General features: G+C 40.9%; 3 protein-coding genes across 11 annotated transcripts; 2 read left to right on the forward strand and 1 right to left on the reverse strand.

Moving 5' to 3' along the window:
- Positions 1–1,244: 1,244 nt before the first annotated feature.
- Positions 1,245–30,685, reverse strand: RNASET2 (ribonuclease T2). 4 transcript variants are annotated; one of them, XM_037391846.1, is made up of 10 exons: positions 30,556–30,685; positions 26,130–26,234; positions 23,905–23,971; positions 16,908–16,963; positions 15,903–15,960; positions 15,038–15,108; positions 9,322–9,435; positions 7,001–7,046; positions 6,718–6,792; positions 1,245–4,275 (listed from the first exon to the last, which is right to left on the reverse strand). In XM_037391846.1, the coding sequence occupies exons 2-10, from the start codon at positions 26,216–26,218 to the stop codon at positions 4,084–4,086; spliced, it is 768 nt and encodes a 255-aa protein (XP_037247743.1). In that variant the 5' UTR covers positions 26,219–26,234; positions 30,556–30,685; the 3' UTR covers positions 1,245–4,083. The 4 variants fall into 4 exon arrangements, with proteins under 4 accessions (XP_037247743.1, XP_037247744.1, XP_037247745.1 ...); XM_037391847.1 differs by having other exon boundaries at positions 30,531–30,681; XM_037391848.1 differs by lacking the exon at positions 30,556–30,685 and adding an exon at positions 30,351–30,500.
- A 4,812-nt stretch (positions 30,686–35,497) lies between these two features.
- Positions 35,498–62,890, forward strand: CEP43 (centrosomal protein 43). 3 transcript variants are annotated; one of them, XM_037391810.1, is made up of 13 exons: positions 35,498–35,833; positions 45,413–45,466; positions 47,334–47,388; positions 48,019–48,107; positions 50,141–50,275; positions 51,033–51,116; positions 56,291–56,508; positions 57,554–57,634; positions 57,852–57,964; positions 58,569–58,637; positions 59,399–59,438; positions 60,061–60,154; positions 60,609–62,890. In XM_037391810.1, the coding sequence occupies exons 1-13, from the start codon at positions 35,744–35,746 to the stop codon at positions 60,681–60,683; spliced, it is 1,197 nt and encodes a 398-aa protein (XP_037247707.1). In that variant the 5' UTR covers positions 35,498–35,743; the 3' UTR covers positions 60,684–62,890. The 3 variants fall into 3 exon arrangements, with proteins under 3 accessions (XP_037247707.1, XP_037247709.1, XP_037247708.1); XM_037391812.1 differs by lacking the exon at positions 60,061–60,154; XM_037391811.1 differs by lacking the exon at positions 57,554–57,634.
- Positions 62,891–83,545: 20,655 nt separating this feature from the next.
- CCR6 (C-C motif chemokine receptor 6) lies at positions 83,546–96,708 on the forward strand. Of its 4 annotated transcripts, none has more exons than XM_037392839.1 (4): positions 83,546–83,624; positions 86,913–87,019; positions 93,999–94,075; positions 94,918–96,708. In XM_037392839.1, exons 3-4 carry the CDS (start codon positions 94,067–94,069, stop codon positions 96,001–96,003), a joined length of 1,095 nt encoding a protein of 364 aa, XP_037248736.1. In that variant the 5' UTR covers positions 83,546–83,624; positions 86,913–87,019; positions 93,999–94,066; the 3' UTR covers positions 96,004–96,708. The 4 variants fall into 4 exon arrangements, with proteins under 4 accessions (XP_037248736.1, XP_037248735.1, XP_037248734.1 ...); XM_037392838.1 differs by lacking the exons at positions 83,546–83,624; positions 86,913–87,019 and adding exons at positions 90,288–90,434; positions 91,357–91,583; XM_037392837.1 differs by lacking the exons at positions 83,546–83,624; positions 86,913–87,019 and adding an exon at positions 90,288–90,434.
- The last annotated feature ends 20,935 nt before the right edge of the window (positions 96,709–117,643 follow it).

A 117,643-nucleotide genomic window follows, 5' to 3' on the forward strand; every position in this document is an offset into this window, starting at 1 on the left:
CTTGCCCAATCTGATGTTCTGGGGTAAGGAATAATGAACAACACAAACATAAAATAATCTGCCCATCTCCCACATCAGGTCTCACTTAGCTTGTGTACTAAAGCTCTTATTTGCCAAAACATAAGAAATGAAATCCCTTCTAGGGCAACTTTATGGAGCCGGGAGTACTTACACGCAGAAAGGGAAGGCACACAGTGGGCCTTGTGAAGGAAGCTGTCTGAGCAGCAAAACAGTATGAATTTAGAATAAATACAACATCCCTCATCATCGATTGCTCCATTCCCAGGAAAGTGACTTGCAAAGTCCTGACATTTTCCCTTTGTATCATCCATATCGTCATCAGGCAGCAATAATACTGTTAGTAGCACCCTTAACCTTCTATGGTTTTGGCTTAATGGTGCTCAGAGCCAGACCCAAAAAACGCACAACTGCCTGAAGCACAACCACACCAGAAATGAGGTGACTAAATTCAAGAACCCACCCCTATGAAAATCCCCCTTCCCACTGCAAAAGCCAGCAGCTGCCGCTTTGCTGCTCTAGACACCTAGGCTGTCCACTTCGGTGGGACTTGACTCACAGTGTATTGATGTTGCTGCGTGGGTACTGCGGTCCTGCTGCCGCTTTTTTCCTTCTGATGGGCAGCAGCGCAGCTCCGTGCTCGCCAGCTACTGAGAGTGGAGTGGGGACAGGACACAGGCCTGTGCCACCTCCATTTCAGCCTGCAAAAGTATTTTCACCTATCAACTGGGCAACAGCAACTGGTTGCTGCCCCCACTAAGAACCAGGGAGATGGGGAGAAGGCCCTTCTGCTTCTCCCATCTCCTGTTCCTGCTGGCAGTGGCAGAGCAGCCAGCTGCTGGTAGGGAGAGACAGACATGGCTTTCAGTACAACATACACATGCATGGGTAGCTACCTAGAGAAACTGATTAGAAATTGTTTTTTCCAATCTTGTGTTTCCCTCCACATCGTAAACTTGGCTGAAGCTGGGCTCCTGTGCAGCCAAGAAGGGCTCAGGGCAGGCCAGGAAGACAGTGAGAGAATGAGAGAAGAGAACCTTCCCATGGTATTAGAGGAGAAACTGTCCTTGGAAAGGGGACAGACAGCCCCTGCTCTAACCTATGGGCCATGGGATACTCATGCATTTTGCAGGAGGGCACTCGGACAAACAGTATAAACAAGCTAATTCCCTTTGTGGAGTTGATTAGTGTTACAGAGCACTGAGACTGCACAAACAACACCCCTGCAGGGATTTACCTAATTTATTCAATGATGCAGAAAAGAATATAGCCCACATCTTCCCCAGGCTATACTGAATCTTCAAGGCTGACAGATTTTATTTTGCTTAAGAAAGTGAGTGACACTTTTAAGAACTGAAGTGATTTTTAAGGCTCCCAATATACCTATGTTTAACTCCTGTATTTAAATTGTGTTAATACAACCCTTGAGATTATACATTCTGATGAAAGGCAACCGCCAAGGCTGGTAACTGGCTGTAAGCCATTGCTAGAGAGAACAAAGGACATGATCTTTGGTCTGAACCAGTGCCACCATTCATTCACCTCTCCTGGTTGCCCACATCCAGACATAGCCCTTAAAGCAAGCCTTAAATGTATCACTTAAAACTTTACAGTGTCTTGGCACTCCTCTGCATAAAAATCAGTCAGTAGCTTTTAAAAGGCATTTTTATCTTCCTAGAAGCTAGGGAGGTGGGATTGTCAAAAACCAAGCAATGGCAGTCATACACAGTGTTTTATTACTACTACTAATAAATTAATCATAGCAAATTACAAAATCTAATGTTTAATAACATTGGTACAATTAAAAGAACGTGTGTGGTTTTGTTAATGCAGTACCTCAGGTATGTCCTTTAAACAGAACTTCAGAGTCTGTGAGGTTATTTTTAGCCAACCTTGACTTAACATCAGACCTGTTTTACTCAGTTGCAGGTTGTTGTTTAGCATGCTGCTGCGTTTGCCATCTCCCTCCCTTCCTCTCCCTTTCTCATTTCAGATTATACTAGTTTCTCCTCAAAGTTTTAAAACTTAGCAGGTCCCTCGCATTTCTTGCATTTGAAAATGAAGTTCAAAACCACATGGAAGCTATATGATCTACTTACTGCAGAGGCTGGTCATTTCTAACTCTTGTCTGTATCCACTGACTATTTGGCAAGAATCAGGTTTACTTTGAGCCTCACATTGTGGATGTTGTTAAGTGTCTGTTGTCACTTCCGCGCAAAGTACCTATTTGCAGTTGTTGGCTTTCCTTAAATTAATGCATTACATTTGAACTGCAGAGAACTCATAATGTATATTTTGTCTCCCTAAGCATTATGTGGTTCATAAAAAAAATATATAATTTATACTGCAATTAAAAATAAAAAATTAGGCAATTGATTTGAGCTTCCATTAAGCATGTGTCTGTGCAAGAACCAATGCCACCATTGCTTCCAAGTTTCAGCTTTTCTTCTAACGTGAAGAGGACCAAGGAATTAAAATTGCAGAAAAATAGGCAAACCCAACAATCACTCACTTGGCAGCAGCAGAGCATGTTGCTGAGGATTTCGTGGGATTTTTTTATACTGTACCTGCTCATCCAAGGTGGCAATATTTATAGTGAGATTTTGAGAAGTCTATTGTTTTAATTAAGGACTGTGTTCATAACTGAACTGGTGACTGAAAAGCACTCAGCAAGATGTTTATGAGATGGTCGATGGTAGTTACCAGCCTAGGTTTCCAGTTCCCTCACTGCTAATTAGCTTAACAAGCAAGGATATGGCATTGCACCCCGAGAACCTTGAAAGGAAAAGAAGAACAAAGGACTTCCAAGGATAAAAAAAATCCAAACCATTAAAAAAATAGCACAGTTTTGAGGAAAAGGTGAGTCTTGCTTCTTTTTAAAAAAATCAACTTATGTGAATTGTAAACTAATGTCCATTTTAAGTTGTTTGCACTCTATTTAGTCCGCTCAAAACCTATGTACTTTCTAAGTACTATCTGAAAGAGATGAAGAGAAAGTTTAAAAAAAGTACAGGGTTACTCCCAAATTTTGTCCCCTTTGGAAACGTGCAACTTTGTGGCATGTTATTATTATGGGGTGGAGATGCACTATTGCTAACATTTGTACTTCTCACTGAAAATCCTGTGGTATTTGCTGTTTCACCTATAAAAAGCTGTTTCTTGGAACAAAGTGATTACGTGACAATCATTTTTAAATAAAAGTGCAGGCACTCACACTTCTGTGGTAATGCTAAATGTTCAAATACAATGAAAAATTAATAACAACATACTTCTAGGGCCTAACATTTTCCTACACTAGCAAGTTAAGTTCTAAGATCGGCTGTTCTTCAAGACTGTATCAAGCTACCGTAGCAAAATCAATCAAAGAATAGGTAAGGCTACAAATAGTCTTCCTGAGGACCTTGACGCAGAAATGCTATAACCTGATGAATGTTACTTCATCCACTATGTAGTTATGCATAAGCTGTCATCTTTGGTCCACCATGATCTCCTGAGTGATGAAAGGTTTAATGCCTCAGAGGACCTGGCCCCTGTTCAGCACTTCTGGAGAGGAAACTTACACAAGGCAGTGGGTATTATGTCTGGGAAAGGATCTTCTGACAGGTCTCCAAGTTCTTTTTGTTTACATTACTTTCTTCTCAAGAAATTGTCATCTAATCTCAGCAAGACAAGCATTCTTTCAAAACAAAGAACGACTTAAATTCCCCAACTCACTGGCAGAAACCAAGAAGTGGCAGATTTAACTAAGAAGTCACAGTTCTCTTTTGAACATTGATTCTAAACATGAGCAAACCAAAAAGTCCAGGCAAAGCTGTAAATCAGATTCTGATCCCATCAATATCCAAGCAACGATTCAATACTTTAGCCTGTGTAACTGATAATACAATGTGGACCATTCTCCTTTAATGGCGAAAGTAGTATGTTTTCCAGCAGAAATCTTCCCAGCATGCCTGCAATCTGGACAGGGCTTTGGAATATTGCTAAGTCAAGGCCACTTTCCAAGATACAATGTTTAAGGGTTTGGGTTTTGTTGCTCCTTAAAAACTTTTTCAAACTCTTACGGCTTCATTTGTGATCTTGGACCTGTGAAGGATAATAGGTTGGGAGAGAGTCACTGCAGACAGACAGTTCCTCAGTTCCAAGCTTCAAGTCAGCCTGCACTGGGTCAGATTCACCCTCCAGTGCCGTGCAGTTTCTCAGCTGCAGTTCTTTGGTGAAGCAGAATTCAATCTGACCAATTGTTTGTGCTTTTTCACCCTAGAAACATGAGGGATGAGATCAGCTTAATGGGGAGAAGAAAATAAATAAATTCTTCAGATATACTGCCTTATCTATAGAATACAGTAGTGCTTATTTGTGTATTTGCCACTTAAAAATGTGAAGGAGACGGGTACCAGAGGTATCTGCTCTGGATGGACAGAAACAAAACACATCCCAACATTATTCAGCAACATGGGGAATCTGCCAAACTAGTCTCATTATGAAATGCCGTGACACAGATTATCTTGCCATTTATCAAATCTGCACAGTACACAGAAGCTGTTCACCTTAATGATGAGTTATGGCTGAACTCTGAATATTGAAGGGTATGTGTGACCTGAAAGCCACCTTTCACCAAATCTCTTGTAGCAGGATGGGAATTGAGGCAAAGAAAATTCTCCAAAAAGGAGCAAAGAAACTTGGTTTTGTAATAGCTTTTACTGAAAAGAACACAGAAGCAAGCTGTCAAAAGTAGCAGAAATGTCATTTTCGGACTACAGGACAGATTAGGAAGAAAAATATTGGCCACGAATAAGACAGACGGGCATGGAAGCCTTTCATGTGGGACAGAAGATTATACAAAAATCCCCCAAAATGCTCAGGTGTGACAAAATGTATGGTAGGAAAAAACTGGTTTTGAAACCTTTGAGCCGAACCAAAATACACATACAAGACAAAAGTAACTGTGGTGGAGTATTTTTTTGTTGTTTGTGATTGGGTTTTTTTACTGTTGGGGTTTCTTTGGGTTTTGGTGGGGTATTTTTTGTTTAGGGTGTGGGTTTTTTTAAGAAAGTTAAGAACACAGCAAATGTGTAATGTTTTAAATATCAAAGTATTTCCATAACACACTTCAGGCATTGACAAGGCTGGAGCTCTGAATTGGGTTATCTTCAAACAGCTGTGGTGTACTCTTTCCTCTCTATTACCCATTAGATTCAGCTGTTAAGCACAGGAGATTCAAGCTTTAAATTACTTCCACATAATCTGAGCAGTACCCCAACTGTACTAAAAGCAACGGCAGAACTCCAGTGAACAGAGCTAGAAACTGGAGTCTGTGTTAGCTCTGTATTTCTGCAACATCAAAAGGTGGGTGAGTGTGCAACACACATCCAACTCACATTCCTCTGTTGCTTACAGTAACTTAAAAATACATTTTGAAAATGCTGTAACCTAGAATTCTTTTTCACATGAAGAAACATCTGAGCATAAAAATCTCAGAGCACTACTAAAGTAAATGAGCTAACAACACAGAAGCTATTGAACTTCAACTCTATCTTGGCAATTTTTCATAAAATTGTCTGTGTATGGGCAATAACTCTGCCAAGTGTTTTGTAGTAAACCACTTTTATCAAGCTGAGATAATAAGGAAATACTCATAAGAAGGAAAGCTATCTTTTGGGTTTGTTTTTTTGTTTTCCTGTTGGATAAAAGCAAAGAAACCTAGCTGAAAAAGGGAAGAAACAGCTATGCAGCCTACCCATTTAATTGCTCAAAATACTATTTTGTTCCTCCAAAGGCATTTTGATTTCGATACGGAGACTTGTATTTTATGCTACAGCATCTGTGTGTTTCTCTACTGGATTATGATTCACAGTATAATCATTGGCAAGGAAAAGCAGAAAGAAATGGAAATTCTAGACACTGTTGGCTCGAGAGGAAAGAATATAGTCATCCTGAACCACAGTGAAGCCCAAAATGCCTTTTTCTACCTCTTTAGGTACAGGCTTTTAAGAACAACCTCAGAGAAGAGCCTCCGGGCTGCTTTATTTCTGAAGGAGTCTGTCCATGGAGGCAGTTCATGCAGAACATGAGCGATGCCCTGCGAAGGAAAGACTGCTGCTGACAGGCAGTACCTTTGTCAGGGCTGACAGTCACTGGCTCCATTCAGCTCACTCTTGTTGGTTACAGTAATTTGCTATATGGCAATTAAGCCCTAGCAGGAGGATTGAAAAGTACTCAGTTACTGCAGTACCTCTAGCATGGTGGTTACAGCACATGCAGGAGACGCAGGTTCAAATTTTTAAAGACAAAGAGAACTTTAAAACCCAGTGCTCCTACTTTCTGAGTATGTATACCAACAGCAAAGCTACTAGGTGAAGAATGGACACTTCCTGACTAACAGTTTTTCTGCATTAAGAAAAGGCTGTGGCAACAGTAATATAAGGTGAACTCAGTGATGCCAGTATGTAAGCAACGTTTTTATGAACTCAACTCCAAGAACTGAGCAATATCTAATCTGCAAAGAGATTACACAAGGAACACCGAGACCTAAGTTTCACCATGCTGAAGATTTTTCACTCTATTTTTGCTTTTGGTTTTTGATAAAAAGTAGTCTTTAAAAAAGTTGTTGGGTCTTTTGTTTGGCTGGAGGTTTTTTTGTTTGTTTTTTTGATTTTGCAGGGTTTGGGCTCTGTATATGTGTGTGTTTGGAGTTTTTACCTCTTCAGGAGGAAGACACTGGATCTTTGGTGTTACACCGTAAAACTTCGTAAGAGTTTCCTTTATGGCAGTCATCTGAAAAATTAAAAAGCTTAAAGAAATTAATAAGTCACTAGCACACGTTCCAACAGCTCCCACACTCGTTAAGTTCACAAAAACTTTTAGATAAATCAGAATGTTAAAGAGCGATTTAAAAAAGATCAATTATTCTCTAGAAATTACATGACTCCTGATGAAAAAAGTACCTGCACGTGATTTTATTTTATAAAAGATTGCCTCTTACCTGGTAATACGAACTGCTTGGCTTTATCCCAGCTTTCAGGAGACAACTGAAACAAAGACAAAACATTTTTCCACAGTTCCTGTATGCAAACATAACTTCATAGTCATTAGGTAAACAGATAATTTTCGTGAGAACTTGGCAATCATCACAACAATGGGGAGGAAGGGAAACTTGCCTTCCGTCCACTACCAAGCCTAGGAAAGGCTCCCCTTTTCTGAAAGGCTACTTCCCATCCAACTCAGTAGGGTCAGGAAGAACCCTCTCCCCTGCCTTAATCTGAGGAGCTGGGAGAGTCAAGTCTTCAGACATGGCTAGGGGAAAGGGCTGTATTATTGTTATTTACTGAACCTTCAGAATACTCCATTGAGTGGCAGTACATGCAATTTAATTGCCTCTTTTCCCCTGCCTCGAGCCACACCCCTATGCTCTGGCCACCAAGAAGGGATGGAAACAGACTTGTGAGGCTGCTCTAGGCACCCTCATGTCCTAACGTGGGGTGGGCTTGCTGGGGTGGGAGGTGCACAGCACACTGGGAGAGGAACATGGTCTGTGGATCTGGATCAACATCAATGCCAGGGCAGAAACACTTCCTAATGAATAGATTTTTGAAGAGGAAAGGTTGTTCACATAAGCAAAACAAGGTAACTCACAAAAACCTCAGGCCTATATATGCCTTTAGATTCAGTTCTGAGGGAAGTCCACACTTCCAAGCTGACAAGAGTCAGGACCCAATAGATCCAAGCCTCTACGTCCCAGCTTCTTCCATAAGGAGTGGGAATGTTCAGCATCTCACATGGATGTAATCCATGAGTGCTAATAATGCTCAACCCTTCCAAGGTCAGGTTCTGCACAGGGAAGACTGAACCCAGTTGACTAAAGGTCTAGCTGTTCATCATAGCCATTTTCCACGGGGTATAAGGAGGCCAATAAAATAGGCAATGTTCTGTCATTCTTACAAAAGCCTGCATGATATCTTCTTTTCAATAATTCCCTTTCTGGAAACAGTCTTTTAATCACTACCACTACTTTTTCTCATTCAAGTAAAATGAGGTACAATGAGATTATCAGCAGTGTATATCAGAGAGTATCAGAAAATCAGAGAAAATATTACTCTTTTCAGTAAAGATTAATTATACGCATTTTTACAGCGGAGAATATGCTCTGAGCAATTAATTTCAATGTTTCAGTTGCTACTCTTTTTCAGTGCTACACATGCTGGTATCAAGTCACATAACTGGTCACTGTGCCATCTGTAAATGTTTTAGTCACACCATCACAGCTACTTAGGCAACTGACTTATCAGACATTATTATTTTAATACTACATACGACATGCTCTTAAGCACTGTGTCTAGAAAAATCTGATTAAGTTTTACAAGACACCTACAAGAATAGGAGGCGGGGTGGGAGAAAGACATATTTCCTCTGTGCATGTGCAAAGTGAATGAGTGTCTTAGGAGATTGCTTGGAAAAAAACACCGACAGAAGATGATTTTTAATTTTTTTTTAATTATTTTTAAGATATGTTTCTAGATACAAAATAACTTCTCTCCTTTCTCTGATAGAGACACACAATTAATGGTCAAAGCAGCTGTGTGAAACGTTCTCCTACTCATATCAAGCACTGATCAGGAAAGGGCTCTGACCGTCTACCATTCACCTGCAGCCAGAACGTGTACATACAGTGCTTGGACAAGCCACAACATTCCCACCAACATTTTGTATCTGGAATGGCCAGCGCTTTGGAACCATGAGGAGGAATCAGCCCCTAGGACAAAGCAAGACTGTCACATCGTGGCTGTTTGAAAGGACAGCAGAGGGCTGCCTGCAGTGACTGAACGCTGCCCTTCAGGACACCCTCTCTTGCTGTTACCTCTCAGCCTCTTCCCAGGACGTCCTTCAGGATTTTGCCCACAGCTTGTCCTTTCCTCTGAGCACAGCACTGTCTTTTCTAAAAGCATGTGTTTGGCCCTCTGTATGACTCAGAAGTCTGGGGGAGGTTGTCACTTGATTTGTAAGTTTACAGGTAGAATAGCTTTTGGTAGCGAGATATAACTGATAAGGCTTCTCAAAATTTACTGGCTCACATTGTTTAGAATTATGCTGCAAAGAACACTGCTGGCTTACCAGACTCTGAGGTGATCAGAGACATGCTTCCCAGAGTAGACAATCCTTCCTCTGAACTCCAGTACTAAAAGTAATTTATGTTAATGCTCATTTCCCCTCTGCCATCAGATTTTTAGATTTTTCTTTTTAGGCTAGATTTGAACCTTTTAGAAACTGTTTGAAGTAAGAGGCAGACCACTGAGCTCATTTACATACCTGTTAAGATCAATGTGCTGGTAGAGTTCTAAGGCTTTACTAAAGTATTTTTTCTGAGAATTAAGGATTGGAAGCGTGGCTGCACAAGTGCCATGTTTCTCCCACTCATGCTTCCTATAGGAGAAAAGCAAAATTTAAGTTTTAGAAAACATTATATGCTGCACAAGCTAGCCAATACAATTAAAGCAAGCATCTGAAAGGCTGTATGTGTGAAGTAAGACACTGCACTCAGAAAAATACTGCACATGCAAAAAGGCAAACCAAGAGAACTCCCACCATTTCAATTACAACCATATCCATATATTGGTTTTTTTTAGTAGAATCATTTACCAAGATTTTGGACCTACCAGGAGAGTAAGGGAAAAGCCCACAAAGTCCCTCATTATGGTTTGTAACATCAGACTAAGGAAAAAGCCTTTCAGATAATAAGTGGTGTTAAAACAATACAAATGAGTTGGCCTTAACATTGGCAGTTGCAAAAGAGAGACTTCAAATTAATGTAAGAGCTGCAGAAGACAAAGGAGATGATGGTCTAACGGTTTGGATGGCCTGGGACATTCAGAATTAGTAATCTGTTTTCCTATAAATTATGTATATGAATTTGTGTGAAAGTCATTTATAGTTCAACCCTTCACCTGTTATCCCACCAAAAGGAAAAAAACTCTCCTCCCCCGTCCATCACCTGTCTTTGTAAGATTAGGCATTGCAAGGTGACAAGGTAAGATAGATACCAATGGAGCAAATCATTGCTTCATTCCAAAGCTGACTAAGAATACTTCGTGTCACAAGAGTGTGACAAAACTTTATTAAGCCAAAAGCAGAATTTGGGTGGGTTTTTTAGATTAAGTTAGCCCAAACAGCTGGAGTGTTTGGTTTATTTAGCTGTCTCCTTTGAATCAGCTCGGTTTTGAAATAATTAAATGAAGGAATTTATGAAGCAAACATGTATCATGCTCTTATGATACAAAGATCTCTCCATGTATTGCAAAGAGATGTTTGGAGGTCAGAATGGTAAGAATATGCCTAGAATATAAGTATTTCTGAATTTTGTATAAGTTTTAATGGAATCTTATCTGTTAAATGTACTTTCAAAGCACTAAATTCTCAAAACTGAACAGACTAACCCTTATTTTGAGTGTGTCCTGGTTTCAGCTGGGATGGAGCTAATTTTCTTCTTAGTAGTTGGTGCAGTGTTGTGGTTTTGGATTTGATTTAAGGACAACATTGGTAACACACTCATGTTTTTAGCTGTTGCTAAGTAATGTTTACACTAAGTCAAGGACTCTTCTGTTCCTTGGACTTTGCCAGCAAGAAGGCTGGAGGGGCACAAGAAGTTGGGACAGGACTCAGCCAGGACAGCTGACCCAAACTGGCCAAAGGGATATTCCATACCACAGAATTTCATGCTCAGTATATAAACTGGGGGATGTTGGCCAGGGCCTGCCAATCGCTGCTTGGGGACTGGCTGGGCAAGAGTCAGTGGGGTGGTGAACAACCTTACTGTGCATCACTTGTTTTCTTTTCTCACTTCCCTTTGGATTTTATTCCTCTCCCTTCTCCCTCCTTTTATTATTATTATAACAATAAAAATTATAATAATTATTGTTGGTTTTATTTTATTTCAATTATTAAATTGTTCTTATCTCAACCTTCGAGTTTTACATCCCTTCCCAATTCTGCTCCGCACCCCTCTGGGGTGAGGGAAGAGGGTGAGCAAGCAGCTGCAGGGTACTTAGTTACCAGCTGGGGTTAAACCACGACAGGGTGGAACAATGAAACTGCACAAGCTACTGAGACAAGACTGTTGCATCAGCTTTTACTTTGGCCTGTGGAAATACCTTTCACAGGCCTGCTCTCAAATCTTTCTTCTATTCCCCCATCAAGTCTTCTAATAAAAAGGAACAGTGCAAAAGAAAGCAACTCTTGCAATTTTATGACAAACTCAAATTGGACCAAAAAAAAAAAAAAAAAAGGGGGCAAAGCTCAAAATATATTTATATCAATTCTAAAGTCTATTGAAAGAATAAACAGTATAATCTTTAATAAGACCACCTGTGAATTGGGGAGGGGGGGAAGGAGTATGGGGGTGTTTTTTCTTCTTTCTTTTCAAGTTTTCATGAGCCCTGTATTAAATAGGTATCAATTCAGCAGATGTACACAAAAAGTTATCTAATCACAAATTCCTGCCACTACCACAGCATTCTCTGGCCTTATGATACCTTAAGTATGTCACAGAAAAGTAGAGAAGTACAAGGACAACTATTATTCACTTGAAAGCCTGCCTTTGAATTGCTCATTCCTATTAACTTCATATTTTTCCTCAGGAATGAAAACACTTTTAAAAGTTATGTTTTTACCTAGAGAAATTCGTATACTACTTCTGAACAGAGAATGAATAAAGCAGCTGTGGGGTCAAGAGATTTGGGGCAGGGTAGAAGATGTGTTACTAGAAGATTTTACTGTATGTTCCCAAATTCAGCCTTGTAGAGAGTTCTCATCTTCGCTGTAACACTGAACTTGACTGCATCTCATGTGAACTGTTTACTGCCTGGAGATGTCCACTTTATATGGGCCAAAGAGCAGATTTCTCAACAAGGGAATTAAAATTACTGATGAGAAAAAGAGACCACAGTTTTAAAACAAATGGAAGCTCTTTCAGGGATAAATTTAGCAAGAGATATTGAGCAGTTAGCTTGGACCAGAAGCAGACAACAGCCAAATCCAAAGGGCTACTGGAACCACAGTAAGCTGGAGGCAAGGCTTGGCATGTAGGATGTCAATTTTTCTTCAGAGAATATATGCATGCATGTGTGTAAAAGTAAGGGTAAAGTGTTGTGCTTGTCTTTGGAAGGCTTTCTGTAGTACTTGTATCAGAGTGCCCTGCTGTTTCCAGAAAGAAGGCAGAAAGAGAAGGGTAAAGATCTGATGGTGCTCAAGAAGCATATTACTGCTACCATGGAACCACTGCTGGAGTGGTTTGGTCCAGTTTGCACTGATACATGTCCCAGCCAATGAGGCTGTAGGGATCTCAAGTAAAAATACACAGACCTACCCACAGACAGTGCCTATGCATCATCAGCTGCAACAAGTCAAGAACACATTGTGCCCAAGTTTTTTTAATCAGTCCTGTGAACTTCCCGAATGGAAAACTACTTTAGAGTCACTAGAGACTCTAATTACTGAATTAGTGAAACTAAGATAACACTCTTGACAGCATTACTTTTTTTTTTGCATAAAAATATTTTTGCATAAAAATTTTTTGTGAAAAAAAATGCAGATACAGCTAATTCTGACCATTCAGCACAGGCATATGAAATTTCACCTTCACCTCTTCCATTTACATGCAAACTGAAGCAGTTAGGAAGGAGCTGCAGGTACTAAGGAATAACATAAAATAATCTGTTTAGAAATCAAAAGAATTAATGTCTCAATGTTATTCATTGAGACACATTACCCTTCACCTAGACCACAAAAGGACAAGGTAATTCTACTTGAGTCTCAGTTCACAGCGGGATGGCAGGTGGACACAGAACTGCCTGTATTCATGAAGGCCACCCATCCTTCTGTACCTCTAGACATACCAATGCGCTAGGCAGTAGCACAGAGCACAGGCTAGTTGTCAAGAACTTTGCTTTCATCTTTTCCTCCTTGTAAGAAGACACAAGTACTTTCTCAGCCACACAGGAGTGAGGCTTAAGGCACTAGACTGGGTTCCACCAGCCACCAATTCCTCTATGGCACTGCTAAGAGTAAGTGTTCCACTAGCATACCTCATAGCCAAGTCCTACAAATGAAGTCTTAGCGGGCTGCAGAAATGCAAAGGAACAAAACTAGTACAACTCAGCTCTGTTGAAAGGATTTTGCTCCCTGTTGTGTACAAGGCAAGAGTTCCCCCAGGCACAAAGTCACACAGATGTGACAAAGTCAGGACACATATCAGGTGGGTCTGAGGTTTATAGAAACCACCCAGCTGGAAGACCGGCTCATTATTAGGGTAGGAACAAAGGTCTGTAGAGCACAGCTGCAAGTGCTGCCCACAAAATGTAGATTAGGGAGACCCAGCTGTCCTATAGGCTGAACACCAATTCCTTCTCTATATATGTAGAAACTGATCCTGAAGGGATTCTTGACATAGAATTTTTTATTTGGTCAAAAAAATTACTAACTACTATAAGAGGGACAGTTTCAGTTAATAAATTGAGATATAAAGCACATATAACCCTTTGTCCTTAAGGCATTCTAGCCTGTCCAGTTCAAGCTCTTGGGTGGCGATTTTCACAGCCCATAAGTCAACAAGGTGAACAGAGATGTGCAACTACCTTTACAGAAGCACCCACAGCCATACTAAAATCACCAAAAAATATTCTTTACCTCCCCTTTTAAGCCAGGGATACAGTTAGAGGTAAATCCAAGAAGAAACATACACAATTATAGCAGCCTTGGGAAAACCCTGACATGATACAGTAAGATAGTCAATATCCATTTGGTTTGTGACTGCTCACAATCTTTACCCAATTAAGATACCCTTAGTCTACAACAATAACTGAACAGTCAGTTTTACTTTCAGATTCTTATTTCTGCCGTATCAGGAAGTTTATGCTACAGACAATTTTTGATTTTTTTTTGTTAATTTTGAAGTAAATGCAGTATTTTAACTGAAGGGGGACATACAATGGGATTTTACTGGCTTTCAGTTGGCTTAAAAGCTTACATTTACAAAAATATGCAGTTAGAGCTGCCAATTACAGTGCACTTGTCACCTTACTGAAAGGGAGTGAATTATCCTGTCAGTCAAAATATTAGTGACAGTGTTATAACCTGACATTTGTATTGCTTTTATGATATTTCTTATTTCCAGGTATTGAAAAAAAAGTGTTATTTGCTAGCCTGTAACTGAAGGGGAAAAGGTTTCGACTGTATTTGTTCATACCTGCTGCCTACCAAACCACCCCTGTTAGTAAAATAAGAACTGCCATGCACCTGTTTTTATAAATAGGTAGGTAGCCAGTGCATGAGAGATGCTAGACTTATGACACATTTTTCTTACTCTAATTCCAGGAACAGTTTAAGGTGGCATAAAACTGTGCTACCACAGAAAGAAGCAGTCGTGCTCTCCTTGGCACAGTACAAGAACAAAGGTGTGGAGGGAGAAAAAAGTGAGACCACCACTTTCAACAGGTACAAGTTTAGGTTGCCATAAGACACTTGCGGAACCAGTTTAAGACTCTGAGAAGTGCCTTCTGCAGAGCAAGCACAAGACTAAGAGAGATGCACATTCCCTTCAAAAAATTTGAATGCCCAAAAGGAAAGGTCTCTCAAGGCCCAGCAACACAGCGAAATTAGCTAGAAGAGGTCTGAAAGCTACTCTTGCAGTTAGATGTGACATCCCAGGAGCGCTACTGCTATTCAGATTTAATATGTCAACAGCAGCTGTTTCTCCTCCCTGGGGGTAAAGGAAGGAAACACATTCTCTTTCACTAAGTTTAATTTCTCTGAAACCTCTGCCATAGCCTTCTCAACAGCTGCAACTTGCAGGTGCTCTAACAAGAAAATAGATCTATTTTGCAAATGAGACTGACAAGATAGACTACTTTCAGTGGCTTCCTGGACACCACTTCCCAGGCACAACATCTCACCTGAAGAATTATCAAGTCAGATCAATTCATTTTTTTATAAAACAATATCCAAAATACTTCTTAGGTTTTTTTGTACTCACCAGAACTGGGTGCGATTCAGAGACGAATGAAGCACATCAGGCCAATAGTGTCTCATGTCTGACAGAAGATCCTAAAAGTATCACAATAAACCTACAGTGTTGAAAAGTATTTCTTACAAAATCTACACACGTTGCAACATTCTCTAGAATTGAGGCCTCATCTTTCAACACCCCCAACTAAAACATTTACCCACAGAAAGAGAAAAGGTCTTTTTCCCCAATATTCTGAACATGCTGCTGTTGAAGGTAACAGGTAGGTACAACTGGCTAAATATCTGAAAGTACTAATACCAACACACTGCCTCAAAGTAGGATTTTCCTCCAACTGTCCCTGCAGAAGTTGTTCAATCACACAGCTTTTCACATTTGTTGGTTCAAGCCTCCTTTCCCCGTTCACAACACATTTGCGTGAAATATGGATTTTTTTTTTAATTTAAAAAAAAATTAAAAATGCTTAATTCCCTGGGAGGAAACACCCAGAAAACTGTACTCTGAACTCATACTTTCTGTGTTCTTTGCAGTAGAAAATGGAAGAGAGAACATGGACTGACTGTAACCACATTTTCACAAGTACTTCTTACTACTGCAAATCCACTGCCTGTATTCTATATTTAAGGAGGATGTGGCTGTACTAGTCAAACCTCACACCTACAAAACCAAGCAGGAACAGCTGCTAATGACCACAAGCACTGCAACTTCAAGTAGTACCAGAAGCACCTAATGAATTTGTGGAGTCGTTAAAAGAACACACCTCTCAGCAAACATTAACAGTGATAAATTGTAAGCTACAGATTTTGCATATAGGATGTGTAGAAATAATTGCATAGCTCTGCTTGGTACAATTGTTTTTGTTTTAAATAAATACCTTAATCTCTGTGACATTGAAATGCCATGTCCTATTACACTCTTCAGTTTTGTCAGGCCTAGGGAAGGAAAACAAAAGTGAAAAAATATGTCTCCTAACTCACTAATGGTAACTAATATCATTCTGGTTTATTTCATTAGCCAGAATTTTAAATATGGAAGATTATAGCTAAAGATTTTATTCAATTCAAGTACAATTTTATACAATTCAAGTAACCCATCAGCATCCGCAATGTTTCAGAAATAAAAATTCAAGACATTAATTATGGCCAAACATTTCCACACAGAAGCTCTTTGTTAGGCCCTCCAGTCCCTCTCCCTATGTGTAAAAGTTCTGTGGGGGGGAGTAAATGATATGGAAGGGTCTTGCACATGATGCCCCTAATGACACTGACCTCCTCAACCACTGCACCAAGTGATGATTCTGCAAGTACCACCAAGACACTCACTGGAAATCTAGACATAATGCTGTACACCTTTCCAGGATGGATAGCTTAAAGTCCTGCACTGAATTTTCCCCTGCATTTGTCAGGAAAACCTTTGAAATGCTGCCATAGGCACCAACTCCCATGAGTTGATTCCCCTGAAGCAATTAGTTTTTCCTGTACTTTTGCAATATTTGTGCTGAGTTAAGATACTTAAAGCCACATGCAGTCACGAGACATTAAGAAATTCTGTGTACGCTGGGAGAGAAGGGGAAAAAAAAAAGGGAAACACTACTTCCCTTTCTGTTTAAGGACACTACTGATCTTAGAAAATGTATAAACAAAACACTCATGTGGCAAGACTATTTCAGGAGCTTTGCAAATCATGACATGCAGAAGTGTATTTCAGTTTTATATCAAACGACAGGGTTTTGATTTCCAACAAAGTGAAGGTTTTTGTTTCAGGGAATCATAAAACCAGAGAGATTAAGCCCTAAACCAAACAAACAAAACACTAACATCCTGGTACAAAATTTGATTTTTCCTTTCCAGGCTGAAATAAAAACACTCTATGATCATACCATAGTCCATGGATTGTCCAGTACTCCGGCGGGTCTTGACAATCATTAGCACTCATCTGTGGGAAACAAAAATACAGAATGTTTGTTATACGAGTCCAGGGATGATGTTTTAAAAGAGAGAAAAAAAAGAAAAAAAAAACCAAACAAACAGATCATTCACTGGTGTTCCAAGGCTCTAGTAAGACATGAGAACTTTTGCTTGCCCAAATCAGGAACTGGTAAACTCCAGTTACTTAAAGTATCCACTTGGTTGTGCCACTTTGCAGAGAACAACTAGCATTAAAATTCTGAAGGAGATCAAGTGAATACCAGGGAGTATCCTGAACAGGCAGTGTAAAAAGAAGACAAAGGACAGGTTCTGAGGAAACAAAGTAGCCTGATGCATGCTAAATGAATGGCACTAGATGCACCAGCTGGCAGCTCACTTATTTTTTTCATCATCAGATCTTTTCAGGGAATGCAGAGCCATTAAAATAAAAAATATCAAAATAAACTGGAATATTAGACAAGCACAAAACCATCTTTAAGCACCCAGGAGTAGTTTTAATGTTGCATTAAAGGGAAGAATACAAAGAAGATATGAAATACGTTGCTTATTGCAAGTAAAATGATTAGGAAATATTTTTTTTAATATTTTGACTTGAGCGATAAGGGAACATAGAGAAGAGGAAAGACCATATGCATTCAAAAAAAAAAAAAACAAACCCAAAAAACACCAAACACAAAGCCCCTAGTAAAAAACTTTTGATAACGCAGGAGAAATAGCCTACATAATCATCCTATGCCTGCGAATGGCATTCCTCAGGGGCTGGTATTGGGACAAGCACTTTTTAATGTCTTTGCCAGTAACATGGACAGTGGTATTGAGTGCACCCTCAGGAAGTCTGGCAACACCACCAAGCCATGTAGTACAGCTGGAAGGAGGAGATGCCATCCAGCGAGACCTGGACAGGCTTGAGAGGTGGGCCCATGTGAGCCTCATGAAGTTCAATGCCAAGTGCAAGGCCCTGCACGTGGGTCAGGATAATTCCAAGCACAAATACAGGCTGGGCCAAGAATGAATTGAGAGCAGCTGTGAGGAGAAAGATCTGAGTGTGTTGATAGACAAGAAGCTCAACATGACCCGGCAACGAGCGTTTGCAGCCCAGAAAGCCAGCTAAATCCTGGGCTGCATCAAAAGAAGCATGACCAGCAGGTTGAGGGAGGTGATTCTCTCTGCTCCCACTCTCATGAGACTCCACCTGGAGTAATGCATGCCACTCTGGGGCCCCCAACATAAGGACAACATGGACCTGTTAAAGCAAGACCAGAGGAGGGTCACGAAGATGACCAGAGGGCTGGAGCACCTCTCTAAGAAGACAGGCTGAGAGAGTTGGCATTGTTGAGCTTGGAGAAGAGAAGGCTCCAGGAAGACATTGTAGCGTCTTTCCAGTACCTAAAGGGGACCTACAGGGAAGCTGGAAAGGTACTTTTAACTACAGTATGCAGCAACAGGACAAGAGGTAATGGTTTTAAACTGAAAGAAGATAGATTTAGATTAGATACTAGGAAGAAGTTCTTCACTGTGAGGGGCAGTGAGGCACTGGAACAGGTTGCCCAGCAGAGTTGTGGATGTCCCCTCCTTGGAAGTGTTCAGGGCCAGGTTGGATGGAGCTTTGAGCAACCTGCTCTAGTGGAAGGTGTCCCTGTCCACGGCAGTGGAGCTGGATCTGGATGACCTTTAATATCCCTTCCAACCTAAACTCTATGATTAATTACTGCTTACAGCACAGTACACATTCCTGAACAAAGTCAAAAAAAGTCCATGTTCATACATCACAGAATACCATTACTGTATTTTCCCTGATTATTCTGCTTAGTAATTATGGCTCTTTTTAGTAAACACTTTTTGCCACTAAATAACAACCTCCTCAGACTTTCTTTTCCCATAATAATAGCTTCCTTCTTCAGCTGTGTATCCTGTCTTAATTATACCACAATGCCTTTTATGTGATGCCAGAGCAAAAGCAGTGTAGAGAAAAGCAGAGGCCTGTAATCTCACTAATTGCCTTCCACCTGCCACAGGCTAGCAGCAGCAAAACTGCAAGCTCTGCAAGACTTTCTTGTTCTGTGCTAGTTTCCTTCCTCTCCTCTCTTGCCACCAATAACAGAACCAATTAAACCCAGCAACAGCTTTTTTCCTGAAAGTAGTTTCAACAAACACACATTGCAAACACCTAAACAATACTGCTCCTGTCATGACACAAGCTTGTGGAGCTGAAAGAGTTCAGCTATCTAGCCCAAAATACAGCAAATTAATAGCCAGCAGCTAATGCATCATCCCCTGAAAAACATCCTGACAGCTAACCAGCTTGCTCAACCAAGGGTAGTAACAAGAACAGTGCAATTGTGTTCCTTATCCAATCTTTAACCACAGTTCTCAGACAGCTTAAAGGAAAGCCAGAAGTATTTTAAATCTGGAACCAGTTCTCCCCTATCACAACACTAACCTTATTAGGAATTTCTTCTACACATTTCACCAGGCTCTTGGTGTTATATTGTGTGCTGTCAGAACTGTGAGGTCAACGCAACAGCTACAATGCATCAGCTCACATTTTGCATACTTTGGTCAGCTTCATTCACCCTCTTTCTTTGTTGCTGTTATTTAGTTGTAGTCACAGTATTTTACCAATGTTCATTTCAAATCAGTATCATAAAATGAGCAAATGCTAGTCTCAGAAGCTGGGTACCCCTACTGCTTCTGCAAAAACACTGTTTATCAACCTTCCTGTTTATCATGTACTGATTGCTGAAGAATTAATTCACCCTCAGGCAATTGCTGACGTGAAACTGAGTTACAAATGTGTATTTTCAAGTAGGCATTGGACCCCAGAAAGCCTTCTGTATCTAGATTAATTTGAAAAAGGAACATTGTTTTCTCCTGTTTTAAAGCAATCTGATAATCAAACCAATCAAAATTAACTATACATGATCTATAACCCTAAGAAAAGTGCCAGTGAGCCTTTAGAGCACCCACCATGCTGAGAGGGAATGCTGCAGCAGAGAGATTAGCTGATCTGTAATAGCAAGACATCGGATAAACAGCAGCTGTCAGAAGCGCAGAAGCTCCTTCCACCTCTGAAATGCCAGAAAGTGAAACATCAAACTGTCATGGAAGTGTTACCTCTAGAGCTGCCCAAGTTATAAATCCCTTGGTATGGTGGCTTGTACACAGGAGAAGGTAGTGCTACTGGTTCATATACAGACACTCCAAGTTTAAATAAAAAGTAATCTTCTGGGAAGTGAAATATTTAATCCTGTTCTCCCTTTTAACCACCTTTTTAAGTAGACCATCTGTTTAATTAGGATTAATTTTAAGTGTTATTTTGTAATGAAACATCACAATTGCTATGAAAAATCCTTGCTTTTGAAGCTGCAGAGAAAGTTCACCTCTTCAATTTCTCTCCCTCAAAAAGTGTGTAATTATTCCCCTTCCTCCTTCCCCTCATCCCCTGGGGTAAAACCAATCAATGAATGAACCAAATTTATAAGGTTGCTGAAAATTTGGGAGGAGAGAAACAAAATTAATTTAATTCTTGCTGAATTCCTCTCTAGCACAAACTGATAAGCTACAACCTTTCACGTGTTCATCCTTACAGAAGATAAAGACCCACAAAAACATCTAAACCAGAGCTGATTCACAGAGAAGCTGGAGGCACAGATTAAGAGTTAGCTTATGAGTTATACGAGCATTTAGGGGAAAAAGAAAAAAAAAAACAACCACAAAACAAACAGACTTTCTTTTCTTCCAAAATAGCATGTCAAGAGCTGGACACACTTTGACACACCTGGCTTAGCACACAAACAAAGAAGTAAAGGTATCCCTTTATCTAAGGAACTTTTTGATCTAATGCTCGATCACAACAGTGTACTGCCCCCACCTTAAATCCTTTAATTCTTTCTATATTATGTGACTACTTCTGTTTAAAACAACAACAACAACAACAACAAAGTAGTTTCTATTCTTCCTTTAAGCCTCTGCTATAAAGTTATTGCCAAAGCCTGAAATTAGGAAAACATTTTATCACACATTAAAAAAAAAAATTCATCTGCTGCTTAACACTACATTCAAACTTGAATTCAGGCTGTTCCGTTCACCAGCCTATTCTGTTGTCCTTTCTTTGATTCTTTCATTTCATCAGCACATATGTGCAGTAAAAGGCACATGACAGCAGGTTTTAGTACTCATTTCTTTATCATCCTTCCCATTCTCAACTGAAGAGGAACCAAATAGCCTACAAACTTGCACCAGATTTTCCCCATTTCAAAAGGAAACACCCACATAAGTTTTTCTCTTGCCATCTCCAAGATGCAAAAGCTGTAATAATATTTGTCTCTAAGTTTTTGAATTACAGATCTTCACAACTCCATAAAAAGGGAGGGGGAAAGTGCCTCTTCTTGCTTTTGAGTTGCTCCTATTTCCACCCAACAGGATTCATGTTAATTTGTGACCAGAAAGTTTAAATGTGACATGAATTAACAACATGAAGTTCAGTAAGTTACACCACAGGCACAATTTATTAAAGAAACATTGAATTCATAATCACTTGAGGTCTGTGAATTTATCTTGGATATCTCTGTAGAAGACATAGTCACTTTAGGTCAATTACACGGTACTGGAATTTCTAATCACATGATGCGGAAAAACATCTCTCTTCACCCTTCCACTGCAGCAGTCAGTAGTTAAGTCTTGGGATTATTATTGCTTCCATGATACTCGTTATTTTATTTGAATGAATTAGTTCAGAAGATATGGTTACAAAACACTTTCCAGTTTAATGGTGCTGATCACACTCAGTATTAAAAAGCACCAACTGAACACGTTACAGTTTTAAGCACAGAAAGAGCTGGGAGATGTGTACTCTCAAATTTCTGGCATGCTGAACTGTGCCCACTAAATTTAAAAAAAGACATTTCAGGCCTTCAAAAGCCAAAAAACGTTTTTAACACAGATATGCAAAATAGGTAGGAATTAAGATGTAGGTCATCCACACACCTACCAAAAACACAGTAGTTTATAACCAGTGAAGTAGTTTATAACCAGGTGCCTTTACATAGGAAACAAGTTAATAAGCACAAAGTACTGTCCCAAAGGTTTTTACATAAATGATATGAATTTTGCAGTTTCCTTCACTCAGCTGTTTTTCCTTTCAGCATCATGTCAACAGTTTTAAACTGCAGAATGACATTAAAAATACTTCCTTCCTGAAATAACATAGCTATCAAATATAAATACACTGAACATGCAGAAGAATCTATGTACTTAAAAAAAAAAAAGCCCACAGCTGAATTTGGGAACTCCCCTTACATTAATATTAGCAAAAGAAAGCCTTTAGGGGAGTACAGTTGAGATTTTGTTTCTTCATATGACTCAGTGATGTGAAACTGTGCAAAAAGTCACTTACTATGATTTTAATTTCACTTTTTCTTTGCTCCTTTGCAATGCTTCTGTCCATCTCTTACTAAAGAAGATCACAACAAATACATAAAGTATAAGAAAGCCTACATTTTCTGATGCTTACTATCTTCAATTATTCATTACAATTTCACTGGAAAGTTATAAAGGTTATTTATCAATTTACTAATAGCATTATCCTGGAATTAAGAGTAGTAGCTAGCATGAATATTCAGTGGGAAAACAGGCTGGTAGGATTTTTGTGTTTGGTTGGTTTGTAGGGGGTTTTGATTTGTATTTTTTCATTTTTTTAATTGTTTGCATTTCATTCATGTAAGCAAGGGTTTGCACTGCTACTGACTCTGAATGCCCACTTGCGCCAGGCACTACAAGCTCCTGAACATCAACGTCTCTGCTTGAAGTCAGCAACAGCAGTGTTTACTCAACAGAAAATCAGACACAAATTGCATCAAATCTGCCATTATTCTCCCTCAAAAACAGGCAAACAAAAACCGTAACCGTGGCCACTCCTTGGTCTCAGTCACACATATCTGCTTTGTTATTGATACCTCCCCTCCACATTTAACTAATGTAAAGTACATCTACTTTTCCTCAGAAATTTTGGGAGTATGTGACTTTTGCTGCTACTGTTTCTATACATATTTCCAGAAACAGGAATTAGAGATAAAAAAAAAGTACCTAAAGCACAAAAAATAGGACTCTGATATTGTAATAAATAAACCTAAGTCTCCAAGAATCGGGACATTTTTGACTCCAGAGATATATGCCTGAAACCGAAACTTATTATCCACAGGGTTCTTCATCCTTGTGTCAGTAAATCTAATCACATCTTCCATTTTGTAGTATAGTGTATTTTTAACTTACCTGCATGAGAAGAGGCCTTCAAGTATTTCCAGCATAGCAAAAAGGTTCTATTTATCAGATGGTAGTAGGTATTTAATAGCAAAAGGGACGTAAGTACAACTCTTAGCTGTGCTTTTGACACACACATGTTGGAAAGTTTGGTTTGCTTTTGGTTCCCACCCCTCAAATACAGAAATGCTCAGAGATAACAGCTTTATAGTTGCCATAACAGCTTTATAGTTCTTTTTCCTGACTGAATCCATATTTGATGACTTATTAAAATGTTGGAGCCAAAATTACAAAGCTAAAACTCATCATGCAGTAACCAGTTCAAGTACTAATCTGCTGTCTTCAGTCAGACAAGACAGGCAAGTCTCCTTAAGAATCTGGTTGAAGTCTAGGATTAAGTTTACAACTAACAAGACATCACAAAATACGTAACAAGCAATTAAGGCTTAGCATACAGTATGTCCTGCATTGACTACTAGAGCTGTGACAACACATCCCGTCTTGTTTACTGCTACTCTGGAGTGCAGGGGAAGCAGTAAAAGTTGCACCAAGATCAGCAAAAGCTTTTATAAAGACATAAGGGCATAAGCATGATTAAATACTTGGTGGGCTTCTTTCAGTCTGTTTTTAAACACATCGTCTAAGGCTACCTTTGTCAGGATAAAAGAGAACAAAACACAAAAATCTTACCTTACATACAGTCACTGGCCAATGATGAGCAAGATACAGCTTTTTCCAGCTATGAGGATGGTTGTCACTGGAGAAACACAGAAATATTCATTTTTCCTCATGCATTTTTAGAAGGACAACACCTTCAGCCAGCAGCACAATGCTTACTAGCATAATGCATTGTTATTAGAGCTGGTTGTTGCTTACAGCTTCTATCACAGTATTTGAGAATTCCAAACACAGCAGGACCAAACTAAGAACTCGCATAGAAACAAAATATTTAGAAACCTGCTAATACCCCTTCACTGTTAAACAAATTCTACTCCTGTCATCCTATTTCCATATGCTTCCCATTTCTTAAATATGGAAGAAACACGTTGTTCTGTTTTATATTTAGGAGAGTGCACAATGGCAAGCTTTTACAACAATAATTACCAAAAAACCCTGATATCTTTGTTTAGGATGTTAAGAATCTTCTAGGTGCAGCCCAGTACTGGGCATTAGTATTATTGTTTTCCTGTGCAGAGGGAAAGGGAAAAGAAAAAAGCTTAAAAATTTTGTTCAAAAAGTGTTTGAAGCCAATGTCACGTCTCTACCACTTCTACAGAGGGAACAGTTCCAACAGTTTTCCAAGTCTGGAGCAGATCTATTCTGGATAAACTAGGAGTAGACAAAAAAACTTGCTGCTTCAGACAAAACAGTAGATAAATTCAGCTATTAGGCAACCACACTGAATTATTAAATAGAGCAGCAAGTAGGAAAATCAACAAAAACAGAACAGTAAATTGTTCAAACTGACAGCACTATGTGCAGTACTGTCAAAATAAATTGCTATTCTCTGGAAGCTAATAGACACATGTCCTTCATTACTGCTTGCCAGAGGTTATACAAGAAAAAAAAGAGAAAAACTAATTCCTCTCAACTTGAGGAAGCAAGGATGCTCCCACATTACATTACTTCTCAATTTTTTCCTCTAGTTTTGCCAGTTTGCAATGGACACGTTCTCTTAAGCATTCACATGTATCTGTGGTGTTTAAGTAATTTAGCAGAATAGCTCTGGCATCAGTTATAGCCACAGTGAAAACTATTAACATTTCTAACTGGTCTTCGCTGATGCTGTGGAAACCTGAATAGAAGAATTCCCCAGTATTGTACAGCAGTTAGTTTCCTTGCTTAGAAAAATATCATCTTTCATCTATATTTGAAATAGCAGCTGAACTTCTGCAACAACCAACATGCCAAAACAAATTCTCCCAGAGCACACTTTTTGGCTAAGGACAGGTCATAAAATTTTCGTTATTAAATAGACCAATTTATTAACGAATTGTTAATTAGTTAACCAAATAAAATTTAGAAATTTAAGCTCAGAACTGGAATCCAAGGAAAGCCATTTTCAGTACCTACCCAGCTTCAGGGATATCTCCCCTTTTTTTTGGCCTGAATTATCCTCCTCTATGCAGTTCAGCACTGTGCCTCTCTAGAGCTGCCTCTTGCGCCAGGACGGATGGCCAAGCCATAGCCCAAGTCCTGGGGATTCCAGAAACCTCAGTATAGCATCTAAGCTACCAACCAGCTACAAGGTAGCTGTTACATGAAGTTCAGCACTTAACTGAGCACCCTTAACCATTCTCTTGCCAAAACATTTAAGGAATGCAAAAAGTTTATTTCCTAGTACAATGCAACAGGAATTTGAGCTTATACTACAGAAAGGTGTGATTTGGGGTGTGGGTTCTATTAGTATTCAAGCTCAGATTTTGCCAAGCGCCAACCACCAAAGGGCTGTGCGGCACTAATACAGCCCCAGTTGGGATGCTGTGTGGAAAGGAATTTAAAATTACTGGAACTGAGAAAACAGCAACTAAAAAAAAATACACAGTGTAACAGTTGATACAATTCATGCCATAGGGATTATCCCAGTTTTTCGTTATAGGTCCCAAAAATATTTCTGATTTTTGTCATTACTATTACAAGTCTAAATGACTCATTTAAAGAAAGACTGCAAAGTTTTTAGGTGCAATTAATGTAATTTAAGTTTCCCTCTTTTTCTTCATGCTGACACATTAATAAATGTAAAGGTTTTCTTAGGCATAACACCCACTACTCCAGTTAATGTTGATGCCTCATTTACCAATGATCTAAGGAAATACAGCACATAATGAAATAAAGTTTACACTCATTAGAAGTTAAGTATTCTGCTGTGCATTTAAGAAAGAACTGTCAGGGCTTCTTTTTAAAGCCTAACTTACCTTTGAGTGAATTTATCTGAAGTACACCAACAACATAATGCCATAGAACACCAACCCAGAATCCAGTAGTGCAGCTTTGCAGGCTTCATTTTGTTAATCAAATAGCTGTAAAAAGATGTTAAAAGAAGAAATCTGTTACTTAGCCAATGCACTAAATCACAAGTATTAAAAACACAACTATCTCAGAAACAGCAGGTAAACTCAACTCTAGACTACATTTAAAACCACAGGTAAAATGAGGATCTCTTTCAAGGCTGTGCCCAGTTCCCCAGCCTGTACACCAATTTTCATAAACTCATAGATGAAGGATGAGATCACTGTTTCTTTTTTTTTTTTTTTTGCTTTACTTGCACACAGTCCCAATAGAGCCACTTTCCAATAAAGAGAGATTCATAAATCTTCTGTGGAACCATAAAGACTCTACTTGTGTTCAGCTGAAATGCCCAAAGTGATTCGTTAAAGAACCTTTGAACTTCATACTGAATACTTGTGTTGGGTTGATGAAGGCTGATATTAGAAACTCACTGGAAGTATGATGTCCAAGGACGAGACTCTCTAAACACCAGTCAACCACTAAACTGTTGTTAAAAAAATTGCTGCTAAAACCAGGTTAGTTTCTGTTCTTGTTATAAACCCAAGAGAGCCTCTATGTAACCACGCGCAATCTGCCTACTAGCTCATGAACCTTAGAAATAAGGGGATGACAAAAGGCAAAAAAAACCAAATAAACTTCACTTTCACCAACAGGAGGACTTTCACTGGACAGAGATCAAAAAGAACCAGCTGCCTCCTGTATCTGCCAACTATTTCACAGCATTTCAAATGCTACCTCCCAGAAGCCAGAAACAGATGTACATGCATGTATTTACATGCGGTTATTAACACCTCACCAAACCTACTTTCCAACCTTCTCATTTTGAGAACCCTAAAAAAAGCACTACAAGACACCACATGTAACCTATGTGTCCCTTCAAAGATCGTTCACGACACACGTCATATCCATTTTTCTAGGAAGGTTTTAAAATTAAACCTTTCTTGTTCCAATAAAGCTTGTTTTGACACCAGTAAAGACATTTCTGAGTCAGCTATTAAGGCTAACTTCAGGAAACTCAGTGTAATTCTGAACCGTACCTCATTTAAAAAAAAAAAAAAAAACAAAAAACCACACACAAAAAAATCCATTTTTCCAGCATTGTCCCATGGCTCTGGACCCTGCTTGCAGGCCCCCCAGAAGCCCTACCCCACAGCCCTGCAAACACCATGGCAGAGCTGATGTACAAAGGAGGCAGCCTCCCAACTTGCAAAATCCGCCAAGATTTCAAAACTGGTGGGGGGTTTGGGTAACAACTGTAAGAGCTAACCAGCTAGATTTATCACAAGGTTTTGCTACATTGTAAAGCAACTAGTCTTTAAGGGATTCAACTTTTTCATATGTTAATGTCTCTCTAATTTGCAATGGCTATATTTTCAAGGTAAACAGTTTGACCTAACAGAAGATATTACTAGATAAATATTGATTGGCAACTGTTAATTTTCTGATCTAATTTCTTAAAAAAAGGCCTGAAGGATTTTCACTCACCAGGCAAGATGAGCACAAAAAAAATAATCAAATAATTTAGAGTGTACTACTTGTATACAAAAGCAATTGATAATGCAGAACTAATCTTTAACAAAAGCTAAAGCAAGATGTGCAAAGAAATTGATATATCCACGTAACACACAAAAAAATTAAAAATAAGTAATTAACTATGCAGTTTCCCTACAAGTTCTGCATTTGAAGTGATCTTAAGTCTCATAACTTGAGCAGTAGGAATTGATGAGAGAGGCCTCACAGACCTGTTTATGATTTCATCTACTGTTTTTTCAACTGATAATCAACCAAGCAAGACCTTATTCTTCTGCATGATAAACTATGTACCCAAGATAAACCGCTGAGAGATGTAAGGAGTCTTCACATAAGATTCTGCCCTACCTATAAAAAGCACATTTCTTCAGAGAGCAGAAAGTACCACTTAAAGACAGTAACATCGCACACCACCACCAAAAAGGGCTGCACTGTACAAGGTTGTGGAAAAAACATCTTAAGGAAGTAGATTATGAAAGAAAAATAGGTCAGCAAGCATTATGGTGTTTCTTTTGCAACCTGCTATGACTTAAGTCAGGCACAAAGAAACATTTTACTCCCAGTAACTAAGTTGCAAAAAAGCACAGAGGCAATCATATCCCTCTCTTATTGGACTCCTACATTTGATCAAACAATGAACAGAAACGGGGGGGGGGGGGGGGGGGGCTTAAAAAATAATGCTGCTATCAGAACAGTGGAATCTACTTGTTTATTCTGCATATTGCTCTGCACCCTGGAACCAGAACGTAGAGACAACAGAGACAGCGAGCAGTTCTTAAAGTCCTTGATCTGTAACTTTTACATAACAAAATACATTTTTTCCACTCATAAACAATATATAAACTTTCTTTAAGGTTTTATCTCAGAAGACAATATTGCAGCTATCATGACGGAATTATTTACTCAAACTGATCTTTTGTTCACCTGTGACATTCAGGGTGGGAGACGAAAAGTCCACCAATCCCAACTGAAAAGCACCCAAATGATGCACATTTGAGGACATACATCCCAACTGAAATTGTATAACCAACTAAGATGTATGAAGCACATCCATTTTTAATAAAAATTTATTCTGTTTAATAAAAACTGCACTGGATAATTCCAAAAAATACAAGAAAGATGACATTAAAAATCTTACACCCATTTTATTCTAATAAGAAAAAGAGATTTCATATTATTAAAGTTAGTTATAAAGAAGTCATGATCTCCAAAAGACTTCATAATGAAGAAAACTTAAAATTTCAAAATTAAATATACATACATACATAAAATCATTATTTGAAACTAGGCTGTCTACTCATTTTCACAAATGATAAAATTCCAAATAAGAATAGCTTTGGAATGACTCTTGGTTTACTACACCTGGATACAAAAGCACAACACTTGTGGGCACGTTCATAACTGCGCCAGGACAAGGTCACTACTCAGCTATGCTAGCATTGTTCAATACTGGTGTCAAAATCATCTGCCCAGGCTTATCAAGGACTAGGGAGAACTTGTCAAAAATAGCGATGAAATCTTTAACACATTTACTATCGATTGAATACTAATATACAACCTTATGCTTCTTTTGAACATGAGCAATTAGTTACCTGTAATCTACTTTTTTTTTTTTTTTAACAACTAACTTGACTAATAAAGCCTATATTTTATACCGAATTTCCTGGGTTACATGTTAGTTCAGGCATATAGACACAAAACAGCAAAGAGCCTGCAGAAGAGAGCTTAAGCATTAGCGAGAGGACTCCCACGGCTAACAGCACAGCACATACAGCTAGATGTCGACAACAACTGCCAGAGATACGCATGAGGACACCTAGCCTGGCATCTAAAACCACAAAAATGAACACCCAAGGTTTTAGTACTATCTCAAACAACCAGCACACACAACCTCTGCCACGAGTCAGCCAGCCATGTTACAAAAGTGTATGCCAGAGGCATTAATTTAATTTACAAGGTTCTTAGCTCTAGCAACTTTTACCTCCACGGACCGTGCCCTGCTAACCACTCACCCCAAGCCCAAGTGCTGGCCCAAGTAACTGCAAAAAGCGCTTTGAAGACTTTTCAGAGGCAATACCCACGCCCCCCGACACAGCAACCTTATGAGCAAAACTCTCACGCTTTCTCTCACACAGTCCAAAGCAGAACTCGTGGCGCAGAGGTTTTAGGGTGAGCCCGGCACTGGGCTCAGCCCTGCCACCGCCTTCCTGAGGAAGCAGAGGACTGGTGTCCCCTTTGAGGACCATGTCCCCTTCGCACGCCACCCAACACGCTGCTCCACCACCAGCACGGCGTTGCACGGCCTCCCGACACCACAAAGCGCTTTCCTGAGATAAACAATCATCACATTTTATTACAAAGGAGTTCTCATAAATTGCAAAGAGGGCAAAACTGCAGAGAACCCAAAGCAGGATGCCTACGAGCAGCAAACAGGTGGGTGCTAAATCTGATGACAACTGTACCAAGAACTACAAGCAGTTTTCCCAACTCTGGGAAATATTACAATGTCTTTGGCCGACTTGCTTCAAGGGGAATTTAAGGCGTAAGAAATAGAACCTGAGACAACCTGAGCCCTTACCAAAACCCGCAAACCCCACCTCGCTCGGTGTAAACCTCACGGGAGGCAGCAGGCACAGCAGTTTACAGAGGAACGCCCGGGGCAGCCGAACGCTGCCTGGCCCCTGTGCGGCCGCGGCCTCCGGGCCGGGAAGCGACAGCGAGTCGGAGCGGCGCGGCTTCCCAGCCCGACCGCCGCCGCCGCGGACCCGAGGCCTCACCTCAGCCGCCGCCGGCCCGCGTTACCTTCCGCCCGCTGCTCCGGCCCTGTCCCCGGAGCAACCCCGCGGCCCGGGCCTCTCTCCAGGGCCGAACGCCGCTCCCCGCACGGCGGCGCTCCCGGCTGGGCCGCCCTCGCACAGCCTCCGCCCCGGAGGAGGGCGCGGGCGGGAGAGCGGGCGGGCAGAAGGCAGCCGCGCCGCCGCCCCGCCACCGCCCCGCGGGCCACGGCCACGGCCCTCCGCAAGGCCTGGCGGGGCCAGCCCCGCCTCTCGCTGGCGGCTGCGGCTCGGCGTGGCGGAGGGCGGCGCGGAGCCCCTGCCCAGCGGCGGGGGCGCCCTTCGGTTTCCCCGCGGAGCGGGCCGGGCCCCTATGTGCGCGGCCGAAGCATGAACCACCAGGTGCCTGCGGAGGAGACCATTTATACGCGTGGTTTTGCTCATCCATTAGGATGCTTTGGTTGGGTCTTGTTTAGTGTAATCCAGGTTTTAATTTTGATTTCCTACTGGACATTGGTGCAGCACAGAGGTCTTCAGGGGTGCAATAAGGACGCTCTGTGTTTTGAAGTAGTCTACTCGAGTAGCAAATTGGAGACTGCTGACAAAAAACAGCCCAAGGGGAACAGAGGACTGCTGACACCTGTACTTCTCCAAAATCATGAGGGAATTTTGAAATGGTAACAGTCATGTTTGGAAACACTAGAAAGTTTCTGGAAAAAGGAATCCAAAGGGATGAGTCATAAATATCCGAGGCAGGTCATGGTTCACTGTCTTCTCACCACTATAGTAAACCATGAAACATATTCCAACCCCTCTTTGCTGGTGCATGAATCATAAATACAAAGTGTGATTATTAATAACTATTACATAGTTTTGAACTGGGGGGGATCTGTCACAACCATCACCCATTAACACACTTGAGAAATATGTGGGCAGATCTACTTCCACAAGCAAAACAACATTTGTTTTGAACAGATTAATTACAGTCTGTGTAATAGGTCTTTGTTCAAAGTTACAGTATTATTCACTGGCAACAATTTTTTCATTATGTTTACACATTCACAGGATAAGGAAGATGAGGCGAAATGAATCTCTTTGCCCACCTTTCCATGGAAACATGAAAATGTCATGCTGGATGGAATCCATCTGCTGTTGTCTCTGACAGTGTCTGAGAGGTATCAAAAGTTTCAGAAATTTTGCTGTAAGAGTTAAAAATAGTGAAGCTCTCCAGATCCTTGTATTCAGCATTGCTCCTCCTCCTCCTCCCGCTGAGGGCATCGCCACTCCATCTGGCACTGAAGTCTTCATCACTGCCCATGAAGAGTCAGGAAACCGAGTTATTCTCTCAGCCTCAGATTTTATCTTTGTCTGCAGACTAGGGATGTAAAGGGTGCGCTGTACTGCACATACAATCTGGCTTGCAAGGTACTGTGCTCCAATGTTAGTCCTGTTTTGAGGTGCAATAGGGATTTACACTCCGAGGCTGCCAAGTTAGCACTCAGCATTTTGTGAAAGCTAAGCCCAAAGACAAGTTTCCCATTAAGGTGGTTTTAAAGAGAGATCCAAAGCTACTCTGAAATACTGTAGGCTCCTAAGATATTAGGACAAGGAAGCCATATTTTTATGTCACAGTATCATTACAAAATAGTGCATGTTAATAGTGGCTATTATTAAAGAGAATGTTTTTGAGGAATATGAGAAAGACAGTGGAGAGCTACGCTGGATAACTATATCCTTAAGACATTCCATTTAATATTTATCTGTTTACTGGAAACAAGAAAATTGTTAATGAATCAATAATTTAAAATCAAACATTGTGTCAGATGTAGATGCTGACACCTGTAATGAGAAAGCCAAGTTCTTCTTTCAGTTTTTTCAGCATTTTCAAGATTCAAAAATATTCTGCTTTTAAGAAATTACTTCAGTAATGTGAACAGTTGTTGTTGCAACCTGTTCGATGAATAAAACCAATCATCATGAGACTGCTTTCTCAAATAATCATTTGGGAAACAAAAATATGTTCACCTTTCATCAATAGTTGGCAGATAGTGACTTTAATACAACTCAGAATGTTAGGGATTGTTGACAAGCATATGTAAATATCCAGGTTTATAAGATGTAAAGTGGTGTCAAGACTTAGTTTAGTAATTAATGCCTGGAATTTACTATTTCTTCTATGTTCTGACATGTGGTTATATTAAAGATTGAGGCACTTTGGTCAGTTTGAGCTGTACTTTATGCTGCTGGTAGCATCCACTGATTTCGGTGGAATTATGCACAACATAAGAGGCGGTTCATTAGAAGTAAGGCAGAAAGAATTTACCACGTAAGTCATAATGAAAGGACTAGAAATTAACATGGAAGAATATCTGCATAGAGGCCATGGCAACTGTTGGGACCTTTGAGTGTTCCTGAAGTGTGACAACTTGAAATTGGATTATGGGTTGGTACCTGACTCATATCCATGTCCTGCATTATGGGGATGTGGCTCCACACACACACTCAAATCCTAGGACATGAGCACATACCAACACGCTTAGAATATTCTTCTGAATTGGGATAAAACTAAAAATTACTGAAGTGCTTTCCTGAACTAAAGCCTCCAACACCAATTTAAGAATTAAACTGGATTTTTAATGCTCTGTGTAATTAATTCTGAGAACAGGTTGGTCTCCAAAATGTGAGAAGCATTGTAGTGAAAAATAATAGTCCTCATTTTGGGAATTTCTCGTTAGAATTACTATGATATTTTATTTCAGCACTGACTTTTCTCTCCTGATCACTCCCTGTTAACACTCATGATGCTATGACTAGATGCTAGTGGTGGAAAACTAAGGAAATGTCAGAGCATTTGAAAAGTTTTATTTTTTTCATGAAAACAATATTTTCCTCAAAAAAATTCTGAACAAATGTAGTTGTATCTTAGATTTTTGTATGTTTATGTGCTGAAATGTGTTGCCTGAAAAGAACCTGACTCAAAATGAGGTTGGCATGATTCATCTTTAAAGATTTTACGTAAAACGCTTCAGAAGAATGCATTTTTCCAGCTTCCAGCAGTTTACATTTAGATTGGGATTTAAGACTCAAGATAGAGACTTTCAAATTTTGTCTCCCTAAAACAATGCATTGTTTTGCTTTGATTGTTCCCATTGCACAAATAGAACCAACAAATCAAACTAAGCTTTGTTCTTAATTGTGTGTTAATAAGACATTTACAATACTCTAAGCAGATGCACAAATTTTGGAATGTAGGAATAATCCCATGTCCAAATTTAAAGTCAATAGACTTGGTCCACACATGATTTTGAAAGCTTAAATTTGGTTTAAATTGTGTTGAGAGCCTGTAGCAATGCCACTGCAGCATTTTGGGTTTGCTTGTTTGGTTGTTTGGTTTTTTTTAATAATGCAGTGTTAATTTCATAGAATCTTATTAAAGCTATATTAGGTTTCCCATGAAAAACTTTTTCCTTCTTTTTGTGGTAACATGTTAGTCACATTTACATTGCTATACAAACAGTAAAAATAATTTTGGTTTATCTTCCTCAATGAGTTTCTATTATTTCCATAAAGATAGATTAGGGAATTGCATACATTCAAAATGGCAACCTTCAAATATGAAAGAGTTTGCGACAGTACATTGTGAGCTGAGTCAGAAGTTGGACTATTAGAATGCTTTGCTGCCCTCTACAAGGTGACCGTTTAGCTAAGTAGTATTTTGATATTTTGCAGCGCTCAAAAAGGGCTATCTGTAGACTGGATTCGAAATAGTTTATGTGTATTTGAGAGCAGGAAGCCACTGTTACTGAAATGCTGACAATTAAATTTTATAAATTTTCTTGTAAGTCTACTGATCTTTTTCCTTTGCTTTGCAATCTCCATCAAGTATTTTGTCAAGTGGGTTTTATCTTTGCATGAAGTTTGGAGATTTAGTGGAGAAAAAAACATGATAACTGTAATACCAGACACGTTTCTGCATTTATATTCTGATAGGGTTTTGAAAAATCACATGGAAACTATCACTATCTCGCTTCAGAAGTGCAGTGTTGCAGGTGTACTTTAACACAATTTTGTACTGAAGCAAAAGTCTGCTAGTGTTTCCAAAACTTCAGGACTTCAAGATGCATTGCTATATTCTTTGGGCAGCTACAGAAACCGGCTCGTGCATCCAGCGGTACCTCCCGTGGGTTCAGTAGAAGCAGAGGGGTATGAATGACACCTGCCCTCCTCCCAGGCGTGACTGAGCCCTTAGGGATCGCTGAAGAACCAGTGCCACCTACTGCATCTGTTCGAAAATCATCTTCCAGCAGCGCCCTGCTCAATCCGGGGTGTGTGTGTACTTATTCGTAGCTTCTGAAATTCTTTATCATACATTTGAGTTCTCGTCAAGAAAAAATCATAGGAAGTTCAGTTCAGCGTGGGGAAAAAAAAAAAAGGAAAAAAGGCCTGAAAGCAACACGTAGCGCTGCAAATTGAGCATTACAACTTGCAAAGATTTATACCTTTGTTCATAAGGCACAATAACGCTGAAGCCTCGCAGACCTACATCCCCGCCCTACGCTTTTAACGCAACGAATGCGGTTGTTATGAAACAAGGACTCTAGCAGCCCTTTTAATACTCTTATTTAATGCCCTTATGGGTGGCGGAGCAGGCGGGCTCGGCGGCGCTATCCTCGCCCGGGGCCCGCCGCCGCCCTGAGGCGTGTACCCCCTCAGAGGCCGGGGACTGTCGCCCTCGCTGCTGGAGCGAGCGCGGCTCCGGGGCGGAGGCTGGTCCCTCCTTAACCCCGCGTTAGGGTGAGAGGGCGAGCACAGGGCGGCTGGACCCCCCGGGGCGCGGGAGAGGGTGGGCGGGCTGGTTTAACCGCCGTTGTATCCGAGCGTGGCGGGAGGCGGGCTGAGGGAAGGGGCGAACGGCCGCCCAGCCCAGCCGTTAACGCCACCCACCGCTTTAAACTTCCCGCCCGCCGCTCGCGGCGCCGTGGCCGCGCTGCCTGTTTGCCGCCGCAGTTTCCAGGCGCCGCGGACGGCAGAGACGCCGGGCGGCCGCGACCTCTCTGCGTCCTTTTTCGAAGCGGTACTGAGGGTGGGTACCGGCCCGCCGCGCCTCGCTCCCGGGGCTCCGCCGCTGGGTTGGTGCCTCCGCGGGCAGCGGAGGCGAATCTGCCGGCCGCGTCCTACCGCTAGCGCAGTTTGGGCGGTTGTCAGGGAGAAACAAGATGGCGGCCGCAGCGACGGAGGAGGACACGGAGCTGCGGGACTTGCTGGTGCAGACGCTGGAGAGCAGCGGGGTGCTCAATAAGATTAAGGTGGAGGAAAGGAGAGGCTCTCGCCCGCGCACACGTCGCCCGGCGGGAAGGGGGCAGCGCTGGCCGGCGCCGGCGGCGGTTAACGGCCCAGCAGAGCGCGGGGGAGGGGCCGAGGCTCCACGGGCTTCGTCCCCTCTCGCTGCCGCTTCCAGCCGGTGTTCCTGGCCGGGGCCCTCTCCTGGCGTCACGGCCTGGCGGTGGCACCTGCTTCCCCCGCGGTGCTCCTCGGCTTGGGGCTCGGCGGGGAGCCGCGGCCAGCGCCCGCCTTGCGCGGTGCAGCTGGTACGCGCCCGACGGGGAGGCCGGGGCCTGAGGCCTGACCGCTGCGTGGGTCCGCCCGGCGGCCGCAGGAGCTGCAGGGTCGCCGGGGCGGGGCGAGGGGGTGAGCGGGGGGCCGGTGCCCGGCTCTGCGGTTTCGCCCCCCCTAGGTACCGTGCGGCCGCAGGGGCTCACCTTGGCAGCTGCCAAACCCACGGGAAATACTCAGCCGCCGGGTGCTGTGGGACAGGGTTTATAGTTTCTGCTTCGATACGAAAAGCCCCTATTGAAAATTTCAAACGGGTTTTCTTGAGGCTCGCTGTTTAAACGTTGCTTTTCTTGAGCGTGGGTTGCTTGAGCTGTGTCTTGGAGGCTTCCTAAACCTGGAAACTCTGGGGATGCTGATTGCCTACAGGGAGCCAATAATGCTGTTAAACACTATCTTCTGTGTATTTTCTTATATTGGAGTGTATGCTACTTCCAAGCCTGTAGTGTAGCCTGAGCTTGTGTCAGAAAGGATATGAAAATTGGTTTCAAGGATTCTTTTTAAGTTAGAAGCTTCTAGCAATAATTATTGAGTATAGCAAAAGAGCCATACGGATACAGAAGCATAAGTACTGCTGGATTCAGTTCCAAGCTAAAGGAGAAATGGAGTTTGGATTTTGGCTCAGTTGTGGTGGTGGTTATCCACAGCGTTCTTTTAGACCTTGAAGAGGTAGATGACCATTGCTGATGTTTCAGCAACAGTTCAACAACTAAGTGCTTAATAGAAGTGAGAACATCTTTGTGTGTGTACTTTGAAGTCGACTGGATTTTGGGCTAGTTGTCATCACATTTTTAATGCTACTATTTTGTTGAAATGTGTGTTCTGCATATTCAAATAGATAATCCTCGTTTAAACTCCTTAAGTAGTGAAGATTCTAGCTCATGTAACTGTTTTGAGCAGGAGACCTTTTTTCTATCTAAGCATCAGATAGGCTTTTTGGGCCACCTGTTAACCTCTCACATAGTGTTAACCAATAAACATATAGTGATTATTAAAAAAATCACAAGCCAATTAGGTCATTTTGAGCACATGACCTGTAGTTTCTTAATTAAAGTCTGTGTGCAGTATGCAGGTTTTTGTACCATGGTTGTCAGTTCATTGAGATTTGTGTTAAAAAGTTACATATATACACACACAACAGTTTATTGTAATCTTCACCATAATGCTGTAAGCGTATAGTATCCACTATGGTGTAAGGTATCCTTAAGGCAAACTAGCAAATGACAAATACAAACTGCATCCTACTTCCTGGGTTATGTCTCTCTTTGATATCAGGAATTACTGTTTAATAAATGGTATGATTATGGTCAAGGCTGTTCATTTGAGGAATTCAAATTGGCATGCAAGTTTGATGACTTTCTGTGGATTGATAGTATCAATGACTTACAGAATTTTTCTGCTAGTCCCTGACAAGAAGTCAGTTGTCTTCCAGAAGAATTAAGATTGAACAAGTAGTCTTAAATGGTCAGCTTTTAATTGAAATTAATTATGCCATGCATAAAAAAAAAACCCCACCATCATCCTTCCATTAAAATATAACAAACGTAGTTGTGATCGATAGTGTGTGTTTATCTATTGTGTGTCAGTATTTTTTAGTATGTGGTAGAACTGAATGAACATTTACATGTTATCAAAACAGTTGTTTATTTTATACTTCAGAATGAGTACTGACTGTTCAAGACTGATGAGGCTAGAAAGCTAACTATAATATATTTAAGATTCATTGAAGTAGGTATATTGAAGAGAAAGATATATGGTCAATGTATAGCTGAATTGGAATGAAGCACTATAGGTAGAAACAGTTCTGGAAGGATTTGAATTCAAGGGGAATAATTTCAGTGTTATATATCAGAATATATCAGGCTGTCAGCTAATACCTTTTGTAACATATAATGATGGAGTGATTTTTAGAAGGAAACTTAGGGTGATGCCTTTGTTCTCTAATGGAGTATGATTTTTATAATGGGTTGCAGTTTATTAGTTTACTCTTATTTTGAGATTAATTTATTGGGTACATTTGATATAAATTATTTAGCTGGAAAAAATGTTACTTGTATGATACTTTAAAAATCTTTAATTTAACATTTAATTTAAAAATACATTCATGATTTTTCTATTTACCATAGACATTGAGCACTGGAGTTTTTAATGAAGTCATATTGTGAAAACTGGAAGATGTGTAAATATATTTGCCACTCGTAATTGAGAATCTCCTGTGTTCTCTAAAATGCAGTGTGTTTGTGTATGTATATAAAGTTGTTAATCACTGGAATAAGTCTGAGGGATAAGGCTTCTTCCTAATGAATTCTGTAAACATACAGAATGTAACTGTGGGTATTTGTACTTCAGTGAAAATTATCACCGATAACTGTGTGATGCATGCTGTACAAATGGAGATGTTCTTCTGTCTTGAAGAGAATGTGATCTTTCTTTCTCCTATCGGAACTGTCATCAGAGCAAGAAGAGCTGTTATGCTTCTTACTGTGTTCCTGTATTACTTTAGGGGGTTTTGGTTTGTATCTTTTAATCTCTTTTGTTCTGGAAAAAAGTTTATGGCACCTGAATTTTTCACCTCTGGACCTTGCTGTTGCTACAAATATGAGGGAGATTAGCATCACTAATACCGCATGACTTAGTAATGCTTTTGGACAGCTGATACTGTTGTTGTTAATTTCTTGGTAATTTGGGAGCACACCGCCACACTCCACCCTGTGACTGTAGTCAATTCATCTTGCCTTCACAGAGTGGTGTTATGGTCATCTGTTGCCTCTGTGCCATAAATGGCATACTGATGGTTTGTGTGCTTATAGGTCCATGGTAAGTAGATAGTGCTTATTCATTAATTTGTTTGTTTTGTGTGGTTGAAATGGGGTTATTTGTTTTATATATAATTATAAGCAGTAAACATATTGGCGTCAGCAAAATCACAACTGCGTGAAGCATAAGATTAAACACTCCTGTTGCTGTTGGTGACCATCCAGGAAGAGCTGCCTGCCAATGGTGTTCTCCATCATTCTTCACTCTTACCTAAGACATGGTGTATCTCTTCTGTATCATGATGGGCAGTTTTGTATCCATTGTTTGAGACATGTTTTAGCAATTGACACAGGTCATTGTGCTGTAGTAGTTTCTTCACCCATCTAATATTAATGCCAGTGGGAGTAGGCAATAAATTTTGACTCATATAATGATCACAATTGATAAGATGGAACAGGAGCTGAATAATTAAAGGCATGTCCCACAACTTGATTAAAGTTACCAACAGAAGTATTTGGGTGATTGCTTTTATCTACAGTAATGTTATCTACCCATATAAAATCACAAAGTTTTCATGTGAACATATCCTTTCCCACTATATACAGGTACAGTTTCAGGGATTTTATCAGGATGTGTTTCAAAATGACAGACATTTTGTTCAGTGTCAAGGCAAATGTCTTGGGCTTTGGTGGTGTTAATGGTCCCACAAATAAATACTTGTTCTTCCCATACAATGCATGCATTAACATCAGTAGTTTGCCATTCGCTTCTGTTTTGTTGAGCCCATACTCTGTGTTCTAATGGACAGAGTATAGCTCCATTGTGATTTAATCCTAGTGCAATTGGGATTATGGTGTATACCAAAGCATTGCATATGGTTAAGACAAAAGCTGTGGCCTTATTCTTGGTGGGGTCATAAGTAAAATTGATTAAATACCACCAGGTGTGGAATTATATTTCCAATTTTTTATATTATCCAAAATTACCTTTCAAATGTCAGTGGGTAAAATGCCTTCTTCACCTCTTATGTAATTGCTGCTACTGTAGATGGCATCCACAGGTGAGCTTGGATACAACTAAGAGCCAGCACAACACTTTGGTCTTTACCATGTGGTTGTGGCACCAGAGTTGGTGGTTCCTTTAATTATTTCCCATTCAGACAAGAGCCATTGGTTAGTTCCCAGCATTCTAATTTAAATCACTTCTTGTGGTAGGTTTTTACAAAGAATGCTCACTTTACAGGGCTTCCAGTGGGCTCCTAGTGATTAGTTGATAGAGTACTTTGGGAAGTTTCATATCCCATGGAGCCTCACTTGGTTTGGGACTCCTTTTCAATAAGCCATTAACTGTACCATCCCATTTGATTGAGGGTAATATGGGGTGTGGAATACTCAGTTCCCTCCTTTTGCCCAATCTTGCATGAAGAATGTGTACCATTGTCACTTTGGATAACATCAGGAGTAGGTGGATTTGAGAACCAAAATAATAGCCCTCACGCTGTGTTTTGCCCATTGGCTTCCTGACACTTGGTCACCACCACAAGCAAGCCGATGACTGGACCCCTGTAAGAATGTATTGATATCCCACAGAGGATTTGAATGGTTCTATATAATCAATTTGCAGTGTAGACCGTAAGGTTTTCCTTTCATTGATATGTGGAGGTGGTGCTTTAGCAGGGTGTTCTGCTTTATTTTCAGTCTGTGCTGGGGACATTCTGTAAACATAGTTTCACAAGTTTTTCTGTTCATGGGCTGGCCTTTGTGCAGCAAAGTGCTTCTTTACCTTTGTGGCCTAGGTTTTGATGTAACCGTTCTCCCAAACAATACCACTCAGGATTTAAGGTGATTTTACTGATTTTAGTTATCTTTGATTCCACTTTGTGGCTGGTTGATTATCCTTAGCATGAGCTTTTACCCCCTCCCATCTTGAAAGGTGTTTTCCTGGCTATGTATAGTAATAATTGCCAGTCTGTGTTTCTCCAAATTGGGGACCTGTTTACTTCCCGATTCAAGATTTTTCATGACAGAGCTGCTGTGGCACCAGCCCACACAGCATAGGAGTCTACATAGATGGTTTTTGCTCCATTCCGTGCTGCCAGAACAACTGCTCTTATTTCTCCTACTTGTGCACTGCATTCACTTTCCTCTGTTACTTGTTTGCCAGCCTTATTTACCTTTTTTGCTAATGCATCTGTAAACCAAATGTTTTCTTTTGGTGTACCCTCAGTGAGGGGTGGTACATCCAGAAGGGGTGAAGGTTTAAAAAGTTGTTGTAACACTAAAAGGGCATCTGCAATTTGGAAACCTTAGGTAGGCATACCATTTTCTGATAGTTGCTTTTGTGCAATTCCTCTGGGGGAGAAGACCTCTTTAGCATTGCTTCTAGTAATGTGTCCTCTAGTTTGCCTAAGTTGTCCCCGATGCATTTTCTCAATTTGTATAATTGCTCAGACTGAAGATAAAAGTCCCTTTTCCCATTCAGGAAATCATTGTTCTGTTTCTTTAAGTGCAGTTGATCTGAACCATAGAAGCCTTTTTGCCCTGTGGGGACCAGTTTGGAACAGATTACAGCATATAGTGTGTTCCGTGCAACCCCGTTTGGCTATAATAGGGTTGCAGGGGTGTACCGGTCCCAGTATTTTTAATTCGTTGGTCAGAGTTTTTACCACCTCTGTATGTTCTAATTTCCACTCCCAGGGTTTACCTTTCTGTAAGAGCAAGTACAATGGACAGGCAATGGCAGATACATGCTTCCTCCAATATCCTAAAGTTACCATTAATTGTTGTAACTCCTTCCTTGATTGGGGCATTTGTGGCTCTCCGATTTTTCTTAAGGTTATCTGGAGGAATTGCTGTACTGCCTGCTATCCACCAAGTACCTAAAAAAAAAACCCCAAAACAAAACCCACCAAACCACAAAAAGACCCTACCTTTTTCACTTGGTCCCTGATATTTTCTGTGGTGAATCTCAATTTCTGCTTTACTTAGCACTTGCCATGCTGCTGCTGCTTCCCCCACCTTCTCAGGGGATGGTCCTCCAGTCAGAAGGAGTCTGCAGGTGTGAGGTAGTTAGAGGCTACGGATCATCCTTCAGTCCTGAACAGTCTTTATCTTATCCTTTTATTTTATTTTTTTATCTGGCATCTGGCTATGTAAGCTGCTGTGGATGGCTTTTACTAGTGTACTATATCAAACTAATAATCTTGTCAAGGTAGGTGCTTGCTATCTTACTGTTAAGACCATATTACCAAATTAGACTGGCATTTTTGAGATGCCACCTAAAAACTGTGCTTGGGGAGCTCTTGACAGAGTAAGAACTGTTTTTCCTTTTCCAGGGAACTGCGGACTCTGCGCTGTTTTCCTGTACAGTACCTCAGAGATATGCTAGAGGCTCTGTGTTTAGAACAGAATAAGTTTATCCAGTTTCTGAAGAGGGATGCTATAGCCCAGGTGCAGAAAAGATGCTTTCATGGGCTACAAGCTTCTGATTTATAGTACAACAGCAACTGGCAAGAGACTGTGTTCTCTGTCGAGCTGTACATGCCTGGGAGGAAAAGTGGAAATGTACTTCTGTTTCAAAATACTGACCCATAGATTTCCCCACTGCATACAGACAGTGGTTGTCATATGTTAGCCTTACTCGTTTTAGCTAAGTTCAGTGAAATCAAATAGCTGTCTCATTATTATGAGCTCTCACCTGGTAAAACTACTTTGGGGATAGAAGGGAATGGGCATCTTCCACAGGATGAGAAGGAAGCCTGCTGTTTTGGTGAATGCAAGAGTGGTAGATACACACTGTCACCTTACTTGTCAGCATCTTGCTTTATTGGTATAACCCTGTTTTATTGAAGACTTGGGAAGGATATGGTGGGGAAGCTGCATATCAAGCTTTGGTCTGCTTTACTACTAGACTAGAATAAAATTCTTCAAAACATGTTTGAATTATGTTGAAAACTGCTAGCAGAATGAAGCAGTGTGGAATAGGAGGATGGCAAAAGCAGATTGTAACAATATATGGAACACAAATTGGGATGGTGCCAAAGGGTACTAGGGCAAAGACAAATGTAAACCCTTCACACTTACTTAAAAAAGAAAAAAGGTGGGCAGGGAGAATAATGCTCTTTAAATGGATTAATCTTTGTAGTTGTATAAGCTTGCTTATCTGCTGGTGGGAGCAAATTGCTGTGACCATGCCTGATATTGGTCTCAGTCTCTGGTGTTCAAATTCTCTGTGACTTGTCAGGTCCTGAAAAGTTTATATGACATTGTCCATCCTACCGCGTAGTATGATTTGTCTCCTTGTATTGGGGTGATTATTCCTTTGGCCTTAGCTTTGTCGTTGTTGCTTTTTACTTTCTTCCTCATGAACCTGAGAGTTACTGCTTTAACCTCACACAGATTGAAGTGTATGGTTCCATGTCTAAATTTATTGAGATTATATTTTGAGAATATCTTGCTATCATCGGAGCAGTACCCAGCTCAAAGGGTGAAGGTCAGTGTGTTAGAATGGTGAAAGCTTTCTTGTGGAGATAATACAGGAGTGTTTAACTTCAAACTTGCTGTGACACTTGCAGGACTGAAGGACCAGTTGGAGGGCTGCTTAACTGTGGAAAGGCTGAAGGGTGGTGTTGCAGCACAACCAAACTAGTAGGCCACAACAAGGCTTTTACCATCAGTCAGATTCTACTGTCCATACTGTTTCTCCTTCCTCCAGAGGTCAGACCACACTGCTCCTCCTCTGTCCAACACCCTCTCCCACACTCCTCAGGGCTATATAACTACTTAGTGGGAATGAGCTACAGCTGCACATCATCCATGTCAATCAACCCACTGCCTTCATTCCTCTACAGGGTGGTATTCTAGATGTTGCAGGTAAACCAAAGGCAGATGTAGTAAATACCAGTGGGATTATTTTCTGTTGATGAGGTCCTAGCCATAAGGATATTAATTGGGCACTAAATGAAATAAAGGTGAACCTGCTATTAATGGGGAATGGCAACATTTGGGAGAAATTGACACTATGTCATTAAATGAATGAGAAGAGGAAGAAAAGCAATGCAGTCTGTATTTAAAAGCCACTGGGTTGACCTAGAGGAGTAGGGCAGACAAACAATCACAGTTAGGAGAAAAGGAATAACAGTTGTGATATTGTTGCAAAATCTCAAACAGGTCAGACTCTGGATCAGCTGATGTAATGGCAACTACTTACAGACAACTTTGTTCTACTGTCCCATGATCCAGACCCTTAAAGAGACTTACCCCTACCCATGTGTCTTTCATTTTGAACAGTTTAATGGGTTTTTTTGTTTGGTTTTTTTTCTTGCCCTTTTATGTCAGTATACTTGGTTTCTGTAGCATCAGTGGAACAGAAAGTCAGCCTTGCAACCACAGTTTTCATATTGACATAAGACTAAATAAACAAGTTGCTAGCTGTTGGTCAGAAAGTTAAATGTAAAATGATTTTGTAAGAATAGTATTTAAATTAATGGATTCTGAGAGGATTTGCTGGTTGAATGCTCCGTGTACCCCAGCACCTGAAAAAATGTAACTGCACTGGCAGTATGACCATTGCATACAATTGTGGTAAGCATTTCACACTTCTTTTGATGGGAAACATGTTAAACTTTGTTGCATTACTTTTTGTCCCTTTAAAACGTGTCCAAAGAGGGTTATGCTTAAAAAGGAAAGGTTTATTTTATTTTTGCCATGATTTATTTTTTTTTTCTGTGGGAGGGAACAGTTGCAGGGTAATCCATGTTTAGTTACCTTTCATGATATACATGAGAAAATCCAGATGCTCACCATATTGTTCTTGTTCTTAGTTATAGAAATCAATCTTTCTTTAAAGCTTGCTTGCTGCTTTTCTCTTAAGAAAACTACCATACAGAGTAGTACCGTCTCTTACAGTTTATTACTGCAGTGTTATGTGCTGGCTACTTCAAAATGTCGGATCAAGAGTTGATGAAAATGGCAAACTAATTCATCAAATGCAATGTATGTTGTCCATTTGATATTTTCAATGAAAGAAGTAGTGAAACTGTAGTATTAAAAAAAAAGTAAGCAAGGCTTAAGCTTAAATATGCAAAACAATTGTTGGAAGAATTCTGATCCTTGATATTAAGACATTCAAAATCAGCTAGGTAAAACCTCACCACAGGAGTATTTGAATGACTCAATCATGCTGTCTTTTCCTTGAGAAGTTCTGTTTCTTTGAGTGTGATCTGACAAGAAATCACAGCAATTTGTATGTCTTAACATTAACTTTCCAAAATATATTATCACAAGCTATTAACTCATGTCTGAAAGCTCTTCTTTGTCAGCCTCAAGTCACATTGCCTGTAATCTCAAGTGTATTAATTGCAGTGATGTAGATCACAATCAATGCCAATGTTGCTTGAAGAGAAACAAATAGCTGTTAAGCTAGGTGCTGGCTCTTTGCATTCTATTTGCATAGGGAAAACAGTGCTTATAGAAACGCTGTTTGTAGTTGTTGTTTTTTTTTTTTTTTTTCTTTGGCAGGCAGAGTTGCGGGCAGCTGTTTTTTTGGCATTAGAAGAACAAGAGAAAGTAGAGGTAAGAGAACCTTAAAAAAAATCAGCATCCTGATAGTTCTTCATGTGGAATTAAATACAGTAGTTTTAATACTTTCTATTTGTGAAATTTAACAAGAGAAAATTATTTATTACTGCATAAGAGCATGATGCTTAAAGAATGCAGAACTGGACTATCAGGGTATCGATGTTTAAGAACAGGAATTGTTACATAGCCTTTTGAGACTGTAACTTTAAGTAACTTTCTCTACTGGTTTTATATTGCTTCTGTCCAATTGACTGGAGTAACTAAATATCTTTTCCATTAAATACTTCTGTAAAAAAAAAAATATCTAGTTGACTGATTAAGGTTTTATCAAATCGGAATAACATCTTTTGATATTTAAAATATTGTAGTGGTTTTTTTGACAAGCCTATTGTGAAAGCAATTTAATGCAGTAACTTGCAAAGTATGCTAATGCTTCTGCTATTTCTCAAATGGATGTTGTAGGCTTACTTCAGGATAATTTGCTTATATTTGAGAAGGAATTCTGAATTAAGAGATGGAATATGTACTGATACCTTGACAATATTAGGGGTATGTGACACTAGCACCATAAAGTAACAGTACTGCAGTGGTATGCAGATGCTAGTTTTGTGACCCCTTCTACTGTTGGCATTGCCTCATTTCCCTGTGTCTTTCCTTTTTCTAGAACTAAAGGGGAGAGGGTGCTGTATGTCCAGGCTCTGTTTCAAGAGAGGAATGGAAAACTGCACTATTCCTCTACTGGTTAGACAGTTGTGCTCTTTCTGGAAAACTGCACAACTGTAACAGACATTACAGTCACATTAGTAAGGAAGGCAAGTAGTTATTCTATGGTATGAGATTTCATATTCCAGAAATCTAAATCTATGAAGAAGACATAATGGAAGAGTGATATAGCGGAACAGTGCCATCTCTTATGGGAAGCTTCAGAATATTATAGAATACCCAGAGAACAACTTATCTGAGGAGCACCAGGGCTAAAGAGAGATCTGCCACAGTTGACCTTGGCTCACCCTTTTTTCAGAAGGCTTAAAAGTATCATGATATTTTAATTTTATGCTGTGGAGATGCTGGAAATACATTAATACTTTTCAGTACTCTGAATTCCTAAATATTAAGCAAGATAGATTTCCTTTATTGTGCAGCTCTTTCTTGTGTGTGTTAGCATTTACGGCTGTAATGATAAATCCCTGTAACAGACCCTTTTCTTCAACTTAAGTTCTTACCCAGGATATTTTGGTATGTTAGGAGTGGCATGTAGAATTTGGTTTGAAAAATCCTTGAACAATTTTGACAAACTCAAACGTAGCACATTGATTTATCTCTGTTTAAAAATCAAAGTTGAAGAGGGCAAATCTAACAAGGGAGAAAAAGAACGTTTTGTATCTTTGAAGGTCTTTTGATTAATAGAAGATTAATATTGATCTGTGAACTACTAATTAGCACGATCCACGTTTTATCTAGATGATTTGTAAATTCCCATTTTTTGTAAAGTGGGACTGAATTTCCTTAAAACTGGCGCTATGTTAGAGGAGCAATCTGGGAAGTTAAGTTACCTTTTTAATCATTAAGTAAATAAAAATCAGTGTACTATCAAGAATTTTGGTGAAATCACTCTAGCTTTGTAGCTTTTATAATAGGAACACTGAGACGATTTTGATTTTTCCTAAGTAAATGTGTGGCTCTCCAGCTTTTACTTGTAGGTGGTAGAATTATTATAAAGGTAGATTGTAAAGAGGTGAATTACATGTGTCAGGCATCGTTCTGGAACAGTGTACAACAAAACACCACCTTGCTGTGATTTTCAGTTTCTTGCTAGTATGAGACTGATGTTAATTGCTGTTTGGTTTTTGCTTTTTGACAGAACAAAGCACCTCTGGTAAATGAAAGCTTGAAAAGTTTTTTAGGTACAAAAGACGGTAAGTTCTTTGTTTAGTATACTTCTCAAAATAATAAAACCAGGAAACAAAGGATTAAATCTTTGTATCTTTTACCTGTACAGTCTTAATGACATAAAGGATGCTTTTGTTCATGGTTTTGTTCATATTTATGACAAGGGATGTCATAAATACTATTCATTCAGAATACAATTAAATCTGTATTTTTTGAAGTTTAATATTGCTGAAGTGAGGTGACTAAAGCATTTCAATTAATACTTCATTATGAGTTATGATTACGCAAACTCAGAAGCATTCTGGACTGATAGAAACAGTAACCAGTGAAAACACACTGCAGAGGTACAGTAGTGAATGCATGCATAGGAGAAATGCCAAAATGTTGTCTTTAGAACAGCTGAATAGCCTAAAAAAATAATCTTATACCTGCATTTTGTAAGCAGTCTATATTTATGCTCCTGAAGTATTGCTTTTTCATACGATGGCTGAGTTAGAAATTGGTACACAAATTAGCGATGTAGTGGTAGTTTGCTGAATGTCTAAATGATATTTGTAGGACTGTTGAATCAATGCAGACGTTCATACTGAAGTCATGTTAATGTTAAATATTTGTGTCCGTCTGGTGTATTTTTATTCTTTGCATTCTGTTTTTAGGTCGCTTGGTAGCAGGTCTCGTTGCAGAATTTCTACGGTTTTTCAATCTTGATTTGACATTGGCTGTTTTTCAGCCTGAATCAAGCACAGTAAGATATACTGGTTTTATTTGTATGCTATATTGATCATTTGGAGTGTATGGCAATGAATACAGAAGCTATAGTAGGTTTATTTAAGCCACTTGCTTCTGTTTATTCTAAAAAAAAAATTATATTTAGTTTGTAAAGGGTACTTACTGCCTTAAAGACACATATTCCAGGAGAGTGTGCTAATAAGTGAGTATTCCCTTTATCAAAAATCAATGCTTGATAGTATGTTAATTTTGAATCCACAATTATTATTTTTTTTGTGAAATCAAAAAGCAGTATATACAACAGAATACTCCTGCAACATTTTTTGCCAATAATTTTACTGTGTCATGATATTAAGGTAATACTGTTACATGAAAATTAAAATAATGTCAGTAATATACTCTGAGAGAAATTTCAGTGAAACAAAGGACTTTGTACATGACAAAAAGTGATTGAAAAAAACAGTTCAGTTGGAAGGGACCTAAAATGATCATGTAGCCCAACTGATTGCTTTTAGGCTTTTGATACCAAGTTAGAGTTTTTTCTCATCACATTTGTTCATTTGTCCCCTTTTATGGTATAAAGATTTTAGTAATAAATTTGGGTTTGAAACAGTTCCATTTAATTGAAGGATTTCTCTTTACATCCCAAATACTCGTTTTTACTTTAATGTCAGTTTGAATAGTTAATTTATTTTTGTTAAGTCAGTTAATTGACTTCTGTTTCTCAGAAATTCATGTTTCTTTTTAGGGGTTTAATTGAAGAAAATCCCGTACACTCTTGTCCTTTACCAAATATAACTGCATTTATTGCACTAGGACACATCTGTACATAGATTTATGTTCATGCTATCAGACAGGGGTCCTCAAACTTTTTAACCAGGGGGCCGGCGCGTGGATGAAGTGGCAGGAGGTCATCTGCGGCTGCTTGGTTCCCCCCCCCCCCCCCCCCCCCCCCAACCCCCGGCGGTTCTGTAAATACCAGGGGGTCAGACTGAGGACCGTGGGGGGCCGTGTCCGGACTGTGGGCCATAGTTTGAGGACCCCTGAGATAGAAAGTCAAGCTTTCTGTCATGTTGCCACTCAGTCTGGGGACCAGTGCTTCATGCACATTGTAAAGGCATCTCATACTCTTTGAAATGCCACCTTTCCTTTTTCTAGTAAGGGTCTTTTTCACCTCTTGCAGTACATATATGAAATCTGGACAAAGTTAAGCTAATTGGCCAAGGCTGCTGTGTATAGTGCCGAAAGATTTTACTTCATCTACTAGCCCCTGTCTCTGAGCAGTCTGTTGTATTGTCTCTTTATCTTCCATGTTTCAGTGTGCTTGGCTAGTGGTGGCTTGCTTCTGTATTTGCTTGACCAGTGTTTTGATAGGAAGCGTCACTAAATAATTGTGACTTCAAGATGAGCTGGTGCGCTTTGCAGTATTGTCATTTGGAGGTTATGCGAACCAACCTGAATTTGCTGCAACATCCTGCTTCTGCTGTGAAGTTCTGTTTTAAAAAGTGTATTTTTCTTTTATTTTTTTTGTGTCAAATTTTTTTGGTTGGAGGGCTGATACTGAATTACTTTCTTTCTTGTTTCTGTCCAAATCCATAGTTTTTTAAAGTGAAACAGAGACTGAAAGTAAGTGTTGACCTCTGTTGATGCACTTCTATATGCACAGGAATGGGGACTCTCTCATCTATGTATTTGCTGGAACCCCTGGCTAGGTGTCCTAGGATCCACTTTTAAATCTGATAGGCTAAAGTAACTTGACTATATAAATCCTTACATCCTGAAACATGATAATGATGAATACTTGCATATTTACAACACTATGTGCTAAGTTCAGGTACAGGTCAGGTGTAAATAATGCAATAGGCTATCATTACTTTAGCCCACATGCTAACAGAAGTCTTAAATAATCACTGGTTAGTCAAAATATTGCTGTGTTAAATAAGAACAAAAAACTTCAGGAGTTATATTTCAAAATAAATACTGTTTTCTGACAGCTATTTCTGTGTCGTGATTTTATTTTTTTAATGTGTTGTTTTTGTTCCCCCCCAGCTAAATGGCCTTGACGGTCGAGAAAACCTAGCTCGAGATTTGGGAATTATAGAAGCAGAAGGTACTGTGGGTGGTCCCCTGTTGTTGGAGGTTGTTAAAAAATGTCAGCAGAAAAAGATTTCAGGCAGTGGGGAAGTAAGTAGTGTTAACATGTATTTTCTTTCTTTCTTCATAATTCTTTATTCATTTTCATTTCGGTGCTGAAAACCATGACTGAAATTAAGAACACTTGGCTATTATAGTATTTCACTGCTTCAAGGCTTTATTATATTTTATTATGCCTTCAATGTAACTTATCAGAAAACAATGCTGAAAGATAAAATTATGACTAATCTGTTACTTTTGATGTCACCCTAGTATGCTTTACTAATATTCTGCTACAACATAGTAACACAGAGTGAACCTAGTTAAATAGCACACAACACTGTCACTTATCTTCTAATTGCTAGTGTGGTTTGGTAACACTTTTAGCTGTACCTATTTTCTTTGGCATACTTCTAATTTTAATATGACTTGAAAAGCCTAGGTTTGGTTTTGTTAAAAGCTTTAAAGCTGTTCTGAAAACATACGCATTTAAAACTTAATATAGGGAAGTATTGAACTATCTAAAGGCAATGACAGTAATATTTTAATGGAATAAATTAAATTAATGAAGAAGCATTTGATTAGTCTGCTGTGATTGTGGCTCGAAAGAAGAATTCTCTGCACCCAGGATATATTAATTACCACAATAAAAGCTTAAATTCAGAAGTAGTTGTCATAGACTTCCTAAAATAACATCACAGCGTTGCAGTTTGCATACTGCGTGAAGATGGTAGTCTTGTTTCTTGTTGGATGGTATTATGACAAAATTCAATGTATTTTTAAGAAGTGTTTATGTTGAATTTCTTAGGTGGCTCCAGTTCTAAGTGATAGCCTGTGTGCCACATCAAAATCATCTGATGGAAGATCAAGTACAAACCCCATACCAAATAAGGTAAGATTGTGTTTATATATAATGAAAAAGCTACATAACATACGTGAAATAAGTAAAAGAGAACTGTTATGAAACTGCAGATACAATGGCATTAATTTAAATGATCTGTAAAGTCCTGTACCTTTCTGACTGGGTACATGACAGCACATACACACAGCCTCTGTGAGATGCAGACAGGTTGGAGCTGCGTTGCCCTGTGTATGGGGCAGCTGGCTGATTGCCCTTGGCATTGATAAGGGTGTTAGGATACAAGTGTCTTTGTGTTGGGGCCTCTGGCTTGTCTTTTCTCTGCTGCTTCCTGTTAGCACAAAACTGGTATTAACTAACATCTTCCAGGCTCTAATACTTATTTACATTTGACTGGAACTGATCGACACAAATTACCAGTGTGGAGCAGGAAAAGCAGCATTTCTGAAACCAGCTACTGCACTACACTCTGTAAAAAAAAAAAAAAACAAAACCCCAAAAATCCCCCAAAACCCAACCACAAAACAACCCAAAGGAAAACAACCCTGATTCAAGTACTAAAGTTTGTTCAAATTATTGATGTAATCTGATCACATAAAAAGTTTTAATAGCTTTTTTCAGGATTATTGGGAAATTACTTGGAAGCTTTCCAACTCACTAATCAAAGCTGAGAAATATAACATCACATAGATTTTGTTGTTAGTTCATGCGTTTGGAGAGGGATTGGTAAGGATAAAAGAAAATATGACCATCCCAGGTTGGATCTGCTTCGTTTTATTCCTCTTCCTTAGTTTTTTGCCATGCAAACCCAGAAACTATACAATTTGAAAAGCAAACTTCATTTCAAGATTGAGTTACCATATTAATTGCTGTGCTTGTTGGTAGTATTTTAAAAGATAATATTTCTTTAACTGACATTTGAATGGAAATTCTAATAATTTCAGACCTGCTGTAGAAGATAATTCTTGCTTGGCACTAGCTTTCATAGTAAAACAAACCCACTAAAAAGATCTGAATGCTGATTAAATATCACTGTTATTAATATTGTTGCTTTATACCTGAGTCCTTACTTTTGTCTTGGGGTTGTACTAGATTAGCTAAGAACTACTGAAGATGGGTTAGAAGTCATAAATATTCCCTTCTCCCTTGCATATACTACCTTTCATCTTCAATTTTAAATTACTTTTTTTGAAATAAGTAGGTCAGAAAGAGAAGAGGTTAGTGTTTGTTATATGGCTTTTCCTCAGGAGAAGTCTAGAAGAGGAAAAAAGTAGTTCCAGTAGCTTGTAGTTTGAACCAGGTTTCATATGGATGTTTTTCTGGATGTCCATGCACGCAAAAAAGTAGTTCCAGTAGCTTGTAGTTTGAACCAGGTTTCATATGGATGTTTTTCTGGATGTCCATGCACGCCTCAAGGCTGGTTCATCCGCTGTCTGGTATAAATCTTATTCCTTTATGTCTATTCTTGGCAGAACTTTTGGCAATGCAGTTATGCAGATGTTTGGGGCTTTTTTGAAACTTCTGCCCTTGTTACTGTGGTTAAACTTTGCCAGCCAGTCCAAAATAAATTGGTTAGGGGAGACAGAGTCACAAGCACAAAGGTGTATAGTGTCTTAAGACTCATTTCATTAGGAAACTAAATTCATAAGAATGAGTTTTAAGTTATGCCTGGAAACTGCTTTAGAGGAGGGAATAAATGGCAGTCTTAGTTCTTTTATCACAATTATTTGGGCCTGATCAAAACAGGAACTCCTGTACTCAGCTCAAACAGTGCTAGGTACACTAGTAGAAACTGGATGGAAAATAAATATAAACCATGCCTGAATGGTTTCCAAAGATTAATGCTGTTTCTCTAAAGTGATACTGTCTTGCAGTGCATTGCATTATTCTATGTGTTGAGGTCAGAATTCTTTTTCAGGCTGCTATCAACTACTTACATTACTAATCTATAGATGCACAAGCTTCTATTGACTGACTTCAGCTTAATTATAGTGACTGGGACTGGTCCAGTCAATAGTGGTGTTTTTTTAATGTGTATATACTTAATCCCCAATAGGTATATGGACACAAGAAAGTGATGCTAGGATTTATTCTAAGGTCTAAGTTATAAAGAAATGATGTACTTCACTTGTAAGAAAGATGTAGCAATATGTTTGTTGACATAAAAGAGAAATGTAAAAAAGTTTGATAATAGATGTGACAGTGGTTTAACAAGAATCGATGGCAAAGGACACTTATTTGCTGCATAGAGGACAGTCAGACAAAACTGCCAAGGAAATTTTCCCATTGAGTCATGAGGTTCAGAAAGGACCCTGTTTTGTTCTAAACTCCTTCTCAGAGGAGAGTTTAGGTGCAGCTGCATCCAGACTTTTGTCCCAAATTGGATCAATGTTTTGTATCTAAAGAGTTGTATGTGCGCAATCAATCCTTCTATACCACTTAGCTGAGATTTCAGTTTAGCATGCTATTAATCACTTTACTGAGTATCTGTCACAGCAAGGAATCCCTCAGCCTCGAAGAGTAACCTTGAGCGGTGTCCCTAATGAAGGGGAGATACTGGCGTGCAGCCCACTGCTGTGCACGAGAGCACAATGAGCCCTGGGCAGACTGATATTTATGGAGTAAGATAATCGACTTATAGTCATATTTGCATACCAACTACAGAAGTTAGTTTCTTTCAAACCTGGCTTGAGTTGGGCCTTGACCAGCACTGTTAAGTGAGCATATTGTTCAAATTAGCCCTTGGCTATTGCATTATCAGTCTCCCCCAAATCCACTTTGAGTCAGATGCAGCCATCAGGACCAGATGCATACATTAGGACTGCCACTGATGGTTATCACTTGATCATTGTTACAGGAATAAAGGTCAGAGTGGAGGGGAGGGGTGTGGGGAAGGGGAGCACACAAGAAACTACCAAATAGTATTTAAATCTGAGCAAGAAGTATTAAAGTATGGTAAAAGATGGTTCATTGAGTCATGTTTGCTTTTGTTCAGGAGAGTTTTGTGTGTTGTTGGGAGCTGAATACTTATAGCATGCAGCAGCAGCTGAGGTGGTGATAAAAACACTTTCATTTACATGCTTTTTCTGATGTAATGAGGTTGCAAGTAGAATATAATTTCCAATAAATTGGAATTTATGATCAGGCTTTTTATATTCTTTATACTCATCTGCTATGGCAGGCAAATCATAATTCTATTGCAGTGGGAGATTAACTTGTTCTGGAAATTCTTTACATAATATATTGCTGAATCCTCCATGAAAATATATTTATCTCAGAAATGGGAGAAAATTGGTTTCTGTATGGATGATTCTTACAGAATAGCAACAGCTGTTGGTTGGACTACATACTCCTCTAAGAATAAGTAGTGGCTATCTTAATGGGACTACAGTTTTTAGATGTATTTTCTTCCTGGTTCTCTCTCTCTCTCTTTGGTAAAGGCAGGATGGGAAAATATTCTGCCTGTGCAACATACTTGGAGGAAATTTTAGCCAGTCCCAGCTGGAGCAAGATGGAAGTTGCCTGAACACTTTAGGCTTCCTGATCAAACTTGAGATTCTCTGGTATTTTTTCAGCAAACCTGTGAGCTTAATTTGCTCTGACTGTGACTTGGCAACCAATACATGTAATGTAGAAGGAAGTGTGCTGGGAGAGACCAAGACCACAGCTCTTGGCAGCAGCAAAGAATTGCATTTGTTTAAGTACAAGTGTGAAACCACATTCTGATTTATTAACACCATTAAGTCTGAAACTCAAGGTAGGGATGTTGCTCTTTGAACCCTCAGCCATCATTAACCTATCGCTACAATTGTAAAGTAGTTAGTGCACTTTAGCAAAGCTTTATGATATATGAATCCAAGCAAAGCCCAACTGTTGTGCTTGTAGTTTCGTAGATGAGATAGCAGCAGCTCACTCCCTCAGGGCCCAGAATAGAAAAGTAGCAGTAACTTCCCTTTTACTCCAGTCAGGTTATCACTAAGCTCTTAATTTTCAACAATGATTCTGTTCCTCTAGGATAGGAAATTAAAATTTCATTGTTACTGCCACTTACTTGTTCTTGCCCTAGAACAACTGAGCTGTTGCCAGCAAGTGAATGTGGTTCTGTGACTGAGATAAAATGACCTTGGCAGGCCTTTTTCAACTTTCATGGCCTGCAGTTAAAAAATTACACTTCAGCCTTCTGAATGAAAGGTAATGACTGATAAAGAAATACTTGAGACAGTGCAAGCTACATATTGATTATCTGAATTAAGCAATACTGTTGTTTTTGTTTTAAAACTAAAACTGTTGCTATTAGTGTGCAGGAAGGAAGTTAATGTAATAAACAGATATTAAGTGGCTTAATTTTAATGAGGAGAAGATAGAAATTGCAGTACTGCTTGCTACTTAGAAAGACGCTATTGGTTAAAAATAAGAATCCATTTTTTTCAAGTGAGTTTAATTATCTAGGTAAATTTGAATATTGTTCTTTGGGCCACAAAGTTTTGCAAAGATAACAACTTGAGCTGCATTATTTAAAGTTAGTAGATAGAGTAGTCCTTACATGCTTGAGTATCTAGGATGGAGCCATAAGCATGGAAGACTGAAAATTATGTACTTTCAAAGTATCTTGTTTATGTCATTTTTGGTTTTAGTATTTGAAGGGAGAAAGTGTCATCAACTGCAGTCATCTTACACTTGCTAGTTTAAAACCTAATATTATATTGCTGAGGTTACCTTGTAATATGGAAGTCAGGGTAACTTGCATGGGTTTAAATTGATTTCTCTTGAAGATAATAGTTATAACTAAAAAAGTTTGTTTATAGATGGGATGTAAAATAACACTAAAAGCATCACATAACTTCCAGGCTATAAAACAAACAACCCCCTCTATATTCAAAGCTAAGAGATAAGAATCAATTTGTCTAGTTTTCTTTATTTGATGACCAACATCTTCTAAAATTGGTTGTTTTTATGGCAGAGGTGATCTAGATAGCAAAGCAATGCAGAGGATGAACAAAAAATTTTGATGGCAGCAACAATAAATAGCAGTTCCTTTATAAAACTGGTAAATCTAACTTTTTCCTTTTGTGTGATTCTTGATGATACTAATAAATTCCTGAAAAATACTAATAAGTCTGAGCTAACTTTTTCAAAAGGAATGGTAGGTGTATATGTTGTTTTACATCTTATAATACTCTTACTCCTTTCATTCTTTATCTTTCAAGGATGCTGAAACCACTCAAAGTGATACAAGTGTCTCATCAGGGGAAGCAAGCAAAAAAAGCATTCATTTTCTGCCTAATGAAACAAAACTAGATCCTCAACTAGAAAACAAAGACTTAAATACCAAAGAAAAAAGCGATCCAGGTGTGGATGAAGATGATGTAGAGGGAGATTCTTTTTTTGATGATCCTATACCCAAACCAGAAAGAACTTATGGCTGGTAGGTGACATGGATGATCTCCTTAATGCAGCTTTATTTTTGTCCTCTGTATGCTTGCAGGCCTTTGAGCTAGCAGATGTTTGATTATTTATGCTTGTAAATGCCAGTGTTTAGATCTGTTCTGCAATATTTTGTTTCTGAAAGGTGCATTTCCATGATTCTGTTCTTTGAAATGCAGTGTCTTGTGGGATCTCTTGGATGTACACTGAGTGGAAAAACCTCTATCACTTTTAGGTGCATCAGTAAGGCTATATATTTGGTAGAATGAACATGCATAAAGCATGGATGCTGGTTTTTCTTCTTGCAGCAGAGCTGCAGTAGCAATCAGTACTAAAGGAAGTGCACAATAATAAGGATAATGCTTTAGCGTTCTGGATGGCTTTGTACAAAAAATTGGTGAAAGTGTCAACTGGCTCCATTGTGAGAATGAGGACAGTTTTCTAACAGACGAGGGCTTCCTCTTCACATTGCAGCACCTTTTGTGTGCAGTTCTGTGCTTTCAGTGAAGTATTGTTATTTCTGCATATGCTAATTCTGCAGAAGCTTCCAAAGGGCATTTTTTAATTGTTCCTCTATGGAGTCTGATGACTGAAAAATACAAGAATAGTGACTGGACTATAAAATAGCTTTGTTTCAGAACTGAAAAAAACTGTATTTGTGCTATCATGTCAAGTTATCTTGAAGTTTAGTTTAGATATCTATTGATATCTAAACTAAATATCATTTATATGCAGTATCGTTTCATGGTGTTCTTTTGCTGTGCTCAAGTAATCAGAGTGTTGCTCTAGTTTAGTAGAGGTTACCAGAAGAAATGCAGAAGCATTTGCAAGTCAGTTTGACAGTAGATTCCCCTCATGTTGACTTTCCTCCAACTGTGTTGACAGCAGGCAGAACAGCATAAACTGTTTTGTATTATCACTACAGTAGATGCTTACTCTTAATTTTGTCAGACGTAGTTTTAGTTGTAAACCAAACCAATTTAAATACTGATTTATATTTGAATCTTTCTTCATGTGGCTGCGTTTGCATGTGGGAATAATGAAAGGCCCTTTGATAAAAACAGTGATGCTGATGGAGGTGCAGGAGCTCTGTCTGTGAAAGAAGGCAGGCAGAAGTCTTTGCATAGGTGAGAAAGTGACTGTCTTACTGAAGTCTCGCTTGACACTTGTGCCAGTAAACTGCCTACTGTTAAGATTACAGAATGATTAGTCCTTTGTCCCTAGCTCTTTTCGCTGTTAATATTGCTGTTCTTGTTTTATGACCATTTAGTAAATCATAGAAAAAGAAGTCACTACGCACATTTCACAGCTCTGTAGACTGCTTATTTGTTTGGTTTGTTTTAGGAAAACTGAAGCTAATAAAGCAGGAGGTCTAGCATCCCTTTCTGATGCACCACCTATAAAAAGTGGATTAAGCTCCCTGACTGGTGCACCTTCGCTAAAGGAGTCTGATAGTAGTAAGTTTTTACATGTTCTTATATTTTGATAAATGTAGGAGATATTTCTTGTAATATAATGACTGCACTACATATTCAGATGCAAATGTGATTAAGTATGTGGTCCCCTTCTTGTGTAATATGCTTTATAGTAATGCATTTTTATCTGAGTGATCTCTTAGCGGTTTTGATGTATTATGTCACCATTGGGGCATCTTAGGTTTTGGAGCATGAAATACTTATATACACTCCTTTTTTTGGTCTATATAAGGCAGTTTTCAGGAGTATAAAATTCTGTTGCTTGGTTTCTAACTGAAATTGACTTACTCCTTTGTATTGTTACCTTAAATTATTTGCGGAAGTTCTTTAAGGATATTTGCTTTCATGTTGTAAAACCTGATCCTGAATACTGGGAGACTGTCCATGTTTGCTACTCACGTTTTTAAACATTAGCGGAGTTCAGACCTGAAAATTGCATATAATATTAGCATACTACACTATAAAATTATATAAGATTATTGTAAAAGAACAGTTGTTATAAATGGTTGATGTATATGTTTTAGTGGGATGTTATTAAAGAGTCATAAGTCAAATTTCTGATATAAGTGCTTTTGTTTTCTTGCAGATTTGAATAGAAACTCTGTTTTGAAAGACCTGCTTTTGGTGAATGTAAAACTGGGATCACTAGAATTAGGCAAGTAACTGCTAAACCTGAGGAAGCTCTGATATTGTAAACCCTTAAGTTCTGGCCCAGCTTCTTAGAGGAATCTGAGTAACTGAAATACACATATTGAACTAAAATCTTCAGCTTTTACTTCTGTCATCGTTTAACACCGTTGCAAAACTTACTGGAGTTAAGAGCAAGATCTGATCTAAAGGAATACAGAAAAGTCAAAATGGGTGTCTTGTATGTGGATTAGTATTTTACATGTGCAGCAAAAATTTGATTCTTTCCATGCATATGTTTGCCAATATCAAATGATTAATTTTATTGGTGTCTAGTTTTCTAGGAAAAGAGGGGGTTTATATTTGTGCAAAAATATAGCCAGGCAAGTCTTACTGTTTTTCAGTGGCCTATTTTCTTGTCATCCACACATTTGAAAGTTTATTTGTAAACGATATGAATATGAAGGAGCAATATGAAGATGATGTGATATAAGAAGCATCAGCTCTCTCTCAAAATAGTTGCCATGTATTTTAGTTTTGACTTCAGCAATGTAGTCAATATCACGAAAATGTATGTTCAATTTCAAAACGGTTTGTATAAATGAGCTTGAGATTAATTAATGACAAATATAAAGTCATTGTCTCTTCCTAACCTGCTCAAGTAATTTAATCTACTTGACACTTTTGCTGGCCACCAAACCATATGCTTGGGTGCAGGAAGAGATTCTTTTTTTTTGCATTTCCTGACAATAAAACTTGTTTGATTAATACCTTTTAAAAATTATTTAGGAAATGGAGATGACGATGAGTATGCTGATGACTTCAACAGGTAAGAGAAGGATGATACTGCAGTAGCATAGTATTCCTTGCATTATAAGCATATACAGTAGCATATTTGAATTATTTCATAATATTTCGGCTAGTCACTATTGCTGGAGTCTGTCAGTATCTCGGAACTCCTTTAAACTTCCATTTGCTATTTTAGTACATGTGGTTACAAACATGAAAAAACCTGATCCCTTTTGTGTAGGCAGTAATGAGTTCCTTAAAAATCTGGTACTAACTTATTATAAGTTGTTGCTTTATTTGTGGAAGGTGTTTGGTTTATTCCTGAACCATGCACTTAACAATGCTATTAAACAATGAATATGGTGTGTGCTGAAATATTCAACAAAGAAATAAAGCATCATGCATGAGTAGTCAGTAATAAATGTTGAACAGCCTTATCCTTACGATGTTAAGGTATTGGTGTTGTAAACTACAGGATTGAGGCCTAAGTATTTATCATGGTTTCATCTAGGTAGAAAGTCTTTAGCTGTTATGGGGTTTTAAGTAACTTCATATTTAAATTGCTAGGAAGTGAAATCCCAGTCAAATGTCAAGTGAACGTAACACCTGGATGTTCAAGAAGAAAGTCTTATTTCCTCATTTATGGTTTTCTTTCTCTTTAGTACTAGCCATCGCTCAGAAAAAAGTGATATCAGTATTGGTGAAGAAATAGATGAAATTTCTGTGGAAACAGAAGAGTCAAATGCCAGTGATAAAGTATGAATCTTCTAAAATTGTTCTTCACGTTCTTGTGATCTTGCCTTTTTTATTTTTAACCTTCTGTGAAGGAAAGTGCCATTATCATATGTTCCTAGGATAAGGCTGTATTATTTGTTATGTTCTGTATCTTTACACCAAGTAGTCTTGCCAAGTCTAGATACTACACTGATTAAAAAACAAAACAAACCCCCCACAACAATTGTTTTGTAACACAATTCACTGTCTGTTTCTAGCCATGTAAAATGTATTTGACATTGGGTTAGTATTTGGCATAGGAATGTCTTATCCTTATATCTTTAGGAGGTACTCGGACAGATCTTCAGGAGTATGAGATGTCACTAAAAGAGCTTGAGGCCAAAAGAATGGGATGTTATATGAGGGACTACAAGAAATAATACTTATACTTACTGTTTCTATGATTTCTGAGTTTGTAATTTCATTTATTTTCTAGCTTGAAGGCATCACACAAGACCTTACCATTTCTCAGTTAAGTGACGTTGCAGATTATCTAGAAGATGTGGCATAAAACTGGACAGCAAAAGTGTTTCATTGTGCTGGACTAGAAGACTGCTGTGGACTGTTAATTTCAGACAATCACTATTTGCTGGAATGTCCACTCCCTATTTGTGCCTTGTGTTTCAAAAAGACTGTAGGTGGAGAAGGCTTTTAAATACTCTTTAACAAGAACTAAATGAAACGGTGCGTTCCCATTTGAGTCTGACGTCAGAATTACTTTCTTCATTTGGTTCAGCCAAATCTTTTACAGCAGGAGATGAATTTTCCAAGCAGAATGCCCGTTGCTGGCAGTGGGCATAATAAAACCCAATTGATAAGAAAACATTGACAGAGATGCATGTGGCTTTATAGTGAACTTGCACTGCTATTATAACAGTCTAATTTTTTTTTTTTAAAGATAACCAAAGCAAGAACCTTCAGAGGTAGCAGTTGAACTCACACTTCTTTTAACACAACTTTGTCAAGTCAGCAAGTAGTATGTATTTATAGTAACTCTAGCCACAATACCTAATTGCTCCAGACTTACTTGAAACTGCTGTTTTTGAGACTCTTCTGAAAGTTGGAATTTATTTTTTTTTAACAGCATATCAAATTGAGAGGAGCTAAATTTAGCACTAGTCTTAACACCGGATATTCTTGTTTAAATGTTTGTCAGGCCATTGATGTTAAGACCTAAGCTGTTTTTATGTATGATAATTTCTTCGATGTTATCTGTTGTTAAACCATGAAAAGTGATTTTGTAAGGATCCACAAATCATTAACTAAATCTTACTGGGTTTTGTTAAGTTTTTAACAGTGTGGTAATGGTTTGTGGAGCTTTTATTATGGAGGGCTCTTCATGTGCTCACTTTCATTCTTGAAAATACTTGTTATGTAAAAATGAGCGCCAAAAAGTGAAACCACTAGCGTGCTGTTTTTCGGATTCTGACTACTGTACAGAATTGAATCCAAATATTTAAAGATACCATACCGAAGACATTTATGGACACTAAGCTCTAGCTAAGAGCAAATTCTTGTATTTTCATTATACTCTTGCAAAACAGGGTCAGTAATGGAAACATTGACAGCTCTTTAACGATACTGTTGTACATGGCGCTGCTATAATATATAGGTCATGGACATTTGTAATACAGAAACAAGACTTCAAAACGTGCACTTTCTGAACACATTTGAAAAATATACATGTAAGTGAATATAAATAACTTAATTTTTTTCTTTTTTCCTTTTTTTTTTTTTGGCTTTGTAATTTTTTTCAGGAACACTGTTGGCCTCTCATCAGTGCTCACCACAGTGGAAGTAGCATGCTAATCTAAAGCCATTGGTTAAGCATATAGAGCTGCTACTAGCATTGGATGCTGACTTAAATCTTTTTCTTGCACTGGGCCAGCAGGCATGGAGCAGTGCAGTTAGGCTTGTACAGTACATAAATGATTTGAGAGGAGAGAGGAAAAGTGTGCCTTTTATTTATGTGCACCCCAAAACAGCCAGCAGAAAAGCATCAGGATATTTAGTAATGATGTTAATTTTTAACTTTGTGCCATATTGTAGCAGCTGAACACAGAGGAGAATTTTTTTCACCCCAAAAAATCAATGTGCCATAGGTTACAAATAGCGACAATGTTGTAACATAGGATATATCCTGTGTAAAATAAATTTTTTTCTCATTTTTTTTATGTATGGGGGGAACCTGTGCCTCGAGATGCTATGTATAAAAAATTTGGTTTGGGCTTTTTTTGTTTTGTTTGTTTGTTCCTTTTTTAATAAGATCAACAGCATGTCTGAAGGAAATAAAATTCCACTTGAACACCTGGGAACATTTGATTTCTGCCATTCATTTTTAAGGTGTATGGAATAATGTAGAGACAGTGTTGGCTTTTTTACATGTCTTGGGAAAGCCTGATGTTCCATTACCAGTTAGCTGTAGGATATGTGGCAATTTATCATACCAAAAGAAACAAAAATTTATTAAATGATTTCTAATTGCATTTGAAGATGTGGCCTTTTAAATAACTAATTAGATATTTTAAGTGTTAACATTACTTTTGTTAACAGCAAAATATTGTTCTTTTACCTTGGGGATTAATTGGAGACCCTGCACTTTGACTCTAACATAAGGAAATGCCAAAAAGTGGTAAGTCTCCTTGCTGTTCCTCCTGTAGGCTTTTACCGAGTTGTGTATAATAATTCAAATTGCAAAATAAAGCTATTGTGCTGGCTGAATTGTATTTTAGAGACTTCTTGAACCAAAAATCTTGACATTTAGGAAATTCGGGAAGCCCTGTGGGTTTTAGGGGGGGTTCTTGAAGGATTTTTTTTCCGAGTTAGTCCAGTCTGCAGCTGAGAATGTGTGCATGCTCAGGTTTTTTGTAAGCCCAAAGGATCTTGCAGTTCCTGATGGTGAATCCTAAAGTCTAATTAAGACCAGACTGATTAGGGTTACTGGATATCAGTTAGAGTTGTCAGATGGTGTATGATTCAACAGACAATGGGGGGAAAAAATCAAATCTTGATGAGCAAAAATTTGTCTTGTTTACCATTGATAGTTACTTAAACATGACTGACAAACTAAGCTCTCTTGAATGCTTGTTTTGCTGAACACTTCAAACTATCTTGGTTGGTATTTTACATTAGGCTTCTTGCTAAAGGACCTAATGCAGTTGAGTACCCAACCTCCTCTGTATGTTAGAATTAACAACTAGAGCCCTGTCATAAAACATGGGAATATTCCTGTTTTAGTGTTCTTCTGTATTGGTTCTGCTTTTCTGCAGGCATCTCTGTGAGCAGAGGAGGAAGTGTGTGCGAGGGGCACTTATGACTGACTGGTCTGTAGCAGCTAGGTCTGGTTAGAAACATGGTTTTTTGTTAAACACTCATATGCTGTAATTTGTTTAAGAAATAATGTGATTTCCAGAAGTAAACAATTAAGGACTCTGCTATGGCTACTACAGCCACATTAAATGGTATGGAACTATTAACAAGGATGGATTGGGTGATAATAGAAAAGGGGTTTACTATTTTGCTTGCTTTTTGGTGTAGAAATTTTCACTGATGAAATAAATACCTTCCACGAAGCCCAGCCTTCTCTTCAGGAAACAATGCATCTGTGGGTATTTCAGTTCAGCTGTAGATAAAGGCTAACAAACTTCTAGTGTTAGCATTGTCTAGGCAGCAGACTCAGCAAGATGACTACAGTGCTTCATGTTCATTTCAGGAAATGGTGAAATATTAATTTCAGATGCATCTTTTTTGGTAGGTCTTCTTGGTTTGATGTTTCCCTTGTAAGGTGAGCCAAGAGAGCAGCTGAACTGAATCTTAAGTGGTGCAGATTTGGTAGATTTGTAAGTGATCTCGTTTATCTAAATCCTCTACAGACTAGCTATAATGCTTTTGCAATACTGCATTCATAACTTGCAACATATGACTATCTTGTTTTCTAACAAAAAAAAAGGAACTGGGCTATCTAAGGTCATTGACTTACCCGAAGTTTGAACGTCTCGCAGAACTGCAATGAATATCAAAAAGCATCAGTTCTTTTGGTTATATATCGCAAATAGTACTCAATTCTTCTAATAAAAATGAGAAGAAAAAAAAATAAAGCCAAAAAGCCCAGTGACCTCAAGCATACAGTTTCTGGTTTCAGGCTTCTGTGGTACTAAAATTTGTTGCTGCTGTGATTTTTTTTATTATTTTTTTTCTTTGCTACAGAATAATAGGAAACATGCATTTAACTGTCATTGCATGTACAATATGTCACTTCTTTGGAATATGTCCATAATTGTCTTAGTCAATCACAGTTCAAAACTTCCTGTGTGACTTTTTCAAATCGTTTATTCTTTCTAGTATTTCAGAAATATAATGTAAGTATATGACTTGCTGTTCAAAGAAGTGCGACAAACTGTTCCCTCCCAGGCCTCAAAATGAATTGCCTTAGTCGTCTAAGTCCATTGTACCTCTCAGGGGAAAATGGTCAATGAATGAGTAGCGAGCTTTTCGGTACAGAAAGAGATTGGACATCATTCTTTTTTACAAGTGCAGTTGTCAAGCATTGTCTTGGTACAGTAGCTGAGAACAGTGGAGAGATGACAACAAAGTTGAGCAAACACTTAACAGGTTGTTTGGGGGAACCCTTCCTTTGTTCAATGAACTGAATGTTTGCTTTTAGTGTTGAGGTTTTTTCATTAAGTGTGTCATTTGACCTAGGGCGGGGGTCCTCAAACTACGGCCCGCGGGCTGCATACAGCCCCCCAGGGTCCTCAATCCGGCCTCTGGTACTTACAGAACCGCGGGGGGGGGGGGGAAACCAAGCAGCCGCAGATGGCCTCCTGCCACTTCATCCGCGCGCCGGCCCCCTGGTTAAAAAGTTTGAGGACCCCTGACCTAGGGGAACAGAATGGTTTGTAAGCACCTCAAAAAAGCTTTCTAAAGCTTTGTGCGGTGCTGGAGAAAAAATGCAGACCTGACACTTAAATGAACTGCAGCTGGGAACAAAAAGCAGGGTGAGGAGTTGTAGACTGTGCAGGAAACCTAATGGGGATGAGGCAGGTCTGTGTCAGGCTTGTGTGTCCTGGTCCGTGGGTGGTGCATGAGGGCACAGCCGGCATTCCTTAGGTGGGAGAAATGTAGCTGAAACAGGGAGTGAGAAGCTGCCTGCTGTGTACCGGGAGGTTGAACAGGTTCGTCTTCTTTCTTAACACCTAAGGACCACTGTGACCAGCTGTGCAAACAGGGAGGAGCTAGCGGAAGAGGGTGAACAGTAAGGCCATAGACAGTTCTTGGGACCAGCGGAGGACACAGTGATATTGGTGACAAGCCACAAGACGGTCCTTAACACTAGCCAGAGTACTACCACAGTGTACTGGGGACCTCAGCCCTGGGGGAGATGTGGCTGCAGGGAGTGCCTGGAGCTTCTTGGAGATTGGAGGCAACAGCAGCCTCGCCTGCGGGAGCTCTGCTCTGGTCAGGACACTGAACTGCCCGGTGAAGCAGCCTGGATGGCATCAGGGATGCCAACAGGAGGAGGGCAGAGGTACCTGGTGGCCGCTGTAAGAGCAAAGACCCCAATCGCCCATTGCATGGCAGGAGGGGAAGAGCAGAGGCAATGTTTAGTGAGGGGAGGGCTGGGGTTCCCATGAAGGAGACAAGAAAGCTTTTTCTCTAGCTGCAGGTGCTCACCGAGAGAACTGCAGAGCCCTGCCAACGGGACAGGGAGCGAGCTTTGTTGGGGGATGCATCCAACCGTGGTGCTGGAGCCAGTGAGGCTGAGAGAAAGCAACAGGTAACAGTACCCAGGGACTTCCTTCTGCAAAGGGATGAAGGCATGTCCCCTGCCCGTCAGACCTGTTTGTTCCTTGCCCAAGCTCAGCTCTAGCGTGTTGCTGGTGTCGTGGGCAGGGCTCTGGATTTTTTTTATGGCTATGGGACACTCTTTGAGGAATGAAGTCTGCTAGGAAAAGACGGGATGCACCTGATGAAGGTGAGTATCTTTACTGAAAGGGCTGCTAACCTTGTGAAGGGTTTGTTGAGTGTGGAGACCAAAGCCTGCAGGTTTGTGGGAGCTGAAGGGAGCACACACCGGAGAGTCTGAGGGAGGGACATCCCTCACCGCAAGCAGTCAGGGTGACTGGGGTCGTCTGAGGTTTTCTTCCACACAAAAATGTGCAACAGAATAAAGAGAAAGGGGAAGTCTGTAGTCACATAGCTGTGACATCACTGGGATGACAGGAATAGCTTGCATGACTGGAGTGCTACAGTGGGTGGGCAGAGAAGAAAAATGGAGGAGGTGAGGTTCACAGAGGAGTAGCCTGAATGTGCAGAGCATAAATGGAACAGAAAAAGCCCTCACGACAGGCTCGCCAAGAGTTTGTTGTCAAGGGTAAGGGGGAGGCCAGCAAAGGGGATATTGTGGCAGGCACCTGCAACAGACCATTTGAGAAAAGGAAGAGCATGGAACCTTCCTTAAACAATTTGAAGAAGTCTCCCAATCACACGCTGTGGTTTTCATGGGGATTTTTAACCACCTCTGATCTGCAGGAAAGGCAACATGGCAGAATGCAAACAAGCCAGGAGACTTCGTGTGTTAGGGATCATCTTTTACCTGGGTGCTTGTCAGGATGGGGGTGGATACTCTAGATCTTCTACCCAGGAATAAGGAATACGTGCTCAGATGCACGAGTCAATGGCAACCTTAGCTACACCAACCATGAGATGACAGTATTAAAAATCCTGAGAGCAAAGAGGAAGACAAGTAGCAGAGTAATAGTCTTGGACTTCAGGGTGGTGAAGTTCTTGTTCAGGGTTCTGTTGGAGTCCATGGGAGGCTGCCCTGAGGGGTATGGGGTTGCCTTTCCAAAGGATTCCTTCCACTGTGCAAAACAATGCACAGGCAGAGCAGGAGGACAGGCTGGCTGTTTGAGAAACTGCTGGCTCAGCTCAAATGCAAAAAACTGTGTGGAAAGTGGAAGTGAGGACGGGCTACAAGGGATGACTGTGGAACTGCATGGGCATACAGGAATGGTGCGAGGGACAGCCAGGCTTGGCTGGAGCTGAAACTAGCAAGGGATGTGAAGGCAGCAAGAAGAGCGTTCTGCAAGCAGGGCATCAGTAAAAGGAAGAGGAAAGAAAATGTGGGCCCACTGCTGAATGGATTGGGTGACTTAGTCATGAAGGTAAAGTAAAAAAGACCGAGGTACTGTTTGTTCTTCACCTGTCTTTACTGTCAAGGCCTGCTCCCAGGTTTCTTTGAAAGGTGGTTATCAAGGGATGTTCCTGATGACTTGAGAAGGAAAATGGTATGCATAGCTTTTAAAAAGGTGAGAAAGAGGATCCAGCCAAGCTATAGATCAGTTGGCCTCACCTCATCCCTGGGAAATTTGATGCAGGTTCTCATGGCAGCCATTTCAAAGTAAATGAATGAAAATAAATTGACTGAGAACCTGAGAATGAGCCAGCCTGGGTTTACGAAGGGCAGATCATGACTGACCAATGTGATTACCTTCTACCATGGTTCTTGGGGCCATAGTGGATGTCACTTTCTTTGACTTTAGCCAGTCTCCCAAAGCATCTATGTAACCAAATTGTAGAAAGATGGGGTTGGGTAAAAAGCAGCTTTGCAGAAAAGGTCCTGGGGGCAGCTGTGAAGAGTGAAAGCTTGGAGAAGTGACTCAGCCTGCTGGCCATGCTTATGTAGCCTGCATGCTAAAGGAAGTGGCTATTTCCCCTATGTCCCTTTCCTTGTGAGACCATACCTGGAGTATTGTGTTCAGTTTGGGTTTCCCTGGTGCAAGAGATGCCAAAAACCAGAAAGGGTCCAGTGGAGGAGCTAGAGGATGGTGATGGGCCTGGAGCATGTGGCCTACAGAGAGAGCTGGGGCTGTTCTGCCTGCAGAGGAGAAGGTAAAGGTGGGTGGTTAAGCTTTGGTCTTCCATGCTTATGAGGAGCTGTATGGAAAACAGACCTGGACTCTTCCTAGAGGTGCTCAGGGGAAGGACAACAGCCAAATTGCATAAAGAGAAATTCCAGCTGCATACATGAAAGAAAATCTAAAAAATCAACGTGAGAATGGTCTAGGACTAGAGCAGGTGCCCAGAGAAGCTGTGAATTCTCCCTCACTGGGAATTGTCAAAACTCAGATGGACTAGACCTGGATCAACCTGATCTAGCTTTGAAGTTAGGTCTGGTTTGAGCAGGAGGCTGGACCTCCAGAGAGCCCTTTCAACCTAAACTATTCCATGACTCTAGCAAAGCAGACTTTAGACAGAAGATTAGTTGTTATGGGATAGACTGACTCCATCTGGCCGCTTCTGTCTGTGCAGACTACCTTGTTTGTATGTAAACAGTTTTGCTATGGTTTATTGTTGCAGATGTTCATGTACATGCAAACTGTCCCACTGAAAAAAGCCAGTATTTGTAAAATATACTAATTTAACATCAACTGTACTGTAAGGTTTTAAACCTTATGTCCTTGAAGGAATCTGTCCTGGTTTCAGCTGGGACAGAGCAAATTTTCTTCCTAGTAGCTGGTGCAGTGCCGTGTTTTGGGTTTCGTGTGAGAACAGTGAGCACACTGATGTTTTTAGTTGTTGATAAATAATGTTTATACTAAGCCAAGGACCTTTCAGTTTCTTGGTCCCTGCCAGCGAGAGGGCTGGAGGGGCATGAGAAATTGGGAGGGGACCCAGCCAGGACAGCTGACCTGAACTGGCCAGAGGGGTGTTCCATCCCATAGAATGTCATGATGAGTATATAAACTGGGGGATGTTGGCCAGGGCCTCTGCTTGGGGGCTGGCTGGGCATCGGTCAGCGGGTGGTGAGCAACTGTATCGTGCATCTCCTCCCCATCCCTCTGGGGGTGGGGGCAGTGGGCAAGCACCTACGTGGTACTTAGTTGCTGGCTGGGGTTAAACCACTACATAAACTCTCAGAAGACATGAATTTAGGACATAATTGGGTAGTGTGCTGTGCAAGTAACTGCAGCTGATCATTACCCTTGGATCTATCTATGTTTAAAAACAAGCTGCAAGGATTCTAAAAGTTGTTTTTCAGTTCTTTAGCAGCTTTGTTTTGTTTCAATCACGATTTTGTTTCAATGTGGTTTCCATATAGGGAAACCACAACAGATACAAGGCAATAAAATCAGGTCATTTGCACAGTTCCCCTGTAAAAGTATCACATGCATCTTCATAGCAAGAAACTGCTGCTTTTTTTTTTTTTTCCTTGAAATGGAAAAACTTCTACTTCGTGCTCACAACATGGTCTACTTTGGCTGACAGATGTCCTTCAGGGCATGCTGCAAAGGGCACTATTGGGAAGGGGATGGCATATGGCAAAGCAGTGTTTCCGGTCACATTTTCTACTTAAATGCTCATGCAGAATCACTTTTAAACTGATGTTCACATCATGTTTTAGGCATATAGTTCTGGTGTTTTCTGTTAGGTTATGTGATTAAAAGCTCATCTCCACAAGTGGAAAGGAGGTCAGAGGAACGAGGTAACTCCTGCCAGTCCAGCTGCCGCGGCTGGGTGTACTCTGATCCTGCAGCTCCGTTCCTGAGGCGTGGGGCTGTGAGGCTCAGCACACCACAGCCACGCCGACCAGCACCCTCGGAGGTGATATGCGGTGGCACCGAGCCTTCTGCTCAGGGAGTGCAGCCCACCCAGGAGGTGAAACACTGTGCAAGGAGAGGGTATGGTGCAGTCCACCTAATTTTATGTGGGTGAGTGTTAGGTTAAATCCTGTTATATTTAGGGCAAGGACCAAAAGGGGGAAAAGGGGAGGGATCACGGTGGTTTGAGGGAACAAGCATGGGCAAACAGAGGGGTAAGAGTATAAAAGGGGCTGGTTGTGTGCAAACAGGCTGCTGCTCAGCAGCTGTTCCAGCTGTGCTGGCCCCTGACCAGCAATGTGTGTCCTGTCTCCTCCCTGAGCAGTTTCCAACCCTTTCTAAACACAAAGATGCTTAAAACAGTCTAAATAATTCTGGCTTGTGGATGAACTAGGGATGAATTTACGCAAAATCTTGACGTGTACATTTCCTAGAAATCAATGTGGTATTTGCCTACCTAAGAAATGTTTTACAGAGTCTGGGTTTTACAAAATTATTCTGGCAACCTTTGTAAGAAAAGGCACCTTTATGCTGTTAAGTAGCTCAGATGAGTGGCTGACATGTTGACTGATGTTTTCTTCATCTCCTTTGAACTGCAAGGTAGGAGGGCTGTGCTCTTCATTAAAAGGAAACTGATTAAATGGAAAGATATGTAGTTAAAAAATTCCAAGCAAACCAAGAGGGAATTACAAAATACTGCTTCTGGTTTTCAAAGACTAAAGCAATCCTGGAGATTAGTATTATGTACACTTAAACTTCATAGATTAACACACATTAATGGGAGAAGTATGAAATTTAAAATAATCCTTTAAGGAATAAATTGTAGATTAAGAGTGCTATAAAAAAGCAACACTTACCACCTCCTTGCCCCGCTGTTGTTAACTGTAGCATGCAAAACTGGTATTCCTCAGTTACACTCAGTCAGTAGACTAAGTTAATTAAGCCCTAAGTGAAATTTTAAATTGAGCACCTGAACAGGAACTGTTAAAACTATGAGACAGTCTGAATTTTGAGCAGGTTTTTGACTGAAGGTCCCTCTAAGGTGTGGTTACAGATGTGGGGAGGTGCTGACATTAGAAATCAAATGTTCCTGGAGAGAAATAAGACAAATTCTCATGGACTTCTTCCATGAAAGAGAAATTAAAATTCATTAATACCTTCTCTTCCACTAGTTTCTGATTTCAATGTGTGTGCTAATTTGATGGTACTTCATTTGAAGGAGTTGCAAGTACCAGTCAAAAAATGTGAATGCATTGGGGCCATCTAACCTGAGAAGCTGAAGTAGGATAAACTAGTGTGATGTTAATGCTCAGTAGCTCTTCTGCACTGCTTCCTTGCATGCATGCTCCTTTTGCACTAAATATCAAAATGAATTAAGCTAAACTGTGGAAAGATGCAAAGGAGTCCAGAGAAGTACTAAAAGTATAGGCAGAAATGAGTGTCAAAGAACCCAAGCTAATCCAGTTTATACTAAGAAAAAGAAATCAAGCACATAGCCCAAAGAAGAGCAAAGCTGGGAAGCAATGGGTGGTAGCAGAGAGCAAGTTATGTAAAACTGATTGAACATTAAAGTTAGGTAAAACTGATTGAAAGAGCAAGAGTGCCCACAGCCAGCAGGAGAGCTGTGGCTTGGTGCAGGAAACTGCCTTTGTGTTGCGGAAGGGATGGCTGAAGCTGTGCTCCCTTCCCTGGGGCGTACGGCCATGTGCTTGACAGTGAAGCAGATAGTGACTTGGGCAATTTAGAGCAGGGAGCTGCAGGTGTGGGGAATAGTTTCAGGATAAAAATTGAAAAGTCTGAAAAAATAACATCAGCACATTAGAGATTAATGGTGAGGAGCATTCTGGTTTTGAAGCAGAAAGTCTGAATCCCATTTGTAAACAAAAATTAGAAAGTGGACTTTGGTTTTGGCTGTGGCCTGGTGCTGTAGGGAGCATGCTAGAAAATGTTTGTTGGGAAAAGATGAAGCGTTGCATGCTGTAGCAGTGCATGTAGACTATATGATGTCATAGCTCTGGCCAAACAGTTCTAGCAGTGCACCAAGTGGGCATGGCTTATTTGCAGTGTAAACCATGTAAAGTGCTGTTCTGCCTGTGAAATGCATGACTTCTAGGGGTAGCTCCACAAATGTCACTTACTGCCCTCTCCCTTGTTAATGGCAGGAGCAGAACCGCAGAGGTCCCCTTCCCACGCCACAGCACGTTCACCACCACAGCCAGCAACAGCCAGTGCCCCCTCCCCGGGCCAGGGTCCTACCCAGCAGCTCAGGCTTGGGTGCAGTTCAGAAAGAGGTGCCTGAGGGAGGAGGCTGTTTATCTCTTTCTATGTCTTCCTTCATCCCTTTGCTAGAGAAGTAGCATTTAAAATTTGTTTCAGGCTTAAGGCAATGTGAAAGTCAGAGAGCGTGCAAGTTAGAGAGCCGTGTGCCTCATTCAAGACTTGCTCTGTACCCAGCATTGACTGTTTCTGCTCCTTCACAGCCCAAGCTTTGTACCAAAGGATCGAACCTCTGCAGTACAGCTAAAAACCTGAAATAAAAATGAGGTCACAAATATAGGCCAATTACCCATGCATCATGGAACAGGAAATCTTGCAGAACAGCCTTTTTCTTTTTTGTTTGCTCATCTCCCAATGTGGTTTGCTCTTGTGGCCTTTGAATTTGAAAATAAAAAGGATGCATCCTGACTCATGCTGTTGTTTGACAATGTTCTTACTGATCACCAAGGATCTGTCGGTCATGGGAAGCAAACTGAAGACTGTCCAGTTGCATGGTCTTTTGCAATAAATACTGTCTATACATTTTCTCATAATTACTGCACTTTTGCTCAGGTTGACTGCTTTTTTTCCGCACAGTAGAGTCCAATTCTGCTAATGAATCATTTTATTGTTACTTGATCCTCTCTGCGCTGCCTTGAGGGGTTGGGGAAGTGAATTGAAACAAACTTTCAACAGGTAGGAATATAAAAGAGATCATCCAGATCAAGCAAACCTAATCAGTCGGAGCTTACTTTCTCCCTGCTTGGTTCCAACAGTATGGGAGTCCAGAAGCTGTGATAAACTGCCCACACAGCTAAAGACAGACTGCTTTCTTGAGTACAGCTGATCCTTTTCTCCCCTGGCTTTTGTTCTTGATGTGAGTGTTTAATCTAAAACCACAGTAGCCTGTTGTTTGCTACTGACCTAGGGCGTGCAGTTATTTGGAATGATCATTACTGAACTGTGGTCGTTATTTTAACAAATATGGTATTTCACAGAAATTAATGCTACAGCTGTGGCATTGCAGAAAAAGCTCTGATGGTGGAGAATTTGCCAGGGATCTGGGGAAAACAGTTTTACCACTCGAGGTATTGCCCACCAGTGTGAAGGTGCTGAGAGGATGGTCCCCACTGAGCATTCTGGCGGGGAAGGAGCAGTCCCTGCACTGTGCGCAAGGCTGCACCAGGGGAAAAGAATTTAATGGTGTGATGGAAAACCTACCGAAGTGACTAAGTGCAGGGACACTGTCTCTTGTGGCCATGTGTTAACCTCTACCTGCAGAAAACTGCACAAGCACAGATTTGTATCTAGTCTCAGTTAGGCACAGAAAGGAGGTATGAAGGGCAGTGGAGGATCATCCAATGTGTAGCTAGAGCCTGAATGGTCAGTGGTGAGGCAATGTGGGGCCAGTCCTGAAGTCCTGGTGGAGCATGATGAGGCAACTCAGGCCCTGTAGTGCAGAGCCTTCCTTGCTCTCAGGTTTGTACAATGGTATTAGCAAGACGCTGGGGTATTCCTCCTTCCCATTAATTTGATGGGTTGTGGGAAGGTAAAAGCCACTGTTCCGAGCAATGCCCTCTGCATTCGTTAGACTGTCAGACTGGGAACTCAGCCACGCTAAGCACAGCATAGGTAGCCACGATATGGTGGCTTAAAAAGTCCCTTGACATTATTTCAAGCTCCTTCCCTTTGTATATGGTACGTTTCCTCTTTGGTTTCCTTTCTGACTTTCCTCACTTCCCTTCTTGCCTTTACTCCCCCATGTCTCCTACTGGATCCCTCTCCCTCTGTTGTCCCTGCGTTGCCCCTTCTCATCCCATCTCCTCCTCAGCTCCCAGTTGCACTTGGTTTCTGCAAGGTGACACAGCAAACCCAACAGATGCAGCTGTGCTCCTGCCAGCCACCCCTGCTCCCAGCACCAGGAGAAATTACTTTTGTCTGAAGATGGTCCAAGGAAGGGCCATCTAGTCCTTATGCCACCGACCCACATCTCCCAAGGTGTGTTCACAGGTCTGCCACGGTCACTCTGGCTAAGCTAAGCCACTTAATGTTTCTGTTTGCCAGGTCCTCAACTGTAAAATATGGGTGGATGCCCTTGCTGCAAGCCAGCCATCTGTCAGACCGTACAGCTTGTGAAGCTCATTACATCCCTGAGCACCACTAGTGCCCCTGTGGGTTTCCTTCCATGCTGGGCCAGTCACCCTGTTCCTCTCCGACCCAGGACAATGGTCTGTCATTACAGCTCTGCTGAAAGTGAGATGGTTTGTAGCTGACCCACTGTTTCAGTTCAGTCTGGGATAGGTCTGAGGAGATGGCAAAGCTATTGCTCCGAAGGAACCGAAACCCACCCTGGTGATGATCCTAGCCTTTAGAGCAATCTGGAGAGGAGAAAGAGAAAGGTAACAGGCTCTCAATGAGAGTAAAGACAGTTCATACTTCTGTATGTGGGTGGGAGGCCTCACTAATATATCTACTGGTCTTCTCAGGGTCCTGGAAGAAAACCCTTGAATTGCCTTCAACTCAAGCAGAAGACTTGGGTTTCCCCCTAAGAACACTGAACGAGTACCTGAGGAGCTCAGCAGTGGAGACCTGCACTTTTGGGGGCACATTAAAGCTGCTGTGGGGTGAGAGGAGATGCAGGCAGACTGAGAGGTTAACCATTCAGGAGGTGCTGCTGGCAGAACTGGGCACCCCAGAGACATGCTTAGAAGTCCTAGTGCAGGGGAACTGCTTCAGAGACTAGTCTGAAGTTCAAAGCATTTGAGTGGGATAGGGATGGAAGAGACCCACCTTGAGAGCAGGCTGGGAACTATCCCAGGAAGAAGCTGCTGTCTACAAGAGCATTAAAGCCTCAGTATGAGCTGGATGTGAAGGTACTCTAACACAGACTGAAAACCACCCTGGGCCCTGCAGGACAGCAGAGAGAGAGAAGTTGAAAGACATGTAACGTAGGATGTTGCCACCTCAGATATAGCAAGATAAAGCTGGAGACAGTGAGTGAACTCTGTATTTATGACTATTAAAAAAACCAGGTCTGACTCTAGCCTTTTCCAATTATTAGAATAATGAGATTTCAACTTCAGCAAAAATTATCTGAAGCCCTCTCCAAACCAAAGCACCCTTAGTACATGGCTTAGAGAAAACAGAACTCTCTCAGCTTCTTTCTTCTTTATTCAAATAGCAGCTTTTTATTTAACATATGATCAGAGGGGAGCTGTTAAGAATAAAACCTTGTACTGCCCTCAGTGATGGAACATCTTCCATAGTAGGAGCTTCGAATAACTTGTAACCACAAATGTCCTATTGCTTCTAAAAATGTCTCAGTCTAACATTGCCTCACCTTTTACAATTTTTGTTGCACTCAGCTGTGACAGAAAAGTAAAATTGGTGTAAGCAGAGGTTACTGCAAAGTTATAAGAAATCCTTTGGCAGAGCTGCAAAAACGCTGGCTTTTCCTACACACCTTTTGTCGCAGGCCAGAATGGCCTCACACTTACCCTCCATTTCACTTAATCAGGCAGGATCTACGTTACGTACTTGAGGGCTTCTCTCCTGCTGCTGGTGTGGCCTCCGTCTCACCCTTGGTGAGCAGGGTCATGCAGCTGAGAAGTTCAGCCTATCCCTTATCTACCACACCTTGCACGGAGAAGCGTCTACCTGAATATTGAAGCTTTGCAGCTGGTTCACATGATGAGGAACCCGCAAAGAGATAAATTACTATCACAATACCATATCATAACAAGAATTTGTTTCTTGAGTCATTAATCCTGCCATCAGTTCCACTTCTGTGGAAGACCCAGGGGAAGTTCTGAATTTGGAGGTGTAGCTCACAGTTATCGGGCAGTAGCATCTCAGTAACAGAGGACATGAATCTAGTAATTACAGTGCAGCTCCTTTCATAGTTACTTTTCAGTAATACCATTAAGTAAGGCACCATAGTGTAAGTTCTTTTGTTGTATTTTTTTGCATTACATTTTTTAAGCAGCCCCACATTATCACTTTAGAACTTCCAGGAACCTTCTGGCTGAGGTCAGCTAGTAGGAATCCATTCCTTTCTCTGGCACAGCCAAGGCACGGTGCTTATCACATAAAATTGCTGGGAAAATCGCAGCAAAAATCCTGTATTAGTGGAAGCTGTTTGCCTGTTTTAGGAACACTGAAGTATTAACAACAAGGATTCTTTGACAAAGGTGTGAGCCAGCCTGTGCTAGAGGTGGTGTTGATCAGGCTGGTTGGATAGGTCTGGCAGCACCTGAAGGGGAACAAACCCCTCTAGTCCTGCTGCCTGTGTTTGCCGTGGGAAGTGGCATTACATCCTTCTCTTTTGCAGCCATGTAGGCCGAGACCTAGAAGTCCCCTTCCCGCTTGTGCTGGGACTGGTGATGACAGGGAAGCAGGTTTTCCCTCTGTCCTTACAAAAGGCAGTAGTTCAAGCTCATGTCACGTACCACCTGTATATTGCAAAATGGAAAAAGGAAAGCAACCTCCCTGGACACACACACTGGCTGACAGTAGGTTGCTGTGTGAACTTGGACATGAGGAACACACTCCGTTGTGAGGCTGGGTGATGAAGACGTCCCCAGAGACCTGGCTTGGCAGGGAATGCCAGTCTTGACATCAACGTAACAGAATGTAACAGAAACCTCTTTCTGTTGGACAGGCAGAAGGGGGCTGCTGAAGGATGGGCTGCTTTATGCACCAGCTGCAGCAGGGAGACTCAGGCATGACCAACACGCACAACACATTGTGTCCTGCCAGGAAGATGCCATTGTCCCTCCAGAACCATGCCAGAGTGAGGCGTAGGGGATCCTTTCCAGACTTCACGTATCACTGTGGGCTAGTGTGGGCAAACCTCACCTGTGTGGGTGAGACCTTCCCTCTTGGTCACAGGTGGGAATGACAAATCTCATCAAGGAGAACCCTTTTTCCACAAGCAGAGGGAGGGGAGGCAAGCTAGACCCAACTCTAGTTAGGACCAAGGTCTGGGCTCTTCTTGTGGCTTTTGCCTGACCCCCGAAAGAGTCAGTTGTGTTTGCTAAACAAGGAGGAAATTCCTTACTTGGGGGAAAAAAAACCAAACAACAAAACAAACCAACAAAGAGAATGAACAGTTTTCTGTTCAAGGTAAGCCAGCCACCCAGAGAGAAAAGCAAGTGCCAGAGCCCAGGAGAAGGTAGGGGACCGCTGCCTGTGGCAGCTGCCATGTGGGCTCAACTGTCTTTTGAAATCTGACTGAAAAACACCTTTGGGACTACGCCCACATTTGGAAGTAGGCAGAAATCTGAATGTCTCAGGAGACCGAGGTCTTCCCTGATTCAGACGGGGCTGAAGAGTCGATGCTGCAGCGTTAAATGAATCACAGTGGTTAGCAGTGGGCGCGTTGACCCCGTGCCTTCATTCTACACTAATGTTGAGAAGTCAAGGAACGGATTACACAAACTTCATGTAACCAACATTGCTTTAAGAAACCAATTACAGTTCTGGATTCTGGCTTTGTACCTTCGATATGAAAGGGTAATCTGCTAAATGGTTCTTGTGATGTGTGCCTCGAGAGTTAGGGTACTTAGTCCTGGCACTCAGGACTGAACAGAGAGAGTATACTCGAAACAAATGGACAAAAAGTGCAGAGGAGCAGCATCTTTGCCTTGATGACTGCTAGCAGGTAGAATGATATGACTGGCTGGACCAGGTCTCATTCCAGCATTTCAGCTAACAAGGATCAGAGGTATTTTGGAGAGAAACTGAGCTTTGAAATAGGAAAAGGGATATTGTGCCTGTGAAGTAATCAAAGCAGAAGACTGCTGGCTCAGATATTCCCAGCTGAAGCATGATCTTGACTCCAAACACAGACTGGTGAGGTCAGTTGAATATGGACAGAAAGATGCTTTCAGGGTGAAGAAACATGTGTCAGATAGTCCTCTCTGAAGGGAGGAACTATGCTGGGGCATGCTAAGCGTGGTTCCTCCCTGTCCCTCTTTGTAGGAGGAAGCAGATAAAGCCAAGACTGCTTTGTGTGAGGCCACAGAGAGCAGCCATGGGGAGCTGCTGCAGATTCTGGTGAGGGTGTCCCTGCTCGTGTCTGGGTGGTGATTCCTGGGATAGGTGCTGAAACATTGGGGCAGTGAGAGCCCACTAGGGATGAGTGAAGGACTGATGCAAATCTGGATGTCTGCCAACTGTAAAGCATGACACCAACCCTGGTCAACAAAGTGGGAGGAAGCTGCAGCGGAGCAGGGAGTGGTTAATATTAGCACACTTCCCTAAATCTCAATGGTGGAGGTAACCAAAACATCCTGGGGAGGAGGGAGCATGGGTAGCTATCAGTTGCCAGCTTTCTTAAGTGTGTCCTCACGAACATCCATGCTTTTTCCCTTCATTAAAGAACATGTCTGTGCTGCACAACACAATCATAGAAACATAGAGTAGTTTGGGTTGGAAATGACTTTTAAAGGTCCTCTAGTCCCACTGCCCCTACAATGAGCAGGGACATTGACATGAAGAGATGAGCAAGGTGCCTGGGCAGGCATCAAAAGCGATCTAACTTGGAGCAAAATAAATGGATCTTTTAGGGACTGTACTGCATCTGACACCTGAGCTATCTGGCATAGCTTTGCACTGGATAGGAAAGATATACTGAGGGACCTGTTAAAAAGTCTTGGGCTTGCTGCAGATGGAGAAGTTTCCTTGCTACAGCCAAGATCCATAACCAGGTTTTTGGTTTTCTGGTTTGTATTGGTTTTGCATGGCAAGGTGTTGGTAGCGGGGGGCACAGGGGTGGCTTCTGTGAGAAGCCGCCAGAAGCTGCCCCATGTCCGATGGAGCCCATGCCAGCCGGCTCCAGGATGGACCCACTGCTGGCCCAGGCCGAGCCCATCAGCCACGGTGGTGCTGCCTGTGGGATAACGGATTTAAGAAGGGGGCGGCAAATTATGAGCAACAGCAATTGCTGCTGGGGAGAGGAGTGGGCCTGTGTGAGAGCAGCAGCCCTGCAGCCCCCAGGCCAGGCCCGGAGCGGCAGGAGGGGCTCCAGGCCCGGAGCAGGGGTTCCCCCCCAGCCCGCGGTGAAGCCCAGGCTGAGGCAGGCTGTCCCCTCAGCCCCGGGAGCCCGGCAGGAGAGATATACCTGGCTGTCTGGGCCAATCACCTCCTGTTCTTTGCTATCCAGCCTGCTGCCCTAGAGTATTATTTCAGTAGATCTAATATAGCTGTGCAGCATGGTTCTCCAACGTACCTGCCCCACAGCGTTATGGGGTGCCTCTCTCAGTGTGGGCTAGTTTATATTTATAGAAACAAACCCATTATCTCTCAACAAAGAGATGTAAGGACATGATTCCGTTCTCTTACAGTACAGAATTAATTGACAGCAGTTGCCAGATGGCTGCTTCTGCAAAGAAGTGATCAGTAATGTGCCTCCTGTTACTTCTATGGTGGGTTTTTTTATTTTTGGGTTTTTTTACCAGCTCTGTAATCACAGTGGAAAAATCAATTTTATCAAAGCAGTAACCACCAGTAAGTGACTGCATGCATGAAGGCCTGGAGATCAAATGATAACAGCAGTTGCCCACTCCTAGAAAGGAAGTGAAAGGTGAACTATCTGCTGCAGTATGAATTCTAAGAGCTGTGTTAGCTGTTTGTAGCAGAGGATCCTGTGACAGCAACTGCTCTCCCTGTCATCTGCATGGCACAGCACCCCAATGTGCATTAACATTCCCTCCCAATCCACATGGAAATTCATGTGTATGCTCAAGTCTCTAAAGGGACTGAGGTACCTAGCTTCTGTTGACCACAGCAACAGTAAAGTGACCAATACATTTAAAGCTTATTGCAAGCAGAATGATTTAAACATGTGCTTGACTATGACACTGATCCACAGCTGACCATAGAGAGGGTCTGTGATTAGGACACAACTGCCTTCCTATACCAGTGGCATCTCAGTGTTGACAGTTTAGGAACAGTAACTCCTGCTGTACAGAAAATCTGGAAGATTTTCCTCCCTGCAGAGCAATCTCTTGTGAGAGTTTTTCTTCAGGTTGCCTCAGATTATAGGTGTGGTTAGTGGTTATAGCCTACACTATGGTGTAGAAGTAAAGTAAGGGAGTCATTATCTCATTGAAGTGGCCGGCCAAACCCCCTAATTTGTCTTTACAACTGGGAAAATTACAGTCCACCAGCTGAAAAGCAAGTGCTGCGTCTTGGTTCATACAGGAATAAAGAAATCTCTGAGCTGTATCCAGCTAATCCAGGGACTGCATGTTTTGCAGACACAATTTCAAATTTCATTCTTCCATTTCAGCATTTGTGTGTTTAGTTGAGGGCCAGGATCCCAGATGCCTTAAAATTTCCATACTACATAACCAATTGCATCATTAGGTATATAAACACTTTTTAAAATCTATTTTTTTGCTCTTACCCTAGCCATGAAGGCCACTGCTGTGCGAAGAGAGGTCATTGGGGTATTCCATGGTTGTGGGTGTCTTGTAAAAATAGTCATATAACGAAAGCATAACTCTAAAAAGAAATCAGGTCAATGAATTCAACTTGCTCAGGTTGAAATGTCAGTGCCTGGGAGTACAGGCTGATGACAGGGTTTGAGAAACTACTTTGGTAGTTATTTCAATGAGACGTGAAACAGAGAGTGAGTGACTGAGTGAGCAAGAAAAAAAAGTGTTACCGCAATGGGTATGGTCTAACTACAGCATTAAAACCATAGCAATTATGTCAGCGACTGCATATTTAACTCTGCTTGTCTCTTTGCATTGTGTTTGCAGCATTTCTGATACAGAAACTCACTTGTCTTCTACAGCCTAATGTAAATTAGTCATGCATTGGCAGGCAATTCAGCAGAACTTTCTGGCAGGGGACCATTTACTTCAGCAAGCAGCAGTTACTTGGAGATACTTTGCAATATTTTGTCTTCTTTATAGTGATACATTTCATTTAAAAAAATTAGATCCACTTTAGCAAGAATCTAGCTTTAAGCCTTTGAGTGTAGCTGCCGTGTTAGGCTCGGTCTCATAATGACATATTGTCTAAGTGTTGCAGTAACATGGGCTTAGTTACATGGACTTAGTTACATTGACCCAGACGGGATCAAAGAATGTTGTAATAGGTACTTCTAATATGTAAAACTCCACTGGGCATGGGAGACACAGGAATGAAGCCACTTTCCCCCTCCGTGACCTCAGAAAGGACATTTACAATGAAAGCAATCATGTCCCACTGAGAAAAGAAAATATCTGGGTGATGCACAGCTGTATGCAAAGCGTTGTGCAGGTGATGGAGAATAAGGGACTGGGACTCGTGTTGCACTTTCTTCCTTGTGATTTCAGGAACAATTATGCATTTTCTGGACAGTAAAACAGTTTCTTGTGGGCAGAGAATGCAGATAAGTGAGATTACAAGTGCCTGGCATCTTCTTTCAGTTGTCCCTTGGCAATGCACAGGTTGTATGATTCTGTTCATCACTGTAAAGTTTCATTACTTCTGGCATAACCTTGGGTCATGGTTTCACCAGAAGTGGTTCTTAAACCTCTAAGATCAGCAGCTGAAGGGCAATAGTAGAAAACAGACCAAATATAATTCAGGTAAAAGTTCTTAAATTAAAGGAGTATAACTGACAGCAAATAGTCTGCTAAAATTGTTTCTTAATGGAAAAAAGCATGGTTTCAATAAAACAGTTTTCCTGAAGAATGCCTTTAGCTATCCCTGAAACATTTTGATGAAAAATTGAAATGTGTTAATTGGAAATTGCTACTCTTATGTCTCATGGGGGTTGTTGTTCCTTATGAATTCCAAGACTTTTCCTGCCTAGGCTTCTGTGAGACCCTAGGCCATGGAATGATGTTACTCATTGCCTATTTTATTCAAAGCAAGGAAATGTAGTCTGATTGGTAAGCTCAGAATAAAAGCATAAACAACTGGATCAGAACTCACCTGTTCATCTTGGTGCTTTTTCTGAACTGGCATTTTTGCTGTACAAACTTCCATCAAAACTGTCAACTTTTTGTTTAAAACTCTTGTTTTCATTAACGTTTTCTCAAAAAAAATAAAGTATTTTAAACCAGCTTTCCTGAAGCCAGTGATTATCAATGGGAGGATACACTTACTGCTCACTATGCTTCTTTCTGGAAGCCAGGCCAGCTCGGAACTGTGCTGGTTCTAAGAAGTGATGCTGCAGTGAAGCAGAGGAGTGCTCTGAATATGACTGTGCTCCTCCTTCAAAAATTCCACGTTCAGTCTAAGAAGAAATTACCTTTGAATCTTTACCATTTTCACATGACCAGCAGACTGTTTCCCTTCAATTTTTTGGTTTCCCACTGCTTTCAAATTAAATAGCAAAAGCATTGGTGGAAGAAAACTGATGGATTGGGAGGTTTTACAAATGCAATCATATGTCCCAGGCTAGGGGCAAGACCTAAACATTGATTATACAGTCCCTCTCCTTCCCAAGTGCTCTACTGACAACTGCTACCCATTAAATCTCCTAAACCCTATCTTCTCCCATGGCAACAGCCCTGTAGAAGGCCTTTAAGAGGGCTCTGTATTCTCTAACTGGTTTGACAGAGGTGATCAAGTAATTATCAAGTAATGATGGATGCCAGTCAATGCAATGTCAGTGCTGGTTTCATGCTATTTCAGACCCTCACACCTCATAATGTGTGAGGAGGGCTGCACCTGGCACGAGGGGGGTAGGTGGAATCATGTGGGAGGGAGGCTGAAAATAGGAACAAAAAAAGATCAAAGGGGAAGGAAGTGAGTTGTGCTACAAATTTTAATGCGGGAGAGAAATTATGAAGACAACAAGAGATGGAAATAAGAGAAATCTAGAAAAGCTGAACAAAGAAAGAGGAAGAAATAGGGAGAACAAAAAACTAAATACAGAAATACCAAAACCAGAAAAAGCATGTTTGACAGGGAGTGAGAAGCCAGATGCAAGTAAAAGAAGGAAAGTTTGGAAGAATTAATGAGAAAAAATATATTGATAATATAAGATGGTAGTGTTAAAAAAATTAAATAGGTAATATAAACAACCTGAATGTAAATGTATAGTTTACATTTTGTAGCCCGAAAGAATAAGAGAGACCAGAACCTCAGCTGATGGCTAGATTTTTGCATCAGATTAGGCTGATCCAAATTTAGCTGAATGAACATTAAAGTAGGATGGAACAGTGGGGTGGGGTGTGTGTGGGTGTGTGTGCTGCCTTTCTTTGAGAATGAAAAAATCCCAACATCCCTAGTCATTCCAGAAGAAACATGTGGATTCTGGAATAATTCAGGTGGTGGTTTTGTTTTCCTTATCTTTCAATATTTTCTTTCCTTAATTAGTGGTGGCAGAAAACTAACATGTGGTAAGACTTGAGAAACCACAATAACCATATTAGCTAAACGAGAGTAGATTTCCTTTCAGAGCTCTAACACACAAACAAAAACTAACTGTATGTGGGAGCTTCATTTGCATAACATGCAGATTTTCAAATAGCTAAAAAGGAAAAAAACCCTTTCCACTTGCCACAGTGCGAGGGTGAAGCACAAAGTGTCTGCAAGGAAGGCTGTCTGGGCTTTGTAACTGGGTCAAAAGAAAACGTGCTAAGAAGGTAAGTTGGACTGGTTAACTTGTATTAATTTTGGCATTCACCTACATGGTGAGTTCTTCACCTTCTGAAAGACTGTTCTCATGGTGAATATTGAATATATTGCAGACTAAAAGCACGAGATACATTTAAATTAGGAAACAGCTAAATACTGAACGAGATGAGCAATAGTTTTTGTAATGGATAAGCTAAAATTCTGATCTATTTTTTAATTAACCCTAAAAATTCTGATTTATCTTTTAATGACTCCCATTCCATGAAATTGTATTGATAATATTCAGCTGCTTCACAGCAGTATTTTAGTATTGTAAAATATTAATATTAAAATATATTAGAATATTTTAGTATTCCAAAAATAGGCTGTTGTCTGAGAGGGATGCTAGAAGCTGTTGCTAGTAGCAGAAGTGCTTGTTTGAGTATGTACTGCAATCATCACGGGCCAGGTTAGTGATCTGAAGTCTCATACATGTTTGTAATACAGAGGGAATTTCTACTTCTGTTACTCTTTATTTGCTGCTTACGTGACTGCCATGATCTGGGTTTGTGTAATGAAGTTTGTAGTCTGCAAGATGCAGATTCATCTCTTCAGTCCCAGAGTTATGAGAAAGAAGCACTTAAAAGGCCCACAAGGAAATGGACCAAAATGAAATATCAGCAATTTCCTTTACTGACATAGAATGTGCTTCTACTCTGAATTTGCTGTTTTTCACAAGATTTGAGCCCATGTTTCAAAATGTCAGACTCTGCGAGCAGGAATCTGTGGTTTGCTTCAGGCAGCATTTAGATAGAAAGTGAGTTCTTTGAAAACAGGATCTAGGCTGTCATAGCATTGTCAATACAAAAAGTATATGCACCTCAGCTTATCAAGAGTAAATGTAGTGTTCCTTACAGCACCTGAGGGACTAAAAAGGATTTAAAAATTAAGCTTGTATTTTCTTTCCATGAAGGTCCAGAAAATACCTTATGAGCCTCATCTGAAGCCCAAATCAAGTTAATTGGATGGTTTCCTTCACTACATTTTGACATGCAAGTAACAGCAAGTTAGCAAAAGAGTACAAAAATGCAGTTTAAAAAAGTAAAAGCCCCTCTTAGCAGAGGTTAAAAAGGTGACCTGAAAATGTGTGAAGTTTTAATGATGGAAATTGTTATGAATTATGAAATAAATAATACAGTGAAAAGAACTTCACTATTGTGGTTAAGGATGTCTGGAAAGATTCACAAGATCTGGGCACCTTGCCAAACATCTAAATGTAGAAAACCATAAAACAGTGCAATTGTTTAGCACCTTCCACGACATCATTGCTCATGCACCCTCCCCACTCACGCCCCTGCCTCTGTGCTGCCCTCTTACATTGATCAACAGCTCAGCTCTCCTTGCTCATCAGCATAGGCCAATTAAAACATAGGTGTTCTTCAGCAACTGTGGCAAGTCACTGAATCTGGACTGCTTCAGACAGTTAAGATACATTGCAGAGCTTGGTGGCTGCTAAGAATACAAGAACTGTCCCACAGACCAAAAGTCCATTCAGTGCCATGTCCTGCTTCTGAAGATAGCCAAAGGCAGACAACTGGAGAAAAGAACATCTGCCTCATGACTTGTTCTTTGATATCTTTGCAACTTTCAGGAATCTGTCTTTTGACCATTACTTCACCCTTGGTCCTCTAACTGCAGCTGCTATTTTGATTTATTAATAGAAACTTAAAATGGAGATAATATTAGTCGTCTGCTACAATTGCTTCTGTTGGCCTTCTGTCTTTACCTTTTTCTTCTCTGCCCTGAAACTCACACATCTTCTTTCCTCCATGTAACTGGACTTTACCAAACCATATTTCCAATGCTCAACTACTTTATGGATTTAATCATAACCTTCCCCAGATCTGTGATGACAGGGAACAGTTTAGTCCAAACGGTAATAAGGAAGCCAAATAAATCTTAGAGTGAGCTCATGGAAGTTATTGTAGTCACAATCCAGATAGATTTCATACTTTTTTTTTTGCTTTGCATGCATCAAACAGTGAAGACTGCTTTTCAGCAGCAACAATGAAATCATGCATGCACTGCGTCCACATATGCAGAAACACATAAGAAAAAAACCAGACTCATATTTCAGGATTTTAAAGTATTTCTGTGTTGTTCCATGCAAATATGTTGGGATTTTGTCATAGCTGAAGTCAAGATCTTGGATCCTATGAAAATCATCTATCAAGAATGTGAAAGTGCCTGTTTAAATGATTACGTACCATTACTTTAAATCTACTAGTCACATTTTGGCACTATCCAGCTTTTTTTGTTTCATTCACTGGGTACAGTTAGCAGAAAGCAGCACCATACTTAGGCTGCTAGGGAGCCCCTAATATTGTGATACACTCAGTTCTGAAAAAGACAAGCATGACACCTATCATACGGCATTTCTTTTAGATACAGCGTTCTGTTAATTTAATCATGCTTTACAAGGCTGCCTATATTAATGCCATCTGGTGTCTGTAACGAGAACACAAGCTGCAATGGAATGTTCACACACATAATTTCTAAAATAAATAAGTTTGAAGGGTTTTTTTACTAGTTTTTGGTTTTGCTGCTAATGCAAACATCTAAGTTGTCAGAAATTAAGGTTTGGAAAAGAAATATTTATAGCATTTAAAATTAAAAAAACACAAAATGAAACATTTTCATGTCTAGTTCCAACTGACTTTAGCAACAGACCTGAACAGTGTGCACACAAACAGCAAATGTTTGTGTCAAACAGGCAAATACAATTGCATTTTCCTTCTTTACCTGGGCATGTGCATGTGTTGTGTCCACAGTTCAGGCAAAATATTTGGATAATGTCAGCCTTGAGACAGATCAGATTATTATTTTTTTCTTCAGAAAACAGCTATTACTCAATTCAGTAATGAACACTTGTCTCAGTTTTGCAGTTCTACTCTAAGTGATCTTGTTGATTTAAATGATTAATGATTAAACTGCTTATCTGCATGACGTTAAGTGCACCCTTTGCAAAAATAGGCCAAAATTCAGAATGTGTTCTGAGCACAGTGACAATTACCATCCTACTTTTTGTGATTCTAATGCTAGCTTGATTGTTAAAAAATAGTATAATTACATAGGTAGCCTAATTAGTAAATTATTTGCCTCCAGCTTGCATGTTTCCAGCATAGATAAGGTTAAATATTTTCCTTTGCATAAAAAAGCAGGTTGTTATTATTGCTTGTCAGGAGGAAGTGATGATTATTTCAATTGAGCCCTGTACCTTCAACTGATGCTGTTATTTCTTGGTTTTTGCATTAAAGTGTACTCCTGTTGAGGCTGCTGGTAAATGTGCTTAAGGCAGCCACAAAAGAATGTAACAGAATCACACATCCTCTTTCACCTGCTCTTCAGAGAATTTGCAAATCTGGTAAGTACTAAAATAAAATAGGCAATCTATAATGTAAGTATGTGTGATGAATGTATTAAACTGAGCTCGTTAGTAGGAGTGTAGTTACAATGGTGGAGAATACTTTAAAAATACCTATCAGTTCCTTCCAAGTACTGAGAATTTTTTTTCTTTATAGAAATCTATCTTCTTCCTGAGTTATTTCTTTATCCATTATACTTTGCTTGTATAATTGAAATCATTATTTTGTATTCAAGTTTGTAGTTTAATCTTACTTTTGAGTACACACATATTGCTTTCATAGTGAGAAGAAATATGATAATGTGGATGAAGTGAAAAAATAGCAAGCATAAAAATGCAAGGCTTATATATTTAATATTCAGAACATAAGCTTGTGTGTACATGCACAGACATGTGCCTATATGTAATATATAAACAATGTTAGAACACACACCTGCCCCCTTATATATATGGAAATATATTTTCTATAATTAACTAATACCTTAATGTTAATTAAAGCCATAAATACGCAAGTTATAAATTATAAAGGTGCCTACTGAAAGACTCTTAAAAAGATTTACATTGAAAAGAAAATTGTGTTTATAGGAGTTGTGATTCAACTTCCTCTGCAGCTGGTGCATCTTCTTAATAACTTTGGTGAATACTGTTTCAAAGCCAGAAAAGGAAATCAGCTCAAGAGATTTAAATGAGGTCCTCAATCTGATCTCTGCAATTCTGGTTTCAGTCTGAGTCTTTCTTGACTACTTTCGTACCAGCCATCCTCAGGAAGCTTTTGCTGGACAATGGAAGTCCTTTTCTGAATAGAGTTGTGACTGGCAGTGCCTTTGTGAATTCCTGTAGCGTATAGGGAGGGTATGCAGTTCTTCCATGATGAACAGTTGTGGTTCCCTACAGGCTTTCTGCTGAGCTAGTTTGAGAACTAGGGAGCCCTTCTTCTAGGGCTAATCTGAAGAGATCTCATTTCTTAGCCCTCCTTGCAGGCTGTAGGAAACACCTGTGCTCCCTTTCTTCTAAATGCCCCCACCCTGTCTTGTTCCTTCTACACTGTCCTGGTTTCAGCTGGGACAGAGCAAATTTTCTTCCTAGTAGCTGGTGCAGTGCCATGTTTTGGGTTTCGTGTGAGAACAGTGAGCACACTGATGTTTTTAGTTGTTGATAAATAATGTTTATACTAAGCCAAGGACCTTTCAGTTTCTTGGTCCCTGCCAGCGAGAGGGCTGGAGGGGCACGGGAAATTGGGAGGGGACCCAGCCAGGACAGCTGACCTGAACTGGCCAAAGGGGTGTTCCATCCCATAGAACATCATGATGAGTATATAAACTGGGGGATGTTGGCCAGGGCCTCTGCTTGGGGGCTGGCTAGGCATCGGTCAGCGGGTGGTGAGCAACTGTATCGTGCATACTTGGTTAGGGTTTTTTTTCCCTTCCTTTTGGATTTTATTCCTCTCCCCTTCTCGCTCCTTTTCATTACAATTGTTGTTGTTGTTATTATTATTTCAATTATTAAATTGTTCTTATCTCAATCCTTGGGTTTTACCTTATTCCTAATTCCCCTCCCCATCCTGCTCGGGGTGGGGGGGCAGTGAACGAGCGGCTGCATGGTACTTAGTTGCCAGCTGGGGCTAAACCATGACATACACGTTACACTAATGTTTGGGAGTGGCTTTGGCTAAATGGAGTGAAGAGTGAATATTTTACAAAGAATATATGCTGTCAGGGTCTTTCTGTGTATTTTAGCCATGTATGTCCTAGAAAGATCTGACTGACAGATACCTAGAAAGGTATTTTTCTTGCAACAATAAAATAACAGTTTCTGGAATAGTACCTTAGACAGGTAGCCTTTCAGTGCTGTGTAACTGAAGAGTTACCGCAGTTGCAGCCAAGAGCAAAGGGTAACTGGAACACCAAGGAAGGCCATGAGTGTCTGACTGGATGTTATCAGGGGAGGGTAAAGCAGCAGATGGAGACTAGAGTTGCTCAAAGATGGGCTGGGGACCACAGCCCCAGCTGAACTGTACAGCTTACCTGCTTGCCTTATATATCTTTGCACTTCTGAGAGGCACTTTAAATGGTTTAAAGCTTTCTTCTGAAGGTGTTCAACTGCTTTCAGGCTGTCAAATTCCTACAGCTGCTAAAAATCAGCTTTGAAAAGCCAGCAGAGGAAGCTGGAGAGCTGGTTAAAGATTTATTTAAAGGGCAGGAAAGCCAGAGAAGCTGTCACGCTTAAGCAACATCATATAGTGTGGGTCTTTACCCATCTGCAGCCCTCTGCCATGAGTCAGAGAGAGTCTCACCCTCATTATGCTTTTGGAGAATGTTCAGTCCTTTCCCTCCCTCAGTTTCCCAGTTATGTCTGGACCACATCTGCCCCACTTTTACAGGTTATCTGTCTGTCTCTCTCTTTCAGAATTCAGGCAATTCCAGAGCAGGGGGGATTTGTTTATCTAGACCTAAAGTCTAAAGTTGCCATTCACAGCCTTTGCAAACATGGGACTTCATGTCACCCAGTCCCTGCAGTCACCGCAGTGCTGGGATGTGCTATTCCTGCGGAGCGGCTAACGGAGAGGAGGGCTGAGCTCATGCCAGGGAATGCCGAGGAACCGAATCTCCTGCCTGTGGGTTCCTGTGCACGGTTAAACAAGTCATTTAAGCCCAGCTTCGTGCATGTGGCATCCAGAGGCATGTTCCCCATTTTATCTATCTGTGACTTTAGACTCTGTGGTCTGATTTGCAGAAGTCTGAGCCTGGCTGCAGCCAGAGTCAATGGCTTTCCTTTATGTAACTGAAATTCTTTATAACACTAAATATGCTTAAAAGCGATGGTGGGGGGCACCCAAGCAGGCACATACTGTATTGACTCAGAGCCCAGGCTCCTTCTCTGTAAAATAAAGGTAGTAACACCTTGTCACCCCAGGGTGTGGTGCAAATTAATTAATTACCATTTGTAAAATACGTAGTTATCAGAGCGATAAATTGAGTTGTTCTCTCAGCCTGTAACACACAGGCCCATGCACTAAACACATGCACCCCGGCGCTCTCCACCCGCCTCACGGGTGCGATACGACAGGGCAAGTGATGCGAAGTGAAAAGTGCTGAGATACAGAGTAAAAAAATAAAAATTAAAATAATAATGCCACAGGAAAGATTAAAGCGCCGCCAGGCAGAGGCGAGGCGGGGGGCGGGGCGCTGCCGGCGGGAGCTTCCAGCGCGCGGGAGCCGGAAGCAGCGCGCGGGCGGTCCCGGGGCGGGGGATCGCGGGGGGCGGGGGCGGCACCCCGGGGAAGGGCCCGAGGTCCCGGCGGGGTGGTGGGCGCTCGGCTCGGAGTTAAAGCCCACCCAGCCGGAGCTGGTGAGGAAGGAGACGGTACAGGTGGTGGGTCTAATGTGAGCGCCCTGACTCTTCTCCTGGGGAAAAGGTAAGTGCCTGGCTCAGGTGTGTGCGGGCTGGTACAACAGGTGGCCGAGTTGCAGGAAAAAGGCTGCCAGTATCAGAGGTCCCAGGCGGAGGTAGACAGGTGGTTTCAGAGCTGTGCTCCTGTAGCAGACACCACAGAGAATGAGGCACCTTGGACCCGCGTGACCCGCAAAAGCAGGACTCCACTTCGGCGGCCACCCTCCTGCACCACAACCAGGAACAGATGGGAAGCTCAAACAGCTACAGACACCCACGAGCAAGGTCTGCGTGGAGATACTGCCCCAGCAGCACCGTGGTTACTGCAAAAAGAAACGTGGGGTGGGCGCAGTGGGTGCCTGTGTCACAGGGTGCTGAGGCGCCCATGCAGCCACGTCAGGTTTGCTGCCCCCCGGGAGCCGAGGTCCGAGATGGTGCCGAGAGGGTGCCGCAGCTTGTCAAGAGCGCAGACTGCCATGCACTGCCACTCTTTCACCTGGGCACAAATGACACCATAAGCCGGAACCTGGGCAGAATCAAGGAAGCTTGAATACAAAGCTCTGGGGATGCAAGTGGCTATGTACTTTTTAGGAAAGACGGGCCAGCAAGGCAAGGTGGTGGGGCTGCTCTTTATGTGAGGGAGCAACTGGGATGTATCGAGCTCTCCCGTGGGGTGGATGCAGAACAAGTCAAGAGCTTATGCATAAAGATTCAGAGACAGGCCAACACAGGGGATGCTGTTGTGGGTGTTTGCTACAGGCCACCTGATCAGGAAGAGGAAGCCAATAAGGCCTTTTACAGACAGTTGGAGCTAGCCCCACTGTCACAGGCCCTGGTTCTCATGGGGGACTTCAATCACCCCCATATCTGCTGCAAAGACAACATAGCTAGGCACACACAGTCCAGGAGGCTCCTGCAGAGCATTGATGATAATTTTTTCAATGCAGGTGGTGGACAAGCTAACGAGACAAGGTGCACTCCTGGACCTTGTACTCACAAACAAAGAAGGACTGGTTGGGGGCAGTCTTGGCTGCAGTGACCATGAGATGGTGGAGTTCAGGTTCCTGTGTGGAGGAAGCAGGGCAACAAAGTAGGACGGCAGACCTGGACTACAGGAGAGCTAACTTCAGCTACAGGAGGCCTCATCAAGGACCTCCTTGCAGGAATCCCATGGGTCAAGGATCTAGAAGGTACAGGTGTCCAAGAGACCTGGCTAACATTCAAGCATCTCTTCCTCCAAGCTCAAGATAGGTGCATCCCTATGAGTAAGATATTGAGCAAAGGGGACAGGAGGCCTGCATGGACAAGTAAGGAGCTTCTGGCAAACCTCAAACCGAAGAAGGAAGTTTATGGGATGTGGAAAAAGGGACAGGCCACTTGGGAGGAATATGGGGTGTGGTCAGAACATGCAGGGAGGTGACCAGCAAAGCTAAAGTCCATTTGGAATTAAATCTGGCAAGGGCAACAAGAAAGGCTTCCTCAAGTACATCAGTAGGAAAAGGATAGCTAGGGAAAATGCGGCCTGCTGCTGAATGAGGTGGGTGCCATGGTGACAAAGGACACAGAGAAGGTGGAGTTACTGAATGCCATCTTTGCTTCAGTCTTTACTGCCAAGGCTGGCCCTCAGGTTTCCCAGACTCTGGAGGCAAGAGAGGAAGTCTGAAGAAATGAAAACTTCCCCTTGGTCAAGGAGGATCATGTTGGAGGTCACTTAAGCAAACCTGACACCCACAAATCCATGGGCTCCAATGCGATGCACTCCCAAGTGCTGAGGGAGCTGGCAAATGTTATTGCCAAGCCATTCTTCATCATCTTTGAAAGGTCATGGGGAACAGGAGAGGCGCCTGAGGACTGGAGGAAAGCCAGTGTCCCTCTAGTCTTCAAAAAGGGTAAGAAGGAAGACCCAGGAAACTACAGGCTGGTCAGCCTCACCTCCACCTCTGGAAAGGTGATGGAACAGCTCATCCTGAACATCATCTCAAAGCATGTGGAGGAAAAGAAGGTTATCAGGTATAATCAACATGGATTCACCAAGGTGAAATCACACCTGACCAACCCGATAGCCTTCTATGATGGAATGAGTGGATGGGTTGATGAGGGGAGAGCAGTTGATGTTGTCTACCTTGACCTCTGAGAGGCTTTTGACACTGCCTCCCGTAACATCCTTGTAGGTGAGCTTTGGAGGTGTGGGGTAGATGAGTGGACAGTGAGCTGGATTGAGAGCTGGCTGAATGGCAGAGCTCAGAGGGTTGATCAGTGGCGCAGAGCCTGGCTGGAGGCCTGTAGCTAGTGGTGTTCCCCAGGGGTCACTACTGGGTCCAGTCCTGTTCAGCTTACTGATCAATGACCTGGATGAGGGGACAGAGTTTGTTGGTGATACAAAACTACACCAGGAGGCTGCGCTGCCATTCAGTGAGACCTGGGCAGGCTGGAGAGTTGGGCAGAGAGGAACCTAATGAAGTTCAGGAAAGGCAAGTGTAGGGTCCTGCAGCTGGGGAGGAACAAGCCCACACACCAGTACAGGCTGGGGCTGACCTGCTGGAAGGCAGCTCTGCTGAGAATGACCTGGGAGTTCTGGTGCACAGGAAGTTGCCCATGAGCCAGCAGTGTGCCCTGGGGGCCAAGAAGGCCAATGGGATCCTGGGCTGCATTAGGAATAGTGTGGCCAGCAGGTCGAGGGAGGTGATCATCCCCCTCCACTCTGCCCTGGTGAGGCCCCATCTGGAGTGCTGTGTCCAGTTCTGGACTTCCCAGTTCAAGGGAGAGAGACAGGGAACTATTGGGAGGGTCCAGTGGAGGGCTGTGAAGATGATCAGGGGACTGGAGCATCTCCCTTATGAGGAAAGGCTGAGAGAGTTGGGCCTGTTCAGCCTGGACGAGAGGAGACTGAGAGGGGATCTTACCAATGTCCAGAAGTATCTTAAGGGTGAGTGTCAAGAGGATGGGGCCAGGCTCTTTTCAGTGGTACCCAGCGACAGGACAAGGGGCAACGGGCACAAACTGCAACATAAGAAGTTCCATCTGCTGCCCAGAGAGGCTGTGGAGTCTCCTTCTCTGTAGACATTCAAAACCTGCCTGGACACAATTCTGTGCAACCTGCTCTAGGTGAACCTGCATTAGCAGGGGGTTGGACTGGATGATCTCCAGAGGCCCCTTCTGACCCTGGCCATTCTGTGATTACTGTTATGGAGTGTACTGAGGTAGTGCTGTCTATTTGCTTCGTATTTACCTCAATACACTGATTGCCATTGTCATACAGGATTTCTGAAAGTAAAACTTAATTTACTTTCATTTCTTGTGGTGTAATTTGTGAAGTAAAAGCCACTTATTGTCATATATTTTTATTAGCTGTATGAATAAACATTCCATATGTAAGATTGTGCTTTTAATGGTACTGATACAAACCATCCACTTTCCCCAACTGCATTGCGCTTGCAGAGATGTGTGATTTGTTGAGATGCCCCTGTGTAATGTTGATATAGTTGAAGTGAAGAGATTCTTTGAATAAATGTTTTATTTCCAATTGTGTTTTTTCTATTTGTTCACATTTCTTGTGCTGGTTTCCCAATCCACTTTATTTTCTTTTCAGAAACTCTTGGGAAGGCATTTTGAAGTTATTCTTCACATATTTTTCTTTCTGAGAAGTGTACTGCCAAAATGAGTTTTGTAAGTACTTAATAAACTATGTTAGCACATCAATAAAGCAATGAATCTGGAAGTCCCAGCTCTTTGCGGCTGCTGGTCCAAATGCCCTAATCTCAGGAGTGATTAGCTGAAGGGGGGGGTTCTGACAGCAGAGTTCACTGTCGAAGCACACTGTTTATTGGGTTTGCACTCACCAAATATAACTACAGGTTTGGTGTTTGTGGAGCAGGTAACTGTCTGAGGCTACCCATCCTGGATTGTCTGTCTAGCTGAGTGGAGAGAATTAATCATTTTTTGGGCTTAATTTAGCCAAGCTAAGTTAGTATCAGCTAGAAAGCCCTGTTCCTCTCCCTTGATGTTAAAGGAAGCCTAGACCCCCTACTTCAAATCCAGACTTTTATACTGTAGAGTCTTCTGTGAGGACAGACTAATCCTTTCTGCATAATGTATTTGAAGATGGAGACCTTTGGGCCATCCAAAAAGATTATCTCCGTGTTCATAACTTAATTAACATTTTATGAAGTTCCCTAGTTAGTTCTCACAAGTCTCCTCCGCAGTGTTAAATGCATTTGTAATTGTGGTGTGTGTGGTCAGTGGAAACAGTGTAAAACACGTAGTGTGTGTGGTCTGTCTTGAGATGAGTTTGATACAGACTTGAAGCTGAGACATGGAAAGGACTGAACAGAAGTATTACAGTTATCATAAGGGAAATGTCATTTCCATTTCAAGTCAGCAAGCCATATAATACTTGTATACTGATTTTTTTGAAAGATTTCCAAATGTATGACTTTGTTATCTATCATCTTTCTACTATATAGAAATTAGAGCACCTATGTGTTAACTGATGATCTTCTTTTTTACAGACAGAGCCTCGCACCACAGATTATCAATATTATTCAGACTATGCTTCTTTAATCACACAGCCTTGTTCTAAGTTGGAAGTCCGGAACTTCACAAAAGCATTTTTGCCAGTTGCATATTCATTAATTTGTATCATCGGCCTAGTTGGTAACATCTTTGTAGTGATGACCTTTGCTTTATATGAAAGAACCAAGTCCATGACGGATGTGTACCTCTTGAACATGGCCATAGCAGACATACTGTTTGTTCTCACTCTCCCACTGTGGGCAGTGAATTATGCTGCTGACAAATGGATTTTTGGTGATTTCATTTGCAAAATGACAAGAGGTATCTATGCAATCAACTTCAGCTGTGGCATGCTGCTTTTGGCCTTTATCAGCGTGGACCGGTACATCGCTATCGTACAAGCAACAAAATCATTTAAACTCAGGGCAAGAACACTCGCATATAGTAAACTCATTTGTTTGGTTGTGTGGGCATCATCAATTTTAATCTCTAGTTCTTCTTTTCTATACAGTGAAAGTTACAGCTTCTCCGTCAATGAAACCAAACAGATTTGTGATCAAAGATTTGACAGAATGTCTGAAAGCACGATGCTGAAATCACTGCTGCTGTGTCTACAAGTTGGATTTGGATTTTTTATACCTTTCATATTCATGATTTTTTGCTATACATTCATTGTCAGATCCTTACAACAAGCTCAGAATTCAAAAAAAACCAAAGCAATCCGTGTGATCATTTTAATTGTAGCTGTTTTCCTAGTTTGCCAGGTACCTTATAACATTGTTCTTCTTTTGACAGCTGTAAATATGGGCAAGATAGACAAATCTTGTGACAGTGACAAGATAATGGCCTATGCAAAATACACCACTGAAGCCATAGCATTTTTACACTGTTGCATGAACCCTGTGCTCTATGCGTTTATTGGAGTGAAGTTCAGAAGTTATTTCATGAAGATAATGAAGGACCTATGGTGCATGAGAGACAAAATATACCATAAACGTTGTTCAAAGACAAACTCTGATATTTGTCATTCAAGACAGACTAGTGAAATTCTGACTGACAATGGATCTTCATTTACTATGTAATACAATTTGAACTGTATTACTGAAGGACTCTTCCCACTGAGCAACCTAAACCAGTGTCACTGTGCCTGTGACAAGTCATTTGGGCTTCTCTGTAACTCTAAGGGAGCTCCAACTATCTACAACTTCTTTCAGGAAAAGAAATAAGATAAAAGAGTAACACTGTACTGTGGAAAACTGAAATCTTATTTACCTCTCTCAACATTCATGCTCTTCTAAAGTGCACTTTCTTAGAATTATCAGGAAAGTGAAGTTTACAGAGGAACCCTCCTTGTTTTCTAGGGAAAATGGCATCTCATCTGTCCTACATCACTGAAATATCCCTAAAGTACTACATAAATTAATCAAGTTATATCCAGGCTCATTCTGTTTACATTTATGTTATTTCTGTTAATTACTGCTACTGGAAATCCTATTTAAGTGTAGGTTTCCACTGTGCTTCTGTTACAGAAAGGTCACACTGTGACAATACTGACCTAAAGAGATGGCATTTTGAGCAAAGCACATCAAGGAAAGCAAACAGAGAAATGAAGAAACAGGGTTAAGGCTGCTGACAGAGCTGGGCTTAGGGGTTAGGTCTCGTGAGTCTTTGCCCAGTTCTACACTCCACCTGCTCATCAGGAGTTGCTTACACCAGGGATGAGGCTCATCAAAGCCAACAGTGACAGGTCTACTAAACAGAAAATTAGAAAAAAAGAAAATTATTAATCAAAGAGAACACTGAAATATCTACTGAAATTATCTTCTGAACAGAGAACTTTTTTTTTTTTGCTTGAGAGATGCTTCTCTTCATTGGCACAGGATTCAGATGCTGGAATCCATCAAAGCTGATAAGCTGGTGAATATCTCTGCGAAAAGTTGTTTCTTTCTAGCTGAAATCTCTTCACACTCCGCTTTTAAAAAGGCAACAAACTGTACAGAACCGCAGTTATTCCAACACTTCTTGTTGGAACTTGATTGGTGACAAAACATGATGCATTTCTTGGTATTTAGCAGCCATTAGCAAAGTTTCCTTAGGAAAGGATTTTCTAGCACAAATCTGCATATATAAAATTTGCTTTATTTGCTTCAGAAATTATTAAGGGCTATATCTAAAAATGAGACCATAATCTGGCTTAATTCAGACAGAATTTTTAGTGAGTCAGCATTTGGCTCACTATGAATATAGAAATATTTATAATAAATGCCATTAGTTTTACCCAGCTGTGACTTTTCAGCAAATCCTCAGTGGATCTTCTACTCATTGAGTGAGCTTCACCACACTGTAGCAGTCATGATGGGATGGCAAAGTAGACAGGAGCAGGAGCTGGAGGGCAGAGGGGCAGGATGGATGAGGGAGGAAGAGCACCATCGTTTGTCGTCTGCTGAAGTACCTACCAGCCCTCTGGAGTTCCGCTGCAATGCGAGTGTAAGCCATGATGGTGTCTGCATTTGTTGTTGTGTGGGACATTACACTCCTACGGCTGTGTCAATTAATGCAATCTGCAGCTTGCTCTTTACCTTGGTGGTTTTGGTTTTTTTAAAGTTCATGGCTGAAGAGACAGCAGAGCTGGGATCACTAACCATGTCATTCAGTGGCAACGCAAAAGGTCAAGAACGACAGTGGTGGAGCTGAAGATCCCTTGAGGAAGGGCATTGATATGGCATGACACGAAACTAGTGCTGCCTTGGCAGGTGCAGTCCAGCCTTGTTTACAGTGCAGTGTGAGGTTTTTAAATATCAGCGCCAGGTGTGATAAGGATTGCATATATTTATCATGACTGAATAGCAACTTAGGCAAGAATCTGATACAAAATTATGTAAGTGCAGATGCATGCATTTGCTGTATATAGCACTGATGATTTTCTGGAAGAGGATTTGGCAAATAAAAAATGAAACTGAAAAGGAAAAAATCCCCTCAGATCTAAGAGTTTCTTGCTACATGTATTGCCTTGAGACATTCTCTTATTCAGTGCAAAATCTCCCACACCTGAACAATGTAGCATCTCTCCCTCAGAGGCTGTGTGAGGTGTGCCGTAGGGCGACATGTCCATGACTGGAGCTCACTGGGTGCTATGGCGGCTCTTGGGCAGAGCCCCGCAAGGCTCAAAAGACACCCCCACCCTCCCACCGGTCCTGCTGCCGTGCCTGCACTGGCCTTCAGCCACTGAACACCTCAAGCACTGCCCTGATGGCTGCCGGGCTGGGGTTGAGGGGTGAGACGGTGGCCGAGGGGCAGTCCCTGCCCCTGTCACTGTCACCATCCCACCGGAGGGGGCTCACTGACAGACCCTGGGCAGAGAGGGAGGGCCCTGGGGCAGGGCGAGTGCACCACAGCCTTCATGGAGGCGTTCCTGGCAGAAAGGGCATCCTCCCTTGGGGTGAGGGAGCAGGGGGAAGATAGCAAAGCTCTGTCCCGCAGGCTGGGACCTTCCCCAGGGAGAGAGGCTGCCTCATGGGTCACCAGTCCCTGGCAGCTGTGAAGGACCCTAGAGATTTGGGAATGATGGTGGTGGGACACCTGCCTCATGCGGGAGGCAACACAGCCTGCCGGCTGCTGTCTCGTGGGAAGGCAAAATGCTCACTGGAAATGATGTTGAAAAGCAGAAAACATACCCAGCTGTTCCCTGATTCCCACGGGTGAGGAGTGTTGCTAAGGGAAGGGGAACACGGTGCTTCAGCTATGAGTTTTGTCAACGTCGAGGCCTCACTAAAAATCCTGCTTGAGGTACAGCCAGTGCAAATGATGGCCCTGTCTCTGGAGAAATGGGGTGAAGGACAGGACGGGCTCTCAAGGGGCTGCTGAGCAGGCAGAGCCTCAGCTCCAACCCACGGCGTGCTGGCTTTCTTACTCCAATTTTGAGGGCAGCTACAGAATGGAAGTATGGGTGGCTACAAATGTAATTGACATTCAATACCTTCTTACCATTTTTTGTGAAATATACCGTAAGGTAAAAGAGCAAGACCAGTTCAGAGCGAAAACAGCAGAGGGGAGCCCCACTGCTCAATGTGCAGCAGTGGATGGGGTGGCCACAGTGGCGGGTTGGCCAGTGGATGTTGCTGACGGGCCCCCAGATATTCTGTTTTCCTTCGGTGACCATGTCACCAGAACTGGCAGGTGAGCTGGGGTTGGTGTTGGGAGTTTAGGACATGAAAAGAGCACACATATATAGGAACTTGGGTGTTACTTTCACTGCTTATGAAGTAAGTTTTCAGAGCTTGCTATAGATGCTGCTTTTTATTATTATTTTCATGTTGTGGTAGCTGTGCAGTACACTGCATAGCAAATATGTAGTGAAATTTTCTTTTTTTGTTGCATGTATCCCATCTGCTGTTTTGAAGAAAATAGTCTTATTTTTATATAAGTCCTCATTTCCTACCACATTTAAAGAAAGAAAGATACATGCTGCGCTGTGTTGTGTTGCACACACAGAAGATGTGGCTATAAGCTTCGAGAAGACAATGCATATCTTCTTCCTCCACCTGGGGACTGCGTTGTGGTACTGGCTGCACGTACAAGGTCTCTGCTTGTTAGTGGGTTCCATTCTGCTTTTGATGGCTCCATGGTGGCCCTGCTTGACCCTTTGCATTCAAGCAGTTCAGAAGAAGGTGGGTCATCAGTACATGGTGCTAAATAAAGGCATAATATCTCAGTGCAGACAGCCTAAAGCTAATCCTGTTTTCTGACACATATCATCTGGAAAATGGACCTAATTTATTATTTAGCTCCCCATAAAAAGTGGCAACTTGCTTCCCTTTAAATTTCATGTGCTATCTTTTCTGTTTATGTATTAATTTTCTTATAATAATAATTACTATGAGCTGGTGAACCTGCAAAAGAGTCACAGTGAGCACAGGAGACCAAAATAATTTTGGGCTTGCTACTAGCAAGGAAAGGCAGAAGAAAGAAAATGAAAACTATATAAAAAATAAGTAACAGTTGGAGATGATGAGTGAAAACTGAAGAGAAACACAAAAAACCAGTCTAGAGAGGAACATTTTTGTGATGGAAGGTTATTGATAATGATAATGATAATGATTAAGTACATAACAGGTATAACTTGGATTTTATTATTTAGACCAAACTCTACTTTAGATCTTTGTAGGGCAATCTTGCTGACGAGAACTGTGAAATTGTGTGTGTGTCGTTGCTACAAAAGCAGCAAGAAGATGGTACTTGAAGCTTTCAGAACTTTTTCAGATTTGGAAAAAATAGTTTTAGATTAAGTGCAAATGATAACATTTTAAAAATGTCAGAACAGTTTGTCTCAGGAAACATCTAAACTGTTCTGACATTTCTGGTTAGTTTTCAGATAATATAATAAAAGCCAAGGAAATGATTTTACGAAACCACTGAAAGAGGCTCATAATCTGTTTTTTTATGTTGCTGCCGCTGAGCAATCAGACTATTCCCTCCTACCACCTCCTGTGGTAGGAGGCACCACCTCCTGCCGCCACCTATGGATTAGGAGCTCATACCCTCTTTGAAGCAGCCTATGTAAAGTACAGCTCCAAAAACAAAAAAAAACATGTTTCAGCCTTAATTTAGCTCTTAATTCTGTTCTGGGCAGTGTAGTTGCAGGTCCTGCAGGCTGAAGAGGGAATTCAATGGCATTTCTTCTATTGTGGGTGAATAAGATTAGACCTGGTGGTAGTGACGTGATCGCTAACCAAGGAATTGTTTCTGTGGGCAGCTTTGAGCATAGTCAAGTTCCTTTTATGAGAAGTTCCTTAAAACAAATTCTCCATTTTTGGTTGAATGAACTCCATTATCCAACCTAAGTTGACAAGTGTCTGGTTATTATTTAGTCAAGAGCACAAAACATGCTCATTAAAAACTTAATTTGATGGTGAAAGTTCTTACCCACCAGGTCGGGATCCCTTTTCCTACAGGCTGAAAAGCCTGTTGCTGTACAGTGTTCTAGCTGATATCTATAGACAGTTTTCTTTAGATTGATAGTATTATGTAACCCAACTGTGTATCCTGATCCACCATTCATATTTTTAATGAAAACACCATCTTCCATTTATTTTCATTGCCTTTTTATTAGAAATACACATTGAATTACTGCATTCTCAATTTGATCTGTACCTATAAAAGCTGAGCTAAACCAGTTGAATTAATACCCGTCTGTAGAGGAATGAAGCTGGGTTAATTAGCATTGATAATATACAGCTGTGGGCTGGCTTCAGGGGTGGTGGGTTGGCTGATGTGGATAATGTGCAGCTCTGGCCGGTTCCTGCTAAGTAGTTAAATAGCCCTGGAAGAGAAGTACTGAATGAAGAGAGACCTAGAAGAAGCAGAGGGACTGGCCTGAAGAGTACAAACAGCAGGACAGTAGAATCTGACCGACGGTAAAAGCCTTATTGCAGCCTACTAGTTTGTGCTGTAACACCCTTCTATCAAAACATTTTAAAGCTCTAACTCAGTTTTAGTATAGCTTTGTCATTCCTAGACATTTTTTTTAGTTAATACAAATTAACTTAATAAAATATATTTAATCTGTAGTAACTGAAACATTTATAAACTTGTGATTCACTGGGGGCTGGGGAAGTAGGGAACACTCAGCTCCTTCAGGAAAAAAACAATGGCTGGACATCAAAGTAAGAGCTTCTCTTCAAAATAGAAAATATCTGTCATCTTGATTGACGTCGGGCATAGACAGCCCTGATACTTCAGTACAAAACATGTTAGTTTTATTTGTGAAGGATTTGTGCTTAGTCCTATCTAGTGGTTATGAATTATAAAGGAAAAAAGCTACCTAATGACCAGAAAGCTGGTGATTATTTTTTTGTTTGTTTCTTAGCCTGCAAAGGATCATCCAGCTATGGTTTTATTGTGATTTCTGGTCCCGTTTCTGAAAAGCTTTTACAAAGGTATGGAGCCATTAAAGTAGATACAAGTGGAACTCTGCCTGCTGTCCTTGATTTTCTCTGCTCGTCTTTTATTAGTATTCAGTTTTTAACCTATGAATTTCTGGTAGGTATCAGATCAAGTTTTGCCTCTAGTCAACGTAATTTGTTATTGTTTTTTGCTAGTATCAAGTATGCTTTTAAAAAAAAACAATTTCTAGGTTCTGTATTCAATTACAAAAATACAGAAGAGAAAAAGGTATAGAAAATGGACTGTTAAAATGTGTGAATGATGTGTATTTATGATGCATGGTTTGATTTCTAAGAGAAACCTATTTATGAAAGTTAAAATAGTCTTATTAATGTATTGTTGGTGGATTACGATATGTTATAATCTGTCTCTAGAATTTTAATAGAAAAATGTAGACACCTTTGTATTTATTTTTCTGATTGAGAGTTAAAACAGATTCCACTCATAACAACAGTAATAAAAATAATGCTGTTTTCAGAGGCTTTTTTTAGTTTATGGTGTTTTTAGACCAGTGTATATATATGTTGATTTTACACTTCAGAAGCAACTGCTAGTAATAAAGGACAGTATCAGCAGGAACGCAAAAAGTTAAAACAGATTGAAGAACCTGGTGTACCTTTTACATTGTAGTTAATTTGACATGAACACAGTGTTTGCTAATGAAAGTATTAGGTGCTCTGGGACTGTCATAAACCTAAGATTTTTTTTAATAGGTTGATCAATGCAGGAAACATTTTCTGTTTTGTCTTCATTAACCTCTCTTGTTCTTACCTTAGGCTGCATGTGGCTGGATTCATTACAAAGTATTTCTAACCACTATTGCTCTCAACAGTTTTCTTCTTTCTCAAGTTTTCTATAAATACATGTTGTTCTGTAACTTAACTTTAAAATACATTATTGATGAAATCCATAGAAGTAATGGTTTTAAGATGGTTTTATTGGTTTTACTCCTTTTCACTTTGTTCCTTTTCACTTTTTTCTGGTTTTTGCCTTTATTTCCATAAGTATACAAATTATTGTTTTGTGGTAATGACACAACACTACAGAAACATGTTAACTTGCATAGAATTCTTGCTAAAGTTGCAAAATATTGGACAGAAAACCTCAGTGATAGCTAATTCTACTCACTTGATTTTTGTGTGAGGTAGTATCTAGAACACTTGCTTATTTCAACTTGAACAACATTTAAAATATTCATGCTGAGATTATCCTGAACTGACTTTCTATCTCTTAAATCTCTATAGATATAAGGCCCGAAGACATGCTTTTAATCACTTAATTTAGCCTTATAATATAATGATTGTATGTTTTAACTATGTAATGAATTACATATGTCCATTTTAAGCTTTCCCTTGTTGCTTTCCTCAAACCTAAGGTCTGTGGCTAAACTGGAACTGTGTGAGCTTGTTGCCTGTTCTCTCCCCCAGTGCACCTTCTGAGGGGGTGGTTGCTGCTTCTTGTCAGTGAAGGAGGAAGTGAAGAACCTCCTTTTCTCCAAAAATAGGTTTCTTCCTTTCAATCTTTAAGTATTTTTTATCTGATCTTACTAAGTTTATAATGGCGAGCTTTTACTTTACCATGAAACAATCACTGGCGAGTGGGATTATGTCTGAAGGGACAACAGGTACTCCTGTGCAGAATCAGGTGCAGTTATGCCTCATTGGGGTCTCAATAATTATGAGGGCTAGGCTGTGTGCTTATTGTGCAATTTCAACACGTATTTTTGCTGGCTTTGCTTATGAAACACTCAAAGCTAGATGAGTAATTTTTGTTGGATTTGCAAAACTTAGTTGTAACAGTGCATTATTGTTTCGCACCAGGAAGTGCTGGTTTGTTATGATCCCTGTAAGAAAGGCATTCAGACTCTGTAAAGTATCATTTAAAATGCTGTTTTATTAGAGCTAACGCAACAAGGAGAGAAGAACATAGACATAAAATAAGAAATCCTCGGCTGCACAAGCAAACAGATCTTTGAAAAATCGCACTGTATTATTTATTATAAAGGCATCTATTTGATACGTTTACAGATGAAAACTGTGAATGACCTAGACATATCAATAGATAACATACATTATGGTACACATTTACCCTTCTTTGAGGAGGGTGCTGGACTAGATGATGTCCAGAAGTCTCAATGGTCAAACTTAACCATCTGTTCTATGACTCTACTGATGGAAATAAGCAGGTTGCTTAGCTATCTTCTATTTGGAAGACTATGTAATATGGAAAACACCATCTGTCTTTGTTAACTGTGCACCAGATTTTTCTTAGTAAGTCAGATCATTTTTAAGATAGTGTCTTATCTTAGACTTAAGACAGTCTAATGGCTGGTGCTTAGCAGCTGAATGTCTGTTGGTTTTACCGCATGTAACTACACATTTAGGTGATTTTTCTCTGTATTATACTATTTTATGCTGTTGCAATTCTGAAAATCTGTATCAACAGATTGTTGTAGGTACTGATTTGCACTTTGTCGCTATCTCACTTAGACGGTTACTGAAATCAAAGAGGCTTTGTCCACTAAATTCAGTCCCTGCTCAGCTTGTTACAGTAAGTTTCTAGTCTATACCTATGTATTTTCAATTCCCAAAGTTATTTAATTTAATGATACAGCATAGTTCCACAAGGAAGGAAGAAAAAGCATGAATAGTGCCATAAAAACTCAGCTTCTCTTGTCAGAAACTTCTCTCTCTGGCTTCCCAGTTGATTGCATTATAGGAGAATATCGAAAGACAATTTCTTACGCATTTCAGAGTCTTGCAGCCAGAGCAATTTGTAATATTCACTAAGGGTGAAAACACTCAAGACACTTAAATGAAGATACAGCACAGGTAGAATGAAATTATTGGTGGAGAATATAAAAAAAGTTCTGTATTTTGCTGCTTTATTATATAGTGTGTGGTCTCTAATAAAGTAATGGTTATTTGGTGGGGAATGCAGTGAATTAAGGTGGAGTGTTTTTTTTTATTTGCTTGGCCTTTAAGTAAAAATATATTTTTGTGTAAAAAATTCTCCCAAATAATGCTTCATTGCAGAAATGTTCATAGCAGTTTTATCTAAATGTTATGTTTTCATAACAAAGGTTACAGTAACTGGTTTTAAGGGAAAAGGGAGAAGAAGGTAAAATAAAGGCAAACAAAGGGCCCAATCTGGATCGAAGTACAAAATCCAAGTTACAGACATTCTTAGAGCTTTGTGAAGGACTCGCAGCAAACCACAAACCCAACATCTCTTTGGAGGTTTCTGCCTGGATGCTGTGGTTGTAAAGAGTCTGTGAGCTTTCTGTCACTGCTTTTGATCATCTGAGAAAAATTGGCATTTATTGTTAGGGCTATAAAACCAGGTTTTTAGGAAACCTTCTTGACTCCAGTTTCTCTTCTGACTTCTACCCCACAAGACAACTTTTGGGAATGCAGTTATCAGAAATGAATATTCCTCAAAACCTGCTTCCTCCTACAAAGGCAGCTAACATAACTAAGACATGGACAAGCTGTTGGGTACTCCAGAGTGCCAGAAAAACTCTCGAGTATCTCCAGCAGATAACTGGAGCATACAGGAATCCTGTTAGATATGGACTCATTCATATCCTCCTTGCCTCAGGATAGGTGTCGAAGCATCTGAGTGGACTGAAATGATAAACAAAAGCTACCAGATCACAGTGCAGGATATAGGATCTGACAGCTACAAACATACTGGGTAATGATTTTAGCATATGTTTGTATATGACTCTTCCCATGGACCTTAATATCCTATAGAACCAGGCATCGGGGAAAACCTCATGGGCAAAATGCTAAAAGGAAACATCAGTTTTTATAGGATCTGACATCAACAGAGACACACTCATATTTACGGGGTTCTTGTTGCAGAGATGTTTATGCTCCCAGATGCCCAAATATTGACTGTCACTATCAGATGCATCTTGTTTGTGTGGGGAAGTTTATCCAGAAGAACTCTGCATGAAAGGAACTTACAGTGAGATTTTAAAATATCTTTACTTAATTAAAAACCAAAGACTCAGCTGTCAAAATAATACTGCTCCTGAAAAGCTGTCTTGCAAAGGAAGTAGAGGTTAGTGATAACTGGCAGAAAGCTGGTTTTGTTGATGTAAGCTGTACCCACTTATTGTTGCTAGGGTCTCTCATAGCCAGTGTAGCTCCATTGGCAAAGTGCCCTTCTGTGGACTTTGCTCAAGGTGGGCTGGTAACTCCAGCTGGAAAAGTGGGTGTCACAGTATAAACAGACTGAGTTAATTATGTGGTGTCACCTAGTTCAGAAATAGAGCAGTACTCCCATTTAAAAAGTGTCTGCAAATCATCGCTACTGTCTTCTTGACACGAGTGTGGAGGCTTGGATGTGTTTGGAAACTTTGGGCTTTTCATCAGTCTGAGTTTAATAGCCAGTAGGTTACAAAAAAATGCCACTGTTCACGTTCATTGATTATGAATTTTTGAATTTTCACGCTTAATATGAACATGTTGTGAGACAATCGTAACATGTTGTGAGACACTGATACTATCCTAAGGATCTCTTAAGATTACTTCAGAAAGCACGTGTTTCTTTTAGGTGTAAAATTATTTTAATTTTTACATTTTAAAAAATCACCAGTGTGCTTCGATTTTTGTCTGTTTACTCACTCAGTGCAAGATTTCCCTCTAGTGGGTAAAACCCATACAAATTCTCTGAAAGTATGAGGTAGTATCTGTACTATCTAGCTTTTGTAATTTTACATCGCAAAAGATGCACAGGAATGTCAGACTTGAAATAGATGTTATTCCTTTCTAGATGTAATCAAAGTTTCTTTGCAGACTGAATGAACAGAAAACACAGCCTCGACCCTTCCTCCAAACGTCTGCCAAAATGTAAGGGAGAGAACTGGGTCTAAGTTCCCCAGTCACAGGTCTCTTCTCTGACATTTTGCCCTTTTTTTCCTTGCATTTGTTCATTCTTTCCATTCTCTTACAGAGCTGTTTGCTTGTTTTGCATCTCTGTAGTACTACCTGAGTTGGTCTTGCAGCAGACAGGAGAAGGAACCAAAGGATCTGTCATGTAAAGGGAGCTGCGTGCCAAACAGACGTTCTTTCTTCGGTGACTTTTACTCAGCTCCAGCAGTGCAGAGCACTCCTGAGCAAGACAAACAAGGTAGCTGTTTCAGTGCTTCTTTCCTTCTCTGATTTCTCTCTCATTCCCTCTTCTGGCCCTGGGAGGAGCAGGGAAGCAGGGGTTGCCACTTTGTCTTGGCTGGAAGAGCTGCCTGCCACATGGCACACCGCAGTGGCCCTTTCTAGTCTGTTGTTTCATGTGCAGCCTTGCAGAGCTTCTGCTATGTATTTTCTATCTGTTTAATATCCCAGGATATCTGTAGGGAAAAAAAAAAAAAAGAGGGAGAAAAGAATTATTAAGATGCCTTTGAATCGCATCTTCGGAATGTTGAGCAGATTTAACTTTAACAGCTAGCTAAACCATCCTACCTTTAACAGAGATCTTATTATATATGGCATGGTGTGTAAATGAGAAAGAAAAAACCAAACAAACCCTGACCCAAGCTGATTTGGAAGTTTTCAACTGTGACAATAATTCTGCCGTAGTGAAACTTGAATGAGCAATATGCAAGGCAACAGAAATCTCTCCTGGGGAGTCTTTACAGAGGCCAAGATAAATGATATGCAATTCAAGCACCCTGGGATATCCTAAATGGTAGATAGTAAATGAGCTGTGCTTAAATGAGAGTAATTCATGTCAATGACATTATTACGCTGAATTGTGGCTACTGTTACTAAGCTGCTAGCAGTGTGCACTCAAAGCTGGTAAACAAACCACACTAACAAGTTACTGGTTCAGGAAGAGGAAGCCCTCACATTAGGCTGTTGCAGCTGGGTCCTGGGGGAAGTCATGAGCTGTCTGAAACTGCTTATCCAAAAAAGCAATAGGAGCAAGTACCAACAAGCTGAGCAAGGAGGTCACACTGCTGCCACGTGCTTGCAGGCTGTCTGGGGCAGACGGCTGCCCATGTTGCCAGCACCTGGGTGAAAAGGAGAAATTTTAAAAACATAGAAAAATGAGTCTATGCTCTACATTTTGGCTACTTTTAAATATTCCAGCTTGCTAGTGAGGCAGGTGGCAGCATCTTGCTGGGAGGACACTGGCACCCATTTGGAGAAAGAAGGGAAAATTCTAGAAATGTCAATATTAAGGTACACAAACTTCACAGAAGATCATTGCTGCAGCAGAGGCAGCAGGCCAGCTGGGGCTGAGAAGCAGCATCGCTCCACCACATGGAAGGGCTTCAGCACTGCTCCTTGTGACTACAGTGGCATGAACGATGGTCCAGTGGCAAATACTGAGACAACATGTGTGGAATTACCCATAGATTAGAAATAATTTGCCTGTGTTTGGTGTCAGTGCTCACAGTAATGAGTTTATCAGTTGTCAAATAACAGCTTTCAAATGTATCAACAATTGTGGTCATATATAACAAGTAACCACTTAATACAAATAAATGGCTATGTTCCTCACCTTAATTAAATGTATGGTTTCCTATTACATCATCAAACAATTGTATACTGCACAAGAAGAATAAATCTCAAAGTATAACGAAAAGCAAGTGTAAACATATCACAAAGCCATTAAAAACTTAAAAAACCTGTGATCATCCAACACACCATCTAAATGTATTTCTCAGCACATCTCTTAGAACAAAAGACTTGAAGATTATGATTAAATCCTAATTATCACTAGTCACTGTCTGGAAACTCCATTTTGTTTAGGTTGATACCAGTCTTGCTTTTCTCTTGAATCACTCTGAGGTGTGAAGAGTTAGATATGGCTCTGGTATTACTGATAGTTTGGTTTTCCCCTATGAAATTCGTTGGTTAGCTAAGTATTTTTGGAAATTATTCAGTACTTTTAAAGAAAAAAAAATGAATGGATTTTTTGTGTTGATGTATCGTAGTTTTCGCTACATCAGTTTAGACATATTCCAAAGCATACAGAAGTTAATGAGAATTAATGGACCAACTTAATCCTTTTTATGTTATTATTGCTTTTTACATTGTATATTTGTGTTTACAGAGGCCCAATATAAGCCTGAAGCAGCTGCACATTTATCTGAATAAGCAGATTATAAAAGAAAGTGTCACTTTGTTATGGGGTTGAACTATTCCCAGAAGAGAAGGATCGAGCTCTGCACCTGGGATTGTTAGGTATCAAGCAGTGCAGATACAGAACAATAAAAAATTCATCAGATTTTGGAGAATGCAGGGTAAGTCCAGCTTTTTCCATGCTTATTGAATATTTTATATGCTGTGCTGCTTAAAAGAAAATTATCAGCAATGATTTGTGTGTTCTTATTCTGTTTTTCTGTAAGCATCAGGTTTATGGCTGTTGCTCCATCTTGTTGCTATCTCCAATAAGGAGACAGCTGGAGAAATTCTCCAGGGTTTAGGAAGATTCTTCTCCCAAAAGTCTTTCAGGAAGAGGGCTTGCCTGGGGTGGCTTCATGCTGACAGCTCTTGCAGTGTTGTGTGTCTGGCTCCGAGGCTCTGGCTGAGGCTGGCATACCAGAGCGGCTATAGATAACTTCCTAACGCTCTTTTGGGGAACCTTATTAAAACTGTCATGGCTTTCAGTTACATTTCTACTTGTTTTCAGGGGAATTTGTGAGGATTTAGCGGTGTTAAAGATCAGGTCACATCTGTGTAAGCATACTGACTTTATGCAAGTAGTTAACACATAGAGTGTCTTAAAATTACATGGGTGGAAGGCTCTGTGAAAGTGCAAAGCATTTTACTTATTCATTTTGACCAGTATATACTGGAAAACTACCTGAGACAAAACACATTAGTCTATATAGCAGTTTTTGAGTGAAAACAATCTGCAAAAAACAGAGAATCCCCACAAATGCTTTACAAGGCAACCGTCAGCCTGCGCTGTGCTTCCTTGTTTGCTCCTGCCAATGCCAAGGTGCTCAGTGCAAAAGTATTTCTGCCTCACAGGGACTGCTTTTGACCTCTTTGGCCATATTTACTGAGGAACTACTCTGCCTGCTGGAGAAGGGGAGGCTTTGTGTGGCTTTGATTGAGTGTTGCAGTCCAGGAAGAATGGCAGGGATCAGGGCTGCGGGTGGGAGCTTCTGTTTACTCACCGATTCCCTGGCAATTCACAGCAACAAGGAAGCAAACATTGGAAAGGTTTGTGGTGCAGCAAGTTTTAGTGTTCAGTTCTTATCCAAACTAAAGTCAGCTACCAGCCTAGGCAGTGTTGACTTTTATAAACAAATTCTTACCTATGAAACCTCAACCATTAAGACTACACCCCCATGCCTTTCTGAGATTACAGGATACTAAACTGGTGGAGAAGATCAACTATGATGGACAGTTGTTGGGATTTTTATTTTTAGTGGGATAAAATCTGATACTGTCAAGTTAGTCACTCGGAGATCTCCTTATCAGCGTCAAAGTTGGAATATCTTCTTGCTGTTGGTGTCAGGGAGTTTTTCTCACAAAATCCAGTTCTTCATGGTTCCTTACCTGCTGTGCAGCGGGTGCAGTGCCTAAAGCGAAGTATGTGTTTGGAGAGACTTTTGGCAAGTGTCACCTGTTTCCAAATCGCACCATTCTTAGTCTTCAGATTATATTTCTCTTATTTGTATTTTGGATGAAGCATGACCAGGACAAGGAGTTTCCATGCTCCTGGTGCAAAATGTGGTGTTGGTGGGACAGGCCACCAACAGCCTTTTTATTGCTCCAGTACTCAGTAGTAACTGAGAGTAACCTTCATGCTGCTCAGCATTTGAACTTTGTACCCTATGAATAACTAAGTGATTTTTATGGGTACGTGTTGTTTCCTAGGTTTAAAAAAAAAAAAAAAGTCAAACAAAAAAACCCCAACCGACTTGCATATAGCATTATACTCAGAAAAATCATTGGCAGGTTGGAAGTTTTAGCTCCACTCGAGTTTGACCTGAGGTGGGGAGGCCCAGGAATGTGGTGTTCCCTTTTAAGCTTTGGAAGGAATTGCAACATAGGGTCGTGGGCTCTACTCTTTTCTTTAAATGTGATTTCTTAGCCCATACTTTCTGATCTGTCCCTGTCCAGTCAGTCCTCTGCCTTCACTATACCAGCTTGCTTTTTTTTTTTTTTTCACTCCTATTGAAGATTTGTTCTGTAGGGTTCTTATTTTAGCGTACAAGCACCTGCCCAGACAGCCCAGACTTCTGTTGTTTTACATTTGTAGATTTCCAAAAAGTTTCCAGTGGAAGTGCAGATTACTTTAAAGGGAGTTTAAACCTGCAAACAACATAATGTTTCCTAGCTACACATAATGTATCTGTCAAAGCAGGTATCGAACGTGGTAGGGTGTGTATACATCTTATGCAATCCACTTACATTAAAGTAGGAAGAAGACATTAAATAATTTTCCTGCTTGCGAATGAAGATCTTGGAGACTCTGCATTTCTCAAAGAATGTGAATAAACTACCATAGAAGACAAGATGGGGGAGCTCACTAGCTTCAGCTGCTGAAATATAGCCCCCACCCCAATTTTTTAAGGTAAGTAGCAAATGCCTGCCCCCTGCCTCAGAAAGACCTAAAGTGTCCAAGTGCCTAAACAGGCGAAGCAGAATGTTTGTGTTGTGCAGCTGTCTCTGCCATACCGCTCTCAGGGAGAACAGATGCAAGCTGTAGCAGTGTTAGTCTATCTTTCTGAAATAAACATTCTTGTGAGCTACTTAAACATCAGGCGGTTTTCTAGCAATGTTTTCCTTTGTGGTTTTTTTTCACTTGCCATTTGTTTTCTCTTGTTTCCTCCTGTTATCCCCATTCCCTGCTTTTTGCAGTCATCTTTGCACATTAGGCACTTTCTCTGAATTTAGAGGCTGAAGATTTAACTGAAAGACAGGGTCAGGACACTTTGGCAAATGCTTCTAGTGGTAAACAGGTTTTGGTTTGTGTTGTAACAGAGCCTTACATCTGTTCCTGTTTGTCTGAGAGTTTAGGATTTAATACTGAGAGAGCAGGCAGCACATCTGAGCCATTTCAGCTGGCAGAAGTATTGTGATTTTGTAGTGTTTTTGTATTGCATGTAACCTAACAGTATTTTCATGTGTGTATATTTATGTATACTTTTCTCTGTACATAAATAGATATATATATGTTTTACAGTTTCTGAAGTTGGAAGATACTCTACATTCAGCCTGGGCTAAAAAAAATAATCTCTTGCATGGAAAAAAAAGAAGGCAAAGCACAGGATTTACTATGTCAGTATGACATGACACATTTGTTCATGGTGGGTTTTATTGCACATCTCTAACATGGATTGCAGAAAGCAGGGCATGGAAGCAGATGCTTTTAAGGAGGAAGACCATATGTCACAGCAGACAGCCAGTGATCTGGCAAACACAGTGCCATCTTCCAAAATAATGATAGAGAAGGTCATGCCTCCTTTATCCCTGCGTTGGGTTGACAATACAAATGAGTCCTCTAGCAAGCAGTGTCCACTTTTATACAGTTCAGAAGCTAGTGGTATGATAGGCAACAGTAATGTCTCCACAGATAACTTGGGCCACAACCAAGCTTTTCAGCATGCAAGGCAATTGCGTTCTCCAGCCAGCTCTGATATTTTTCCTCAGAAGTTGACTCCCAGTGTAACCCAGGATGGAATTCATGATGCAAGTGACACCTTGGAAATGTTCACTCCTCTTCTGCTCCCTGCCTCAGAGCCTGGGACGAACCACTGTGCTCCTACCTACAAAAACATGGAACAGGTTAGTTTGCTTTATACAATCATTGAATTTATAACTGCATATTATACATTTCTGATAGCTGTACAGCCACTTCAGGAAGAAAGGGCCTGTAACTTTTGTGTCTGTCTATAGGCAGGAAGCTTTACTGGCAAGCACTGGGAAGTTCATCATAACCTGGTGTCTGATGCTGTTGCTCTAATGCAGGGGTCCTCAAACTACAGCCCGCGGGCTGGATACAGCTCCCCAGGGTCCTCAATCCAGCCCTCCGTATTTACAGACACCCCCCCTGCCGGGGGTTGGGGGGGGAAACCAAGCAGCCGCAGATGGCCTCCTGCCACTTCATCCACGCGCCGGCCCCCTGGTTAAAAAGTTTGAGGACCCCTGGCCTAATGCATCTACGTAGTAAAGTGCTTTTCCCAAGAGGCAATTAATCAATTTTTCTCTTGTTTCTCTTGTTTGATAGTTAGTGTTACCTACCTCCCTCTGGTGAAAAAGATTGCATGTTCTGGCTCCATGTTCTCATGTGGGTAATGGTTGTGGGGCATGTTCATGTTCTTGTTTCCATATGTCTTTCTATCAGTTCTCTTCTCATGCTCCATCTCCTTTTTACCTTTTTTTCCATTTCTTTTTCATTTTCTTCTTAGTTTTGACAAAGTGATGGACAGGCATAACTCCACAGTAACTCTTCCACTGAGTGCTCTATGTTTTTCCCATAAGACAGGAAACAATACACTGCTTTAGTTGCATATTTTAAAGAAATTTAGGTTTCCAATACAGTTGAAATTATTATTTAGGATGTGTCTATGCTGCCAGTCCTCAACACTTCCTCCACTGGAAGTCTATCATCATTTTAATATTTTTTGCTGATGGCAAAATCAGAAGTACCTGTGCTAACAAGTCTGCATCGTTTGCCTCTTGCCCTGAGCCCACTTCGCCTCAGGGCTTCTTTTCTTGACACCGTTGGTACCACCTCTGCACAACAGACAAGAGTTAGGAAAACTGTTGTTCTTCAGTCATATGTTGGGAGACCTGCAGCTGGGCTGTGCCAGTGCAGTGCCTCCCAACCATCTAAATGTCCTGTAGCTGAGGAGTGCCAAGGGGGGCATGGAGGCTGCCCTGCAGTTCCCCACTGCCCTTCTCAAGGGGATATTTAGGACCCAGTCAGGAGTCCTCACCACCTTCAGCTTTTATCTAGTGAAGACTTTAGTACTTTACACATAGGGACAGGAAACTTGTTATTCCTTGATTGCTGGGAAATTATTAGTGTAGGTAAGGCTGCAGTTGCAGATGACTTCTTGTGAGTCCGAGGACTCTGCTGCTTCTTTTCTTGGGTGACATAAACTGGATCATTAAGTTTAATGACCAGAATGTATCCTGTGATACCCTAAACTGTCAACAGCGGGTCATAAAACCTGATACTTGGTCTTGGGCATTCTTTGTTCTTTGGTGGCTTCTGGCATTTGCCTATGTGAATTATGTGAAATGTTCTCAAAAGATTCTGGTAAACAAAAAGTGAATTTGGGGTTTGCTTTGTTACATGGTGCTCAAGTGGTACCAGACAGAGAGGCAGTAGAGGTAAAATGATGCTTCCAGTCAAACTGCTAGGAAGCTCCTGGCACCAACAACATGAGGGTGTCTTCATGCTGGAAGTTTTAGTTCTGCAGCAGATCTGGTACTTCACAATAGATTAAAAAAAAAAAAAAATACAGAAAAAAAGACTTGTCTCTTGCACTACTGATCTCTGGTTATTTAGGTTGTTCTGGTTGACAGGACAGAAGAAACAGATGAGTGGGAGGAGGAGTCGAATAAAGATAAACTCAGAAAAGCAGAAGGCCAAGGGAAGCTGGATAGATGTGTACCTGCAGGGAGGCATGGGGGAGTGCCTGGCCTGCAACAGGACTGAGGAACTAGTGGCAGCAATTTAGTCAGGAACAGAGTCAGTCCTTTCTCTGCCTTAGTGAAGATTTCTGTGGAGGCAAAGGTTGGACTTATTCTTCTCTCCTTTCATCCCTTATTTTAGACAATGCTCGTATTTCCTCTTAATTGCATCTGTGCTTTGTGGATATTGACTTTTGAAAGCTGCTTTTCATTGATGACACTGGTAATTTCCATTTATCAGATTGTTCAACAAACAATTAAATGTTAGGTCCTGGTACATTTTGAAGTTGTACAGTGAAGCCTGGCTTGAGGGTAGCATCTACTCTGATGTTGTTCTAACATCTTCTCAGTGCAAAACTTCTCTCCCTTTTGTGCTTTATCTTCTGTGGTAAGGAGATCCCAGCACACAGACCAGAAGAAAATGCAGGCTGATGTGAGGCTGAGTAGCAAAACCTGGCAAGGCATGGATTGCCTGCACGCTGTCAGTGTACCCTTTGAGCTGTAAAATGGCAAAAGAGTTTTAAATGCAAATGTCAACATTCTTTATTAACAGTAATACACACTTTAAGAAATACCTACCCCAAAATATGGATATGGTGATTCTTTCTGATTAAAAACCATCCAGAAATATAGTTTAATACTCTTATCTTCATGATATTTTCAGACTCCAGGGCAGCAGGACCAGGTGATGAGGCAGCAGATGGAGCAGCTGCAAAGGCTGGTGGCTGAACAGCAGAAAATCATTGCACTTTACAACCCAGGTACTCAGGGAATCCCTCCTGGTGCTGCGGCACCCTCACTTGCTAATGTTTGCACTCTAGCAGTGAAATGCGGCAGTTTCTTAAAGAGATTTGATAGTTATTTTCGGGGGGGATCTTTCTCTGACAGTTGGACTGAAACATTCATTTCTTTACGCACATTACACACAAGCTGTAAACCCCAGAAAACACTTATTTCCAGCTTTGTATATTAAAATTCCAGGAGAACCATGAGGAGTCGTCCTTTATGTTTAATAACAGACCTGTACAGACTTCTGTTGACGTACAGATTTGAATGGTACGGCAGAAAATTATAGTATAGTGGTGAGCATTACAGAAAAGCTGAAATATCCTTTTTTTCTGTACCTATATATAAAAGTCACAGCTTTTACCTAGAAATAGGAAGAGGAAGAAAGTCAACACACCATGTTTCTGTTAATAGACTCTTACCTTTAATAGTACAGCCTGTTCCTCACAGCATGATACAACTCCTTGAACAGCTTCATTTTACCAGTGGCATTGCCAGAAAATGCCATCTGCTCAGCAAATAAAAAAAGAGGAGCCCTCCCTCCCCTTCCCACCCTCTATCCACACCAGTAGCACATCCTCCTCCGTATGTGACCCCATGGTGAAAGTGGAATTAAGGGAAATCCTGTAGACTTGTGACAGCATTGTCCTGGCTTTAGCAGGGCTGCTTGTGCATAACATGAGGCAGGGAGCATCCATAAAGGCATAGGAAGGCTGGGTGATCCTTGGATTGCTGCTGCTCCTCATATGACCTGCTGGGGAGGCAGCTTCGCCTAACCCATGTGGCAGGAGCCAAAGCAGCTGAAGGCATCCCCTGACTGCATCTGTACAGTGATCTGGCATGAGTTTTCTCAGTCTGATTTCAAGCTTCTTTGCTCAGTGGAGGACCTGCAGGGGGTCTCATTCTACTAAGATCTCAGAGGATAGTCAGAAGAACTAGGAGATGGTGTGCTAGAGTTCAGTGTAGCCTCATGGGATCTTGCAAATAGCTTTTTAGAGCTAAAAAGCTACATTTTTGTTCAGCACTTTCTTCCTGTGCTCTAACCATATATAGTGTGAAGAAGTCCTCTCAGTTAAAGACAGCCATGTCTTTTGCTGTCCATCCATGCATATATAAAAATACTTCATAGCATACATAGTTTGACTGATTTGGACAGAATCATTTATAAACAAAATTCTACTTCAGTTGCCATATAAGGAATATCTACTGTCAATGGTCAGCTCAAAACAATAGACATTACTTTAGACAGAGTTAATGATAATAATAAAATCATCAAGAATTTATGGTCTCTTGACTTCCCACTGTCCCCCACTCTGGAAACTCTAGGATTTGCCACTTATTAGTTGGCTTTAGGGAAACATGGCCTTACATTATTGCTGCCATAAAAGAAACAGAAATTTTAGCAAGTTTTATCTACCTCACTGATGTATATAATAGCAGTTATTAGCCAACAAAATAAAAGGGTTTAGAAAAGTGGAATTAAACAACATTGGCCAGGTAAATCCTTGCAGGCTTTTAACTTCCCTCTCCTCCCAGTGTAACAAAAATGTAAGAAAACAATAAACCCTAGTCTTTTTAATTTATGTATATGTATGCATAATTAGATCCGTATAAACATACCATATGGTCTCTGCTAGCTTCAAGTGTCAGTGTTTTTGAAGAATATCTGAGCTCTGGGGCTTTGCTTCATTCAGTCTCAGCTGAATGGGGTCAGAAAACCTCCTGAAGGAATGACATATTTACATACCCAGATGCATTTAGCTAGCATCTAAAGCCACAAACAACATAGTTACTTGCATGATAACTGACCAAAATCTGAAAATTATTATTTGTTAGTGGAGGCAGTGCAGGCTGAGGGTAGCAAAGGACGTTTCATAATTTGGTCCCATTAAGCTTTAAAGAGGTAAAATATGAAGAATTACTAGGGCTATGATTTATCTTATTATGATAAAGGCAATTGCTTTAATATTGCCATGCATTCAAAGACATAATACAGTGACCAACAGTACAATCAAAACCTCATTGAACTACAGGTTGTCATTTCAATGTGTCATGATAACACAGACAGAAGTGGCTTAGCCTGCCCGCTAGCTGTGCGGTTAGAGCATCTCTCCAGAAGTAGTGAGTTGGGCTTTTTTTGGTGTCTGTGCCAGACAGGATTTCAATCCAGAGATCAATCTTTTTCCAAAAAATGGCTTAAATGGGGGCTGAGGCAATATCAGTTGCAGTCACTCTCTTCTTGTTGAAGTCAGATCATAGGACAGCAGGGAATCATGATGTGGAGAAAAAAAGATAAGAAACAAACCTAGTTTTATAACCTTATAAAGGGGTCTCTTTCCTGGAAGTGGTGAGCCTGGCCTCTGGTCCCTATGCAGAA

The sequence above is a fragment of the Falco rusticolus genome, chromosome 6, assembly GCF_015220075.1.
Source record: "Falco rusticolus isolate bFalRus1 chromosome 6, bFalRus1.pri, whole genome shotgun sequence".
Lineage (NCBI taxonomy): Eukaryota > Metazoa > Chordata > Aves > Falconiformes > Falconidae > Falco > Falco rusticolus.

Excerpts from the sequence above, each read along its gene's own strand:
- CEP43 (XM_037391810.1), top strand. The coding sequence starts at position 35,744 with ATGGCGGCCGCAGCGACGGAGGAGGACACGGAGCTGCGGGACTTGCTG. Across the intron at positions 45,467-47,333 it reads AAGAACAAGAGAAAGTAGAG|AACAAAGCACCTCTGGTAAA; the intron begins GTAAGAGAACCT and ends GCTTTTTGACAG. Across the intron at positions 57,965-58,568 it reads GCTAAAGGAGTCTGATAGTA|ATTTGAATAGAAACTCTGTT; the intron begins GTAAGTTTTTAC and ends GTTTTCTTGCAG.
- RNASET2 (XM_037391846.1), bottom strand. The coding sequence starts at position 26,218 with ATGAAGCCTGCAAAGCTGCACTACTGGATTCTGGGTTGGTGTTCTATG. Across the intron at positions 15,961-16,907 it reads TGGACAATCCATGGACTATG|GCCTGACAAAACTGAAGAGT; the intron begins GTATGATCATAG and ends TTCCTTCCCTAG. Across the intron at positions 6,793-7,000 it reads CAAGCAGTTCGTATTACCAG|ATGACTGCCATAAAGGAAAC; the intron begins GTAAGAGGCAAT and ends TTAATTTTTCAG.